Here is a 144,179-nt window from a genome sequence, read left to right on the forward strand (position 1 = left end):
GAAGTGATTCAGAACTTTGGTGGTAAATGTGATGAGAGGCAACTGTCTTTTGGAAGGTAGTTAATACACTGAAGGGGTCAGCATGTTTGTTGCCTTTTGCCATGGGGCCTGGAAGGCCTGAATGAGAGCAAATGTGGGTGATAAATATGGGAAGTGTTCTTTAGAGCTTGAGATAAAGTACGAGATGAATTTAAATCTGGGTCTTCCTTAAGGGTGTTGAAAAGATGAATAAGTTGGTGGGTAGTTATACCGAGGCTAAGCCTTAGCCAATTGGTAACACCTAACAATTTTTGGAGATTATTGAGAATTAATTTGGAGTACTTGAGGTTGCCAAGGCTTCGATTGTTGTACTTTTTTAGGAACTACTTTTAAGCCTGCCTGGGCTATAGATTGCTATAAATGAGCAAAGGTATTAGCTAATTGTTTTTGAGTTTTTTTGTAAAATTTTCTTATTTGACAAAGCTTTCCAAGTATTTTAAAATGTATTAAGCCTGATTTGTCTAGAGTTTTCTTCTTTTTGGTAAGAAGAAAATAATAAATCCTTGAGATACTTCAAGGCCCCTTTGAAGTACCCCAAGGCTATAAAGAAGTCTTCAAAACTTTAAATTTTGGAAATTTTGTCAACTAAGGAATATATATTATGAAGTGATATTTTATTATTTATTTAAAGTGATAGTAAAAGGTATATGATATTAATATAGGCTGATAAAAATTCAGGTCTTAGCATTGAGAGACATGAACTTTTTTTTTTTTTAAGTATATTTTATTGATTATATTGTTACAATAGTTCCAATTTTTTCCCCTTTGCTCCCCTCCGCCCAGCACCCCCCTTCCCCAACAATCCCTTCTCCAAGTCCAGAGAGACATGAACTTTTGAATATAAGTATTTGAGTAATATATAACAATATATAATTATTTTACTAAACAGAACCTTAGTTTTTAGGCAATTATAGGAAAAACATTTTTACAGTTTTTCTGTAGACATTGTGGCTTTCCAGAATCCCAGGGGGGGAGGGGTCAGCGGATCTGATTGTTTGGCAGCACTCTGCATATTCCCCTCTCCCTCCCCCTTTCCTACTTTTATCTGAGCTGTGGCACCTTTTAAGCCTGGGTTATTTTCTTTACTTTCCCTTTGTTTTTTTGAGACTGCAATGCTTTGAGCCCCGGCCAGCCGTATGCAGTAAATTAATTAGATGCCTTTCCTTAATCTGGCATCCAGTTCCTTTTAGTTGCTGCAGTAACTGAAAGTAATGCTTTTGTTTTTTTGGATAACTCTGATCCCATTCTTTCATGGGTAGTGGGTCCCTTTTTGTTGGTTTTGGTTTTGCCCCTCTCTCCCGCCTGTTGTTTCAAGTGGACCAGTAATTTCCCTAATTCTAAACTAGGGATTAATTGGTGTAGTGGGTCCAAGTGTGCTGCTTGTGAGGAGGACTCCCAAGGGTGTCAACCCCTGGTCATCCCTACCTCTCTTATGTGCCTCGGTTTCTCTCCCAGGAGTCTAAAACAACTGGAAGGGCTCGGAGTGCTGAATGACCAATTCTTATTTTGCACATCCGTGGATGAGCCAAGAATTATATTACTGTGAGTGGAGTTCCCTACGAGGCCCTTGCACGTCTCATGGTTTGACCCCCGACACCTCTGCTAGGTCCCAACTCACGTAGGGACACCCGAGAATTCGGGCCAGATGGAGGAAGTGCCTCTTGTCTTTGGAGCTTGGTCATTGCTGGAACCCTCATACAAATCCTATTCCTGGCCTAAAGCTTCTCTCGCTCTCACAAAATCCTACTCGAGGGGAGACACCACAGGGGTTGGGACAGTGAGTGCTTGTGACTGTGTTCCTGGTGTTGCACGGACTTGGACTTGCAGCTGGCGGGAGCCTAGTGCTCTAACCTGGTCCATGAACCAGCTTATCCTTTCACGGGAGTCTTGCCAGCAGCAAGCGCCCTATTGGCGTTTTTAAGCGCTTGATGCCTGCCCACAAAATTGTGCCAATTTATTGAATGAGAGAAGCCGAAATGGTCCTTTAGTGAGTGAGAGGAGATGAGGCAAAACCAAAACCCCTGCCAGAGAGCACAGAGGAAAGAAGAAAAATCCTTCCTCCCCTATCTTGACCACACCAGCAGCCTTTTCCAGAAAGAGCCTGGGGGCTGCAAGCCCTTACCATGGGCAGAGGTGCCAAAATTCCCATCCGTGCAGTGTGGTTGTCTGTGGTTGGGCTCTTGGCCTTGCAGCCGTTCCCGGCATCAATTTATTGGAGTGCCCCATGTTCGGGCACCAGATGAGCTGAGCTGCCTCCAATGCCCCAGCTTGGTTGAAAACTCCCTGTCCAGCAGAGGTTTAATGACCATGGCAGAATCAATTTATCCAGGACACTGTATTTTGTCTGGGGGAATGGGCCGCAACTAATCTCTCTAGTGGAGAAACAAAGCGAGAACTTCCGTCTCCCATGCCTTTTATTGAGGAAGGGGATTCAGGAGATCTAAGGTCAAAAATTAGGAATCATCAATAAGCTTTCAGACACTTGGGTTACAGTTGACAGTTACTGATTACAGATACCAATATAGAGAACATCAGTCTGCATCAGGGTCTGCTAAACATCCTGATGCCATGCTGACATCAGGTAATACAAGGCTTCGTATATTTTTAGCTACAGATTGTTTATAGTTAACTAAGAGACAAGAAAAGTGGGGCAAGCTCTAAAGCATAATATGCATTCTTTAACCCCAGTTTCCATGGGGAACCCTCTGAGTTGCCTTTGGTCCTGTCTGCTGTACAACATTTTGGTTTTCCGCTGAGACTTAGAGGCTCACGGCTTGGCTACAATTCCCGAAACCACAAGGAGCGGTCCCCCACAAAGATCACCACTTGTGCCAACAGAATATGAAAGCCATTGATGCCCATATATAAATTCAATTTAGATATTGGTCATTTCATATGTCTAAATATTACTCTGAATGAGACCAATGATATGAAGTGGACTAAGACATAGGTCTATACAATTCTTTTCTCAATGGATTTGGATACTGACTGGTTCATCTTAGAGTAAGTTTCTTCTTCATTCTCCTATTTCACATAATGGAGGCCATTCCACAGCCACTGTAACTAAAACGGAGACCATGCTTCATTTTTTCTGCTCATCTATTTATTTATTTATTTATTTAATTTATTTCTATTGTTGATGCTCCCATTCCACCCCCCCTTTTACCACCTCCATCCAACTCCCACCCAGCCTTCCCTCTGGCTATCACCACACCATTGTCTATGTTCATGTTCATGTGTCACGCATATATGCTCTTTGCCTAATCCCTTCATCTTCTTTCATCAGTACCCACTCCCCTTCCCCTCTGACAGCTATCAGTCTGTTCCATGTTTCCATGCCTCAGTTTCTAGTTGGTTCCTCAGTTTATTTTGGTGATTACATTCCACTCATAAGTGAGATCATATGGTATTTGTCTTTCTCTGACTAGCTTATTTAACTTAGCACAATATCCTCCAGGTTCACCCACGCTGTTACAAAAAGTAAGAGATGCTTTTTACTGCCGAGTAGTATTATATTGTGTAAGGGTACCACAGCTTTTTTATCCACTCTTCTACTGATGGGCACTTGGGCTGTTTACAGATCTTAGTCATTGTAAATAGTGCTGCTATAAGCATAGGCATGCTTATATTCTTTCAAATTGGTGTTGTGAAATTCTGAGGCTATGTGAGATTCTGAGGCTATATTCACAGAAGTGGGATCACTGGGACAAACAGCAGTTCCATTTTTAGTTTTCTGAGGACACTTAATACTGTTTTCCACAGTGGCAGCACCAGTCAGCATTTCCACCAACAGTGCATGAGGATTCCCCTTTCTCCACATCCTCGCCAGCACTTGTTTGTTAATTTGTTAATGATGGCTGTTCTGACAGGTGTGAGGTGGTATCTCATTGTGGTTTTAATTTGCATCTCTCTGAAGGCTAGTGATATTGACCACCCTTTATTTGTCTACAGACCCTCTGTATGTCCTTGGAGAAGTGTCTACTCTTTTTGAATTGGATTGTTTGTCTTACTGGTGTTGAGTTGTATAAGTTCTTTATGTATTTTTTTGAAATTAATATGTTATCAGATGTATCATTGGCAAATATGTTTTCCCATATGGTGGGTACCCTTTTTATCTTGATTATAGTTTGTCTGTGCAGCAGCTTTTAAGTTTGATGTAGTCCAATTTGTTTATATTTTACCTTGTTTCCCTTGTCCTAGGAGGTGTAGTGGCAAATATATTGCTCCAAGAGATATCTGAAATTTTACTGCATATATTTTCTTCTAGGATTTTTATGGTTTCATGACTTACATTTCAGTCTTTTATCCATTTTGAGTTTATCCTTGTGTATGGTGTAAGTTGATGGTTTAGTTTCTTTGCCTTTTGTATGTATATGTCCAATTTTTCAACACCATTTATTGAAGATACTGTCTTTACTCCATTGTATGCTCTTGCCTCCTTTGTCAAATATTGATCATAAAGATGTTGGTTGGTTTTTGGGCTCTCTGTTCCATTGGTCTATATGCCTTTCTTGTGCCAGTACCAGGCTGTTTTGATTACACTGCCCTTGTAGTAAAGTTTGATATCAGGTATTGTGATATCTCCAACTTTGTTCTTCTTTCTCTAGATTGTAGAGGCTATTTGGGGTCTCTTTGGTTTCATATAAAATTTTGCAATATTTGTTCTAGATCTATGAAATATGTCATTGGTATTTATTAATAAGAGTTGCATTGAATCTATAAATTGCTTTGGGTAGTATGGTAATTTTAATGATGTTATTTTTTCCAATCCATAAACACAGTATGTGCTTCTACTTATTTGTATCTTTCTCAATTTCTTTGTTTTTATTTTTTTTTAAAGATTTTATTGAGTTATATTTAAAGAGAGGGGAAAGGAGGGAGAAAGAGAGGGGGAGAAACATCAATGTGTGGTTGCCTCTTGCACGCCCCAACCAGGGACCTGGCCCACAACCCAGACACGTTCCCTGACTGGGAATCAAACCGGAAACCCTTTGGTTCGCAGGCCAGTGCTCAATCCACTGAACCACACTAGCCAGGGCCTTTAAAAAAATTTTTTTTAAATGTTTTATTGTTTATGCTATTACAGTTGTTTCATTCCCCCCCCACCCACCTTTGCCCCCTCTACCCAGCCTGTCCCAACATCCATAGTTAATCCCCACACCATTGTCCATGTCCATGGGTCCTTCATGTATGTTCTTTGACTAATCCCTTCACCTTCTATCGATTTCTTTCTTCAGTGCCCTATAGTTTTCTGAGTACAAGTCTTTCACTTCCCTGGTCAAATTTATTCCTAGTTATCTTTTTCTTCTTCTTAAATAATAAATGGGATTGTTTTATTTATTTATTTATTATTTTCTGTATGGTTTCCTCTCACTTGCGCCCACAACTGGGGACCTGACGTGCAACCTAGTAACGTGCCCTGACTGAGAATCGAACCAGCGACACTTGGCTCGCAGGCCGATGCTCAATCTACTGAGCCACAGCAGCCAGGGCTAGGGATTGTTTTCTTAGTTTCTCGTCCTGATAGTTCATTATTGCTGTATAAAAATGCCACCAATTTTAAATATTTTTTGTATTCTGTTACCTTGTTGAATTGAATTATTAGATCTAGTAGATTTTATTGGTGGAGTTTTTAGGGTTTTCTATGTACACTATCATGTTGTGTGCAAATAATAAGTTTTACTTCCTTCTTTCCAATTTAGATACCTTATATTTCTTCTTCTTGTTGTTTGATTCCTGTGGCTTGGACTTCCAGTACTTTGTTGAATAAGAGTGGTAAAAGTGGACACCCCTGCATTTTTCAAGATCTTAAGGAAAATGCTTTTAGTTTTTGTCCAGTGAGTATAATGTTGGCTGTAAGTTTTCCACGTATGGCTTAATTATGGTGAGATATGATCCCTCTATTCTGACTTTGTTGAGTTTTTGTCATAAATGGGTGCTGGATTTTACTGAATGCTTTTTCTGCATCTTTGAGATGATCATGTGATTTTTATCTTTCATTTTGTTTATGTGATGTATCACAATAATTGATTTGCAAATATTATACCAGCCTTGCAACCTGGGATAAATCCCACTTGATCATCGTGTGTTATCTTTTTAATGTATTGTTGGATGTGGTTTGCTAATATTTTGTTGAGGATTTTAGCATCTATGTTCATCAGGAATATCAGCCTATGATTTTCTTTCTTTGTCATGTCTTTATCTGGTTTTGGAATTAGGATAATGCTGGCCTTGTAAAAAGAGCTTAGAAGTCTGCTCTCCTTTTAATTTTTGGGAAAATTGAGGAGGATAGGTATTAGTTCTTCTTGAAATGTTTGATAATTTCGCCTGTGAAGCAATCTAGTCCAAGACTTTTGTGTGCTGAGACTTTTTTAAAATTGCTGCTTCAATTTCATTGGTTGTAATCTGTCTATCCATATTCTCTAATTTTTCCTGATTTAGTTTTGGAAGATTATATGTTTCTAGGAATTTATCTGTTTCACCCAGTTTGTCCAAATTGTTGGCCTGTAGTTGTTCATACCATTTTCTTACAATCCTTTGTATTTTTGTGGTGTCTGTTGTTACTACTTCTCTTTCATTTCTGACTTTATTTATTTGTTTTCTTTCCCTGATGAGCCTGATTAAAGGTTTGTCAATATTGTTTATCTTTTCAAAGAATCTCTTCTTGGTCTCACTAATCTTTTGTATTATTATTATTTTTAGTTTCTATGTCATTTATTTCCTCTCTGATCTTTTTTAATTTTTTTCCTTCTATTTATTGTGGGCTTTGTTCTTTTTCCAGTTCTTTTATATGTAGAGTTAGATTGTTTACTTGAGATTTTTATTGCTTCTTGAGTTAGGCATGTAATGCTATAAACTTATCTTGTAGGACTGCTTTCCCTGTGTTCCACAGGTTTTCTATTGTTGTTTGTTCATTTTCATTTGTTTTTATGTAACTTTTGATTACTTTCCTTGATCTTATTGTTAATCCATTCACTGGTTAAAAACATGTTATTTAGCCTCTAGATGTGCATATGTTTTTCAGTTTTTTCACTGTGGTTGTTTTCTACTTTCATACCATTGTGGTCAAAGAAGATGCTTGTTAAGATTTTGATCTTCTTGAATTGATTTCATGTCCTAATATGTAGTGTATCTTTGAGAATTTCCATGTGCAATTAAGAAGGATGTACATGCTGCTGCTTTGGGATGAAATGTTCTGTGAGTATCAATTAAGTAAATTTGATTAATTGTGTTGTTTAAGGTTGTTGTTGCTTTGTTGATTTTTTGTCTGGAAGATATGTCCATTGGTGTCAGTGGTGTGTTAAACTCCCTAATATGACTATATTGCTGTCTATCTCTCCCTTAATTTCTTTTTTTTTTTTCCCTTAATTTCCACCAAGATTTTCTTTATATATTTAGATGCTCCTGTGTTGCGTGCATACATGTTTACAAGGGTTATATCCTCTTGTTGGGTCGATCCCTTTAGTATTATGTAGTGTCATTCTTTGTCTCTTAATATAGCTTTGGTTTAAGGTCTATTGTGTCTGATATAAGTATTGCTACCTCAGCTTTTTTTTTTTTCTTCATTTCCTTTTGTATGGAATATTTATTCATTCCTTCACTTTCAGTCTATGTGCATCTTTTGTTCTGAGGTGGGTGTCTTGTACACAGCATATATATGTGTCATGGTTTCTTATACATTCAGCTACCCTATGTCTTTTGTTTAAAGCATTTACTCCTTTTACATTTAAGGTTGTTATTGATAAGTACTTATTAATTGCCATTTTATTCTTTTAAAAAAATTTAAAGTACATTTTATTGATTATGCTATTACAGTTGTCCCAATTTCTTCCCCTTTGCCCCCCCTCTGCAATATACCTCCCTTTCCTTCAGCAATCCCCTCTCCCTTAGTTCATGTCCATGGGTATTGTATGTAGGTTTTTGGCTTCTCCATTTACTTTACTATTTTTAATGTCCCCCCCGTCTATTTTGTACCTACCAGTTATGCTTCTTAATCCTGGTACCTTTTCTGCCATTCTCCCTCTTCCCCTCCTCACTGATAACCCTCCATATGATCTCCATATCTATGGTTCTGTTCCTGTTTTCTAGTTGGTTGCTTAGTTTGTTTTTGTTTTTTTTTTAGATTTATTTGTTGATAGTTGTGAGTTTGTTGTCATCTTAATGTTCATAGTTTTGATCTTCTTCTTTTTCTTAAAAAGTCCCCTTAACATTTCATATAATAATTGCTTTGTGATGCTGAACTCCTTTAGTTTTACCTTATCTGGGAAGTACTTTATCTGACCTTCTGTTTTAAATGATACCTTTGTTGAATAGAGTTACCTTGGTTGTAGATCCTTGCTTTTTCCATCACTTTGAATATTTCTTGCCAGTCTCTTCTTGCCTGTAAAGTTTCTTTTGAGAAATCAGCTGGAAGTCTTATGGGAACTCCTTTGTAGACAATTCTGCTTTTCTCTTGCTGCTTTTAAGATTCTATCTTTATCTTTCACCTTTAACATTTTAATTATGATGTATCTTGGTGTGGTCCTCTTTGGGTCTAGCTTGTTTGGGACTTTCTGTGCTTCCTGGATGAGTATGTCTATTTCCTTCACAAAATTAGGGAAGTTTTCCTTCATTATATTTTCACATAAGTTTTCAATTTCTTCCTCTTCCTCTTTTCTTTCTAGCACCCGTATGATTCAGATGTTAGTACATTTAAAGTTACTCCAGAAGTTGCTAAGCCTTTCCTTGTTTATTTCAATTCTTTTTTCTTCATTCTGTTCTGGTTGACTGTTTATTTCTTCCTTATGTTCCAAATTGTTGGTTTGGACCTTGGCTTCCTTTCCTTCACCATTGGTTTTGTGTGGATTTTTCTTCATTTCATTTCATATAATCTTCACTTCTTCCCTAATGCATTTACCATACTCAATCATTTCTCTGAGCATTTTTGTCACCAGTGTTTTGAACTCTGCATCTGTTAGGTTGGCTATCTCCTCATTGCTTAGTTCTCCCCTGGGAGCCTTGTTCTGCTCCCTCCTTTGGGCTATATTTCTGTGTCTCCTGAACTTGACAGCCTCCTGTGTTTGGCTGTGTGTATTAGGTAGAGCTGTCACACCTGATATGTTGTAAGGGATGGAGCCTTAGGTATTTGTCAGTGCTGGGTGACCACTTTCACCTCTTTGTGGCACTGTATGTGGGGGAGGGGTCAGAGAGGGAATAATAGCACTTGGTCAGCACTCACCCCACTTTACCTGCTTACTCTATGCAACTGGCACCCCTCTAGCTGTTGCCCTGGTGATGGTTTCCTGAGTGGGTGGGTTTGCATACATTCCAGGACCATGGAGGTTCTCTCAATGGACTCTCCTGCAAAACAGGCAGTTTCTTCTGTCAGCCCAACCTGACTTGTTTTCACAGCCAGAAGCAATGAGACTTTACTTTCCTGGTGCTCAAACCATGAGCTGTGCAATGTGGCCTGAGACTGGGGTCACTCCCCAGGTGTCCCTCCCAGCTTTCATAATGTATGACTACTAATTCTGCCAACTGTCCACAACCACTGCCTCTGCTGCCACCACACCGTGTCCTCTCCACCCTGGCTCCCCATCTCCACCTCTCCAGCCCATCTGGATGAGTATTACTTCTTTATATCTTTGTTTGTTGAACTTCCACACAGTTTGAGTTTCTGGTCGTTTGGTTGTTTTTTGTTTTGAGGCAGATGTAATCCTTCTTATGGTTGTGAAAGGAGGTGAGTCTTGTCTGCCTATGCCTCCATCTTGGTGCAAGTCCCATTTTAATCTTTATAACTATGTTCCTGTGTCTGCTCCCTTTATTTCTTCTCCTTATTTCCCTTCTCTTCCCCCTCCTCCTCCACCTTCTTCTTCCTTTTCTCCTTCTTGTCCTTCTCCTTCTTCTTTTCTTCTTCTTCCTCTACTCCTTCATCTCCTTCTTCTTCTCCTTCTCTAAGGTCTTTTAACATTTTTTTTTTCAATACTGGTTTGGAGGTCATGAGCTCTTTAACATTTTTTTCAATACTGGTTTGAAGGTCATGAACTCCTTTAGCTTTCTTTTGTTTTGTTTTTGGCTGAGAAGTTCTTTATTTCACTTTTAATTTTAAATGATTGTCATACTGGATATAATAGTCTTGGTTATATATTCTTAATTTTTATCCCTTTGAATAGTTTATGTCAATCTCCTCTGGCCTGAAACGTTCCTGTTGAGAAATCAGCTGGCAACCTCATGAGAGCTCCCTTGAACATAATTAACTGTCTCATTTGGCATTTTAACATGATGTGTCTTGGTATGGGCCTTTGGGGGTTTATCTGAATTGGGACTCTTTGCTTCCTAAACTTCTGTGACTTTTTCCTTTACCAGGTTAGAAAAGTTTTCTGCCATTATTTCCTCAAACAGATTCCCAATTTTTTGCTCACTTTCTTCTCCTTCTAGTACCCCTATAATGAATATTTTGTTATGCTTGATTTTGTGTCTGAGGTGTCTTAGGCTTTCTTCATTTTTAAAAATTCTCTCTCTTTTCTTTGATGCTCTGCTTAGGTGCTTACTGTTTCTTGTCCTCTAAATCACTGACTTGACCACCTGCTTTATCTCACTTGCTTTTGATTTCTTCTATTGTATTTTTTAGTTAAATATTTTATTCTCCATTTATGACTGGTTCTTTTTATGGTTTCTGTGTCCTTTTTAATGCTCAATATATCTTTTTTAACTTCTTCTGAGATCATCCATTATTCCCCTAAGTTCCTTGAGCACCTTTATAGTCATTGTTTTAAACTCTACACCTGGTATTTTAGTTGTTTCCATTTCATTTAATTTTTTTCTAGCGATTTATCTTGTTCCTTTATTTGGGACATATTTATTTGTGTCCCTATTTTGTTCCTGTGTATTAACTAGATCTGCTATGACTCTCAAACTTGTTATGGTGACTTTATGATATACATGTCAGTGGCACAATCATCTGAGCTTAGTGCTCCAGGAATGATTCTTGTGGGTTATGTACACCCTTCTGTTATAGTTCAGTCTTAAATGTTGCTGGCCCTTTAGTGGGTGAAGTTAACCCTTCAGGTGGGATGACCATAATGATAAACCTTGATCATCTTGTATGAGTCACTGTGCAGGGGCTTCCCCCTGAGGTGTTGTTCTTAGCAAGTTCTAGGTCCTGCCACAATCCTTCCTTGAGTGTGCTGTTTTTGTGTCTAGTTGGATTGTGCTCTGGTGTGGTCTGAAGCCCGTCACTTGTTGTGTTGTTTCTGGGTCCACTTGGGTGGGGTTCAGGTACAGGTTGATATCAGACATTGTTTGTAACTGGTCTTCGGCTACTTGTCTGGAACTACCATGCTATTCCCTGTTTGTGGCTGCATATACTGGGCTTGAGTGTGCATGGGAGGGACCAATCTGTGTGCAAGAGTTGGCTTCATCCAGCTTAGAGCCGAGGGCAAGTCTATAGAAGTTCTGATGCTCCCTGAGGTTCACCTCCACCTGTCATCTATTCTGCCTCCCCTTGAGGTTACCTAGTCTTCCTCTAGAGCCTTCTGGAGAAAAAATGTAGCATGGGTTCAGGCTGGCTAGGACCCACATACTCTTCCATAGGTTGTGAACTCAGTGGGGTGAGGTGACCATGACCTGGAGGACAGGGTAAGTGGGTTCCCATCTTGGAGGCCATATGGTCAGGTACTCAATGAGGGGGAAGTGGTCCTTACTCTAGAGCCAAACCACTCAGTCTTTGCCAGAGTCTCCAACTCTTGTTCCCTCAGGAAGAGCGTGCCTCAGGTTCAGGTTGGATACAGCCAGCCTTCTCCTCTGAAGGAGCAAGCTCAGCAGGGCAGAGTCTCTGGGGCTTCCTGGGACAGATCAAAAGAGTCTCCCACTGGGGCTGGTGCTGGCTGAGTCACAGGAGGGGGCCAAGCACTTGGTGGTGGTCCCAGACGGTAGCATCTAAGAGAGACACATTCCAAATGTCCTGGTTTTGAGCAGCCCTCCCTGCCCTCCATGGAACTGAACTCAGCAGAGTAGGGCCACTGGGACTGGGGCTGAGGGCAGATCCAAACTGTCTCCTATTGGGGGTGGTGCTGAAAAGCTTGTAGGAGGAAGGCAGACACCTATTCCCCTTCCAAGGATAGCTCAGGCTGACCTTTCAGAGGAGATAGGAGTGGCTCCCCTGTAATACAACCACATAGCCCAGCACCCACGCATCTAATTCCTGGACAAAAGCCACTCCAAAAGTCCCAGCTCTGTGCAGCACTCTGATACCCCTGCATGAATGAACTCAGCAAGGCAGAACCACAGAGTGTCAGGGCAGGCCAAGTGATTCAACAGGTGCGAGAGTGCCAACTGTGTACTTAAAGTGGGGAAGAATGGCCCCCTTTCCAAAGCTACACAATTCAGTCAATCACTTTGAGTCTCTATCAAAAGTGTCTCCGGAAAAGGAGCTCCCCAAAGTTCCCTGCTGGGTTCAGCCAGCAGACTCTTTTTCAGGACCTGAGTATGACATAGTGTCACCACTAGCTGGAAAACCAGGCAGCGCATTTCCCAGGCTGGTACTGTAACAATAGGAGTGCCCAACCCTAGGAAGGTGGCATCTGGGTCTCTAGAAGACTCCCCTTCTCCCAGATTGTCTGAATTCCAACTGACTTTCACCACCAGATGCTACGCATTCTCCTCTTACCATCTCTGTTGCTCTGAATTGGTGCTCTCTGTGTTGAGACCTCATGCTCTTGGGGGTAGGAGGAGAAGAAGTTTTACAGCCAGGATATCCCTCTGCCTTTTCAGCTTCCACACATGGGTCATATATTGGATTGTAGCATAGTGAGCACTGAAATGTAGTTCTCAGTGCTGGGTCTAATTTCACCAAAGTAAGCTGTAATTTTTGCAGGCAAGAAAGAATTTTTTCAGTCCCTTAAATCATATCATGTAGCTGAACACTTCTTCCAGCCAGTGGTTAAGCCAGCAACCATTGTGGCATTTTCTACCACAGTTCCCTGGGAATGAAAAAAGTATTGGCATGAGAACAAATTATATATCTATACCTATATCTATATCTATATCTATATCTATATCTATATCTGTATCTATCTATCTTGGGAACCAGCCTAGAAAGAGTAAACACTCTACAAGAGAGCTGGTTCTTTTGCTGTTAAAAATGGGTGAGATGGCATTGACTGGAATTTTTGCTCAGAAGTTCTGACTTTGTAGAAAGAGGAGTCTATGAATGGAAAATAGGAGAAGGTGGATATTTTGTTACTTAAAAAGAATGTCACCCAGGGTTGCCTTAAGAGATTGTGAGCTTTCAGGCATTGGGGGCATCCAAACCATTAGGAAAGAAAGCTGTATTGAGAGTTTTCATGTTTATTTTGTCAAGAAAATTTTTTTGAATGAAAGTCTATGTGATGCTTAATCCAGAATATAAAACAGGTAAGTGCAGCTCTTTAGAGCCTTGTGAGGCAACTTATTCTGGCAGCAAACACCCTCCATGCCTTCTGAGGCCTCATTTTGATCACTATTCTCCTAATCCAAGGTAATCCAGGAGGATTTGAGGGTCAGATGCATAGAGGAACAGGGTTGGGCCAGTTATAATGGGTCAGTTAGAATAGTTATAGTATATTTACACAATTAGAATATTACTCAGCAATAAAAAAGTAAATCTTACCTTTTGCAACAGGATGAATGGATCTGAGTAGTATTATGCTAAGTGAAATAAGCCAGTCAGAGAAAGACAAGTATCACATGATCTCACTTATATGTGAAATATAATGAATAAAATAAACTGTGGAACAAAATAGAAACAGAAACATGGACACCTGGAACAGACTGACAGCTGTCAGAGGGAAAGGGGATGGGAGGGACTGGATGAGGAAGAAGATATTAAGCAAAAAGAAAAATTATACACACACACATATACACAGACAACAGTGTAGTAATAGCTAGAGCAAAAGGGGAGGGTGGAAGGTAGGTGGTGTTGGGCAAAGCGGGGGATGGAGATGGAAAGAGATTTTGTTTGGGGTGGTGGGCATACAAAGCAGTGTGCAGATGATGTTTTTTGAGTTGTACATTTGAAACCTGTATGGTTTTATAAACCAATATCACTCTAATAAATTCAATTAAATATTAGAATAGCCTGGCTGCTGTGGCTCAGTAGATTGAGCGTCAGCCTGTGAACCAAGTGTCGCTGGTTCGATTCCCAGTCAGGGCACATGACTAGGTTGCACGTCAGGTCCCCAGGTGGGGGCGCGTGAGAGGCAACCACACAGTGATGTTTCTCTCCCTCTCTTTCTCCTTTCCTCTCTCTCTAAAAATAAATAAACAAACAAACAAATAAATAAATTATTTTAAAAATTAGAATAGAAGAGCAGCTGGCAGTGACATACACACAGGCCTTTTGGGAACAGGCTTAAGGGTTAAACAGTAAAATGATCAGATACAACTAAGTCAACCTTAAAACTGAAAAAGCCTTAGCTAAGTCATCATCCCAGACACGAAGGTTACAAATGCAGCTGTTTCCTAGTAAATTTTTCCTGACCATGAAGCCCAATTTAAGGCCGTCTTGTTCTTTCTTTTGTTCACCACGCATGCATTCACCTAGCAAATATTTATTGAACACCGAGTCTATATTAAGTGCCGTGCTAGGTTCTGAGGCTACAATGGGAAATAAACAAGGTGAGATATCTGACCTCAGAGTTTCCATGATAAACTATGAAAACAGTTAACAAGCAATTTCAATAAGATGCTAGTAAAGATATAGGGTGCATTGGGAGCACATGGCAAGAGCACCTAACCCAGAAACACAGGAAATCAAAGAAGATTCCTTGGAGGAAAGGAATTCTGAGACTCAATGACTGAAAGAAAATAGGGGTAAGAGTGTTTAAGCTGGATGGAACAACATATAAGGAGTGGATACAAAAGAAAGCACAAAGTACCCTGGGAAACTAACAAACTGAGGAAGTATGGTATGGGTGGAGCATAGAATATGAGGTGAAGAAGGGCAAACTATGTGCTAGAAAGATTAGGAGGGGCCAGATCACAAAGTGCCATATGAGCTGTGTTAAAGAGTTTGACCTTTATCCTAGTGACAATGAGACATCATTAATTTTGTAAATATAATAGTTATATGCTTTTTTCCATGCATATAAATACAAAGAAAGAAACAAAAGTGAGTTAATATGCACTTTCCAGATAACCCTTTTGTTAAACTGTATGAGGTTTGAAAATTCAAACACTTCAAAATGAAAAGTGAAAGTCACTCTCCTCCCTATCAAGTTACTCCCCCTAAAGGAAAACACTGTTAGAAATATTTTAGTGATGATTTCCAGAAGAAAACAATGTTTCCTCTCAGATAAGTATATGCACAGAAGTGTGTATGTGTGTGTATGAAGCAAATATAGAATGCTCACTATTCTGTACTTTGCCTTTAACTTAATGATATATCTTAGAGTTATTTCCAATCTGCCTTCACACACAAAAAACACACACAAACAAAAACACATGGAATATTTCACCAGTTTAAATGTCATCCTTACCTAGCAGCCCTGTTAATCTCTGCACTAATCAAATTTCAGGCAATAAAACTCCATGCTTGGAGGGTTTTAAGTAAGGGGGAAATATAATCACCTTTGTGTTTTGGAAAAAATAGCTTTGGCTGTTATTTGAGGAGCAGATTGTGGGGGACAAGAATGAAGGCTAAAAGAACAGTGAGGGGGTTATTACAGTCATCCAGTTACGAGACAAGCATTACTCAGACCAAGGCTATGGCAGTGGAGATGTAGAAAAGTGGGTGGATTCAAAAGATATTTAGAATGTCGATGTGACAGGATTTGCTGATGAAATGGGTGTAGAGGGTGAGAGAGAAAGCAGGGATGTTGGAGGACATTTAGGTTTCTGCCTTGAGAAATGGTGAGTGTGAGGGAAAATATCATTTAGCCATTCATGAAGTTGATCCTGACATCTACCTATTGAAAATCATCTCTCCCTTCTCTCTCTCTCTTAAAGTATATTTTATTGATTATATTGTTACAGTAGTCCCTGTGATCTTCTCATTTTTGTAAGCATCTCAAAGCCATGCCCTTCTGATTGTCCATACACAGGTAACCTGGAAATACTGATTGAGTACATGAGTAAGTAAAGAGATGGGTTAGTGATAGAATTTAAATCTTGACTCTTAAGCACATTCTTGTGTTTCGCAAACAAATATGTTTCAGTGTCATTGAGGTTTCTTGCTGGTGCACCAGGGTTAACCACATTTTCTTGGTGGACAAGCATACAGAGGAGAAGGTCCCTAGGTCCCTTAAGTGTTGCCCATTTCATTTCTCTCTCCTAGCCTTACCAGAAGTTATCTACTTTTATCTGTAATACATAGTGGGTGTATACTGTAAGATTTTGTTTGGGGAAAAGGGCCTGCTGCCAAAAATAATTTTGAAAAATGAAAAATCTAGAACATTTTCTCCATTTTACAGGAGAGGAAACAAAGTTCCATAAAGGCAAACTGACTTGTCCAGGATGACTGTTTTCTTTTTAAGATTTTATTTATTTATTTTTAGAGAGAGGGGAAGCGAGGGAGAAAGAGAGGGAGAGAAACATCAATATATGGTTGCCTCTCACACACCCCCAACTTGGAACCTGGCCTGCAATCCAGGCATGTTCCCTGACTGGGAATCGAACTGGTGACCCTTTGGTTCACAGGCTGGCATTCAATCCACTGAACCATACCAGCCAGGGCTACTATTTTCTTTAGTAGCATACTTAGAACTTAAAACCAGGTTGCTACAAACATTCTTTTTATTTCATCATGGATAAATACAGTTTATTTTTTAAGAATGAGGAAAAAAAAGAATTTAGATTTCTTTTTTGTTGAAAACTTAAAAATGATAATTCACTTGACAGCACTTACTATGTGCCAGTCATTGTGCTAAATACTTCATATGAATAATTTTATTTCATTACTTATAATAGCTCTATGAAATAGGTACTATTGTTATCCTCATTTTACACAGGTAAAACTGAGTTTTAGAAGAATTGAATAAATTTTATGAGGTCATTGAATCAGAAAATAGCAGAGTTGGTATTTCAATCTAAAATATCTGATTGTAGTTTTCATGCTGTTAATAAATTGCCATATTGCAAATGTCTATGTTGCAAAACAGTCTATAGTGACCGTTTTCAAACTAGAGCTCCTGAGTCAAATTTGGCCTGCTGCTTGTTTCTGTAGGTGAACTCTTATTGCTACATAGATATGCCCAACATGTTACACTGGCCTATTTTAGTAGTTATGGCAGAAGCTGCAAATAAAGTATTTACTAAGTGACACTTGACTAAAGTAGTTTACCAATTTCTGGTCTATAGGTGTTAAACTTAAACTCTTTTTAGATGATAAATGTCACCAGAAATATATTCAGGATTTGCAGAAGAGGAAGGTGCTCTGTGCCCACTCAGTGAATTGCTTAATGACTAATACAAACTCTGAAACCTGGCATAGCTGGCTTGCTGCAGCTTTTACTGTGTTGACTCAAGCGTCTCTATATGATCTGCTTCTTGTTGTCTTTCATGAGTCAGAGCAGAGACCTTATCCTTTTCCCTCCCTGTCATAAATGCCATAAGCTTGGACTTGGATCCCGGCTTAATGGGTTTGGTCCCTTCCTTCCCCTTCTAACTTAAAGGTCCACATCTTTGCCAAGTCGGAGAAGAGGCAGATAACCCCAGCAACTACTGTGTCCTGAATCTGGCTTCCCTCGATCACTGAGCATTTCTGAGAGAGCTGAGGTTGGTGGCTTCTCCCTTCTCCCCATTGGTGCTTCTGCTTGGCTGGGCCTGCATTGTAGTTTATGGAGTAGCTCCTAAGTGTCTAGGCACCTTTAACCACCTCCAGGGGTTTATGACCCAGACTTTGCCCCACCAGCTCAGTCTTTGAAAGTCCTCCTCCCTGGACCCTACCCCAGATGCTTTAAATTCAGGAAAGAAAAATGTGTTGAACCTTCCTAGAGAACAGCATCTGCATGAAGCCAAGATCTCCTCATCATAGAGTAAGAATACTGGGTGGTAGAACCGCCGTTATACCTGTCTCTTTTCTATACCTGGGTCTGGCAGGTAGATGCAGTCCTTTCCAAAGAGGCATGCAGTTCTCTATCTTTTATCCTCTTGTTCTTTCTTTACGCTTCACATCTTTGAAACCTCTTTCTCTTCCGTTCCATATCGAGAATGTGCCTTCTTCATGGAATGTTAGACGTGTAAATATATAGAGCTGGGAAGGTCTGTAGCTAGCTCAAAACCCTAGTACAAATAGAATGACTGAGGCCCAGAGAGGAGTAGAGTCTGGGTCAAGCCTATATAGCTGATTATAGCCAGGGCAAACCAATGCTTAAACCCAGGTCACTTGTCTCAGGTCAGCGATTGTTTTCACTACTTCTTTTTCCAGAAGAAACAAGGATGACCTTTGGTTTTAAACAAATCCAGATTTCAGTTTCACTCAGAAATGTTGGGGCCCATTTCCTTTTTATTCAGTTTACTTTTTAAAAATTGAATATTTCCAGTTCTTCTGGGTCTTTCTTTTTAAGATGCTGACATATTAATCCAGGCTATCTTCTAGTTGTATCCAGTGTCCTCTATGGAAACTGTTGATAATACAGCCCTCAGGTTTCACACTGGGAACTGCTAGGAATGGCAGTCAGGTAATATACATAGAAAATTACCTAGCAGTGACTGGTGGACAGCAGACACTCAATAATTGTGAAGTCACTTTCCTCTTCTCAAAAGGGCTCTCTGTTTCTCCCCTAAGCAACACAGTGTGGTAGTGTGGTGGTTAAGAGTCTAGACAGACCCCAGTAAAATTCCCTCTTTTACCTCGTAATTGTGTGACCTTGAGCAAGTTACCTTCTCTCTTAGAACCTGGTTTTCTTCAGTTGTAAAATAAGGGGAAATAGTGTCCGTTTCACAAAATGTCAGGAGACTTAAATGATAGAATGCATGTAAAGTGGTTAACATAGGGCCTGGCATGTAGGAAGTTCTTTGTTTTATCACCAGTTTTATTTTCCTTTACAACCAAGCACCCATGGCCTCAGGATAATAGGCAGAGCTGATAACTGCTTCACAGTAAGAAGGGAAACAATTGGTATGGGGGCTGCTTTTCCTAAATCTAGCAATACTTACGAAGGACCCCATTTCATAAATGGGGCCAGTGGAATCCATCTGTGAGCTTTGACTGGCCACACTGATAGTGCATTCCCCTCCCCCTCTCAGCAAAGGCCAACTAGCAAGCCGCGATAACAGAAATGCAGCCCACCCCCTTGTAATTCCTCCTGAGATCCTAACCGGGATTTGGAAAACACCCGGATATGGTTAAAGAACCGTCCCGGGTTTTGTGCCAAACCAAACCGGAACAAGACATTCCAGTAGTCAAGTTTCTGGAAAGGACAGCACCCAGCACTACCCCCTCCTCCATTCACCCTACCCCAGTAACACTCGCCAGATTGGAGCCCTGGACTTAATTTATGAGAAAGGCCCTGTAACCCAGGATACTGAGTGAGCAGGGCTGGCAGACTCACGCTGGGGTCTGCAGTTCAGCATCACTAGGCTGCTGACATGAATATAGAAGGGTTTTCTCTAGCAAAGGTAAGCTTTCTTTTCTCTCTTTCCAAACCCTACCTGACCTTCATTTCTTTGTAAAAAAAAAAAAAAAAAAAACAACTTTATTCATCTGGGTTTAGGGGAGTCCTGGGCCACTGGAGAGAAATTAAGTTGTTGAAAAGTTAGAGGAAGCTTGGCTGGGTGTTCAGGGAAGTTAAAGAGAACAATAGGCTTCTTTTGTTCCTGTCTCCAAAATGGCCAGGACCACACTGGCCTGAGTGCTTCAGGGACAATCTGGACTTGTTGAGAGTAGTTATTTTTTCTGTTGAAGTAATATGCTGATTTTCCATTTCACAGGTTGAGGGGGTTGTTGAGGTGATGGATCTGAGAACTACATAAATAAGAGATTCAAACACTTAAAAACAACCACTTGGTTTTATGTTTTGAGATCCAAATTGGCATAGAGTAAACAAGTAAATGATAGGTGAACTAAGCTGTCAGTTTAAAATCTAAATTATTTGACACATTTATTGTCTAAAGAGCAAAAATATTTTGGAAAACATGGGTTCAAATTCTGGCTTTGCCAGTAACTGGCTGCTTGACTTTGAGTAAATCCCTTCACTCATCTGGTCTCAGTTTTCTACACGTCACGTTAACGGGTTGGAAAAAGATAGTTTCTAAACATCTTTGTGGATGTATGAATCTAGGATGCATTCATTTTTTTTTACTGAGCATACATTGCATTCAAACCCTTCGCTTGGGTCTCAAATATTCATTTTGGGGGCCTCAAAACAATCCTGTGAGATAAATATTCCCATTTTTTGGATAAAAAAAAAGGTGAGGCTCAAACAGGTGAAAGTGAGTTGTTGAGAGGTCATATAGCTATTACGGGTAAGAGACAGGATTTGAATTCAGGTCTTCTGACTTCAAATCAGAATGCTTTCTGTGGTACCACAACCAGAATGTGTGGCGATAAAGCACCCTCATTAGTACAAGTGGAGAATATGTAGTGAAATAATATTTTCCCAGGAATGGTATGGCGATATGCTGGACATGATTACCCTGTGAGGGGTCAGAATACTTAAGTTCCAATGTCAGGACTTCAGGTAAGCCCGTTCCTCACTAGGTCTCAATTTCATCACCTCTGACATTCTAGGATACAGTGATACTGATTAAAGAATAATACAGTTTTTATTTGTATTATCTAAAACCGTGTGTAGCTTTTAACATTCTAGTTTCCCTCCCAGTAAAGAAAAGCCTATACCCAAAGAACGTGAGAATATCCCCATTTGGAATGTCTTTTGAGACACAGGGTGAAGAAAGGACCCAAAAGCGTTAAAAAAGCAGAGGACCAAAATGGATGGAGGCTTTTATTATGTTGAGATTTGGAGACAGGACCAAAAATACAGCTCAGCATTCCTGTGTTCATTTGACCGATCCTTTGTTTCGTGTGAGCCTGTCCATCTCAGTCTAACACAACTGAGAAAAAGGAACTGAGAGAGAGAAGGGCATTATCACAGTGAAGGAACAACTTGCAAATTATAGGGAAAACAGTGATGCAAATTGTCATGGATCATGGTGACCAGGCCCAGGTGATGCTGGGACAAAAGGAAGGTAGAATAAAGGTAGGGGAGGCTTGATGTGTAGTTGGTTGACCTTCACTCCAGGCTAGTCTCCGTGTATATCAACTATACTATGTCTAATCCCAAGTACAGCAGAAATTAATTCTCTCTCTGTCTCTCTCTGTCTCTCTGTCTCTCTGTCTCTCTCTCTCTGTCTCTCTCTGTCTCTCTCTCTCTGTCTCTCTCTCTCTCTGTCTCTCTCTCTCTCTGTCTCTCTCTCTGTCTCTCTCTCTCTCTCTCTCTCTCCTTCTGCCCTCTCTGTTTTTACTTTGTCCCAGGATTCTGGCTCAACTTATCTATTTCATTTGTCCTTTTACATTTCTCTTTTATTTTTTTCTCCTCAGTCTGACCTTTCTCTAAGATTTCTTCCTGTGGGCTCAGCTGAGGGAAAGTACCCTTACCCAAGTGAGAAGTTTACATAGGGCTTTCACATCCTTCATTTCATTTGATCTTCTTAGTAAACTAATGAGGAGCCCAAACCAGAGATTACCTTTGTTTACAAGATGAGGAAATTAGGTGACTTGCTCAATGTCATACAACTAATAAGTGATGAATTCAGAACTAGAATCTATTTTTCTATGCTTTAAAGTCTTTCAATTTTATCATGAAATAGCAAAATGATTTTAAAATAACTTTATGGGTTTTCTCTTATGTTTTTTTTTCTTCAGTTCTTACCTGAGGATATGTTTTTGTTGATTTTAGACAATTGTACACCTTAAGCCTATATAATTAAAAAAATTTTTTAATCTTCACCCAAGGATATGTTTCTATTGATTTTTTTTTTCTTTGAGCGAGAGAAGAAGGGAGAGAGAGAAAAAGAGAGAGAAGAGAAAGAGAAAGGGAAACAACAATGTGAGAGGGAAACATCAATCAGTTGCCTTCTGACTGGGGGGTCAAACCCACAACCTAGGCATGTTCCCTGATCAGGAATCAAACCCACAACCTTGTGGTGAATGGGACGATGCTCTAACTAACTAAGCCACCCAGCCCGGGCTCTTTTTTCCATTTTAGTAGTTTATGACAAAACTAAATTTTAACAAAATGACAACAATAGCAACAACAAATGCAGCTTTGGAAAGAAAAAAAGCCAGTGGTTAGAAAGAAAGAAAACTGCTAATATTTGTCAGATGCCTACTCAGTCTCCAATTCTAGCCCTTTCAAACATTAGTGAAAACAGTACACAAACAAGTTTATCTGACTCAGAATTTCTGGTTACTTTCATTATGTCATATTGCTTTCAAAGAGACTAATCTCAATCATATGCATGTACCTATGTGCTTCGTATGTGCTACTATATTTAGGAACTTTTGAGTGTGTACGTGTTGTGGCTATCCATAAAATGTTAAACTTTGACATCCTGGCAAACTTTATTTCTAAAGCTATTTCCTCATCTGTATTAATAATAGCCACTAATACTTTTTGATCACTTGTGTACTCGGTCACATAGTTTTATTCTATGCACTTACATATCTTAATTCATTTAATCCTTGCACTATATGGGGTGTAACTAATAGTACTGATTTCATTTCAAAGATAAAACACTCTGGGTACAGAAGTGAAACAATTTATCAAGTCACACATCTAGGAAAAGTGGAGTCAGGATTAGTTTAGGCTGTCTGATTCCAAAGACTATGCTCTAGATGCAAAATGGGAAAGACAGTCCTTATCTCACAATATTTTGATAATTAAATGGAAAAGCAGATATGAAAAACATACTGCAAAGTGGAATGTGATAGGTAAACACCAGGTAGCACTGTTTTCCCCCAGGTTCTGTTGTCTAGATCTTTTGGTCATTAGTCACCTTTGAATGCTTATTCATTATATGCTGAAGATCTGTACCAGTATCTTCTGGGAATATTTTCAGGCTTACCATGTGCTTCTCCAATTATCAAACTCTTACCTGGGACAGTTTTCTCACTAGATAAGTGAGTTTAAGGTATCATGGCCTTGCTGGCATGTTCCTGAGAAAAAACCTTGAAGGAGGTCCATGTTGCATTCAGACTTCCTTTGAACCAGGAACACGCCCTCCATATTGAAGGTTCCAAGGCATGGCTATTTGTTTGACCATATGTAGTACTATATGTAGGTGCATGTGATTGCACCTGTGTTTCATCAGTGAATGGGAGTATGAGAGCTAGAAAGTATCTTTCAGAACTCTTTATGTTTAAGAAAAAATAAAAATAAAACATTTTTGTAGTTCCACCTTTTTGCGTTTCATTATATTCTCAAAGATCTATGACACCGAAAAGGTAAGAACTATATAGTCCAGCTCTATTATTTTATATATGGGGAAACTGAGGCTCAGTAAGGTAAAGTAACTTTCTTAAAGTTATTCTGTGTACCAGTGGCAAACTTGAATTAGAACCAACTGGTGGGAAAATGTATCACTTCATGTCACTTCATGTCACTTAAGCAGTAGCTGTTTATAGTATACCTACAGGGCCCATATCACCATGTCTGGCAATAGATGCACAAAGACTTCTAAGGCATGGCATTCACCCTCAAGGAGTTTATAATCCTATGTGGAAAATAAAGACAGCTCATGAGGCAGCTCATAGACAGGAAGGTAACAATAATACAAAGTCTGCCTTAATGAAATTAAGTGGTACAGAGAATAAATAGTCCTTAAGGAGACAGTCGTATGAAAAGGCTAGGAGGGACCTTCTGGGGCACTTAAAATTTAAGTTAGCTCTTAGTATAGAAATACAGAATGTAGAATATGTGAGAGACAGTAGCCAGGAAGGAGAAGGAAGAAGAAAGAAACCAGCAGTTACTCTATTTTGTTTTAAGCATTAATTGTATTCTGTCCCTTTCATGTAGGTTTTCTAATTTCTTCAAAACTGATATTGTTATCATACTTTATAGGTAAGAAAACAGGTTCGGAGTAATGCCCAAGTCTATACAGGTGGTCGGTGGGAGATCCAAGTTTTGGAAAGAGAAACCCAAGAACAGCTCCTCCCCTATATCAAGGGCTTTCTGTCAAATGTTATATGGAGACTGGGGTTTAACACTTGCACTAGTGCTGTGTGTAGAGGGGTCTGAGATTTTGTAGGGAAGTCTATAAGTCTGCTTATTAATCATGAATTTCCTATCTATATCTAAGTCTGTGCATAATTTTGATTTTCTATTTCATTTTGTTTAACTGTCCTTATCTCATGTGCTTAGCATGAGGAGTTAGTGAAATAATTTATACAAACCATTGGACATGGCATTTAGTATGTCATAATCTCTCAATGAATGCTAACTACTATCATTTTTATCATCATTATGAATGATGTTGATTATATGTATCTTTACCTATATGAATATATGTGTGTTTCTAAAAGTGGTCACAACTATATGTGCGTTTTTCCCAGAGATGGTTATAGTTATGAACATATACATGTGATCTGTGTATATTCATGTGAGTATGCAAATATGTTTCCTGGAAGGTAGTATGGCATGGTTGTTAAGAGCATAGACACTGGAACCATACTTTCTGGACTCACAGCCCAACTCTACTGGTTGTTAACTAGGTGACCTTGGGCAAATTACTTTACACTTCTGTTCTGCAGTTTTCCTTTCTGTAATATGGGGATTATAATGGCATCTTCTTCATAGTGTTGACGTGAGGATTAAATGACATAAAACACTTAGAAAACTGTCTGGCCTGCTATGCGTACATGACAAACATTGATTTATTATTATTATTTTTATTCTGAAAGTGACAGAGGTTCTGTGTGACATTGTGGTTCTATGTGTGGATACAAGTGTGTACAGATCTTCTTTTAGGTAAGATTTTATGTGCCTATGTGTATGCAAGTATATGTATATGTGTGTTTATATTATGTCGTCTGTGCCTCTAAGTTTTACTGTAGCTGTTTATTGTATGACTGAGTGCTTTATCCCAGTCCCAAGAAATCTAACCTCCTGGCTGATGTACTAGAAAGGGAGGCTAGAGGCTTAGTTCTGATTCTGGCTCAGGTTTGGACCTATGAAATGAGTTTGTGCATAGCAGAGAACGAGCAGAGAACATTTCTTATAAGTTAGTATTTCCATGACACACTCTCATTTGTTTTGTTTCACTTTTTACTTTTTGCTATTCACATGCAGAAAAACACACAAATGCAAGTTTATAGCACAATATATTTTCACAAACTGAACACACTCATGTTACCAGTATGTTGATCAAGAAACCACATTAGAAGCATTTCTCCTCTTCCCTTCCCAATGACTGATCCCTACCTCAAGGGCAAACACTATCTTGGCTTCTAGCAGCATAGATTATTTTTGCCTGATTTTGTATTTTACATAAATGAAATAATAGAGTATGTGTTCATTTGCATCTGATTTATTCTGCAACATTATGTTCATGTGAGGCATCTGTATGTTCATGTGTAATTGTAGTTTGCTCACTATCATTGTTATATAAAAGTCTATTGTATAAATAAAATACAATTTACTCATCCATTCTAGTATTCATGGACATTTTGGCTGTTTCCATTTTGAGTCTATTAGCATTCTAGTAAATGTTTTTTGATTAATTCTCACTTGTTTTAAACACGTATCGTAAGGGATGGAAGGCGGCAACAGTGAAAAGAGAGGCACAGAAAGAATTAGAGGGAAAATTAGTAACTTGATTCAAGGACTGAGTGAGTCAGTGGTGCAATCAGGCTTTTGGTGCCTGTTTCCTGATTCTTAAGCCAGGGTAAAGGAACTGGATCCAGATTTCTCTTTTGAAGGAAGCAATGCATAATTATCAGTATAAGTGACTGTTTAACTTTGTCCTCCAAAGTCCAATGTGTACAGCTCATTGAACACTTGTTGAACTGAAAGTAATCAGGTAAGGTATAGATTCTGAGGTAATTCGTTCTTGCTTTCTCAGTCACTCTGTCTGGCTCTTGCCTCTTTAATTTCCAGACACATGCAAAACCCGTTTGTTCTCTTTGTTCCATACCAGGAGCTATTCATTTGCCTGTTTCCCAGAGTAATGTGGGCCATGGAATCAGGCCATCTCCTCTGGGTTCTGCTGTTCATGCAACCCCTGTGGCCCCGACTGACTGATGGGGCTACTCGAGTCTACTACCTGGGCATTCAGGACGTGCATTGGAACTATGCTCCCAAGGGAAGGAATGTCATCACAAACCAGCCTCTGGAAAGTGACACGTAGGTTTAATCTCTTGTGGAACTAGAGCTGGAGCTTGGGGGGCATCCTTGAGGTCAGGAGGTAGCCTCTTGAAGACTTTTTCCCAGTGTGTGTTAGCAGTCAGTTACTGATCTCTCTGGACCATACACTTAGTGGCAGGTTTGCTGAGAACAAGGCTAGTTGACTCAAGAGCCAACATTCTATATGGAGTCTGTTTTTCCACACAGGTGTCTCAGCATTTTTAAGGTTCTTATAGTAATTTCATATTCCTTTGATGCTATGATGATATCCACAATGCTGTTTTAACAAGAGTTGTTTAGCTGTTTATTTTTAAAGAAAGAAATATAAAATATATACAGTGTTTGTAAGATGTGTGTGGTGGAACAAATCTATAGTTGAATGGAACTATACTAATTTCAGATATGTAAAAATGAGAAAAAATAAAGCCTTTATAATCATAGAAAGAATAGTAATAGGTATCACTTATATAATACTCTGCTTGTGACAGCCACCATACTAGACATTTACATGCTTAGTCTCACTTAATTCTTACAAAAGCTCTAGGAGGTTAGTCTAAATAACCTTTACTGTTAGATGGGAAAGCTGAGGATCAGGGACATCAAATAACTCAAGTTCCACAGCTAATAAATATAAGAACTAGGATTTGAACCTGAGTAATGTGGATGCAAAATTGATATCTTCTCACCATTTACCTCTCACAGATCCCATAGGATTAACCTTTCTTTCTTTCTTTTTTTAGATGTTTTTTGCTTTATTTTTGTCCTAAATTATTTGAAGAAAAAAAGTCTGGGGAGATATCAAAGGAATACTATTTTTCATATTAAAGGATAATTGTCATACAATATTATATTAGTTGACCTAGAGAGTATTATGCTAAGTGAAATAAGTTAGATAGGGAAAGACAAATATTACATGATTTCATTTATATTTGGAATTTTTAAAAAATAAAAACATGAACAAACAAAATGAAACAAAAAACAAACTCAGAGAAACAAAGATCCAACTGATGGTAGGATTAACCTTTCTTGACTTTAGAGCCTTGCAGATGTTTCAGAAATGTCTGTTTTTAAAAAGTGAATGAATATATTAAAGGTTCTTTTCTGATCATGAATCACTTTGTTTCTCCAAAGTCTCAGAGTCTTCCAGAGTTCTCTGTAACATCTCAGAGCTCCCTAGGAAGAATTAGAGTAAGAAAAACAGCTCTTTTTTGATGAATTATTTTTCTATCCATCTAGTTTCTTTTTAAAGATTTTATTTATTTATTTTCAGAGAGAGGGGAAGGGTACCCATCTAGTTTTTTTTTTTTTAATATCTTTTTTATCCCTTTACTTTAAAAAATATTATTTATTTATTTATTTGTTTGTTTATTTGTTTTATTTTATTTATTTATTTTTAGAGAGAGGGGAAGGGTACCCATCTAGTTGTGACATCTCAGAGTCTGTGTTTTAAAATTGTGTTTGAGGGATAACTTTGTTATCTCCCATCCCCAATATGCTGAAGTAATATTTAGTATTTATTAAGCTTTTACTATTTTTCTGGCACTGTCCTAAGCTCTTTATATATTTTAATTATTTTTTCACCAGCAACACCTGTCCAAGTTTGGTACTGTGATTATCTCCATTTCACCAATTAGGAAATTGTGCACAGAGAAGTCACACAAATTGCTCAAAGTCCCACAGATTTGGAAATGGTAATATTGGCATTTAACTGAACTTTCCTGGATCCAGAGCTTGAGACCTTAACCATTATGCATAAAATCTCCCATATGTAGCAGGGTGATACAAAGTCAGGCAACATGGATAAGGAGTTGGTCACTTAAAAAGAACCACTCCTTAGCTGTTTTTTTTTTTTTCCATTACTATATATTAAATTGAACCACGTGAAATTGCCTTTTTTGTAGGCTTGAAAGCTAAAAGTGTTTAAATATCATCAATTTCAAATGCTTTTGCTTAATACTTCATTGTCCAATTAGACTCTAACTTAAAGCTTTTATGTTTTGATCAGTACATCTCATTTCCTCTTGTTCTGCCCTAAAAAAAGATGGACACTTTTGGTCAACCTCCTCTGCAAAATAATGCTCCAGAGGTTTGAAGATTGTGGCAAAGTTGTGACTCTTCCTTTCTTCCCAGAGTAGCTTCCAGCTTCCTAAAGTCTGACAAGAACCGGATAGGGAGCAGCTACAAGAAAACCATCTACAAAGAATATAGTGATGGCTCATACATGCATGAAGTGGACCAGCCTGCCTGGCTGGGCTTCCTGGGGCCAGTGTTGCAGGCTGAAGTGGGAGATGTCATTGTTATCCACCTGAAGAATTTTGCCACTCGTCCCTATACCATCCACCCCCATGGTGTTTTCTATGAGAAGGACTCAGAAGGTAAATCAGCCCACCTTTTGTTTCTCCTGTCCGTAACAACTATCACTCCCTTCTCTGACTTATGAGAGAGAGGAGTGAGAACAAAGACAGTCTTTTCTCCCTTATTGATCTGAGGTAGCAGGGGTGGTTCTCAAGGAAAGCATGGCTGAGTCACATACTGTGACTTCGGGCAAGTCACTGTTCCTCTCTGGGCCTCAGATTCTTTATTATAAATGTAGCGATTCAATCTTCCCTTTATCTATGAATTTCTTTCTGTTTTTCTTTTTTCTATCATAGATACAAAGAACAAACTGATGATGCCAGAGGGGAGGGGTGTTGGGGGGTGGGTGAAAAATATGAAGGGATTAAGAAGTACAAATTGGCAATTACAAAATAGTCATGAAGATGTTAAAGTACAGCATAAGGAATATAGTCAATAATGTTGTAATAATTATGCATGGTGTCAGGTGGCTACTGTAAATATCGGGGGGGGATGGAATCACTTCGTAAGTTATATAAATATCTAACCACTATGCTGTGCACCTACTAATATAACATAACATTGAATGTCAATTGTGATTGAAAAATAAAAATCTGCCTTTTGTCACAAAGAATTATTTAAATGGCATTTCCATAAAATCTTTGTTCTTTGAAAAGAAAAGAATATGCTCTGGGTATTAGGGAGCATTATTCTAGGGTCAGAGTCTTCCAAAGGGTCTACTTTTTTTCTTAAGAGGAAGTTTAGTTTGCTCATCTGTATTTTTCACGATCCCAGGCCCAGTGGTCTATAATACAGACATCACAATGACTGAAGGGAATAGAAAGGGAAATCAGAAAGTCCTGACTTGGCCACCAGTTCTCTCTGTATGACCTCTGGAAAGTTACTTTTCTTCAGTTTTCTTTTTCATAAAATGAGGAAGTGGACCAACTGACAACTAAGTTTCTTTTAAAATGAAATTCTGTTATTATTTTCCAAACCCAGTGCTTGCAGGGAGAGAATTCTATTTTTTCCCATGCCTCCATGCCACTGGCTTTGCACTAACTAGGTTACTACTAGATTGGGCTGTGGAGTAGTTTTTGTGGCCACAGCTCCTTTCCCAATGGCTGCCACCTCTCCACCCATCGTTGATATGAGGTCTGGGATTCTTTAGCTAGATATTACCTGAATCTGTGCCTTCCTCAGATTGTGAGGAAAATTGTGCTGCATGTTAGAACTTGACCTTCTCCATAAGACTGGACCTACGTGCCTCATATGTCAGCCTTCTCTTCACTTCTTTATCTGCCAGGCTCTCCCTCACTCACGTGTGCAATTTCATTTTCTAGGCTCCCTCTACCCAGATGGCTCCTCTGGTCAGCTGAAAGCTGATGACTCTGTTCCCTCGGGAGGCTACCATATATACAATTGGACCATTCCAGAAAGCCATGCACCCACTGATGCTGACCCAGCATGCCTCACCTGGATCTACCATTCTCATGTAGATGCTCCACGAGATATTGCAACTGGCCTCATTGGACCCCTTATCACCTGTAAAAGAGGTACAGGCCTCCAGGGTGAGCTATGAGATGCAGTTTGGCATATCTATGGAAAGCAGTGATGGAGCTGAACTGCCTGCATATTAAGTAGCAACCTGAAGGGTGTTAATTCAGAGCCATTGTTTGTCAATAGGAATAAACAATGCCAAACTTTTTTTTCACTATTTTTTTTTTAAATTCTCACTTGAGGACATGCTTATTGATTTTAGAAAGAGGGTAAGGGAGGGAAAGAAAGAGAGAAAAAAACAACTATGTGAGACAGAAACATTGATTGGTTGCCTCTTGTATGCATCCTAACTTGGACCAAACCCACAATCTGGGTATGTGTTTTGACCAGGAATCAAACCTTAGACCTTTTGGGTTATGGGGATGAAGCACAACTAACTGAGCCACACTGGTCAACACCCTTTCCACTATTCTTTTTCTATTATATTACCTTCTTTTCCTAACAAAAAACACTTTTCTACTTTTTAAATTTTTTTCTAATCACTTAAAAAATTGAATTAATAATGATGAGTCAGGTCACATAAAAATAAGCATTTAAGGACTTCCGGCCAAGATGGAGGTATAGGTAGACATACTGTTTCTCCCTCCACAACTAAGAAGGAATACAACTACCTCAAAACTAGAGACAACGAGAACTTCCAGAAAATCAAGCTGCATGGAGGTTCAAAAAACAAATAAATAAAGAAGAAATACTCATCCAGACAGGTAGGAGGGGTGGAGCCGGGGCAGAAAGGATGCGGTGTGGTGGCGGCAGCAGCGGTGGCAGTGGCAGGCCAGCGAAAAGCACAGTTACATGTTTTAAAAACTCAGGAGTGACACCTGGGGAGCACTCCCAGCACCAGACCAGACCGCGTAGCTCATAGTTCCAGCGTCGGGGAAGATAAAGCCTCTTTGCTGCTGACTGTGCAAACCAGTGGCAGTTGGGGTGGAGAAAGAAACTGCCGGTCTCTCAGTAGACTCCACTTGTTTAAAGAGCTCCCACAGTCCTGGAACATCCACAGGCCCACCCACTCAGGAATGACAACCAGGGCAACAGCTGGAGAGGTACCAGTTCCATATAGAAGTGGGAGAAGTGCCTGGAAAAGTGGTGAATGCTGAGCAAGTGGCATTGTTCCCTCTCAGACCCCTCCGCCCACTCCAGTGCCACAACATGGTAAAATGGGTCGCCCACACTGACGCATACCTAAGGCTCCCCCCCTTACAACATAACAGGTGCAACAGCTCTACCTAAGACACAGAGGCAAACAAACATAGGAGCCTGTCAAGATGAGGAGACAGAGAAGTATGGCCCAAAAGAGGGAACGGATCAAGGTTCCAGTGGGGGAATTAAGCAATGAGGAGATAGCCAACTTCACAGACAAGGAAATAGCCAACCTAACAGATGAAGAATTCAAAACACTGGTGATAAAGATGCTCAGAGACTTTAGATATGCTTAAGTATGGCAAACACATACAGGAAGAAATGAAACCTATGCTAAATGAAATGAAGGAAAATCCACACAAAACCAATGGTGAATGGAAGGAAACCAGGGTTCAAATAAGTGATTTGGAACATAAGGAATCAAAAAACAGTCAACCAGTACAGAATGAGAAAACAAGAATTGAAAAAAATGAGGAGAGGCTTAGGAACTTCTGGTCGAACTTTAAACATACCAACATCTGAATCATAGGAGTGCCAGAAAAAGAAGAGGAAGAGCAAGAAATCAAAAGCTTATGTAAAAAAATAATGAAGGAAAACTTCTCAAATTTGGTGAAGGAAATAGACATACAAGTCCAGGAAGCACAGAGAGTCCCAAACAAGCTAGACCAAAGAAGATCACACCGAGGCACATCATAATTAAAATGCCAAAGGTGAAAGATAAGAGAGAGTCTTAAAAGTAGCAAGGGAAAGGCAGAGAGTTACCTACAAAGGGGTTCCTATAAGACTATCAGCTGATTTCTCAAAAGAAACTTTGCAGGCAAGAAGGGACTGGCAAGAAGTACAGTAGTCCCTCTCTATATCATGGTTCACTTATCGTGGCCTCACTGCGGTACTATATACATCTGTTGTTAAAGTGATGTAGGTTTAAGAGTGTAGAATAAATGTAAGCTTCCTACTTCCCGGGGGGGGGGCGTCTGGAATGTAATACCCACAATAAGTAGGGGACTACTGTATTCAAAATGATGAAAAGCAAGGACCTGCAACCAAGATTACTTTATCTAGCTAAGCTATCATTTAGAATGGAAGGGCAGATGAAGTGCTTCCCAGACAAGGTAAAGCTAAAGGAGTTCATCATCACCAAGCCATTAGTATATGAAATGTCCATGGGACTTACTTAAGGAAAAGAAGATCAAAACTATGAACATTAAAATGACAACAAACTCACAACTGTCAACAACCGAGTCTAAAAATATAAAAACAAAAGCAAACTAAGCAATTAACCAGAATAGGAACAGAATCATAGGTATGCAGATCATTTGGAGGGTTATCAGCTAAGAGGGGTAAGGAGGAGAAATGGGGAAATGGTACTGGGATTAAGAAGCATAATTGGTTGGTATGAAATAGACAGGAGAAAGTTAAGAATAATATAGGAAAGGGTGAAGCCAAAGAACTTATATGCACGACCCATGGACATGAACTAAGGGCAGAGGGGATTGCTGGAAGGAAAGGGGGGTACTGGGTGGTGGGGAGCAAAGCGAAAAAACTTGGGACTACTGTAACAACATAATAAAACATACTTAAAAAATAAGTGTTTAAGTTTGGATAGGATTGAAAGTATAGCTATCAGGACTTGGGGAGGATGTGGACATGGTTGGAAACTTTGTATGTTTAAGGTATAGTGAAACCTGAAGACCTAGATATTGCAAGAGTTTAAGGCCCTGGCTAGGAAGTCTTCATCCACATTTTTGTTGCTGACAAACTCTTTTTAATTTTTTATTGTATTTTCCATTACCCTTTAAGCCTCTTATACCCGCTCCCCCCTGCAATCACCACACTGTTTTTCCTTTTTGCTCAATCCCTCCAACCCCTAACCCCTCCCCCTTGTCAACAGCTGTCAGCCTGCTCTCTATCAATGAGTCTCTGTTTTGCTTGTTAGTTCAGTTTGTTCATTAGGCTACCTCTCTTCCTATTTCTTACTTGTGAACACCCCTTGCAGTTTACTGTTGCTAAGGCTAGGAGGTTCTTAAGGGCACCTTTCTTATTTGTACTAGGAACTCTGAATGGGAACTCCCCTCCTCGGCGGCAAGACGTGGACAATTATTTCTTCCTGCTCTTCAGTGTGGTAGATGAGAATCTTAGCTGGCATATTGATGAGAACATTGCCACTTACTGCTCAGACCCTGCCTCAGTGGACAAAGAAGATGAGGCCTTTCAAGAGACTAATAGGATGCATGGTGAGCTGGGAAACAGTAAACAGTGATATAGGGTCTCTAGTTGGCCTAGCATTTGGTGCATGCTTTCACATGCTAGGTCCTTTTTAATCCTTACCAAGACCAGGAGTAGTAGGTACCTTTACCATGTCTTTACCTATGAGGAAACTGAGGATTACACAGCAGATAAATGGCACAGCTAAAATTCCAACCCTAATCTCTCTGACTGCATATGTTTCTCTTGCCATTATGTACCTTGTCTCCTGAATGTGGAATAGCCCAGGGTGTTGATTCCGTATACTCAGTCACTTTGGTGACGGTTGTCCACTGATGTAATCAATTAACATTTCTTTGTTCTAAAAAGGATGCAAGCTGAAAGAATTACCCACTTTGCCTGTGAGGGGATCCATCATCTTAATTAATTTTAGAACTTACTAAAGGCACAAAAGCACTGAGGTATGGGCAGAGAAGTGATTTTTAGGAAAAAAAAGTTATTTTTGCTTTTGTTTAATTAAGGTAGTGACTTACCTTTGGTGACAAAGGTGGGCTGAAAGCCAGACTGCCCCAAGGGGAAGTAAAAACTCTGAGGGAAGATGTAAGGGATGAGTTGGACAGCTCAAATTTCTTTTGGATTTTATACCAATGACTTATAATAATCATGGTAATTAGTTAGCTAATTTGATAATTGTCCTATGGAAATTTTAGAAGGGAATTGGCCTGGAAGGGAAGAATAGCTTACAAAATAAACCACATTTCTTAAAGAGCTTCCTCAGATTGCTGGGTTGGAATCTTGGCTCTACCACTTAATAGCTCTGGCCTTGGGAGAGAGTAACTTTACCTCTCTAAGTCTTGGTTTTCTCACTTTTTGCATGAGACCATTGATATCTGCCTATTTCCTAAGGCTGTTTGTGAGATTTAAGTGATATAAAACATATTGTCAGCACCATGTGCTTTAAAAATCTCATGTAAATGTTACTTATTATTATTGTCAGATGCTAAGGTTTTCCCCATTGGGCTGTCCTTTCCTAGCTCTGATATTTTCTCTGGATTTTGTTTTTCAGCAATCAATGGCTTTGTATTTGGGAACCTGCCAGAGCTGACCATGTGTGCACAGAAGCGTGTGGCGTGGCACTTGTTTGGCATGGGCAATGAAGTAGATGTCCACACAGCTTTCTTCCATGGACAGATGCTGACCATCCGGGGCCACCGCACTGATGTGGCTCACATCTTTCCAGCCACCTTTGTGACTGCTGAGATGGTACCCCAGAAACTTGGCACCTGGTTAATTAGCTGTCAAGTGAATAGCCATTTGCGAGGTGAGATCCAGCGCCTCTGACCCTTGAGTATGGGAGGGAGGTGGCAATATTGTTATCAGGAGCCTGGGCTTCTGGTCTGGAGCCATAAGATAGGTCTTTCAGGTGAGAGAACTAGGAAGAAAGGATAAAAGTCTAGACTAGTATTCTGGGCACCCACATTATTTCCTGGCTCAGCCATAACTTGAAGGGTGACCTCAGGCACATCACTCTGGGTTTCATCTTCTTCATCTCTAACATAAGATGGTATAGGGGTTGATGATTGATATGTGGACATTTAAGCTGATATATATTTATATACATACACATATTAAGCTGAGACATCTATATCTATTTCTATATCTATACCTGTCTATCTATATCTATATACCTATAGATTTTCTCAGAGTCCTAAGGGATTAAGACCTGAAGTTATTTGCAGCTGATTGAACAGGGAGTAAAGGAGAGATTAGTTTAAACATTTTTCTTCAGCAGATTATAGAGTATTGTGGGCAAGTGGTGACACTAATTGGGACCCAACAGAAATACGGGTAGAAGGTTTCATTTTCACAGGGAGAATGGTTGAAGTAATGGCACAGTGCATTGAGGAGCATCAGAGGAGAGGAGGAACATACGAGGCAATGCAAAGAGCACTAGATAACTGACTAGGTGGTTTCATTTGTTGTCTCAGCTCTGTGAAAAAGTCACTGTAATAACTGGAAAAGTCCCTTTACATTTCTAGACCACATCTGCCACATTCATAAAGTGAGAGATTCGGTCTAAATAGTCTCTAAGATTCTCCTCAGCTTTCACTTTCTAGAATTATTTTATATATGGCAAATTAGATGTATGTCAGCAAACTGATATGTGACTGTGTGAAAATGGATTTGAGTAGGCAAGGAGTTATAGACCAGTAGGATAATGAGTCTGGGGTAGTAGGTTTCCCCAGTAGCGTCCAGTTACCCATGCTCCATCATCCAGGATCTGCCCTCAGTTCCAAAGGTGCTTGGGTGAGTATGAATCCAGATGGAGGCTAGGAATGCAGCACAATAGTAGAATAAGCAGGGGTTTAGAGCCAGATAAGCCTGCTCCACCGGTTGCTTAGTTAGCTCTGATAAGTCATACCACTTCCCTGAGCCTCTGTTTCCTCAACTGAATTTTGTAATAATGATTCCCACCTCATAAAGTTATAATAAGGTTTTAGAAAGATAATATGATTTTTAAATGTTAAAGACCAGGAGAATGTTGAGACCAAATTAGTAGATATAAGAAGAAAATGAACACTCATATTTGCAGTTAAAAGATAAGAGCCTAAGTCTCAACTCCGCCACTGACTAGCTGTGTTATCTTGGGCAAGTTATTTAACCTCTCTGATCCTTAGTTTTTTTTCAACTGAAAAAGAGGATATTAAAAGTCTCTTTCACAGAGTGGTTATGAGGATTGAAGGAGATAACATATGTAAAGCACCTGACACAGGGCCTGATCTATATACTTAGTCAATAAAAATGAGTATCCTTTCCTCATCCTTTTCATATCTCAGATTTCTCATTTACAATTTTAAGTCTCCTTGAGATTCTATGAGACTCAAATAAGATCAAGCCAATATAAGACAATATCATCATTACCATTATAACTCAATATAATATTCTTCACATTTTGGAGCTAGTACTTAGAATGTACATTTTCAAGATGGTTCTAAACCTGAAGCTTAATCTCCAGGTATAGGAGATGTTCCATTATTTGGGGAGATTCCCTCTTTACAAATTACTTACTTCTCTCTTTTTTTTTTTTTTTTTAAATCTGATGCTCCAACAAGCCCAGTGTGGTATATTTCCTATTCTCCCCATTTACCAAACAAGAGTTAAACTTTACACCTAAGAATTGACTTGCCTAAGGTCCTACAGATAGTGATAAGGCTTGGGGACTTGTACTCGGGTATTCAGACTTCGCGATCCATGATATTTGTACAGTGTAAGCCTTTTGCAAAGGAATGAACATCTGGTAAATGAGTCAGTGGTGTTCAGAAGGTGGAGGTACTTTAATTCCAACCTGGGCTCACTTTCTTTCAGCCAGGTCCTTAAGGAGTGAGAAAAAATGGCTCAGTTGGATGTAGGGGTAAAGAGCCTAGTGGAGGTTGGGAATCAGAGACCTTAGGAGAAGGAGGAATGTGGGTTGTCTGGGTAGAAGACCTATTGCTTGAAATGGGGCCACCAATGATGTTCTTCCTCCAGATGGTATGCAAGCACTCTACAAGGTCAAGTCTTGCTCCGTGGCCCCTCCAGTGAACCAACTATCAGGAAAAGTCCGGCAGTACTTCATAGAGGCACATGAGATTCAGTGGGACTATGGCCCAACGGGTCATGATGGGAGTACTGGGAAAGATTTGAGAGAGCCAGGCAGGTAAGAGCCAATGAGCTTCCTCTCCCTACTTTTTGGTTCAGCCCCGAACACTTATTACTCCCTCTTAGAAATTTCTCACTTTCACTTGGGGTCACAATAATTGTCTGACTGGAGTTACATGACACAACTGTTAACTCAATTCTTTTGGCCCCCTGGACAAACTGCTTTTGGGGGGCTACAAAACTTTTTGTAGGGTTATGGCATATCCCCAGCAAAAGGTCCGAGTAGTGTTTGAGATTGTTCCTGCTATAATCCCAAGCCACAGTCAGAAGAGGAGATCCTGGGGGACCAGATCAGTTGAAATGTCATTTTTCCAACTCTCCTTTACTTTACCGATTGTTTACCTCCTTGCATCTTCCTTTCTTTTTCATAGTCTGAAGGAGGCATTTAAGCAGGAGTGTAAAAACCACTCAGAAATGTAGGAAGGAGAAGCAACCTACCTTGTGGCCATTCCATAACCATCATTTTGGAGGAATTTATCCAAATTCTCCTGCTTCATCCATGACTCAGATTGGGCAAGATAGAGCAGGTTAGTTCCCTATTCAGTTGCTAGGCCTTAAGTTATACCTGCTCACTGACATATCAGTGATTACAGGTCTTTCACAGAAGAGACACTTGGTAGATGACTAGGAGAGTTTGGGGTAATATCCTAACGCACCCATCATGTTTACTTTTCCAGCAAAAAAAAAAAAAAGAAAAAAGAAAATAATGGACTGAATCTGCAGAAAGCGAAAGCATAGGAAAGTAGACACTTGGGTCTCAGCATGACTTCTAGAATATCTGACCAGGTTTGCTAAGTTAGTGGGTTTTCATTTTGGAATTAAGGCTGTTCTTAATTAAAGAGAGAAAGAATCTTGAGTACCTGAAGATGATTATGGACAGATGTAAGTCTATGTAATTTAGAAGGGCAGAACTGGTGCTAATGTCTAGAACTTACAAGGAAGAAGATTTCATCCTACTATAAAAAAATAACTATTCATTAAAACTATCCAACAGTAAGAGGTATTGCTTTCTCTGAAAATGAGTTCCCTAATCTTGGAAAGGCTGAAGCAAAAGCTACATATTCTTTGTTAGTGGTGTCACCTTCACTGGGTGGAAGCTAAACTGGATGATCTCTGAGGTCTTTTCTAATCATAAAGATCCATAACTTGATGAGACCAAGGGTGATATTGGAGACTATTTGATATATAATTATATCATGTGATATTTGCCTCCTTATATGCCAGTGGCCCAGATAAATTCTTCCAGAAGGGCTCCAGCCGAATTGGGGGCAGTTACTGGAAAGTGAGATATGAAGCCTTCCAAGATGAAACATTCCAGGAAAAGGTACAACTGGAGGAAGATGAGCACCTTGGAATCCTGGGTGAGGAATCTTTAACTTATGAAATTAATTGGCTAGAGCCATGAGAACTGGGGAGGACTTAGAAACTGGAGCCTGGGGTAGCTCAGAGGCACACTCTAGACCTGTATCTCCCAAAGTGAGTATTAACAGATGAGTGTTTGGTACAAAAAGGTTATGTTTTTGGAATATGTCTGTTACATCTAGGTTATTCAATTTGTTGGTATACAATTGCTCATAGTAATCTCTTATCATCTTTTCTTTCTGTAGGATTGGTAGTAATGTCTCCACTTTCATTTCTGATTTTATTAATTTGAGTTTTACCCCTTTTTTCTTAATCCATCTATGAAACGATTTATGAATTTTGTTGATCTTTTTGATGAACCAACTTTTGGTTTTGTTGATTTTCTTTATTTTCTTATTCTCTATTTCATTTATCACTGCTGTATTTTCTTCATTAGCTTTGGGTTTAGTTTGTTTTTTTTTTCCTGTTTTATTAACTTGTAAAGTTAGGTTCTTGATTTGAGATCTTTCTTTTTTTTTTTTTAATGTAAGTGTTCATAGCTATAAATTTTCCCCTTTGCAGCACTTTCAGGTTTTGGTATGTTGTGTTTTCATTTTCATATGCCTCTAAGTATTTTCTAAGTTTCTATAATTTTTTCTTTGGTCCATTGGTTCTTTAAAATTGTGTTGTTTGATTTCCACAATTTGTATTAATAAATTGTCTATTTTTTCTTCTTTTATTGATTTCAAACTTTATTCCATTGTGGTTGGAGAAGATAATTTGTATAACTTTTTAAATCTATTGAGGCTTAATTGGTCCCATGTGTACTTGAGAAGAATATGTATTCTGTTGTTGTATGGTAGTGTTCTGTATTTTTTTAAAGTATATTTTATTGGTTATGTTGTTACAGTAGTCCCAATTTTTCCCCTTTGCTCCCTTCTGCCCAGTACCCCCTTCCCTTCAGTAATCCCACCCCCCTTAGTTCATGTCCATGGGTCGTGCATATAAGTTCTTGGGCTTCACCCTTTGCTATATTATTTTTAACTTTACCGTGTCTATTTTGTATCAACCAAATATGCTTCTTGATCCCTGCACCATTTCCCCCTTTCTCCCCCTTCCCCTCCCAGCTGATAACCCTCCAGATGATCCCCATACCTATGATTTTGTTCCTATACTGGTTTCCTTAGTTGGATTTTGTTTTTATTTTTTAGATTCGGTTATTGATAGATGTGAATTTGTTGTCATTTTAATGTTCACAATTTTGATCTTCTTTTTCTTAAGTAAGTCACTTTGACATTTCATATAATAATGGCTTGGTGATGATGAACTGCTTTAGTTTTGCCTTGTCTGGGAAGCACTTCATCTGCCCTTCCATTCTAAATGATAGCTTTGCTGGATAAAGTAATCCTGGTTGTAGGTCCTTGCTTTTCATCACCTTGAATACTTCTTGACAGCCCTTTCTTGCCTGAAAAGTTTCTTTCGAGAAATCAGCTGACAGTCTTATAGGTACCCCTTTGTAGGTAACTCTCTACTTTTCTCTTGCTACTTTTAAGATTCTCTCTTTATCTTTTACCTTTGGCATTTTAATTATGATGTGTCTTCATGTGGTCCTTTTGGGTCTAGCTTGTTCGGGACTCTGTGCTTCCTGGACTTGTATGTCTATTTCCTTTGCCAAACTTGGCAAGTTGTCCTTCATTACTTTTTCACATAAGATTTCAATTTCTTGCTCTTTCTCTTCTCCTTCTGGCATCCCTATGGTTCGGATGTTGGCATGTTTAAAGTTGTCCCAGAGGTTCCTAAGCCTCTCCTCATTTTTTTCAGTTCTTGTTTCCTCATTCTGTACTAGTTGACTGTGTTCTTCTTCCTTATGTTCCAAATCACTCATTTGAACCCCAGTTTCCTTCCCTTTACCATTGGTTTTGTGTGGATTTTCCTTCATTTCATTTACCTTTTCCCTTATGCGTTTGCTGTACTCAAGCATATCTGTCAAGCCTATGAGCATCTTTATCACCAGTGTTTTGAACTCTGTGTCTGTTAAGTTGGCTATCTCCTTGTTGCTTAGTTCTCCCACTGGAACCTTGATCTGTTCCCCCTTTTGGGCAATACTTCTGTGTCTACTCATTTTGACAGGCTCCTGTGTTTGTTTGCCTCTGTGTCTTAGGTAGAGCTCTCGCACCTGTTATGTTGTAAAGGGCAGAGTCTTAAGTATTCATCAGTACAGGGCGACCCATTTCACCATGTTGTGGCACTGTGTGTGGGGGAGTGGTATGAGAGGGAACAATACTATTTGCTCAGTACTCACCCCTTTTCCAGGCACTTCTGCCACTTCTGTATGGGACTGGCACCTCTCTAGGTGTTTCTCTGGCCGTCGTTCCCAAGTGGGTGGTCTACGGATGTTCTTGGACTGTGGGGGACCTTTAAACAAGTGGACTCTGCTGAGAGACTGGCAGTTTCTTCCTCAGCCCCAACTGGCAGTTTCTTCCTCAGCCCCAACTCCCACTGGTTTGCACAGTCAGAAGCAATGCGGCTTGATTTTCCCCAGTGCTGGGACCATGAGCTGTGCAGTCTGCTCTGGGGCTGGGAGTGCTCTCGATGTGTCCCTCCCAACTTTAAAATGTGACACTGTGCTTTCCGCTGGCCTGCCGCTGCCACCACCACGACACCGCATCCTCTCTGCCCTGGCTCCACCCCTCCTACCTGTTTGGATGAGTATTTCTTCTTTATATCTTTGTTGTGCTTCCATGCAGCTTGATTTTCTGGAACTTCTGGTTGTCTCTAGTTTTGAGGTAGTTGTATTCCTTCTTAGTTGTGGTGGGAGATGCAGCATGTCTGTCTAGGCCTCCATCTTAGCCAGAAGTGTTCTCTATATGTTAGCTCTAGTTGGCTTATTGTGTTATTTAAGTCTCCTATGTATTTACTCATCTTTTGTCTGGTTGTTATATCCGTTATTATGATTGTGATGTTAGTTCCCAGTCTTGATTAGAGGTAAAGCATTAGGTGTGGACATTGAATACAAACCATGCCAGAGGCTCTGAACTAGGGTTAGAGTCAGCATAAGTCCTCAGGTTATTGTCTTGCTATTTCTAGTTGGTCTCAAAAGTAACCTATGTTAGGTTAGAGATGGTGGGTAATGGAGCAAAGAAAAATCCAGTAATCATGGCTAGGCTAGTTACTTCCAGGGCCTTGATAGAAGATAGAATAATTTTATATGCTCAAAATTTATTTAGAATTAAGGCAAGCTCAGATATTTAGATGGCTCTTTCAAAAAAATGCACCTATAGAAACTGGGGCAATAAAGGCAAAGGAAATTGAATTGGACTTGACAGTGGTTTGGGAGAAAGCCCTAGCTTTAGGTCCTGTCTCTGTTCCTAGTTAGTCATTTGAATTTGAGATCAATTCCATCTCTCTGAGCTGAGTTTCCTTATCTGTAAAATGAAAATATCCCCTGCCTGGTATACCTCAGAATGATATTTGAGGATCAAAATGAAATAACAGGTTTTATGGTGCTTTTTGATAGCTATACATTTCAATATACTTGGGAGGGATGTATTCTTATTATTGCAAAGAGAGGAATTCTCTGTCTTTTCCACATCCATTTTCTTTCCCTTTCTTTGTTCTCTTTCCATCCTCCCTTGTCATGCCTGTCTTCATTTTTATTGTTTTCCCTTCCCTTTTAACAGGGCCAGTGATCCGGGCTGAGGTGGGTGACACCATCCAGGTAATCTTCTACAACCGGGCCTCCCAGCCATTCAGCATACAGCCTCATGGGGTCTTTTATGAGAAAGACTACGAGGGAACTGCATACAACGATGGTGAGCAGGCATGGTCTCCAACTAATGAGGGCTGCAGGTAATAGAAAGTCTCTCTAGAGGGAAAATAAATAGGAAGTGAAAGAGGGAGAAGGAGGCAGAATTAATAGCGATGTGTGGATGTTGTTGAATAAATGCATGATATTATAGCAAGGCAGAGCTGGAATCAATAAGAAATATGTTTTAAATATTTCCTGATTATAAAAATAACATATGTATTATGAAATTTTTAAAAATATGAGAAATTATAAAATAAACAAAATCATTCATAGATAAATTGCCATTACATTTTGATATACCTTTAAATATTTTCTGTGTTTATAGAAATCTATATATTTATAAATTTGTGATCAGATGGTTTGTATAGTTTTGTGTCCTAATATTTTCAGTTACCATTATATTTTGCCCATTTTTCCATCCCATTATAGTATTATAAATCTTTTAATGACTACATAATACTCCATCACTTGGGTTTGCCATAATGTATTTACCTTACCCTCTATTGTTTGTACATGTACATTTTAAAAATTATTTTAGAATATTGTAGATCATGAATGCATGAAATGAATACATACATATGGGTTACTATTTCAGGGTGGAAATAGAAGTGAGATTATTGTGCAAGTAATTTTATTCTTTTTTCTGAAAATAATATTAACAGATGCTAGTTCTAAGCCAAAAATATAAAAAAATAATAAAACCATAAGGGGCAAAGTCACAGACAAATCTAGACTAAAAGAGCATCCTACAAAGCAAGTGGTCTAGTCCCTTTACTAAGTCAATGTCATAGGGAAAAAAATTAAAAAGACAACACCAAGGGCAATGTGAAACCCTTATCTGATCCTGTTTGTAAAAAAGTAGTCTTAAGGAACATTTTGGAGGTAATTTAAAATTTTTGTTATAGACTGGATATTAGTGATATTAGGATATTTTTTAGATGTGGCAGTGCTATTGTGGTAATACAGGAGATGCTTACGGATCATTTATAAGTAAAATGTCATGATGCTTGCATTTTACTTCCAAATGATTTAGCAAAAGCAAATAAACCAAAACTATGTGTGTATGTATGTGTAGATATACATACATGTAAATGTAGATGAATTAAAGAATGCAAAATGCTAACAATCAACTCCGGTGGTAGGGTGATTATTGTACTAACTTTTACATTTTTTTTTCTGTATGTTTGAAAATTTAAACTTAAGAACAACGAGTGAATAAGAAAAGGTAAATTAATACCATGCCCCCAACCTGGGGAAATATTTTTTCATTCTCTAAAGCTGTACTCCAAAGCTAACTCCTTCATGTACAATTTTTTAAAATCACTGGAGCCCAGGATGATGACACCTTCTTCAGAACCACTCAAAGATAAAATGGGCTATGGTGGCAGGTAATGAGTCTCTCAACTCTGGAGATTTTAAAGCAGAGCCACAGATATAAGAGCAGATAAATATGTTTTCAAGTGAAGGGTATTCCAAATAAGTTTAAAACACCTATTTATTCCTTAGGTCTTACGAGCTTGGAAGAGTTTGGGGAAGTTTAAATTTCTCCTGCTCATATAACAAGGTGTGGCAAGAAGAACCAAACACTAGTGTCTTGACTTTTACCTAGGATTCTTTTAAATATTCGATATTCCATGTTATTGTTGTTCCTGCTGCTACTCCAAAATGTCTTTGTAGTTTATGATCTTTACCCCCCTGTTTGGAGTGATGATCTTTAATCAATGTGAGTAATGAATTCTATGTTTTCCCTGCAGGCTCACCCCACCCTGGTTTGGTGGCCAAGCCCTTTGAGAAAGTAACATATCGCTGGACAGTACCGTCCCATGCAGGCCCTAGTGCTCAGGATCCTGCCTGTCTCACATGGATGTACTTTTCTGCTGTGGATCCCATCAGAGATACAAATTCTGGTCTGGTGGGCCCTCTACTAGTGTGCAAGGCTGGTTCTCTGGGTGCAGATAGCAAACAGGTATTGCCAAGGTTTCTGGCTGGAAAGTCTGTTGGGAGGAGGATGGGGCTGGGTTGCCAAATAGGAGTTAAATGTGGAACTAGGTTCTAGAGGTGAGAGAATAGAAAAAAAAAATAACCAAGGTATTGAATCAAACTTTAATAGTTGGTGACTTCAAGCTATCTTGCATGTTATTCTTTCACTCACAAACACTTATTATTATTTTTTGCCTTAGTAGCCCCTAACCCTGGTTCCAAATTCTTAAATCTTCTTTAGTATTTGCTAGTCTTCTGTTATATCCAACTCACCATTTCTAGCTGTGTAATCTTGGGCAAGTTACTTAACCTTTCTTTTCTTCAGTTTCCTCATCTATAGTAAAGGGTTAACCATGGAAGAAGGTATCTTGGGTTTCTGTACGGATTAATTACAGTAACCATATAAAATGCTTAACACAGTCTCTGGTACATAATAGCCACTCAGTAAATGTTAGTAGAAGTAATAATAATTAATAGCATAATAATAATTATTATAATTATTTTTCCTCTTATTTTCAACTCCCCCAAGAGCCCTCCTTGGATTCCTAGTCACCTTTTATCACTCCTCCCCAGGTGACTATAGGCTCTCTTTTATCATACTCTATATATTTTTTCCATAACTCACATTTTGCGCTTCTTCTCTGCTCCCTTTCCTACACTCCTCACCTTCAATCTTTTTACTTTATTCTGCTCTCTTTCACCTACCTGTGATTTGTGGTTACCTGAGGAAAACCTGCCTAGCAACAACTGCAGTTCTAGACAGGAGATATGAGCTTGGCTCTGTGTCCCGAACAGGAAATGGTAAAGAATCAGGGATCATTGGGTGTGGAGCATCAGAGTCTACGGCTGCTGAAACGGCTGCCATTTCTCCCTCTCTCCTCTCCCCCTGTGCCTGCAGAAAGGGGTGGATAAAGAATTCTTCCTCCTTTTCACTGTGATGGATGAGAACGAGAGCTGGTACAGCAACGCCAATCAAGAAGCTGCTATGTTGGATTCCCGGCTACTCTCCGAGGATGTCATGGGTTTCCAAGCCTCCAATCGGATGCATGGTACGGGCAGTGAGTGCTTTTGTCCTGAGCTGTGACTGAGAGGTTATTAGTAAAATTGAACCTGAACTTAATTATGAGCCATCTCTGAAAACGTTGATTCTACTGGGGAGCCATACCCAAGAGATGAGCTAGACTGAGGGATTAAACCTGACGACAGGTCTTATACTCAGCACCTTCTTGCACTGTTTCCTGTGTTACACAGTATCAGGAACACTGGACAATGGTACTGTGAAGTGAGGATCGCACAGAAGGTATCCACTATAGACTAAGAAGAGTAGCCTGGATTACACTTTTCCACGCTTATATTCTTCTCCCTTTCCTTTCACTGTGCTTGCTCCACAACCTCATACTTCAGCGAAACAGGGCTATTTTTATCTATATGGATGTACCTTGTACATTTCTAACTTCATCCTTTTTCAATGCTTTGCCCTCCAGTTGAAAGCCCCCTGCTTACATCTTTGCCCCCAGCCTGGGGAAATTTTTTTCATTCTCTAAAGCCATACTCAAAAGCTAACTCCTTCATGTACAATTTTTTTTTATCACCTGAGCCCAGGATGATGACACTTTCTTCTAAACTATTATATTATTGCATATTTATCAGACTATTTTAGTAGCAAGTTTCATACACTCCCCTAAATTTTAGTTAATTGTTACATTTTTTTTACTTCTGCTAAAGTATAATGTCCTTAAAGGTGAGTATAATTTGTTGCTTATCTTTGTATCCTCTACACTGTCTAATACACAGTAAATGATTATGAACCAGTGAACAACCAATCAATGAGTAGGTGGGCAGTTGAGTGAATGAATGGAAATACATGGTCCCAGTTTGCAAGAAGCCCCATCATGTTGCAATGAGATGAGACTAATAACACCCATGAAACAATATAGAACGATCCAAGACATACTATAATTAAGTGCTAAATTGTGTGGAATAGATTTTAAGTGACATAGAGTTCAAATGAGGAGAACATTAATGAGGAACAATCCAATTAAAGGATTTCTGGAAGAAGGGAGTGCTTGAGCCAGGTCTTGAAGGCTGAATGGGTTTGCAGTCAGGCATTATAGGTAGGTGAAGCAGAATCAAAAGGTTAGCAATGTTCCCATCAGCATCTCAGGGGATTAGCAAATAGGGCATTATCATTAAAGCTAGTTTCAGTGGATGTGGGGACATTGAAAAGGGGCCAGCTTCAAGCATGCCTCTCTATATTTTTGAGGTGAATGTAGAAGGTGTGAGAGAATCAGGAACAAGTGTTTTGTCTTTTGGCTCCATCTCTTGGTTCTCATTACTGGTCAGTTACATCAACTGGAAAAAGACAGTCCTGCAAACCAAGTCCATTCCAGTTTGAATTTATGGAATACCTGATTAGTATTAGGCAACATGTTAAGTACTTAGGCAGCCACATAGGTACAGAAAAAAAAAATGTTCTTCCTCTTAGGTCAATCTAATGGGGGAGATAGATCTGTAAGTAAATTACCGGCTTCTGTGGTAAGTGATACAGCAGAATTTTGTGAAGGAAAAGTTTTATGGAAACCAGAGACAGAATAATAACTGTTTCACTGGGGAGGTGACATTTAAGTTGGAGCATGATGGAGCAGTTTGCTATAGAGAGAGAGCAGAGGGAAAGTACAATACATTACAGGCAGAGGAAACAGCATGTACAGTTAACAAGTATCTTATAAGTCTTTGGGCATGCAGAGGCAAATAGAGCTCACGGAATAATTGTGTGTGTGTGTATGTGAGAGGGAGTGGGAGAATAGACTACATGAAAGGGTACCAGGAAGGAGGCTTGTGCAGAAGTTCAGGCCAGAGATGGTGAGGGTGAGAGCCAGAGCACTGGTAGTAAAGATAAAAAGAGGACATAGTTTGAAAACAGAGTATGGAACCTTGGGGAACCCGAACACTTTACAGAGGGATGGGGAATGAAAAAAGTATGGAAGAGGAACAATCAAAGAGATTATAAGAGAACCAGGAAAATGTGGTGCTACAGAAGCCAAGGGAGGAGTTTCAAGAGAGTGGGAATAAGAGAGGTTGGCACTTTTGTATATGTGTGAAGGGGCTGTAGTAGTGGAGAGTAGTTCAGTTTTTCAAGGATGTGAAGTGTGGTGGAGGAGGGGTAGTAGGTGAGGCCAGAAAGGGTTGGGTCCTCATTCCAAAGGGACAGATCTCCATGAGTAGAACTAAAGTGGCTTAGGGAAGAGGGCAGAGGAGTTGAGGATGACTGAGAAATTTAAAGTTGTTGGGAACCACAGTACAGAGCTGATTCCACGCTGCTGGCCAGTGCCCGAGTAGTCTGGTTTCATCTCCCCATCCTGTCTTGTGTTTTTGTTTTCCAGCTATTAACGGGTTTCTGTTCTCTAACCTGCCCAGGCTGGACATGTGCAAGGGTGACACAGTGGCCTGGCACCTGCTCGGCCTGGGCACAGAGAGTGACGTGCATGGGGTCATGTTCCAGGGCAACACTGTGCAGCTTCAGGGCATGAGGAAGAGTTCAGCCATGCTCTTCCCTCACACCTTTGCCATGGCCATCATGCAGCCCGACAACCCCGGTAAGTACCTTAGCAGCTGGCCCTAGGCTGAGAGGCTTTGTTAGGCATGGGGCTGGGTGAGGGGGGCTGGTGAAGAGTAAAGAAGAGTCATGTGGTTGGTGCTTAGGGATATTTCAAAACACATTTGTTTCTCCCTCCTCAATGTTCAGTCCATGTTGTGGTTCTTTGGATTATCACCTCAGCTGCAGGCAAATTAGAGTGAAAAACTAAGGAAACTCATTCTGGAACAACGGAAGAGAAATAGGGATGCTGCCTAGGATCAGAGAGGATGGTAGGGGGAACTGGAAGAGATTAATCAAAGAAAATACATGCATATGTGCATGGTCTATGGGCACAGACAACAGTGGTGAAGGCCAAGGGGAAAGGTGGGGGCTGGATGGAGAAAGGCAAGAGGGGGGATTGAAAGACATCTGTAATAGTGTCAACAATGAAAAAGGGCGATTTTTATATATGGAGAGAGTAGACTTGGCCATGTAGCTCTTGGGCACGTAGAGATTCCATAGATATAATCCTTGCTTTGGTGGTGGGGGAGGTTCATGAAATGTACCTATAAGCACTTGCAACTCTGATATTCTGTGAGGATTTCTGAAACTTCTGATGGGAGTTAGGTGGGGATTAGTTATAACAATTTTAGATCAAGAAGCAGAACACAGGAACTTTTAGTTCAGGCTCTTTCAGAAACTTGCTGTTTAACTTTGGTCTAATCACTCCTCTCTCTGTGGCTAGATTTCTTTCTCTGTCCATCCCTCTCCCTCCTGGCCTTTTTTGTCCTCTTTTTCTCTCTCTCTGCCTTCTTTCTCTACCTGTCTCTCCATCCCCTTCTCTTTGTCTTTCTTTCAATAAGGAATTTGACTTGAACTTTTCTTCAGATTCCATCTATGTCTAACATTTAATAATGCAGCAGTAATTTCTCTTTGTAGTTCCTAGGGTATATACTTTTTCTAGGCAGTAGATGGCAATAGTGTTTGTAAGGAAAATCTGTCAGTTCCATGTATTTCCCACTAAACTTTATTTTAGTTCTTTAGATGCCATTCATACTTGGAAAAAGTCCCTAAGCAAAACAAGTCTCTTGGCAATTTATTAATTTAATCCTGGCACTGGGTTTAATAAGCATTTGACATAAAGCTGGTCTCCACAGATGTCTGGATCCTCATTTTTGCCCATCTACCTCAGATATTTTTTGGTTTGGGAGAGAAGCTAGCAAATTAAAAACAATAGTTAAGAGCTGAAAGGAACAACAGAAATACGTGCTTTTAGAGAGGCCTGTAGTGGGGAACTTCTGAGTAAGGAAGGCTTTTCTCTCTAGCCTTTATTCCAAAGCTAAATCCTAGGCTTAATCTCCTTCCTACAAAATTAGGCAGGCTCCCCAGCCATGTCTATGTGTCTCCCCAGGGCTCGCGCTTACTTTGGATGAACAAAATTATTTTTGTATCACACTGAGGCCCAAGGATGATAGCTTTAGATGGCTTAAAACCATTATGATCTGGTATGGGGAGGAGAAGGTGTGAATGGGTTTATAAAAGTAAAGGTTTGAAAGGTTACTCTTCGTCAAGAGTCATAGAATGTGGGAAATGGTAGAACCCCTTTAGGATAATCTTAATTCACTTATTTTTTTTAATGGGAGAAAGAGACAGAGACCTGAAAGGGGAAAATGCTTTGTTCAAATTAGAGATGTTGGCTCTATTTTTCTTCATTTTTCTCTTGCCCATCCTCCATCAACTCTTATTCATTCTTCCTCCTAGATGACATCTTCAATCTGAAGTCTCCTTCATTCTGCCCTGGGGGCTTGCTCTCTGATTAAGACTGAGAGAGACCATTGTTAGTAACTCTTCAAAGATAAGGCAAAAGTAAAGAGTTCATGGAAAAGTAAGGATCAGAATGTGGCTTTGGGGTTATAGAGAAAGGAATAGTGATGAGGATTGGCAAATATATATATGATTGAGCAGCTTTTCAGATTACTTAAGAACATCACCAGAGAGATTTGACATGCTGTGTGCTGGAGGCTCACAATTATGATGAACAAAATAGAAAAACAAATGCCCAGAAAAAAATGCAGCAAAGTATTAAAAAGTGTTTCAGTTATGTGGGTTTGTTGGTAATTTTTTATCCTCTTTTTCCTCTGCTTTAAATTTTAATAAGCCTGTATTTCATTTAATAGAAATAATGTTGTATTTAAAAATATCATACTGCATAATATACATCAACTGTTTCATAGAACTACTGATACCAGAGCTTTCATAGCCAGGATAAGTGGCAGATAAAAAGGATGGAGCAATGAGTTTTCTCCTTTCTCCTCTCATCCCTCATTTTTCCTTTTCCTATTTTATCCTTTCTTTCTGCTCTTCTTTCCTTTTTATACATTTCTTCTTTCTTTTTACTTTCTATACTTTCTTCTTTCCTTCTTTTTCTTTCACTATTTTTTACCCCATCTTGCTTTTGTCTTTCCTTCTCTTTCATCCTGTTTCTTCCTTTTAAAGATTTTATTTTTTATTTACAGAGAAAGGGGAAGGGAGGGAGAAAGAGAGAGAGAGAAGCATTAATGTGTGGTTGCCCCTGCATGCCCCCAACTGGGGACCTGGCCCGAAACCCAGGCATGTGCCATGGCTGGGAATTGAACTGCCTGCCCTTTGGTTCACAGCCTGATGTTCAATCCACAAAGCCACACCAGCCAGGGCTCATTCCTTTTCTTTATTTTTGTTTGTCTTCCTTTCTCTTTTTTTCTTCTTCTTTCCTCCTGTTTTTTTCTTCAATCTGTATCTTTTCTTTTCTCTCTCCTTGTCTTTCTGTTTTTCCTTTTTTTCTTCCTTTTTATTTTCCTTTTCTATTACAATTACATTTTTCCCAAAACATAGAAAACATTTGTTTTCTTTCACTTGTTGGTCTGGATCCTAGGGATGTGAGGATGAGTAAGGCAGCTAAAGGTAGATAGATATGTAAACAATATTCATAAGGCTATGATAATGCTATCTGTTAAGAGCTATGGTAATACAGAAAGATATAACTATTTCTGCCTGGCTTGTAGAGTCAGGGAAAGCAGACATTCAAACTGACCCTTTAAAGATAAGTAAACTGTCACCAGGCAAAGAAAGGGGATGGTTGTGAAGAAGGCATTTTAGGCAGTATACTCCATATAGGCAGTGGCTTGGAAACAGTGTCTACCTGGAAACTGTCGCATAGACTGATTTGATTCAATGTTTCTCAACTCAAGGTAGTGTGCTAAAAGGTATTTGGAAATGCGTGGAGTTGCTTTTAGTTCTTATATGACTGGGAACATGGCAATGGTTATACTGTCATTTAGAGGGTGGGAGTCAGAGATACTAAAACTTTCTGCAATATGTAGGATATTCTTAAGCAATGAAGAATAGTCTCATGTAAAAGTCTAATAGCTGCTATGTTGAGGAATACTGAGAAGTAAGGTTTAAGAGGAGGCTCAACAGGAGGCTATTGCAAGAGAAGGTGAGAACCCTGCTGATTAGTGGGAACAACAGCAATGTGAGCAGGGGAAGAGTTTAAGGGATATTTGAGAGAGATGATGGGACTTTGTTGAGGTGCTGCACAAGAAGAAAGGATATCTGAAGTTTCTAGCTTGTGCACCTAGGTGTGGTATCTTTAACCAAGTGAGCAAATACAGAAGCATGAGTGAGGTAGTAAGATTTGGGTCAAAAGTTGTCATCTGGGGGTATGCTGAGTTTAAGTTTCTGGTGAAATCCAGGTTGTGTATGTTTCGCAGCAGGTAGTTGTGAGTAGAAATATAAAGCTTGGAGAAACAGAGCAATTTATATATCCTCATAGTTCAAGTTTATACACATGTAGAGTGATAGGAAAGAAATTTTAAGGCAAAAATATATATTTAAGAGGTAAGAGGGAAAAGAGAAACCAGAATAAGGAGACAGAAAATAATTAGTCAAAGTGGTAGGAGGAGATTCAAGCACCAAGGCAGAAGAATGTTAAAAAAGAAGTGGCGGGACTTCCGGCCAAGATGGAGGCTTAGACGGACACGCTAGGTCTCCCTCTACAACTAGAGAGGAATACAACTACTTCAAAACAAAGGATAACTAGAAATTCCAGAAAATAAAACTACACGGAAGTCCAACATATGAAGTTATAAACCAGCGGTGCCATTTGGGCAGGTAAGAGTTAAAGAGGGCAGCGCTGTTTGCGGTCGCACCTGAGACAGCGGCGGGGGCGGCGAAAAATCCCGGCTGCAGTCAAGCCCCTGGCAGTGCGCGACCCCAGCGCTGGGGAGAGCGGCCGCCGCATCGCCTTGAACAGTGAGGCCCAGGGGGGCGGGAGGACGGATCCCGGTCTCCTAGCTGAATAACTGTGTGAACCCATCTTGGACCCCCGCCCCCAAAGAAAGCACCACAGGGCTGCGAAATAGGTCGCGGACAGGCAGGCACCGGTCGCTGAATTGTGATGCGTACGCAGGCACTGCCCCCTACAGCCGGCCCAAGAAAACAAAACGCATCTGTCAAAATGAGGCAGACAACTATAGAAATCCCGGTGGCACAGCTCACCAGGAAACAGATAGAGAACCTGACAGATGAACAGATAAGAAACCTGTCAGAGGCTCAGTTCTGGGCCATTGTTATCAGGTGGCTTACAGAATTCACAAAAGAGCAGGAAAAAGATGAGAAAGAAGCGAAAAACATTTATAACGAAAGGAACAAAACCACATACGAGACAGATGGTGAGGAAAAAAAATCCAGAGTTCATTTCAACAAACTGGAATATGGAGAAGGAACAAGCAGTCAACCAATGCAGCGAGAGGAAATGGGAAGCAACAATGAGAGGATCAGAAACCTCTGGGACAGCTATAAAAGGCCCAACATAAGAATCATTGGTTTGCCAGAGAGTGAGGAAGATGAACTAGAACTTGAAAAATTGAGTGAAAATATAATAAAGGAGAACTTCCCAGACTTGGGGAAGGGAATAGACTTGCAGGTCCAGGAAGCAAGGAGAGTTCCCAAGAGACTGGACCCAGGGAGAACCACTCCAAGACACATTATAATCAAAATGTCAAAAATTAAAGATAAAGAGAGAATCTTAAAAGCAGCAAGAGAGAAGAAAAGAATTATGTACAAAAGGGTCCCAATTAGACTATCAGCTGACTTCTCAAGGGAGACCCTACAGGCAAGAAGGGACTGGCAAGAAATATTCAAAGTAATGAAAATCCAAAACCTACAACCACGAATACTCTATCCAGCGAAATTGTCATTCAGAATAGAAGGACAGAGAAAGTGTTTCCAGGACAAAATAAAACTGAAAGAGTTCATTAGATCCAAACCACTGTTATATGAGATGTTAAAGGGACTGGTTTAAAAAACAGAAGCTAGGGAGATGAAACAAAGGCAAACTAAACAGGCAACGAGAGTGGAAAAGGAACTGTGGGTATGGGAAGCATATTGGGGGGAGGTCAACAGGGAGGGGGAGTGGGAAGAGGGAGGGAGATGATATAGGAATTGGGGATCATGGTAGGAGGGAATGGAATAGACGGAGAGAGGTTGGGAGGAACTGTATGCACAACTAATGGGCATAATCTAAAAGGGGGGGACAACTGGAGGGAGGGGGGCCACCGTGTGGAGGGGAGCAGAGGGAAGGGAAATTGGCACAAATGTAATATTTTAATCAATAAAACACATTAAATCTGAAAAAAAAAAAGAAGTGGCTTAGAAAACATAACAATATCCATATGAGAAAACTCAGATGATGTGCTAGTCCAAGGTCACATGCCTTTCCCAAAATGTCTTCTATTTGTTTCTATCCCCTCCAGTGATAATCAGACCTTCTTCTCCACACCAATCCTTGAGATATGACTTTTTGATAGTATATACAATCATCCATTTGCAAAAACATTTATTCACTCACATGTATTGCACACCATTCATCTGCTAAGTCTAAGGTAGGGAGGTAAAAATATAGACATGAGCTTTACTGTGAGGGGATATCTGCAATGAACACATAAAACACATATATAAAATAAGATAATTTCAGATCATGATCTATATCATGAAGGAAATAAAATACAATGATAAGATAAAATGATTACTTTAGAGATGGTGTTTAGGGAAGGCCTTTTTGAGAATGTAACATTTACCCAGAAACCTAAATGATGAGGATAAAGGAACTATATGAAGATATCTGAGCAGAACATTTCAGATAGACCAGCAAGTACAAATGTCCAAAGGTGGGGAAAAAGCATGTCTTGTTTAAGAGTCAGAAATAGGACAAGGAGCAGAATAGCAGTCAATAGGGGGGAAGGGGAGGGAGAGAAGGGGGTAAGGAAGGGAAGGGTTTAGTCAAGGAACGTGTATAAATGACTCATGGACATGGACAACGGGAAGGGATATGATTGTGGGAGAAGGGGTGGGTTGGGTGAGGGAGAACAATGGGGGAAAAATGGGACAACTGTAATTGAAAAACCAAAAAGTAAAAGAGGAAAAAAAAAAAAGAAAGAAAGAAAGAAGGGCAGTATGTTTGGAATGTAGTGAGCTAGGAGAAGACTGAAATGACATGAGGTCATAGAGGTTGGGCAGAATCTTTTCAAGGAGTTGTAAGGCCTTGTTGACCATAGTCTGTAGTTTGGATTGTATTCTGAGTAAGAATGGAACATTTAAAGCAAGGGAGCAATGTGCTCTGGATTATATTTGTTAAAGATAATACTGGATCTTATATGGAGAATGGTTGGAGAGGGAAGGAGAAGAAGCAGAGGGGACAGTTTGGGAGACTATTGAAGTGTTCTAGGTGAGAGGTGATGGTGGCTTTGACTAGGAAAGTGAGAGTGAAAATGGAAGGATAATTGTGAAGGAAGAACTGATATGATTCACTGATGGAATAGATATTTAGACACGGAGGTAGGGGAAATAGAAGAGTTGAGGAGTAGTTATGGAAAGAAGAGTAGATTCTTTCAAGAGTTTATAAACTTGGGGCAGTGGAGAGCAATGGGGGAAAACTGGGACAACTGTAATAGAAAAATTTAAAAAGAGTCTATAAACTAGTGGAAAAGAGTGCTTATGTGTACTCTAAACCAAAACAAAATAAAAACAGACTCAATGAAACAAAGACCAAAAAGATGGCTGCTTAAAGGGAAGGAGATGGGTTAAAAAGGTGAAAGGAAATATAATCATAATATTGTGATTAGTCTACATGATAACAGATTAATAGAATTAGTGGGGTGGTCACATTGTAAAGTACAAAAATGGCAAATCACTATATTGTATACCTGAAAGTGATATAAATAATATTATATATCAACTATACTTAAGTAAAAAATAGATAAAAAATAGAAATGAGCACTTAGTGCTTAAACATGTGGTTTAGATATGAAGAATGTTAGGAGCAGAGAAGCCAATGATATAGAGGTTGGTGTGGGCCAGAATAGCCAGGGAGGGCTTCCTGGAAGAGATTAAAGATGAATTTGGTCTTAGAGAATAAGTGAGCTCTCAGAGATATTTGTTGGAGGTATAGGTAGCTATAGTCCAGAAAGGGAATAACAACATAACTGAAAATTCCAACACAAGAACAAGATATGTGAGAGGGGAAGTCAGGGACAGATTTAATTGGAGTCCTTATTAAATTTGGAAAAGAATGGCAAGTGGGATTGGGTTTATAGAGAGGTCTTTACAAGCCAGGTAGATGAGTTTGTAGTAATAAGTTAGGCAGTAGGCAACAAGGAAATGATGAAAAATGTTCCAAGAAAGTTGGCTTTTTCTGATTAACATTCTATGAGCCCTAGTGTCCTTGACATAGAAACCTGGGGCTTGAGATCACGTCCAGGCAGTGGCACAACTCAGACATGCAAGACTTTCATTAAACATTTCATTGTAAAAACCTCGGGAAGGCCATTTCAAATCTCTTGGGTGTAAGCATCCTTGTGATTAAGAAGTTCTTTTTTCCAAATTCCCTCAAGAAGACTGTAACTTTGAAGGGGACTGAGACATCATTTTCTTATACACAATGTTTCTCGTATCTTCTTCAATAAATGTCTTTCTTTTTCATGTTATGTGGCTGGATACTTTCTGGATAGACCTCATATATTACCAATCACGGGTCTGGGAGTGAGCATCAGGTCCAAGAGTGACAAATCAGAGTTCCTGTCCCAAACTCCCAACACCTGGACAAAGCTAATTAGCCCATGTATGGGGATATCTCATTAAAAGATATGAAAGGACCCAGAAAGAGAAAGAGAAAGCAATCAGTTCCTTTCAGAAGCAGTATCTAAAAAAAAAAAAAAAAAAAAAAAGGAAGTTCTTTTTTATTTTAATTATTTTTTTTGGTTAATTACAAGTTTCAGGTCTACAACTTTAGAATGCAACATCTGAATACACCATTGTGTGCTCCCTACCCAAAGCCTAGTCCCCCTCCATCACCATATATTTGACCCCCTTTACTCTCTTCATCTTTCTCTCATCTCCCTTCCCCTCTGGTACCCACCATAATGTTGTCTGTGTCTATGAGTTTGTTTGTTGCTTTTTTTTTTTTTTTTTTTTTTTTTTTTTTTTTTTTTTTTTTTGAGCAGTAAAGCGAGGCCTTTATTCACCAGTCTGCAGAGCCGGGCGCACCCTCATAGTCAGGAGAATGTGCGCTGTTTGTTGCTTTTTGTTTTATATTCCACATATGAGTGTAATTGTATGGCTCTTGTCCTTTTCCGTCTGATTTATTTCACTTAGCAAGAAGTTCATTTTTTATATATCTATTGAGGTTCACCTTTATTTCTTTGCTACATGGCTGGAAAGGTAGACATCTGGTCAGTGCCTTTCTTGGAATAATAATTATTACAGCTTTAGTTATTTATAGTTTCACTTATTGAATGTTTACTATATACTATAAGGGAGTAAACCCCGACAGAAAATCCGGAGCCGGAGTCCCTAAGGCGGTTTGACGTTGTAGTCAACACCGGCAACTCCTGCGGCGCACCTGAACCCAAGCTGTATCGACTCCGTCTTTCCCTTGGACCCTTCAGCTGCGAAGAGAGGGGGGGTCTGCTGCATGGGCAACAGCAGACCCTCCATATTACCCTGCCCAGGCTCTGTAGCTTCAGCGTCATCACAAGATGTCGATTCAACACGGGAGGAGACAGATACCATGTCACTCCCGAGTCGGACTGCACAGCCATTCTCGGCGGTGCAGATGGACTCTTAAGAAGCTACACCATCGTCTCTCGAGACGGACGGCTGCCGACGACTATATACTATGCTAAACAATGTGTGCATATTATTCCATTTAATTCTATAACAACCCAGTGAAGTAACTAAAATTATACCCATTTTTACCATAAGGGAACTGAAATATACAGAGGTATAAAAATTGCCTCAAGATTATATAGTTAATGTGTCAGGTAAGATTACCAAACATCCTAGTTTGTTCAGAACTCAGGTGTTTCCAGGGTTATGTGACTTTTAGGGATAAAACTTGGAAAGCCCTGGATAAACAAGGTCATCCTAGTGGCAGAGTTTACTTTTAAACCTAGACAGTGCATACTTGGAGCTTGAACTCTTAACCTCTATGCTCATTGCTCTCAATACACTTGTAATAACTTTTATGTAATGCATAGATTACTGTTATCTGAAACTACCCATTCTTTGCAGTATGCCTAGAAAGAAGCTTGGAATATCCCAGGTATTTCACAGGGATATTCTGATGCAGGTTTTGTTCTTTCTTCCTTTCTCAGGGATATTTGAGATTTACTGCCAGGAAGGTAGCCATAGAGAATCAGGGATGAAGGCAATCTATAATGTCTCCCAGTGTCCTGCTCGCCAAGCCACCCCTCGCCAACGCTACCAGGCTGCAAGAACCTACTACATTATGGCAGAAGAAGTGGAGTGGGACTATTGCCCTGACAGGAGCTGGGAACTGGAATGGCACAACCAATCTGAGAAGGACAGGTAAGGCTTCAGAAAAGAAGTTACACTTTCAGAACTCTGGATCATTTTACAAATCAGGAGGATACTGAAATACTGAAAGAAGGACACACTTACCTAAAGTCACCTAATAAGATACCAACAAGTCTGGTGCAGGGAATAGAATGCAAGTAAAGTGGAATTCATTGCTTCTTCTATATTGCTGTACTGTGAGGTTGAAATAAAAAACTACCAATACCCTCATGTTCTTAATCTTCACCTCCTTTCCTCTGGTTAGCCAGAAGCACCTCTACTGAGACTTAAATTTTCTAGAGAACTTACTCAAGGAACTGAATACCCCAAAGCCAGCTGTTCCTTGACAAAATGTCATTAAGGTACAGGTGAATCTGTATAACAGAAAAAAATAGAATTGCTTAAATAAGTTAGAATGTTATTTCTTGCTTACATAATAGTATAAATATGAGCAATCCAGGGCCAGTAGATGAACTAGTCACATATAACACTTGCTTTCATCTCTGGAATTAAGATGCCTGTCCCAGTTGTAATCATTCCTAGATATCAAGAAAGAGGAAATAGGTCCAAGGACGGAGTCTTTTGTGTAGATGACCTGGAAATTATGTACATCGCTTCGTCTCATACTCCATTATCCTGAACTTGTTCATATGGCCATACTTAGGTATAAGAAAGTTTGGGAAGTGTAATCTCTTGTTTTCTAGTCGGGTGCTCAGCTAAAACCTAAGTGATTCTACTAGTATAAAAGGAGGGAAGAATAGAAACTGTGGCACAGTTTAACAATTTCCAATAGTTTATTTTTGGTACTCTCACTATCCTTTGCCAACTCTTGCTCTTTATGTTGGTTATTAAAAGTTGAAGACTATTTTCTAACTTGTTCTGCAACCTACCTAGAAAGAGTGACTTCCCTTTTCTGAGCCTTTGTTTACTCATCTTTAAAATGGTGTAGCATACTTGAAACAACTTGACTGGATGGAGATAGGGAAGGAACAGCAGACTTGAATTCAAGTTCTGGTCCTCTTTCTGGCTGACGTATCAGTGAAGATACGTTCTGTCATCTCTGGACCACTGAGTCCACCTCTCGGACATAACTACTTCACCAGCCTATTGGTAAGGTCAAATGATAAAATGAATAATAAAGATATTTGTAAATAGGAAGGCATCCTATAAGGAGAAATCTATAAAAGATTTCTACTTCTCCCCATCCCTTACCCTCCAGCAGCAGAAGCAGTTAGTACTTTCCCACCACATGTACCTTGTTCTTTCATCAAATGAATTCCATCTAAGACATCGTCAAGGCTAGAGCTTGAGACAGGGGCTGCTGATTGTTATCCCAGTGTTCTTGCCATATAAATTTTAATACAAATTCCTATTTACATGATGGCAAACAAGATAACATAAATAGAGATTGAAGTCTACCATCTATAATTGCATGTATGCAGCCAATGTGTTCAGGAATCTTATATTAGAAAGAATAGGCCCCTTTTGTTCCCCTCTGTGACATGAATTTTGGTGTGACCTAGCTTCCCTATGGGCTTGAGGGATTGAGGACCAGGTACTGATACCAATCTTTGGATTCCTCTAGTTATGGTCACATCTTTCTGAGCAACAAGGATGGTCTACTGGGTTCCAGATACAAGAAAGCTGTATTCAGGGAATACACTGATGGTACATTCAGGATCCCTCGGCCAAGGACTGGACCAGAGGAGCACTTAGGAATCTTAGGTAAGGGAATTCCACTTTCCTCATAGTGTATAGAGGCCTGTGCTGCCCCTAGAGGGGCTATGTCACATCAGGAAGGCCTCACATTTCCCATTATCAGTTTTTCCTTATGATGTACTAGAATTATAGTCATATTTTATAAATCAACCATGAAAATAAATAGTCAAGAGGGGAATTCATGAATTCTGCTGCAATCTGAACTAGGTTTTTCCAGGTCTTTATATCTAAGGATCTCTGAGGATGATAGATTTTTTTAAATGATAAAGGCAAGGGAATGTAGGGACATCAAAAAGTAGAAAAATGGTACAGGGAACCAGTATTAGCTTTGTACCCAGTTTAATTACTGCAGCAGTTTCTTCACTTTTGTGGGGGCCAGTGAGTTTCCTCATTTTGTCCTTGTACAGAAGGGATCAACTGGCCCTTTAAGAGAGTCCCACAATTCAGTACTCTATGTCAAACTCTCACTCCTAATTAACAATTATTACACAGAGCCCTGATTCTCTAGACATTTGGAGTATTATTTAGAGAGAGCTGGGATGGGAAAAGTGGGGGTAATTGGAGACACAATTCTGTTGATGAAGTACCCTCATTATGTGGGTAGCAGTATCACTTTAAGGGCTTCTGAATTTAAGAATGAAGCCAATCATGACTTTCATCTCAGAAGGATCCTTTCTTAGGTCAAACCCCTAATTCTGGGGAGCTCCTATGAATATCCCTTTCTTTAAATGCCTTTAATGCCCCTGTTCCACTGATCCACTAATGAAACTTCTCTTTCTTTTTCATATATTAGGTCCACTTCTTAGAGGAGAGATTGGTGATATCATAACCGTGGTGTTCAAGAATAATGCAAGCCGCCCATACTCTGTGCATGCCCATGGAGTGCTAGAATCTAGTACTGGCTGGCCACTGGCTGCTGAGCCTGGTGAGTGGGAACACTTAGTGAAGGGAAAAAGAATATGCAGCACTTCTTCAGCCCTCTGCCTTGCTCCTTAAAAAAAAAAAAAAGTATGCTCTTAGACTTCCCACCAAGATGAAGGCATAGGTAGACATGCTGCATCTCCCTCCACAACTAAGAAGGAATAGAACTATCTCAAAACTAGAAACAACCAGAAGTTCCAGAAAACCGAGCTGCATGGAAGTCCAGCAAACAAAGATATAAAGAAGAAATACTCATGCAGAAAGGTAGGAGGGGCAGAGCCGGGGCGGAGAGGAAGCAGTGTGGCAGTGGCAGTGGTGCTGGCAACAGTGGCAGTGGCCAGCTGGCCGAAAGCACAGTTTAAAAAATGTCAGGAGGGACACCTGGGGAGTATTCCCAGCACCACACCAGACCATGCAGCTCACGGTTCCAGTGCCAGGGAAAATAAAGCCTCATTGCTTCTGACTGTGAAAACCAGTGGGAGTTGTGGTGGCAGCAGAAACTGCCAGTCTCTCAACAGAGTCCACTTGTTTAGAGGGTTCCCACAGTCCTAGAAAGTCAGCAGACCCACCACTCTGAGAACAACAGCCAGAGCAACAGCTAGACAGCTGCCAATCCCATACAGGAAGTGGGAGGAGTGCCTAGAAAAGGAATGAGTGCTGAGCAAGCAGCATTGTTCCCTCTCAGACCTGTCCCCCACTTGCAGTGCCACAATGTGGTGAAATGGGTCACCCCACACCGATGAATCCCTAAGGTTCTGCCCCTTACAACATAACAGGTGTGAGAGTCTACCTAAGACACAGAGGCAAACACAGGAGCCTGTCAAGTTGAGGAGACAGAGAAGTATGGCTTAAAAGGGGGAGCAGATCAAGTTTCCAATGGGAGAACTAAGCGACAAGGAGATAGCCAACCTAACAGACACAGACTTCAAAACACTGGTGAGAATGATGCTCACAGACTTGACAGTTATTCTTGAGTGTGGCAATCGCATAAGGGAAGCAGTGAAGCCTAGGCTAAGTGAAACCAAGGACAATCTACATGAAACCAATGGTGAAGAGAAGGAAACTGGGGTTCAAATAAATGATTTGGAACATAAGGAAGAAATGAAGTGTCAACCAGTACAGAATGAAGAAACAAGAATTGAAAATAAATGAGGAAAGGCTTAAGAACTTCTGGGACAACTTTAAATGGGCCAACATCTGAATCATAAGGGTGCCAGAAGGAGAAGAGGAAGGGCAAGAAATTGAAAACTTATGTGAAAAAATAATGAAGGACAACTTCCTAAATTTGGTGAAGGAAATAGTCATACAAGCCCAGAAAGCACAGAAAGTCCCAAACAAACTAGACCAAAAGAGGACCACATCAAGACACATCATAATTGAAATGCCAAAGGTAAAAGATAAAGAGAGAATCTTAAAAAGAGCAATTAAAAAGAAGAGAGTTACCTACAAAGGGGTGCCTAGAAGACTATCAGCTGATTTCTCAAAAGAAACTTTGCAGGCAAGAAGGGACTGGCAACAAGTATTCAATGTGATGAAAACCAAAGACCTACAACCAAGATTACTCTATCCAGCAAAGTTATCATTTAGAATGGAAGGGCAGATGAAGTGCTTTCCAGACAAGGTAAAGCTAAAGGAGTTCAGCATCACCAAGGCCTTATTATATGAAATGTTAAAGGGACTTATTTAAGAAAAACAGGATAAAAACTATGAACATTAAAGTGACAATCAATTCACAGCTATCAACAACAGAACCTTAAAACGTAAATACAAAAACAAACAAAGAAAACAACCAGAATAGGAAGAGAATCATAGGTATGGTGTTCATTTGGAGGGTTATCAGCTGGGAGGGGAAGCAGGAGAAATGGGGAAATGGTGCAGGGATTAAGAAGCATAATTGGTAAGTAAAAAATAGATGGGGGGAAGTTAAGAATAATATAGGAAAGGGTGAAGCCAAAGAACTTATATGTACGACCCATGGACATGAACTAAGGGGGGTGGGATTGCAGGAGGGGAGGGAGGTACTAGGCAGAGGGGAGCAAAGGCAAAAGAAATTGGGACAACTGTAACAGCATAATCAATAAAATATACTTTAAAATGAAAAAAGATCATTGAAGCAAGGGAAGTCTCCTTCGGGACATGCATCTGAGCAGGGTGTTGAAGAGCAATGGTGGCATCCAAGGTGGGAGAAAGGAGTGAACAACTGGGGCAGGAATGAAGGGGACTTGCTCAGGAGAGGCAATACAATTGGTTGCAGAAGAGTCTTCATGGTTAAATGGAGTTCATTTATGGAGGGACTTGAATGCCTGGCTAATGCTCCAAGTATTTTTCTACTGTAGTGGGGAATCAGAAAGAAAGAAAAAAAAGACAATGATTTATTTAAGTATTCATGATATGTTGTTAAATGAAAAGGACATTTCCAACTAAGAGTGTATGCTATGATTACAGTCTTATAAAATAAAAGGGATTCATATTTTAAAAATAATATGCTCTCAGAGAACTGAAACAGGAGTATTAGCCAGTACTAAGCCACAGTCTGAGGGTGTCTCTATGAAATACTAATTCGCTCAGTGTTAAAACTGGCTACCTTAGGTTTTTTTGTTTGATCAAAGTTGCCCTTAACATTAGTTACACATGAATCCTTACACTGGCCTTAACTCTGAACACAAATTTAGCTTCTAATCCTCTCTAGAGCTGAACTAAACGTTGGCTATAGTACATGCTCCTAATCATAGGTAGTTACCTGTCTCAGACCACAAACTGATCCCTGACCCCAGCCACAGATAAAGTTATTGTCCCCTTAGTACAGACTGAATCCTAACCCCAGTAACATACTAAACTAATACTAAATATAGAGTGGCTATAATCTTGACCACATTCTTTTACATTTATTCATTTATTGCATAAATACTTACTGGAAGCCTTCTGAATGCAGGAACAATTTTAGAAGGTATGAATGCAGTGGGAAATAATACTTGTTCCTACTCTTTAAAAACTTGGGCTATTATCACAGAAAGATGAGTAAACTGGTAATTATAATGCAGTGTTTTAAGTGTTAAACAGGGGGTTTATTTATTTATTTAGTGCTCAGGGGATTTATTTTGTTGAGATAAGGTATGTACTTTTAAATGCCTACATATATTTTAACAAACAAAAACTGCCAAATAAAACATATTGAGTACCATATGAGTAATATATAAGTAGCTGATCGTATGCCCCAGTTTGTTCTGGATAGTCTCGGTTTATGCCTGCCTGTTCCAGAGTAATTGTGCCTCCTTTAATTCTGAAACATCACAGTTGGATGATAAATTATATGGTAACTTTATTTACAGACCAGTGGTCTAAAAATTAAAGGGAGGGGGTGATTATCAATGGCTAGGGCAGTTGGTCGGGCTGGTAGAACTTGAGTTGGGCCTGAAGGAAGAGTTAGGGAAGAGGCAAGAGGGGAGCATTCTACAGGAGAATATCAAGAATAAAGGTACCAAAATGGATGTGGAAATAAAGACAGCCACAGCACAGCTTCAGTAGCACTGTTCATATGACGTTCTCTGTGAATGGTGCCCTCTGGATTGTACAGCTGTTGGCTCTAAGGATATGTCATATTGGAGGAGCAATAGGAAGATCCCTTTATCTGGAGAAGAGAGTTTATGTAGAGGATTTGTGTGAGATAAGAATTGAAGCATACAAAGAATAGGTAGTGAAGGATATTAAATGCCAGATTAAGAAATCTGAATTTTATCCTGCCATGGATTGGAATTTAACTGAAGAATTTTGAGCAGGGAATGATACCTCTAACAAAATGGTCTTGGAAGATTAATATTCCCAACTGAAGTGTTCAATGTATTGAAAGGAGAAGGAAGAAGAAGAACTAGTGCTGGAAATACCTGAGAGAGAGAGAGAGACGATAAGAGTCTACAGTAGTGACAGGAGAAAGGATATGAGGATATAGACAGGAGTTCTCTAAAGCAGAATTGATGGAGTATAGTAACTGATTAACTATGCAAGGACAGGGAACAATCAAGAATATCTCAGGATTTAGAATCTGAGTACTGAGAAAATGATGGTATCATTGATGAATGTGGGGGAGTTAAGAGAAGTTAGCTTTTGGGGGGGTAATCTATAAGCTCCCCTTCAGACACAGTAAGTTTGAGATGTCCATTTGGAACTGTCCAGCAGGAAATATTAAACTGGGGCTGAGACAGGTGGTTATGACTAGAGATTTAGATTTAGGAATTCTGTGGAGTGTTGAAAAATTGAATGAAAAGTTTTTTAAGATCATAAATAATAGGCAGCCCAAGATTATCCCTTGGGTTGCAATTATATTTTGTAAAGTAGGAAGGAATACAGTGTGTAAAGATAGCAGAAGAGAGATCCCAGAGGTGTATCTACAGAGCCAAATGTTGGAGAGGGCAAAGAAGACTAAGAACAGAAAATTCATAGTGTTTGCTGGTGAGGATGACATGGGGTATTTGGAGGGGCTACTATTTTATTTTCATTGTAGAGGTAGACCCCATGTTTTATGGGCTAAGGGATGAGAGATAGTGATTCAAAGGACATATGAATGAAGGCTGATTTTGTGATAAATTTGGTAGTAAAGGGAGGAAAAAATATAATGAATTTTTAAGAAATAGCCAGTATTTCCGAAGGACTTTTTAAGAGGATATGAGAAGGAATTTATGTTCTGTGTTGGACTGTAGATAGCAATTTATTTGCTTAGAATGAATTCTGGTTTTTTCAAATTGCTCACAGTACCTTTCTTCCTCTGAATTTCAAGCAAGAAGCTTACTAGTGAAAGGGATGAAGAAAATACAGATAAGAAAATAACTGATAAAGGATTCAACAGTTAGTCATCAACAGGCAATTAAAGTGGACCTAATCTCTTCCATGTAGCTGGGCCTCTTTCTATTCTGGCAGAAACTATATGTACTTATAGCTGGGGCAGTTATTTAGGTTAAGAGAGGACATCTCTAAAACACTGCATATTTTTTTAGGGTCCTCTAAATCCCCCAATCAACCCCCTGTTAAAAAATCTTCAGTGACCTATAAATTTCCCAGCCTGACATTCATCCTGCTTTCCACTTCCTCAACCACCACCCTAGTTCAGGCCCCAGTTACTTCATAGCTTGCTTCCTGTAATAGCCTGTCTCCTGTCTTTCTCTACTACAGCTCTCCTGCACAGTGCTTCCAAGTTAATTTTCCTAAAGCACAGTTGATCCTATCTGTGCCTTCAACAAATTCCCATTGTCAACTGAAATCTGTATAAGCTTCTCACCCTGGTTTTTAAAGCCAGTCATAATATGGCTTTGATTTACCCTTCTTTTTAAAGTATATTTTATTGATTATGCTTTTACATTTGTCATAATTTTTCCCTCTTTGCCCTCCACTTCCCTCCAGCAATCACCACCCCCTTAGTTCACGTCCATGGGTAATGTGTGTAAGTTCTTTGACTTCTCCATTTCCTATACTATTCTTAACATCCCCCTCTCTATTTTGTTCCTACCAATTATGCTTCTTAATCCCTGCACCATTTACCCCATTCTTGCCTTTCCTCCTCCCTGTTGATAACCCTCCATATGATCTTCATATCTATAATTCTGTTCCTGTTCTGGTTGTTTGCTTAATTGTTTTTTTAAAAGATTCAGTTGTTGGTAGTTGTGAATTAGTTGCCTTTTTAAAGTTCATGGTTTTGGTCTTTTTCTTAAACAAGTTCCTTTATTATTTCATGTAATAATGGCTTGGTGATGCTGGACTCCTTTAGCTTTACCTTGTCTGGGAAGCACTTCATCTGCCCTTCCATTCTAAGTGGTAGCTTTGCTGAATAGAGTAATCTAGGTTCTAGGCCCTTGCTTTTCAGCACTTTGAATACTTCTTGCCAGTCCCTTCTTGCCTGCAAAGTTTCTTTTCAGAAATCAGCTGATAGTCATATAGGCACCCTTTTGTAGGTAACTCTCTTCTTTTTAATTGCTCTTTTTAAGATTCTCTCTTTATCTTTCACCTTTGGCATTTCAATTATGATGTGTCTTGGTGTGGTCCTCTTTGGGTCTAGCTTGTTTGGGACTCTCTGTGCTTTCTGGACTTGTATGTCTATTGCCTTCGCCAAATCTGGGAAGTTGTCCTTCATTATTTTTTCACATAAGCTTTCAATTTCTTGCTCTTCCTCTTCTTCTAGCACCCCCATGGTTCAGTTGTTGGACATAAAGGGAGGAAGGTGGAAAAAGGACAAATTGGAAGAACTATCTCCTCATTCTTTTAAATTCTCATTTTCTCATTCTGTACTGGTTAACTGTTTCTTTTTCTTTCTTATATTCCAAATCACTTATTTGAACCCCAGTTTCCTTCCCTTCACTATTGGTTTTGTGTGGATTTTCCTTTGTTTCACTTAGCATAACCTTCCCTTCTTCCCTTATGCATTTGCCATACTCGAGCATATCTGTCAAGCCTGTGAGCATCTTTATCACCAGTGTTTTGAATTCTGCATCTTTTAGGTTGGCTATCTTCTCATCGCTTAGTTCTCCCACTGGAACCTTGATCTGTTCTCCTTTTTGGGCCATACTTCTGTGTCTACTCATCTTGACAGGCTCCTGTGTTTGTTTGCCTCTCTGTCTTAGAGCTGTCGCTCCTGTTACGACATTGTAAGGGGCAGAGCCTTAGGGATTTGTCAGTCCAGGGCAACCCATTTTACCACATTGTGGCGCTGTATGTGTGGGAGGTGTCAGAGAGGGAACAATGCTGCTTGCTTGGCACTTGCCCCTTTTCCAGGCACTTCTCTCACTTTTGTATGGGGCTGGTGCCTCTCTAGTTGTTGCCCTGGCTGTTGTTCCCAGAGTGGGTGGGTCTGAAGATGTTCTAGGACTGTGGGGGCTTTTTAAACAAGCAGACTCTGCTGAGACCAGCAGTTTCTTCCTCTGCCCCAACCGCCACTGGTTTGCATAATCAAAAGCAATGAGGCTTTATTTTCCTCAGCGCTGGGACCATGAGCTGTGTGGTTTGGTCAGGAGCTGGGAACACTCCCCACATGTCCTCCCCACTCTTTAAAATGTGTGACTGCACTTTCCACTGGCAGGCCTGCCACTGTCGCTGCCACCACACCGCGTCCTCTCCGCCCCAGCTCTGTCTCTCCTACCTGTCTGGATGAGTATTTCTTCTTTATATCTTTGTTTGTTGGACTTCCATGCAGCTTGATTTTCTGGAACTTCTGGTTGTCTCTAGTTTTAAGGTAGTTGTATTCCTTCTTAGTTGTCGAGGGAGTCTCAGAGTGTCTGTGTAGGCTTCCATCTTGGCCAGATATCTGTGATCTCATTTCTTATTCTTCTTGTCTGACTGCTGTGGCTAGGACTTCCAGTACAATGTTCAGTAAGAATGGTGAGAGTGGCCCTGGCCGGATAGCTCAGTTGGTTAGAACATCATCCCGATACACTGTGGTTGTAGGTTCAATCTCTGGTCAGGGCACATACAAGAATCAACCAATGAATGAATCATCAATAAGTACAACAACAAATCTCTCTCTCTCTCTCTCTCTCTCTCTCTCTCAAATCAATAAATTTAAAAAGATGATAAAAAAAAAGAATGGTGAAAGTAGATACCCCTGTCTTGTTCCTGATCCTGGAGGAAACACTTTTATCTTTTCCCTGTTGATTATGATGTTAGCTATGGGTTTGTCATATATGACCTTTATTGTGTTGAAGTATGTTTCCTGTATTCTCGGTTGCTGGATTTTGTCAAATGCTTTTTATGTATGTGTTGACATGATCATATGACTTTTATCCTTTATTCTGTTTATGTAGAGTATCATGTTAATTGTTTTCCAGATAGTGTACCAACCTTGCACCACTGAAATAAAGCCTAATTGATCATGGTGTATGATCACTTTAATGTACCTGTGGTTATGATTTGCTAATACTTTGCTGAGGATTGTAACATTTATGTTTATCAGGGATATTAGCCTATAATTTTCTCTTTTTGTAGAGTCTTTATCTGGTTTGGAATTAGGATAGAGTTGATCTGGCAAAAGGAGCTTGGGAGACTTGTGTCCTCTTGAAATTTTGAATAGTTTGGAAAGGTGTTACTTCTCTGAATGTTTGGTAAATCGTACCTGTGAAATCACTTGGTTCAGGACTTTTGTTTATTAGAAGTATTTTGATCACTGCTTCAATTTTGTTCATTTAAAAAGTACTGTTCAGGCCCTAACCAGTGTGGCTCAGTTGGTTAGAGCATCGTTCCATAGACCAAAAGGTTGTGGGTTTGATTTCTGGTCAGGGAATATACCCAGTTTGGGGGTTTGATCAGGGTGCATACGAGAAGGCAACCAACCAATATTTCTCTCTCCCTTCCTCTCTAAAAGCAATGTAAAAATGTCCTCTGTTTGATTTAGTTTTGTAAGTTTGTATGTTTCTAGGAATATATCCGTTTCTTCCAAGATTGTCCAATTTGTCGGGCTAAAGTTCTTTGTAATACTTTCTTATAATTTTTTGTGTTTCTATTGTGTCAGTTGTTACTTATCTTGTTTCAATTCTGAGTTTATTTAGGTTATCTCTCTTATTATTGATGAGTCTAGTTAAAGGTTTATCTGTCTTGTTTATCTTTTGAAAGAGCCAGCTCTTTATTTTGTTTTATTTTTTGTGTTTTTAGACTCTATTTCACTTATTATTGTTCTCATCCTTATTATTTCCTTCCTTCTATTCACTTAAGGCTTTGCTTGTTGTTTTTTTTCCTAGTCCCTTTGAGTGTAAGTTTAAATTGTTTATGAGATTTTTCCCATTTTTTGAAGTAGGCCTTTAATGCTTGGTACTTCCCCCTTAGGTCTGCTTTCACAGTGTCCCATAGATTTGGGGTCACTGTGTTCCCATTTTTATATGTGTTAAGGTGTTTTTGGATTTCTTTCTTGATCTTGTTAACCAGTTCATTGTTATGTAACATGTTTAACCCCATGTGTTTGTGTGATTTTTAGTTTTTTTTCTTGTAATTGATGTCTAGTTTTATATCAATTCTGTTTTGGTCAGAGAAATTGTTTGATATGATTTAAGTCTTCTTAAATTTATTGAAACTTGTTTTGTTGTCCTATTGTGTGATCTATTCTAGAAAGTTAACTATGTGCACTTGAAAAGAATGCATATTCTGCTGCTTCGGGATGAAATGCTCTGAAAATATCAATTAAATGTAGCTAGTCTAGTGTATATTTTAAGGTCACTGTTTCCTTGTTGATTTTCTGTCTGGAATATTTATCCATTTATGTCAATGGGGTGTTAAAGTCCCCTACTAATAATGTATTACTTTGGCTGTCTCCCTTTATGTCCATCAATATTTGCTTTGTATATTAAAGTGCTTCCATGTTGTGGGCATAAATGTTTACAAGGGTTACATCCTCTTGTTTTATTGATCCCCTTATCATTATGTAATATTCACCTTTGTTTCTTATTATATCCTTTTGTCTGATATATTTATTACTACCCCAGCCTGTTTTTCATTTTCATTTGAATAAAATATTTTTTCATCCCTTTACTTTCAATCTCTGTGTGTCTTTTTAACTGATTTGGGTAGATAGCATATACATGGGTCCTCCATTTTTATCCATTGAGCTACCCTCTTTTTTTTGATTGGGGCATTTAATTCATTTACATTTAAAGTGATTATTGATAGGTACATAGTTATTGTCATTTTCTTCTTTATAATATGTTACTGTTTATTTCATTTCTTCTTCCTAAAGAACTGAATTTAACATTTTTTTAAATACTGGTTTGGTGGTAATGAACTCCTTTAGCTTTCTGTGTGGGAAGCTCTTTATTTTGCCTTCAATTTTAATTTTGTTTGCCTTTTTTAAATTGTTCTTTTACAGTTGTCCCAATGTTCTCCCCATTGTTCTCCCCAGTGCTCCCAACCCCCTTAATTTTAACTAATAGCTTTGCTGGGTAGAGTACTCTTGGTTTACAGGTCCTTGCTTTACATGACTTTAAATATATTATACTGATGCCTCTGGCCTGAAGTGTTTTTGTTGAGAAATCAGCTGCCAGACTTATGGGAGCTCTCTTGTACATAACTGTCTTTCTCTTGCTGCTTTTAAGATTTTCTCTTTGTCTTTAACCTTTGCTTTTTTAATTATGATGTGTCTTGGTGTGGCCCTTTTTGGGTTCAACCTGCCTGAGACTCTGTGCTTTTCCTTCACCAGGTTAGCGAAATTTTCAGTCATTATTTCTTCAAAAAAGGTTCTTGATTCCTTGCACTCTCTATTCTTATTCTGGTACCTCTATTATGTGGATGCTTTCACACATTATGTTGTCCTAAAATTTGCTTAAACTATTTTTTAAAATTTTCTTTTCTTTTGCTTCTCTGATTGGGTGTGTTTTCTGCTATCTTGTTTTCCAAATCGCTAATTGGATCTTCTGTTTCATCCAACCTAACTGATCATTCCTTCCATTGTATTCTTCATTTCAAATATTGTATTGTTTATTTCTGACTTTTAAAAATGGTTTCTATGTCCTTTTTCATACTGTTGAAATTCTCATTAAGGTCGTTGAGAATCTTTATAACCATTTTATTCAACTATATATCTCGTAGATCACTTGCCTCCATTTCATTTAGCTCTTTTCCTGAAGATTTCTTCTTTTCTTTCATTTGGGCATGTTTCCCCATTTTTTGCTGCCTCTTTGTGATTGTTTTTCTGTGTTTGGTAGATCTGCTATATCTCCTGATCTTGCTAGGGTGGCCTTATTTAAGAGGTGTTCTGTGGGACCCAGTGGTACAATCTCCTTCATCACCTGAGCTGGGTGCTCTAGGAATGTCTTTTGTGTGGGTTACTGGGATCTCTTGTGTAATTGTATCTTGATTGCTATTGGCTTGTTCATGTGTGGGGTCAACCCTCAGGCTGGCTAATGGTGAAAATAGACCCCAACCACAGTGTATGAGCTGCTCTGAAGGTGCTGACCACACAAAATAGAATTTGCCTCAGCAGGATCTGGTAGCAGCTGATGTCTCCCTTTGCATGTGTTGCTTGTGAAGCTAATTGGATCCTGCTCTGGGTGTGTTCATTCTGGAGCCTCTCGGGAGGGACTCTGGTACTGGTAAATATCAGAAGCTACCTGTGACAACTTGGTTGGAGCTACAAAGCAATTTGTGAATGCCTCTGCTGGACCTGCTGTCTGTGTGTGGGAAGGACCAAGTTGTGCACCAAGGTTGGCTTTCTCCTGCCACCCTGCCTGGTGGGCAGGTCAGCAAAAGGCCCAAGCTACCCCAAGATCTGCCTTTGTCTGCCTCTGCCTTTCAGCTGCCTGTTAGGCTTAGTCACTAAAATAGCCTCTAACAGTACTTGAGTTTCATGAGGTAGGTTCTCAGTGATTCACCAGGTAAGGGCAAGTGGTGTTCACCAGATTAGTACAGGTTCAATCTCATTGCCAGTTCTGGGTCTGAGGTCACTCAGCAAAAGCCCCAGGGTATGCCAAGGCTAGCTGCCACCCACCAGGGGCCCACAGATCTTTGTTGTGGGGCTGGGTCTCTGGGAGTCATTGAGGTTAGGCTATCAGAATTCATTAGGTCCAAACCAACCAAATTTGGCAATGTGAAGGGAGGGTTCTGCGTTGGACAGGTGTGTGAGGGAAAAATGTCTCTCATTCTTGAGCCATACAACTCAGTCCATCCCTGAATCTGCCTATACCTCCTGGAGAGCTCAAGCTCAGAAGTTGGATGTGGCTGGAAATATGGATGGAGGGGTTAGATGATTTTCTGTAAGGGGCAGGCACTGGTCAGACTTGTAGAAAGGTGGGGGAAATGGCCCCTGCCCAAGAGCTAGACAACTCAGTCATGGACCCCTTGTGAGTCTTTGCAGACCTTTACACCCCAGGCCCAGACACCTGATTTCTCCACAAGGCGTTAGCTTCATGGGGTGGCACAACAGATAGTCCAGAAGATGGGACTTATTGTATTCCCCCAGGCTGATGCTGTAAGGAGGCGAGTGCTCCACCCAAGAAAAATGGTATCTGCTGTGTAGGAGAGACTCAGCACAGGGACCGTGGCAGCTGTCCCTTTAGCTCTGTTCCCAGAGCCACAAACCCTTGTCTCTTCTCACATGACTCTTTGTTTATCACTGTGTTCATTCTTCCCCTATGTTTTTGAAGCATCCTTATAACCATTGTTTTAAACTCTGTATCTGGTAGCTTTCTTGCCTCCATTTCATTTAGTTCTTTTTCTGGGAATTTCTCCTCTTCTTACATTTGGGGCATGTTTATTTGTCCCCATTTTGGGTGCCTCTCTGCATTTGTTTCTGTATAATGGGTGTATCTACTATTTCCTAGTCTTGGTAGGATGGCCCAATATAGTAGGTGTTCTGCCAGCTCAATGACACAGTCTCCCTGATTATCTGAGTTATTTGCTCCAGGAATGTCCCTTGTGTGGTTTATGTGAGCCCTCTTGTTTATAGTTGAGTCTTAATAGCTCGTGGCCCATTTGTGGGTTGGGTTAAGCCTCAGGCTGGCTGACTATGAGGATTGACCCTGACCACAGCGTATAAGCTACTCTATAGGTGCTGATCCCATAAAGTACAATTCATCCCAGCGGTTTCTGTTCACTGTTGAGATCTTCCTTTAAGTGTCTCACTTGTGTAGCTAATTGAGTTGTCCTCTGGTGTGGCCTGAAGCCTTCCATGTGGTATGCTGATTCTGCGGCCTTTTGGGAGGGACTCTGGTGCAGTTCAATTTCAGACTGCTCTTGTGATGGGTCCTGTTGAAAGCTACGGAGAGAATCCACAGTTTGTGGCCTTTTCTGCTGGGCCTGGGTGCACATGGGAAAAGCTGAGTTGTGTACCAAAACCAGCTTCCACTGGTCCCAAGTTTGGGGGAAGGTCAGCAAAAGGCCAAAGGCACCTGGAGATTTGTCTCTGCCTGCAAGCTGCCTCTCAGGCTCAGTCACTGAAAGAGCCTCTTGTGGTAAGTAGGATGCATGAGGTAGGTTCTCAGTGAGTCACCAGGTAGTGGCAAGTGATATTTACTAGATTAATACAAGTTCAAACTTGGCACCAGAGTTGGGTCTGTGGCCACTCAGCAAAAATCTCAGGGTATACCAAGGCCAGCCACTACTCACCTGGGGCCTGTGGACCTTTGTTTTGTGGCAGGGTCTCAGGGAGTCATCAGGATAAGGCCAGTAGTTTCACCAGGCTAAAAGAGATTAAGATTTGGCCCTGTGGAGGTAGGGCTCTGCACAGGAGCAGTGGCACTGGTCGGGGCGTGTAGGAGAAAAATGGACCCTTCAAAAGACTTCCAAGAAAGTCTGTACTGTGGGTCCAAGCTGGTCATAGCCAGCAGAGCCCTCCATATGGCATAAGCTTGGTAAAGCAGGGCCATACGAAGTGGGAGGGTGGAGCTAGTGCATTCCTCTAGAGCAGCGGTTCTCAACCTGTGGGTCGCGACCCCTTTGGGGGTCAAATGACCCTTTCACAGGGGTCGCCTAAGACCATCGGAAAACACATGTATAATTACATATTGTTTTTGTGATTCATCACCATGCTTTAATTATGTTCCATTTGTAACAATGAAAATACATCCTGCCTATCAGATATTTACATTACGATTCATAACAGGAGCAAAATGACAGTTATGAAGTAGCAACGAAAATAACTTTATGGTTGGGGGTCACCACAACATGAGGAACTGTATTGAAGGGTCGCGGCATTAGGAAGGTTGGGAACCACCGCTCTAGACTGACATGGCGTGGAGGAGACTGGTAGTTTCCTCTAGGGATTTGGAGTGGTGACAATTCCTTCTTGAAGGAACACAGCAGCAGTGGCTCCTTGTTGATCTGAAGGCAGAGCAGCTGTGGCTCCTTGGGCGTAAAGGAAGACTGGCAGTGGCTTTTTGGGTATGGTACACGGCAGTAGCTCCTTTGGATGGGGGAGGGCAGTAAAGAATCCTTCTTGGTGGGCAAGGTGATGGAGACTCCTTCTGGGGAAAGTAGAGCAACTACAACTTTTTCTTGGGTTAGGGCAGAGTGATGGTGGCTCTGTCTTATAGAGATGGCAAATGGGCATGGCCTTCTGGAGCTCTGTCAGCTTGGCTCAGCATCAAGAAAGATTTCCTGGTTGTAAGTGTTGCTGGAATCTTCCTGCTGTCCTTTGCGACAAGGCGGGTTCCCTCTTGGTGTCTTGCTATGCCAGACTAGTGTAACATAGAAGATACTTCCTACATTTTACTATATATACATTTTCACTTGTTTTCGCCACTGGGTTGTAATACATTCTTTATTGTATTCCAGAGCACTATCATATCTATTTTTGTGGGTATATATTTTATTTCTTGTTTTGTTGTTATTTGGGGAAAACGAGCATTGGGACCTGTGAGTCGTCCATTTTGTTGATGTCACTCCTGTAGTATTCCATTTGTATCAAATGCTCAGAATGGGAAAGTCTATAGAAACATAGATTAGTGGGTGCCCATGGCTTGGGTGAGTAGGTAGATTAGGGAATGATGGCTAAGGAGTGTAGGGATGTTTTGTTTTTCTTTTTGGTGACAATAATTTTTCTAAAATTGATTGTGGTGGTGGTTACAAAATTCTGTGAATATACTAAAGACCATTGAATTGTATACTTTAAATGGTTGAATTTCATGGTATGCAAATTATATCTTGAAAATATGTTATAAAAAATAATATGGCACATTGCGGGAAAGGGGGTGGGTTGGGTGGGGGAGAGAAATTAGGGGAAAAGGGGACAACTGTAATTGAAAAACCAAAATAAAAAAAAATAAAAAAAAATAATATGGCATCAGTCAGAAGATGGATTGGAGAGGGCAGAGAAACATGTTGAGAGGTTTTCTAATAGTCCTGTTGAGAAAAACAAAGGCCTATATTAGGGCAGGAATATTAGGAATTAGAAAGATGAGAGTATGTCTATAAAATATATTGTTGAAGTACAATCAGTAGGACTCACCATTTGGTTGGCTGATTTGTGCATAAAGGTAGGGGTACAAAGAAGACTAAATTGAGACTCGGTAACTAGGATGGTTTTGATATCTTTACTAGACACTGGGAGCACAGAATGAGTAACAGCACTCTTTTTTCAAAGGAAGGAGGTGAGTTCATAACAATTTTACTTTTTGACGTGCTGTCAGGACAATATTCAAGAGATGCTCAGGTACCTAATTGAAAATATCAGGTTGGCATGAAATGGCAAGGGAAATCTAGCTAAGTTTTAAGAATCATCAATACATAGATATAGATAGTAAATGACATCAGAAAGGCAAATGAGAATTTCTATGGAGAGACTATGGAAAAAGAGTAGAAGAGCACTAGAGGCAGAGATTTGGGGAGACAGCTCCATATAGAAGGCAGAAGCAGGAAAAGAACAAAACAGCCAAAGAAGGGAGGACAATATAAGCAGAGAGAACAATTGCAGAGCTGCCTTACCAGATGATTAGACCTCGGCCTTTAATGACAAGGTTAGTAGAAGAGAGGCTGAAGTTGTTCCAGGAAGGAGAAGAGCAAAGTCATACAAAATAAAATAGAAACTGTTATAAAAATGATGGAGAATAATCTTCAAGGTCCTGGGACTCACCCACCATAGCCTCTTGGGAAGACTAGGGAGTTGGAAGGAATTCCTTACCTGGTTCAACTAGAGATCCATATACTCTTCCTAGGTGAAGTTCTTACTTACAAATGGAACATCCCAGAAAGATCTGGCCCTGGACCCAATGATTCTGCTTGTGTTTCCTGGATTTATTATTCTTCAGTAGATCCCATCAAGGTAAATACAATATTGGCTTCCTGAAGGTGAGTCTCACAAATGGGCAAGCTGACTGGCAAAAGGAAGCTATTGAATAGGTGCAATAAGAAGCTCACCCTGAAATACTAAAGCCCAGGGTTTGGGGAAAAGTTCCCTAAATGTGTGGCTTATTTTAAGAGACAGGAAGAGGAGTTAAGGGAATAGGTAGCACCACATATTTGCCCTGAGCATTTTCTTCCTTGATTTTTCTTCTTGGATCCTATAAGCTCTCATTTAAAAAGCATAGAACTGTTTGTCAAGAGAGTGGGGTTATAGTCTCAAATTTGTTTTTAGCTTGCCTTTGGAGTGACTTTAAATAAGTCATTCTGTTTCTGTGTTCTCATCTGGAAAATAGGTTTATCTATCTAGCCACTCATCCACAGCCAGATCTGAGGAATCATTTATTCAGAACCTACTGCATTTGTGACATTTTACTTGGTGTTTGGATGATACAAATGTAATATAGAGTTCTCATATTCAAAGATTATGATCTAGTTGGGGAGACAGATGAGTATAAACTATAATGCTAGCTATATATATTAGTAGTTCTTTAAAACCATGTAATAATTTTATGTGGGTCCATGAGACAGTAATTTCTTCTGCTTGGAGGAGGGTATGAATGGGAGGGAAGTTGAATAAGGACTCACAGTAAATGGAAGTTGCGTGTACTTTGAGTCTTGAAAGATGAATAGCAATATGCCATAAGAGACATGGCAGAAGGGAGGACTTTACAGGAAGAAGAAACAGCGTGAGAAAAAGCACTGGGTTTTGAAAGTTCTTTGTGGGTTTGGAGATCAATGAATAGTCTAGCCTAGGTAAAACGTAGGCTATATAGCACATCTTAATTGTATCTCAAGATGGTTGTGAGGATAAATTCAGATAACATAGTAAAGATGCTTATAAATGTAAAACATTATGATGAAGTTCTGAGGGGAGAAGGGGCTTGGATATCAGTTTGGCTTCCTGTGCAGCACCCAGGAACAACCTCATATCCTTCACTGTCTCCTGCTTCTTCCCATTTTCAGGACATGTATAGTGGATTGGTGGGGCCCTTGGTCATCTGCAGAAAGGGCATCCTGGAGCCACATGGAGGACGGAATGACATGGACCGAGAATTTGCCTTGTTATTCTTGATCTTTGATGAGAACCAGTCTTGGTATCTGGATGAGAATGTGGCAACCCACGGGCCGCAGAAGACAGGCCATATTAACCTACAGGATGAAACTTTTTTGGAGAGTAATAAAATGCATGGTCTGTAGAAAATAACCTAACCCTCTTCCATAGAAGTCCCCACTAATTGTATAGGAGTATCTGATAGACCCATTACTAAGGGAGCATAATTCCTGAAAAGACATAAAGGGAGGAAGGTGGAAAAAGGACAAATTGGAAGAACTATCTCCTATTATTTTATATTTATATACATAAAGCAGATATCTGGTCTATAGTAGATTAAGTGCCCAGAAAGCAGGAAGCTGACTCTGTAAAGTTTCTGTGGTGACACTAGCACATTTGAACATATTACAAAAGAAAGAGGGACATTTATCACCCTTAGTGTATTCAGTGAGCTGGCTGCTGAGGATTCCTCTGCTTCAAAATCTTGAATTTAGTCTATCAAAATCGTATTATTTGTTAACTTACACTGTGGATCTGATATCTGCTTTTTCAATATAGACAAATGGACAGCTTGTCTTTTAGTCTATTTTTTGAAATAAAGTTCAATTTACAGATAGAGGAATTGGAGGAGAGAGCCTCAAAGAGAAACCCGCTTGCTTTATATTACATACAAGGAAAAGTTTTTTGATGCTTCAGTGGATTTTGGAAACACATTGTGCATGCAAGCCTTCCTTTGTACTAGAAATATGTATATCTCTTCAAAAACAAGAGAAAATTTCAAATAAGAGGAAGAACTTAAGTGCAGTGAAGTGGATAATGCGGTTTCTCACTATCCCTTCTAATGCAATATTTCTTTGATCGGAGCATAAGGTATAACACTGATAGTGACTCTAATGAAGTTCAAAGTAGTATTTTATTTTCACACAGATTCTAGTTATTTCTCCTTGATGCGTATATAAACAATTCACACTGGAACAGATGTTTCACAGACTACAAAGTGAACATTATGTCCTGTCAAATCAGAGAAATAGATTGTTCAGGACAAAAACGGAGTAAAGGCAGGTAGATTATGCTAGTGCAGGAGTTGGGCTAATACCCATTTCCACGTGCTTGTTTATGTTTATTCATTCACTGTCTTCATGCATCAATTGCTCTACCTGTCAGTCTGTCAGGTATTGGTTGAGCACTTTTTGAGTGATGACATTGGAGATCAAACATTAATTAATCCTGAGGTCTGAGGGAAAATAGACTATATCCTCCCTTCCCTTTCAGATTCATGAACCAGTTGAGAAACAGAAGGATGCTTGAGATCGAATGTGGGCTTACTGAGAAAGCTAATTGTGAAACTGAATTTAGTTCTTTAATTAAATGGGCTTGCTAATACTCTTTCTGTAATGGGTAGGTTTTCTACCTTGACACTGACATAGATGGCCGACATTAGCTCTCCTCCTTTTCAGGGGCAGAGTCTTTCCCACAATGAAATAGTAAATCTATTTGCAACCCTTTCTATGGCCAGATAGATTCAAGAGAGGGAAGATTCAGAAAAGGCTAAGTTGATTATGTTTCATTCCTTTCCTCAAATTCATAGTTTGGTGGGGGTAAAACAGAAATGGCCATAAATATTCCTTTTATTATTTTCCTTCTTGAGGTGTAGAGTGGTAATTACCTTCCCTTTCTGCGAACATGAGAAGCGGAGGAATATGTCCTGGGAATAGTCCCAGCAGTGTTAATTAACATGGCAATGAGTAGTTTATTGTTTTTAGAGTATAGGCTGTAGACTAGGAAGAGGCAGTTGATGAGGCTCATGCATTAATATCATTATTAATTCCAAAACTGTGACAAGTCTTTTTAAATATTTATTATAAGCTCAGGTGTCTGCTGAGTGTTTTGAGGGATATAAGGGAATGATAATACTGTACTGGAGGATAGATAGACTGGAAGATAACAAATGGAACAGAGATGAGAGCAGTTAGGGAGCTACTGCTATTATCACAGATGATAGGGGCTAACCCTAGGACAGTGGCAACAGAAAGTCAAAATGAGAGGTATAAGACTTTATATTCTCTTACAGCCATTAATGGGAAGCTCTATGCCAACCTCAAAGGTCTTACCATGTACCAAGGAGAACGAGTGGCCTGGTACATGCTAGCCATGGGCCAAGATATTGACCTGCACACTGTCCACTTCCATGCAGAGAGCTTCCTCTATCGGGTGAGCTGGAAAGAGGGCTGAGTCCCTCAGGGGTGATTAGAGGAGTGCTTTAACAACCACTTAGGAAGAAGAGAATAGCAAAGAATAAGATAATAATCAGTTTAAAGAAGCGAGGTCTTGTACTTGGAACACTGAGCTGGAGATTCTAGTTTGACTGTGTATACTGGTGTCACTTCTCTCTAGGCCTTAGATTTCCACTCTGATCCAGAAGAAACAAGTGGTTCATTAATGGGATAAGGAGATTGAAGAAATCAATGTAATTGGGTCTCAGTAAGGACTTGATACACAATGAGTCGTTATCCCAAGATCTAAGGATTTCTGAGTGTTGTCTCAGAATTTCTGAAAGTACTTAATCCATTATAAGAAGAATTTCATTTCAGGAGCTACATGGATAAACATATAGGTTTTGAAGAAGATTTAGTTTTAGGAGAAGGGGCAGAGTTGGAGGCATTGATATATAGAGATAAAGATCTAGAAATGCTGATAAAGGTGATGATATGAAGGATAAAATAATTTGAGTTTCATTGCTAAAGAAAATATGTGACTCTTTCCCAGAGGTCAAAGCTTAAGTCAAATTCCCCAGATCTCAGCCTGCTGAAAAGTATGGAAACACTAGTTTTTAGCCTCCTAGAAGTAGCTGCACTGTCTTCTCTTTAGGGATACGTTAAGAATAAGTCAGAGGAGAGAGACAGTACCCACGATTGATTTGGTTTGTGTGGGCAGCCTCATTGGGAAGATGGATAAGGTGGACTCTTTCAGCTGCTCCCTGGTCTGTGAATTGGAGTCCCATGTCCCCAATGTAGATTTCCAAGCCTTTTGGTCTTTATAAAACTGTTATGTGATCTCTATACCATTTACTTTCTCTTCACCCCAAATCTACCTTGCAGAATGGAGAAAGTTACCGGGCAGATGTGGTGGATCTGTTCCCAGGGACCTTTGAGGTTGTGGAGATGGTCGCCAGCAACCCCGGGACATGGCTGTTGCACTGCCACGTTGCCGACCATGTCCATGCCGGCATGGAGACCCTCTTTACTGTCTTGTCTCAAAGAGGTAAGGATGAACTACCCAAGCTGTCCCATCTTCTAACACTTGTGTAGCCAACTGAAACCAGATAATCCTAAAAAGTCTCACTTGCCCTTCTGATCCTAGAAAAACCAGAACTTAAGACAGAGCATATCCCCTAGGTTTTCTCCTATTCAATATATATTTCTTATTCTCCATTGTTCCCTTGCTTTGCCTCCTTCTAATTTCTTTGACACCTGTTAGCTCAAATCAGTTAAAACAGTCTAAAACTGTTTGGGTTCTGGGTCTTGTACAGATTTTCTTCCTTTGAAATATATTTATTTTGTATGTAAATTTATTATTTAGAATTAATTAGGGTCGCTGACTATTTCAAGGAGCGTTGCTAATGAATCCAGTTTATAAAAATAGGAAGAAATATAATTCTAATAATCACCCCTTAATCGATTTTCTTTGTGGGGATTGTGAAAGGCCTGGAACAAGTCTGACTAAGGCTGGAGAGAAATATTGGCCTTTGATTACAGCTTATCACAGACAGAGTTGCTACCAAGAGTAAAACACCGTTTTTTAATTTTTTTTTAATATGGAAAGGGAATAGCTGGGGTAGTTTCTTTACCAATAAATATTTGTTAGTCACCAAGAATGTAGGCAATGTTGGGTTCTATGCTTTTAGGCCATTAAAGGGTTAAGTTTCTCACTTCTTTTTTCTTTTAAGATTTTATTTTTAGAGAGAAAGGAAGGGAAGGAGAAAGAGGGGGAGAGAAACATCAGTGTGAACATCAGTTGGTTGCCTCTCACATGCCCACAGTTGGAGACCTGGCCCACCACCCAGGCATGTGCCCGAACTGGGAACGGAACCAGTGATCTTTTGGTCTGCAGAAGGGCACCCACCCACTGAGCCATACCAATCAGGGCTAATTCTCTCACTGTTTAAGCCTCTTGACCTGACTCCAGCTCTCAGCATTATTCCCCTCCCAAGAGACCATATAAAATCTCCTGGAGCCCACAGGAATTCAGGAATTTTTTTCCCCTGTGCTCTCTTTTGTTTTTTTTTAAGTGCCATATGGTTTTGAAAAGTGGCGGTATTCAGGTAGATATTCTTGATTGCCAGCCATGCCACTCTTGTTGCAGGGATAGAAAGTGGAAGAAAATCTTCAGGCATTCAAACAGACTTAGCAAACCAGGGTAGGGATTACAGCTCTGCTTTTTATCCTTGGCACGGGGGGTTGGGGGGAGGAAATAATTGTACATTATGATTTCAGGTATGTTTGAGAAGCTTTGTTCTCTGCTAACCCATATGACTATAATGTGGCTTCTATGTACTACTTTATTACTATTTCCCACCACCAAGATAAGCAGACAATTCTTTGTTGTGTTCTATCAGTCCATAGAACCAAAGTCAAGTGATGAATTGATGTGTCATCAAAATACCATAGATCTAACATAACAGGTTGTCTCCATGTATAATAATGGTTTACCTCAAATATGTACCATCTAATAGATAAGGGACTATCTCAATTCACATGATCAAGGAACTTCCATGAACAAGGATAGCTCATAGCTCTCTATGAAAATAAGCCAGCCCATGAATCTACTTGCCTTTTTAAAAAATATCCCACTATGGCCAAATTCAATATTACTCTAACCATGTATGTGTTGAAAACAGGGAAGAAAGAATCTATTGTTGGAAGAAGGTTCCTGGTGAGAAAGCATGAGATTAAAACCAGAGCTAAAAAAAAAAAACAAAAAAAAAAACAGAGCTAAAATGAAAGATTAGACTGGAGTAAGGTTCTTGTTTCATCTAAAACAGTGGTTCTCAACCTTCCTAATGCTGCAACCCTTTAATACAGCTCCTCATGTTGTGGTGACCCCCAACCATAAAGTTATTTTTGTTGCTACTTCATAGCTGTAATTTTGCTACTGTTATGAATCGTAATGTAAATATCTGATAGGCAGGATGTATTTTCATTGTTACAAATGGAACATAATTAAAGCATAGTGATGAATCACAAAAACAATATATAATTATATATGTGTTTTCTGATGGTCTTAGGTGACCCCTGTGAAAGGGTCGTTCAACCACCAAAGGGGTCGCGACCCACAGGTTGAGAACTGCTGACCTAAAAGAAGAGAGACAGTTCTGGCTGATGTGGTTCAGTGGATTGAGCACTGCCCTATGAACCAAAGGGTTGCTGGTTCAATTCCTGGTCAGGGCACGTGCCTGGGTTGCAGGCCAGGTCCCCAGTTGGGGGTGCACGAGAGGCAACCACACATTGATGTTTTTCTCTTCCTTTCTCCCTCTCTTCCCCTCTCTCTAAAAATAAATAAATAAAATCTTTAAAAAAATAAAAGAAGAGAGACAATAGAAAATAAAAAGATCAATGTGTAGGTTTGGGTGAGGTGCTTTACAGAAAGGTAGAATATTTCTCTCTTATGGTCTCTTTTCCATCTGTGGTAGAGGAGATAGAGTCATCTGCTGAGAGTGAAAGATAGGTGGTTGGTTAAGGAGCTTGAGGAGAGTGGCCAAATGTTTGAAATAATCACTCTGGGAAATGGGAAATAAAAGTTTACTCTGAGTAATGAGAAATTAATTAATTATTGTCAGGCAGCTGTGAGGGCTTAAAGTTGGGCACTAAGAACACTAATCTTTATACTTGTGTGATTTTTCACCACCAGCATTTAGCATACCAAATAAAATACAGGACCACTATAATTACTGTTTTTTTTTTTTTTTTTTTTTTTTTTTTGTAGATAATTATAGCACTCCTGGTAAGTTTGTAGTTGAGGTGACAGAACATGGAGTCTAGCCTGACCAAGACTGGAAGAAAAGATAGGATGAAGCTGTAAGGTTAGGGGAAAAAAATGGAAGAGTCCAGGAGCTAGAGGTCTTCATGAAAAGGAAGTAACAAGTAAAATGGAATAAATAGTATTAGAATAAAATAAAAGGCTAGAGGCTGTTGTTAAATTTTGGATTTCTAAGATGGAGCAGTTCTACATAAAAGGTCCAGTGTGACAATGGGAGTAATTAATAGAATTGAAGTAGATATAAAAAAGTTGTTAGAGTTAAGAGGTCCAGGAACAGTGAGACTTGAGTGTTGGATTATGGGTCAACACCCATGGTGAGAACTGAGGAAGAGTAAGAGAAAGCCAGGTATCAAAGACTTCCATGAATAAAAAGAACTGCTAGGTAACAATGACAAGAAGTAGTTGTGGTTTTTCTAGATAAATAAAATGAAACTCAAACAAGATAGATCTTTAAAAAAGGAGAGGAACAAGAACCTCAAAGCACTATTGAGGGTATGTAAAGGAACCATAGTCCTTAGAGAAGAACTCAGCCTCATTAAAGCAAGAAGAGGAAGAAGTATTCTTAGGCTAGGTCGAATATGTATGGATGTAGTTTGAATATGTAGGGACTTCCTGAAGGGAGGGTGGAAACGGTGGCAAAGAGAGCAGTAATGGGGATAGAGGAAGTGTCAATAAATACATAAGTAATGCAGAGGGATGGCTTACCTTTTGGTCTCCAAAGAGCCTATGTATGCTTTTGCTCAAATTTTGTGTCACTATTCAAAATCAAATTTACATACCAATATTGACTTTGACCATAAGTTAGTTAATTCCACTTCATTTTTGGTTAATATATCACAGAGATTCCTCCAACCAGTGCCAACTTCCCATAGTGAGGCCGTGGATTGATAGTAAGAAAATAGGACTAACCTCTTGTCTTTTTTTCTCTCTAGAACACTTAAGCATTATTACCACCATCACCAACGAGATTGGAAAAGGTAGGAAGAGTGATGCGCAGACTAAGCAGTTACACACTGTGCATTTTTGGGAAGGTGTGGTGTCTAAAATATGGGATTCACATGGCTAAAAGATGGACCAAAATGCTAACAGAAAGCATTCTGATATATCTGCAAGACTTCAGAAGAATTCCAGGTTCAGCTTCCCTCAGTAGGCTTATTCTCTCTGGTCCTACCCACAATGTCCTGAGTTGAAGGCTGATATCTTAGCTTCCCACCTAATGTGCGGGTGGCAAGAAAATTCAAGGTCTTGCTGGGTTGGGCATGAAGACATGAATTCCCACAAGGACAATGTGAAACTAGAATAAATACCATGGAGTCTGCATCAGGTATTTTTATTCTTGAATCTATGGAATATCAAATAATTGACTCTAGAACCAGCCATTCCTTCTCCTCCAGAAAATACAGATTTTTGTCCTATGTAGCCTATGTGCAAATAGTTCTTTCATTCTCCACCCCATTTGTACCCAAACTAAGACTCAGAAATATTCAAAAAGTTATGAGAGCTAGAAGGAACATTAGAGATTATTAGTTTTTTCTGGAGGTTTTTCAGCTGTGTTTGGAACACTCCTAATGATCTGACTATGTATCTTATTATCTAACAACCAGGACATTAGGGTATATCCTGAAGGGGTTGTGAAGAGGTAAGGTGAGACTGAGAGAATGGAGCACCATACATACATATGTATGTACTTCATCTGTCTCACTTCTGTGAGAACATACATTCATCCAGTTAAACATTCATTGAACAGGTTCTGAGTGTCAGGGGCACCAAAAAGTAAGACATAGATGCTACCTTCCAGGAAATTTGTGTCTAAAAATGGAATTAGACAGAGAAACAATAACTGCAGTATTAGATATTATATGTTGTTTAAAAAAAGGCAAACAGTAATAACAGCTATCAATTACTGTGCATTTGCTATCTTCCAGGTGCTGTGCTAAATATTTATAAATAATGACTCACTTAAACCTCACAATAAACTTCTGAGCTAAGTATGGTTATTATCCCCCTTTTAAAATAGAGGTGGCTGAAGTGCAGAAATGAAGGAGGATTAGGTACCTTGGGCCAAGCAAGTAAATCGTTGGAGTATAAACAGTGCAGATACTTTGAGAACACAGAAGAAGAGCATTAACTGTCAAACTGAATTGATGAAAGCTTTACAGAGACACGTAAGATTTAAACTGGGGATAGAAAGGTGAGGAGGAAGAAAGAGTGTTCAGGCAAAAGGAGCAGCATGAGAAAGTCTTGGAGGCCTGAAAGATGATCAACTATTCTGGGGAACAAAGAATGAGTTGCTACAGCCTGATTGTGAGAGCGCAACTCCCTGGCTTGAGTCTGAGCTTTACTCACTAGGTCAATTGGAGATCATTAAAAGTTTGCATGCCAGGAACTCAGACAATTAACTATTTCACCTGAAAGATCAATGTGACATCAGTGTTATCATCACTCAAAGAGTTGAGAGACAAGACAGCAGAATGGCAGCATGTTGTCATGGTCCAGTGATCAAAGTGAACATTGATGAACTAGACCATTGAGTCAAACCTTCTTCCCTGGAGTTTTTACTGATTGTTCTTAATTCTACCATCTGGAACCATGAAAACCAAATCCAGTTTGTTTTTTATGTTATAGCCCTTGATATATTTCTTCAAGTATATCAAGGCTCTTCCCACTCTGAGTCTTAGCTCTTTCCGTAGGGGGATCGTGGCCTCAATGATTAATAAGTACTTTATCAGCTGTGACATCTTGTTGTTCCAAGTCACTGTAACCTCTGAATCTGTTTTCATCAGCTGGTATTTTGAAGGATAGGACCAGTGCCTCTGTTGTGTTTGGATAGAGTTGTTTCTTCTCTTCCAGGAGTAGATTGCAAGTGCCCCTTTAGAGTACACTGCATCCCAGGGTAACCATTTCCCTCTTGTTTCATTTCAACAGCAATCTCCAGAGACTTTACAGAAGACAATGTGAGGATGCTGGGCATGCAGATCCCCATAAAGGATATCGAGATTCTGGCTGCTGTCTTAATTGCCACAGGTGTCATTCTCCTGCTCATTGCTCTGGCTCTTGGTGGTGTGGTCTGGTACCAACACCGTCAAAAAAAGCTACGACGCAACAGGAGGTCGATCCTGGATGACAGCTTTAAGCTTCTGTCCCTCAAGAACTAACAGCTGGATCTTGGAACTGCACATCTGGAATGATTTCTCAGAAGGCCATGGACCAGCAGCTGACCCCACTGTAAAAAGGGCATGGGTGGTAGGCAGACAGAGGAGGGAATCAAGCTTGTCTGGGTTTTTTTTTCCACTTATTTATTTACATAGAAATGCTATACATCCTCTTTTCCTTTAACTTTCATTGTTCTAGTTGAGAACCAGTGGCTAGGTGAGTCCCCTAGCATTATACATCACATATTTCCATGGCTAGATTATATCACTCACTGACAGTTGGAAGATGTGGAAATTCCTAAAAACTGATCCTTCTCATAAAGTACATACCAGGAGTAAAACATATTGCATAGGTTTCTACTGCTTTCCAGAACCTGGGTAAATTCACTCTGAACCAAGGTTAAGTGAGCTATGAAGATAATCTACATCTAAACTAAGGACTAAAAACATGGACACAATGAAGAAATGGGTGGGCTAAGGTTTTGAGATTCACATTGTATTCTGATCCTCCTTGGAAGGGACCTATTTTGGAAAAGTGGGTGGATGGTTGCCATGAGCAACTTTAAATTCTGAACCCAGAGGCTCCTCAGGAAGTCAGTCCTCAAAATTTCTGGCACGATCACACTGAAGAGAATGTTGAGTGTCTTCTTCATATTTTAAGCAGAAATTCCTGTACATTAAAGAACTTGTTAGAATACTGTAGGAACGAACTTGCTGATTTTGATGGTTCCTCTGGCCTCTGGAAGGTTGTGACTGATTGAAACAAAGGCCACTCAGTGGTGGGGGTAGGAGTGGGCATAGATGGGTCTTCCTATCCTTTGTGTATCCTGTAAGCTTGTGTTTTGGAAATTTAAAAAAAAACTGTCCCAGAAGAAGCTTCAAAGTCAGAATGGTGGTTACCATCTTTTGGCCCATAGGTGCCAAAAGTTTTCTGAATGCCAAGAAATGTTGCCAGAGGAAAATAGAGAGCTGAGACCAGGCTTGAACCTTTCCACTGGGCAAGGAAAGGTGGATACAGATGTCATGGGCTCTTTTGGTAGTTGGGAGCACAAGAGGTAGCCTTGAAATTCGGGGGTCCTCTTTAAAACATAGTCTTTCCATCTGGCACATTAAAGCACTATTTGTTTGTCACCTGCAAGTTCAAGCCTATTTGAAACCCTGGTAAGAGAGCACAGACAAGAGAGCAGGAATGGTATAAGATGGCCCACCGTCACTACAATACACATATTAACATTTTATATGGCAAGTGGAAAACATAAGGGGGCCTCAGAGACAATGAAGATGATACCTGAAATACACAGTGTTTTACACTTTACAAAGCATCTAATACCTAATACCTTCTTGAGTTCTATATGGGTGCTATTTTGTTTTACATTTTTTAAGTATATTTTATTGATTATGTTGTTACAGTAGTTCCAATTTTTCCCCTTTGCTCCTCTCTGCCCAGTACCTCCCTTCCCTCCAGTAATCCCACCCCCCTTAGTTCATGTTCATGGGTCGTGCATATAAGATCTTTGGCTTCACCCTTTCCTATATTATTCCTAACGTTCCGTGTCTATTTTGTATGAACCAATTATGCTTCTTAGTCCCTGCACCATTTCCTCATATCCTCCCTCCCCCTTCCCACCTGATAACCCTCCAAATGATCCCCATACCTATGATTCTGTTCCTATTCTGGTTTGCTTAGTTGGATTTTGTTTTTATTTTTTAGATTCAGTTGTTGACAGTTGTGAGTTTCTTGTCATTTTAGTGTTCGTAGTTTTGATCTTCTTTTTCTTAAGTATGCCCCTTTGACATTTCATATAATAATGGCTTGGTGATGATGAACTCCTTTAGCTTCACCTTGTCTGGGAAGCACTTCATCTGCCCTTTCATTCCAAATGATAGCTTTGCTGGATAGAGTAATCTTGGTTGTAGGTTGCTTTCCATTACATTGAATACTGCTTGCCAGTCCCTTCCTGCCTGCAAAGTGTCCTCTGAGAAATCAGCTGATAGTTCTATAGGCAGCCCCCTGTAAGCAACTCTCTACCTCTCTCTTGCTACCCTCAGGACTCTGTCTTTATCTTTCACCTTTGGCATCTCAGTCATGATGCGTCCTGGTGTGGTCCCCTTTGGGTCCAGCTCGCCTGGGACCCTCCGTGCTTCCTGGACCTGTATGTCCATCTCCTTTGCAATATTTGGGAAGCTTTCCTCATTTTTTTCAATTCTTGCTTTCTCATTCTGCACTGGTTGGCTGTTTTTTTCTTCCTTATGTTCCAAATCATTGATTTGAACCCCAGTTTCCTTCCCTTCACCATTGATTTTCTGTGGATTTTCCTTCGTTTCATTTAGCATAGCCTTTACTTCTCTTATGCGTTTGTCATACTCAAGCATATCTGTCAAGCCTGTGAGCATCTTTATCACCAGTGTTTTGAATTCTGCGTCTGTTAGGTTGTCTATCTCCTCATCTGTTAGGTTGCCTATCTCATCGTCACTTAGTTCTCCCACTGGAACTGTGATCTGTTTCCCCTTTTGGGCTATACTTCTCTGTCTCCTCATTCTGACAGTTTCCTGTATTTGTTTGCCTCCGCATCCCAGGTAGAGCTGTTACTCCTGTTACCTTATAAGGGGCAGAGTCTTAGGGATTCATCAGTACAGTGTGACCTGTTTCACCACGTTGTGGTGCTGTATGTGGGAGAGGGGTCCGAGAGGGAACAATGCCACCTGCCCAGCACTGGCCCCTTTCCAGGCACCTCTCCCACTTCCACAGCGGACTGGTGCCCCTCTAGCTGCTGCTCTGGCTGTCGTTCCCAGAGTGGGTGGGTCTGCGGACATTCTAGGACTGTGGGGGCCCTTTAAACAAGCAGACTCTGCTGAGACCGGCAGTTTCTGCATTCATCCTAACCCGCACTGGTTTGCACAGTCAGAAGCAATGAGGCTTGATTTTCCATGGTGCTGGGACCGTGGGCTGTGAGGTCCGGTGAGGAGCTGGGAATGCTCCCCAGGTGTCCCTCCTGACTTTTTAAAATGTGTGACTGCACTTTTTGCCGGCCTGCTGCTGCCACCACCACTGCTGCTGCTGCTGCCTCCACCACCACACCAGTCCTCTCTGCCCTGGCTCCACCCCTCCTACCTGTCTGGATAAGTATTTCTTCTTTATATATTGATTCGCTGGACTTTTATGTAGTTTGATTTTCTGGAACTTCTAGTTGTTTCTAGTTTTGAGGTAGTTGTATTCCTTCTTAGTTGTGGAGGGAGATGCAGCATGTCTGTCTATGCCTCCATCTTGGCCATAAGTCTCCGTTTTACATTTGAATAAAGAATCAGAGAGAGTAAGTGATTTTACCTAAGGACATTCAGCTATAAGTTCAGCAGGGATTCAAGCCTTCATCTATTTGACTCCAAATACCTGTTCCATTCTCCTAAAATATGGAAACCTCCACTAATCACCATCCTTTGTGCCCATATTAACTCCAACTTTCCTATCTTGTAACGCAATCTGTCTGGATAGTTAGCAATCCCTTGCACATCAAATATAGAAACCCACAAGCCTGGTGTTCAGTTGCCATATCATGTTGAAGTTTTAAGGGGAAAGTGCAGGCCAGAGCCTATCATTCATCTTAGTTTATAGTGGTCAGTGACTTCCTGAAGAGCTTTACTGGAAATCTCAGAAACATAGCAGGAGCTGGAGGTAGGGGAAGGTTTGGATTGCTAGTTATAAAATCAGCTCTTCAACTTTTTAAGCCATTGCATAATCAATGTACTAACAGCAGAACTATTTTGGCCTGTTATTAATGTGGAGGTTTTTGAAAACTCAGTGCACTCCGGGGACTCCAGTCAATAATAGTTATAACTTGCATTCAACTGCGAGGTTGTTAGCTTGGTCATGAATCTGAGACAAGGAGATGTAAGTGAGGCAGGGCTAAATTTAATCTGAGTATGTAATATTGGGTGGTGGTACTCCAACTTGGTCTGTAGCTGTCCAGTGGGTATGCTGGACCTAAGATTTGCTGGGTGGTGTAGGCCAAGGTCATTCTCCACCTTTGTTTTGCCCAATGCACCCTACCTGAGCTATAAGGCAATCTGAGGTGGCTGCTACTTGTGCTGGGCTTGGAGATTCCCAGGAGAAGCCAAGCTGTGAATCTAAGCTGGCTGCTGCTAGTGCCAGTCCTGGGGCTCACTGAAGCCAGCTGTTGCTTGTTTGATAGGATTTAGGAAGCCGTGAAGCATGAGCCAAGACAAGCCATTCATATGGAAAAGCAGCTTCGGTGGACCCATAAGTTGGGTGAGACAGAGTCTCTCGGGATCTCCAAGGTGGGTCAAACAGTGTTAGCCAGATTGATGGAGTCTCAGATATGGCATCAGCTTGCCGACTCTGCCTCGATGGATGTGCTTTCTTTAATTCTGTAGTAGTTACACTTCCACTCAACTCAATTTATGATGGGTCTGAGTGATGATTATTATATATTTAGTAGTAATTTTGATGCAGTTGTGTGAAGAGGTAAGCCATGTCTGTCTATGCTACCATCTTGACCAGAAATTCCCATAAAACACACATTGAAAAAAAAAAAAAAAAACAAACACATTCATTAAGATATGTCCTGTCCTGGCTGCTGTGCCTCAGTGGATTGAGTGCTGGCCTGTGAGCCAAAGGTCTCTGGTTTGATTCCCAGTCAGGGCACATGCCTGGGTTGTGGGCCAGGTCCCCAGTTGGAGGTGGCACAAGAGGCAACCACACATTTTTCTCTCTAAAAGTAAATAAATAGAATCTTTAAAAAAAGATAGGTCCTATACTGAACCTAAAAAGAAACATCAACAAATTTACCATGGGCATGGACTGGGGGAGGGGGTTGCTGGGCAGAGGCGAGCAAAGGGGAAAAAATTGGAACTATTGTAACAATATAATCAATAAAATATACTTAAAAAAACAAACATTTAAAATAATTAAGTTATACATACAATGTGTGTTCTCTGATGACAATGGAACCAAACTAGAAAGTAATAATAGACAACAAGAAAATATCTAAACATTCAGATTTTAAATAATGCATTTTTACATAACCCATGTTTCAAAGATGTCTCAAAAGAAATTAAAAAATAGAATTGATTGAAAATGAAAACAAAGCATTTCAAAATTTGTGGGATGCAACTCTAGATAGGAGTGCTAGGAGGAAAATGTATAGAACTAAAATGCATTAAAATATAGAAAATGTGTTAAGTTAATAAAATAAGTTCCTACCTAAAGAAACTATAAGCAAAAGAGAAAATAAACCCAAAGCAAGCAGAAGGAAGGGCAGCATACAGATAAGAGCCAAAATCAATAAAACTCAAGGCAGGAAAATAATAGAGTAAACAGATGAAGCAAAAAACTGGTTCTTAAAAAATCAATAAAAATAAAGTGAAGTTGATAAAACTAACAAAACTGACAAAGATAAAAACAGACAAGATACAAAACACCATTGTCAGAATTGAAATGGGTTACCATTGCAAATCCTGCATCCATGGAAGGTGACATTATTAAAATGAAAACACAGGTCATTCCACCTCAGTCTTCCTCCCAAGAAGACCAAATAGAAACAATCCATTGACGAGACACCACTGGAAAATCCCAGAACATGGAAGTGAGGCAGAAACAGCACAATGGACCAAAGAGATGGAGAAGGATTGGACTAGAAGGGTAAAAAGAGTAGTTTTACTTTGACCATATCACCTCCTCTCCAGGCTGGAACAACACCACACTGAGAGGGACCCTCTAGGTCTACGTTTTTTTTTGTGATGGGAAAAGAAAGCCCAAGGTAAACATCTAGCTACCCAAGATTTCGGAGATTCTTCCCAGAAGGCCCACTCATCTCTGGCCTCATGGAGATCACCGAGGAATCTGTGGGGCTCAACCACCAGGGATCAGTTAAAATAAAGAAGGGGTGGGGTTTTCAGCAACCAGCTCTTCCATTTTGGTATACTATATTAGTGCTTGCAGCAACACTCTAACAAGATTCAAGCCAGAAGTTCTGTCCAACTGCAGGGCTAAGGGGTGGTGGCCCTATCTGGCCAGTGAGCCTGGTTGGCAGTTATGCCTGAATTATATACCTGGAATACTGGCCATGGAGCCTATTCTACAGCCTCTCCTAGGCAGGAAAGCAAACTCACAGCTTTGCCTAACTGCTGCATCCTGCCTGGCTGGAGAACCTGAGTAATCAAGGAGCCCATCTTTTAGCCCCGCTCATACTGGGAAGCAAACCAACAGCTCTCCTCAACTGTTGAGCATAGTCTCTGGCTCTGTATAACCATGGAACCTAAACAGAGACCCTGTGCATCCTTCAAGTCCTATTTTTAGTCTTGTTCACCTACAGTCCTGTTTGCTTACTAAACACAGCATGAAACAGGGCCCAACCAAAGGTGATTACAGAGCCCAGCTAATGGCCACACTTGACTACAGAGCCCAGCAGGCCCACCCAATCATAGAATTCAGCCAGTGGTATGTTTCACAGAAAACAGGTAGTGGTCTCACTATACTAGGTACACTAATAGCAAGCTATGTCTGCCTGTGAATGCTACCAGTTGACTCATGCAGTAAGCAAGCAGAGCTGACTAGTGCAGTTCTTCCCCTGCTGAAGTAAACCTGTAAATTCTGGAATAGGAGACTACTTACTTAAATATGCAAATACAAAAGCAAGGATACAAGGATCACAAAGAATCAAGTAAAAATGACACCACTGATGGAAATTAATAAAGCTTCCATAATGGAGCCTAAAGAAATGGAGGTCTAAAAATGCATAAATAAAATGAGAAAATTAACAAAGAAATAGAAACCATAGAGATCATAGAGCTGAAAAGTACAATACATGTGCTGAAGAATTCAATAGAAGGCTTTAAGAGCAGACATAACAAAGCTGAAAACAGAATTAGTGAACTTGAATATAGATCATTTGATGTTATGCGGGTTAAAGAAGCAAATAAAAAAAATAGAAGCATGAAGAAAGCTTATAGGTCTGATGGGATACCATGAAGACAAACAAAATATACATCACTAAAATCACGAAGGAGAGGAGAAAAAAAGTAAAAGGACAGAAAGTCAATTTAAAGCAATAGTGTCTGAAAACTTTCCAAACATGGAGAGACAAAAGAACATCCAGATTCATGAGGCACGAATGACTCCAAATTGGTTGGACTAGAAAAGAGTTATGCCAAGACACATCATAAATTGTCAAAGGTAGAAGATAAAGAGAGAGTTTTAAAGCAGCAAGAGAAAAATGACTTGTCACATACAAAGGAACCTCATAAGACCATTAGTGAATTTCTTAGCAGAAACATTGCAGGCCAAGAGAGAGTGGGATGATATATTCAAAATATTTTAAGAAAAACTGTCAGCCAGGAATATGGCAAGTCTCTCCTTTAGAAATTAAGGTGAGACAAAGACTTTTCAAAAAACAACAGATGCCAAGATAATTCATCATCACTAGAGTTGCCTTACAATAAATACAGGACCAAGAGATGCAGTGCCATCACCGCCTGGCACCCAAGGCTGACCTTGGGCAAGTTATTTAACTTCCTTGTGCCTCATTCCCCACCTACCGCCAAGGCTCACTGGTACTTGGGCTGCATGACTGACAGCCAGAGACAGGCCTTTGTTTGTATCCCATGACATTTCCTTGGGCTTGGGAAAAACACCAGGCTTTCTTTCAAGCTAACCCATCTCTTTCCTGACTTTATACAGGCCCGCATTCTTATTTGATCTGATCTTTTCCCTAGATTTTCCCAAGTTTGTCTCCTCTCCTTTATGGTCACCATCTTGGCTTCTACTGTGCATGCATGTAGTAAAAGGACTTCCTCTGCACCATTTCTCCCTCCCCCATGAGTAGGGCAGATTGTAAAGTGTCTTTCCTGCCTACTCAGTTCCTAAAGTGACTACAGAACTGTCTTTTCCTAGTTAATCCAGCTGGTTCCATTTTCTCCCTTCCTTTTTGTTAATATCTAATTAATTTCCTACCACAGCATCCTCAACATTCCTATTTACTCTTCTCTTATCAAGCTCTCATTTATCTGTATTGCCGAATTAAAGCCAGACTCCAGATATGAACCAAGAGGTACATAGTACAGAAGGGTTATTGCCCTCTCTAGTGGCAACTCTTTCCCATTAGTATTGCCTAAGAAAATATTAGCCCTTTTAGCAAGTGTGCCACTCTTGGCTCATAGCAGGTTTTGCAGCCAACCAAAATCCCAAGGTATGTTTCACATAAGTATCTTGACCATTAGCCACACCTTGACCATCTGTACTTGTGTAGCTGATTGTTTTTAAATTGAAGAACAGGATTTCATATTTCTTCTTATTCAATTTTATATTGTCAGAATGAGTCAATTCTTTCAGTCTAGATCTCTTTGGATCCTAATTTTGTCATCCCTTAGTTTAGCTCTCCCTCCCGAGCTTTGTGTTAGATGTAAATTTGATCAAAGAACCTTCGGTGTATTCATCCAAATAATTGATAAAAATTGTGGTTAGATTACGCTTGAGTCTAAACTGTGTGCCACTTAGCAAGTCATGAATCAACACCCTTTGGTGTTCACCACAGGCATATGAATCCACCAAAATGGGCCACTGTCCAATCCACTTGGCTTTTGAGTTTGCCCACTAGTATTTTGTTAAATACTTTTCTGAACTCAGGAGTTCCTAAAGAGTTCATCATTCCTCTTATTTATCAGTATAGAAACTTCATCCACAAGGAAAATTTCATTTGCTGGCATGGCTTACTCCTAGTGAAAACATTTGAGTCTCCAGTGATTACTGATTTTCCAAGTGCTGACAAACCATCTGTTTAATAATAAGTTTTGGGATTTTTCAGGCAACTGATATCAAATTCACTGAGCTTTAGCTTCTGAAATGATGATTTTCCCACTTTAGAAAACAGAAATAAAAGTTGCCAAGCTTCAGTCATTTGGCACCTCTTCTATTTTCCATAGTTTCTCAAAGATGACCAATTATCATGCCAAGATTGTTTTTTAAGTTCATTGAATGTCATGGTGATATGATTCATAAAATTGTAAAATGTTAGAGTCAAAAGGAGCTTAAAAGATTATTTGGTTAAAGCTCCCCATTGTACACGAGGTGGAACTAAGAGGGAAACAGAACATGCATTAGATAAGAAAGTTAGAGACCAAGCTTTATTCCTATTCCACAGAAAGCTGAGGTAGAGAGAATGAAGATACATTTCCCTAAAGCCACTATTTTCCTGAGGGCATTTATTTACCATTTTGAGTAAAGTCTCACTAAAATTCAGGCCTGGGAAGATTGGAGGTAAGATTGGGATGTGGGTAGAAACTTAGGGCAAGCATGAGTTTTTCACTCTTTCTCAGTAGTGTGATGTAGTACCATATGATATCACTGAATACAGGAAACTAAGGAACAACACAAACAAATGAACTAAATAGAACAAGGAACAGAATAATAGTCATTAGTGGGGAGGGGGAAAGGGGGATGGAGAGAAGGGGGGTAAGTAAGGGAAGGGTTTAATCAATGAACATGTATAAATGACTCATGGATATGGACAATGGGGGTGGGGGATATGATTGTGGGAGAAGGGGTGGGCTGGGTGGAGGGGAGCAATGGTGGAAAAAATGGGACAACTGTAATTGAAAAACCAAAAAATAAAATTAAAAAAAAAAAGAAGAAGAAGAGCCCTGGCTTGAGAGTCAAGAGTGCTGGCTCTTAATTCCTGTTCTATAAAGAACCTCCTGTGTGACATTTTAGCAGGTCATTTGTCCTCTCTGGGGATAAATATTCTCACCTTTAAGGTTCCTTCAGATTATGCTTCTGTCCATCATTCACTCAACAAATATTTATTGAACATCTATTTTGTGTTAGGCTCTATGCTAGGTCACCTCAGTACAGATGAATTTCTGAGATGAGTTTTACCGTGCAAAGGAGAGGTACATTGTTATGGATGGAACAAAGATGGGGTAGGATGGTAGGAAAGAAGGTCCTCTTCACAAGAGTTTGCTAAGGCAGATAGGCTCCTGAATAAGGCCCACAGTGGAAATGCTACAAAAACATGCCAGAGAAGGAAGTACAATAAAAAATAAGGAAGGTACTGTGGAGAGAGGATGAAACAGAGATCAAGAGGATCACTTGGCTTTTCCACAGTCTTAAAGTCTCAGCCCTGAGTAAATCAGTCTTTCCATCTTTTCTTTCCTCCCCTGCCCTCCTCTTTCATTTCATCACTGTATCAGGCGTCTCCATTTAGTTACCTCCACTGGGATTGAGATCCATACCCCACAGTTAAAACATCTGCTGCTCTTGCCTCCGCCTATCAGAAAACCCAGGAAGATGACAGTACCTGGTGGTATAAACACATCCATTTTCTTTCTTTTCTTCCCCCCAGGTAGGGTGCCTAAACATAGCCTTGATTGCAGGGTGAAAAGAAGGCAGACAGATGGAAGGCAGAACAGCCCAAGCAGAAATCTAATTGGCCTCAGGAGTGGGCAGCACCAAGGGTTTATCCATCCTCTCTTCATGTGCACCAATTCCACTGGCAGCAGCTAAGCCTGCTTGTCCAGGACTAATAGGAGGAATTTCTTTCCTACCCTTTTCAGGTGAGTGGAACAGTATAGCATCTGAGAAACAAAATAGATAGTGCTCGGCACCTCACAAAGCACCTTCATATCTGTTATCTCATTTCATTCTTTTAATATTTCTGGCAGGGATGCAGGGCAGGGAATTTCAACTTCTTTTTTTGCAATAGGTTGAGCAAGGGTCAAAGAGTGGAAGGAATTTGGCTAAGGCCACATAGCTGTAAGTTAGTAACAGAGAACCAAGTTCCCTGAAATTGATCTGGTATTCCGAACTTTATGCTATGCTGCTTTGGAGAAACTGCATCCATATTTTCTAAATGTGGAGGCTCATCTCCTTCCATTGATAGTGAAAGAGTTAAGAATACAGACTTTGGAGCTAGATTGCCTGAGCTGATATCTGATCTCTACCACTTACCAGGTTTGTGATTTTAGGCAAAATATTTAATCTGTGCTAAATTTAATAGATTAGGTTAATCTGTGCTTCGATTTTCTCATCTATAAAATACGGATACAAAAGTATCTTTCTTAGTACTTTTGTGAGGATTCGGTTAATTAAGCCATTATGTGTAAAATACTTAGACCAGTGCTTACTTTGCTCATGCTAAACCCTATATAAAATAAATAAAATGATAAATATCTCACTGAATGGCCTTCCATTCGCAAGTTTTCAGAATCATAATGGACTACTTTCTGTTCTTAAATCCCCTTATATAATAACTTTCCAAATGTGATTAAATGAGCAACAAGGTTTTATGGCAAGTGCACTAGACCTGGAACTTAGACATACAAGTTTGAATGTTGTTCTAACTACTTATTTGTTATAAAACCAAAGGCAAAAATCACTTTCCAAATCTGTTCAACTTTTTCTTCTGTATAATGAGAACTGCAATAGTATAAAACCTGACATGGGAGAAGATGTAAATTCTACATAGACAGGAGTTTGTGACTCTTTTGTTCACTGATATATTTCAGCACCTGGAAAAGTGTCTGACAGTAAATGGTGGGAAATTCATAAATATTTATTAAATAAATATATTCATGGGGGGTAGTCATAGACCAGATGAAATAGTATATGTAGACATCTTGTAAATGGACATAGAAGTTCTTCTAAATAGTAAGATATCAGACATATTTAAGGGGTTATTTAAATTTTCCGTTGGTGACCATTGCTTCTGTCTGTCCTCTTCTTCCCAGTCTCATGTCTCTCTTGTTCTGTTCCTCTACCTTATTTCAGTCCAAATGGATTACTTGCTATTTTCTGAACATGGCCTTCATTTACCCCTGGTATTCTACATTACCTAAAATACCCTTCCTACAACACTCTCTCAAGATACAAAAGATTAAATGAACCTAGTTGATTGTTCCAGGGGTCAATTCAACCCCGTCCTCTAGTTTTGTTACAGGAAAACTCACAACCTAACTATGACAGATAATGGTTTTTTTTTTTTTGTTTGCTATTGTTGAAAAGCATCCAATCCACTCTTCTATAAGAATAGCCATATTAGTGTGTGACTGGCATTTGACTTATATTGTCTCGTCTTCATAACAAACTCTATGGAATATGTATCACAGAGGCATGGATACATGGAACAGACTGACAGCTGAGGGCAGGAGGGTTGATAAAAAAAGGTGAAAAGATTAGCCAAAGAACATATACACATGACCCATAGACACAGACAACACTGTGATGATGACCAGAGGGAAGGGAGGGGGGCAGATGGACAAAGGGGAGGAAAATGGGGACATCTGTGATAGTGTCAACAATAAAAATAAAATTAAGAAAAACCTTTATACACAAGTAGAAACTTGAAGCTCAGAAAGGCCTGAACAATTTGAACTACATGATGCAGCTAGTCATGTCAGAGCCATGTGAAGACTCAGGCTTTTGCCTTTTTCTTCCTACTGGACTACTCTGTTTCTCTCTTGAACAACCGTTTTTTGAATTCACTCAAGTGTATCTTTCTTCACCTATGTCCTGATTACCTGAGGCTAAAGAAGAAGTAACAAATTCACCAGAGGGTCTGATACCTCCAAAAGGAATTTAACTTCCAGAATTTCCATTCTCTGCCTGAGTGCTTCATGGGTAACCATAACCACACTGGGATACCTCCTCTCCTACACATGTGCACATATGCCAACAGGACACACTCACACATACCAACTCCCCAAATGATCTCTGTTTCTGAAAGTAAAGCACAAAGTGTAATAAGTAGTTACTTGTCTGAACTTGTGTTTGTCTCCAGCACCATTTCTCTGATTCTCACATATTCAGATTCATGTTGCAAAGTAAATTATCAACTTTCTATGAACTATTCATGACTCTTGAAACAGTGTTTCACTAGGAAGACAGATAGCTGAGGCTTCATTTCTAACCCTGCATAGCCTACTATTATTATTTGTCTGACTCTCAGCCCAATGTTCTGGCCTGAGTCTCAGTATCAGATTGGCCACTAATGCAGAATTGATTGTGGGTCAATCATTTTACCATTTGTGGTGTCACTTTATTTATAAAATGACAAGAATGAAACTTATGCTATTTAATTCCTAGGGTGCACATGCATATATTCATTCATAACATGTGAGGCATTGTTAAGGGCTTTGGGAACACACAGATGTCCAAGATAGACTAAGTCCTTTCTCCATGAAGTTTGGAGAGACAGATAGTGTTAAGTGCAGTGAATAAAAACAAAGGAGAATAAAGAAATACATAAGGACAAGTGGGGATTGCTCTTTTAGATGAGATGGTCAGGGAACGCCTTTCCAAAAAAGTAACACTTGAACAGCTAATTGATGGTTCAGAAGAAGACAAACACGGGCAGATCTAGGGCAAGAACACTGTGGGCAAAGTGGGGAAAAGGTGCAAAGGCCCTGAGGCAGAAATATGCTTAGAATACTGGAAGAATAACAAGGTCAGTGAAGCTTGAGAATTAATACAGAGACCACATTTTGTGAAACCACACTACAACTTGCAAAATAAATGTGCCATACCAAGTCAAATCATAATCACTGGATACCTAAGCTTGAACTCTTTTAATACCAGCTCCTTCATACCCATATATTCTAGTTAAGAATATGGTCTTACAATCACCAGGATATAGAAGTATCCCAAGTGTCTATCAGTAGTTGAGAGGATAAAATGGGACATTTACAGAATGGGATACTACTTGGCTATAAAAAATAAGAAAATTTTACCCTTTGTGACAGCATGGATGGACGTAAAGAAGATTATGCTAAGTGAAATAGGCCAGCTAGAGAAAGACAAATGCAATATGATTTCATTCATATGTGGAAATTAATGAACAAACTGAACTAATAAGCAAAACAGAGAAAGACTCATGGATGAGAGCAGATGACAGCTCTTGAGGGGTTGTTGGGGGTGGAGGAATCAAGCAAAAAGAAAAAAAGGACTCATGTACATGGACAACAGTGTGGTGATTAAGGGGGTATAAAGGGGATAACTGGTAATGGGAAAATACAACAAAAAAGAATATAGTCAAACTGATCTAATGGTGTATTGATCAGCATAATCACAGGTTAAAAAACTAAGACCACTGACCGTTTCAGAAACTCACTGAGTTTGTAAATACTGACCAATACTTGCCAAGATTATCCTATGTCTAACTGCAATCCTCAATATCCTGTGAGTACCCTTGCCTTCTAACCCCTTCCCTTTTGAGATGTCCCAGAGCATGCCTCTGGTATACATTCTCCTTTGCTGCAGCAAGTTTTGTATACCTAGCTTTCCTCGACAGCAAATGTGTTCTTGGTGGTTTTTGACTGATGTACTATAGTCAGTTGGAGCACAGTATTAAGAGATGTACTCAGAGAGGTATTGGGAACCTGATCATATGGGATCTTACAAGCTATGATAATGACTTTAGCTTTATTCTAAGTGTGGTGGGGCTATTGGAAAGTGTTGACTATGGAAGTTATATAACCATATTCACATTTTGAAAAACCATACTGCTTTTTGGTGTACAAATCACGTGAGAAGGAATGTGGGCATACCTGACACATTGCACATATCTGAGGGATTATTAATAATGAGGTTACAAGTCAGGTAATTAATGAATATAAATCATTTAGGATATTGGCAGAAAGCAGAAGGTAAACTAAAGATTTGAAGGAAATTTAATGAAGGGACTATTTACAGAGGTGAGGGCTGATATAAGGGAATCAACAATAAATAAACTGGATGGTGAAGCATTCAGTTTCTAACAAGATTGGGAAGTCATTACCGCTCTTAGACCTAAAGGGGCAAGAGGAAGACATGGTGTTACTGAAAACCAAAGAAGGTTGTTAATTATTGAAGAGGGGCTGTCCAACAGTAGCTGTGGCTGTAGGTAAAAGAATATAGCCACTGTCAGAACCACAGCATGGCAGAGAGATCATGAAAAGGGGGTGGATTCATACATGGACTTCTCTCTTCTCTCACCCTCTAACTTGAACCAGTGCCTCTCACTGATTGAAAACAACCAAAAATCAGAAGGCAAAAAAGCCTGGGTGATTCAGGCCATGTAGATCAGCCTTCCAGGACACACAGCAGGAAGAAAAGGGGTTGGAAATGGACATGGAGAGGTTACAAAAAAAGAAAAGAAAAGAAAAGCAGCACAGAATGTTTATAAACATTAGCTACGAGACAAATTACCCACTCCAGTGATTCTTTCCATGACTATAACAGTCTGTTACCATATTTTCCAGTCTTTAGTCTTTCCTTTTCATCTTCATGTAGCTTCCAGAGATATCTCTCTAAAGCAAAGCCCTGATCAAGTCACTCGCCTTCTCAGAATCCTTCTATAGCTCACCTTTGCTCTGTCCAAACACTTAACATGACATTATGAGGAACCGAGCACATGGTGTAGTGGGCCATTCTGCAGATGTTCATTAGATGTCAGTGACTGCCCATGACAGACTTGGCCCCAGACTAGTTTTATTCTTGTTTTCCTTTGTTTACCATGTCCTAACTTTGGAAACAAAGCTCTAGCTCACAAGTCAATGCTCTGTCAATGTATCCTGTCTTTTCTTTGTGCCTTTGTTTGCACTGCACTTCTCACATGGAATGCCCTTTCCCCCTTCTCCACCTATAGAAATTTGACCCTAACCTAAAGAGCCAGCTTAAACCATGAAAACTTCCTGATATCCCTCCAAGCATAATTAAGACTCCACTAGTCTTGCTTTTGTGCTCCCAGGGACTTTTTAATACTTTTTCTTACAGCACACAATATAGTTTCTCTTGAACAATAATTATCTTCATGCTTACTTGGATAAACTGAGAGCTTTTTGAAGTGAGAAATTATAGTTTGTTCCCCTCTTTTTGTGCCCCTGATGTGAGGTGGCTAGCTCAGTACCTGCTACCCAAAAGTATTTGCTGAATTAAAAATGAATCATTTTTCCATTCAGTCCTGTATCCCAGTAGCTTGTGTATCACAATAAACCCTCAGATTCTACAAGATATCAAAATTCTATGAGATGTCACCAAATTTCAATTAGCTTGAATATTGTTGAAATGTTTTGTGTATACCAGAGTATGCTGAGTCCACTACCCTTTTATCTTGTGACCAGACATGCTAAGCTCATACCCTACTCAGAGTGTTTGCACTTGTTGACTCTTGGAACAATCTTTCCCTTTTGACCTTCAGATGGTTGACTCTTTCTTGTCAGTCAGGTCTCATATTAAACATCATTTTTATAGACTGTTTTTTTCTGACAACTGAATATAAAGGAGTTTCCACATCCCACATGTGAACAAAAAGGGGGCTATGTAATAAATTTGACAAGCCCAGTAACCAAAAGTAATGTCACAGAGTGATCTGATCATCAACTTCTGACTGGGCAGAGCATGACGGGTAGTCATGTCCCAGGCACATAAAAGGTTTATCTTTGTCTTAAGCAAACCCTGTCCATTGCTCTTGTGCATCTAGTTTAACACAACTGTAAAATGCTAGGAGTAGTCCTTTTTTCCAGGCCCCTCAGAAGCATAAACACACTCAGCAGAACAGATAATCTTGTTTACTCTCTTGTAATCCAATCATAGAGATTTTCTTTCTGTGCTTTGTCCCATCTTTATGTACTCTTCCTTATGTTCCCTCATAAATTCGAAATGTATAAAAAGAAGAACAAAACTGTCATTCTTCAAAGATTTGAGATCTTGCTTCCCGGCATTTTGTCTGTTTGGCTTAAATAAACTCTTACAAAAAAATCCCTATAGGTTTCGACATTTCTTACATCAACACACATTTTCTATCATAAGTCCTCATTTTAAAAAAGATTTTATTTATTCATTTTTAGAGAGAGAGGAAGTGATGGGGAAAGAGAAGGAGAGAAACATCATGGTGTGGTTGCCTCTTGCATGTCCCCAACCGGAGACCCAGCCTACAACCCAGGCACGTGCCCTGACTGGGAATCAAACTGGTGGCCCTTTTGGTTCATAGGTCAGCACTCAGTCCACTGAGCCACACCAGCCAGGGCATAAGTCCTTATTTATATTCATTCATAGAACTCATCACAATCTGAAATTGTCTCATTCATATAAATTTGTTTTCTCATTTATTACCTACTCCTTAACAAAACTCAATGAAGGCAGAAATTTTGTTGGTTTTGTTTGTTCATTACTGTATTTCCAGTGGTTAGCACAGTGCCTGATGCATAGTATAAACTCGATAATTATGTTTTGAATGAATAAATTAAAGAGCCTAGGTTATAGACTCAAGGTATATAAATTACAGGTTTATAATATAAATGACAAAAGTAACAGTTCCTTACATGGCAAAGGTTGTCACCATTTCCAAGGTCCTTTCCCATCTTTTAACTGAATTGATCTTGACTCCAATGATAAGAGAGAGACAAGCCAAGGATTCTTGATCCTATTTTATGGATGAGAAAACTTAATTCAGATATATAATATTACTTACTTAAGGCCACATCAAATGGTAGAGCTGGGAATTAGAGGCAGATTTTCTCTGCTTGCTGTTCAAATTACTCCTCAACCAAAAGTATGTTTTAAAAAAGTAGCCTGTTCAGTTGTATTAAAATTTGACTGTGGTAACTATTGTGAAGTTGTAATAGAGGAAAAGGAGAGGGGTTCTGTGTGGAAGACAGAGAAAGAGAATACAAAACAATATGCATCATGAATAGGGTCTGTCCAGATTGAGAGGCTACAGAATCTACTTCTAGACTTAGACCACAGAGACAAAACTGGGTTCAGAGACAAAACTGGGTTCATTAGTAAGTTGGCTGTGCTCTCTGCACTGAATGCCGGTGACTTTAGTGAATATGACTCAGTAACTCTGAGATTGTTCAACTTGGAGTGAACTGTTGAAATTGAATTTGGGGCTGTGGGAAGCCAAGCCCCATCCGTCGGTACCATGTGTATCTGCCTGAAGCAGCTTGCAAGCCTCTCTGTTATCTCTTCTCTGCTGCAGACGCTAGACTTCTATTAATACAACATAAGATTGTATTAGTTTTTATAGCAGTCCTTTTTCACTGATGACTCAACTGAAGATTGCAGGCAACTCAAATCTCTTAACACATTTTTTTCACACAGGCTGCAGCTGTCAAGTCAAGTGTCACTTCGAGTGGTAATAAGCCTCATACTGGAAATTGTATATTTATTTTAGGGGGCATTGGGGTTGGAGAAAAATAAATTTAAAATGTCAATCTGATTTACAGGGGCTTCTAAACAAGACAAGGAAGTAGAAAATGATCTTTACTATTTTCTTAAACCATTATTAAGCAGTTACATTGGGGCAGACATGATGAAAGACAATTTCACCTGCTCTCTCTCACTCACTCTCTCTCTCTTTTTACCCTTTTCAACAATTTTGAAGGTTAATATTGGCATCCTTATTTTACTGATGGGGAAACTGAGGATCAGAAAGGCAAAGCTATTTGTCCAAGGGTCATGCAGAATTCCACTTCACCATTAACTGGTTTCTTCATTTTTAGTCTCTTTGGAGCTTAGTTTCTTCACTTGGAAAAGTGAAGTTTTGGCAAGAGGATTTCCAGAAAATTCCTTTGCTGGTTTTACTATAACTGGTTTACTTTTCTAAGATACCAAGTTGGTATCTTGCCTTCACACACAGAGCCCCTGTATTCAAAATCAGTTGTTATGCTTAGCCAAATAAGCCAGGCAAAGAAAGAAAAATACCATATGATGTCACCTAACACAGGAGACTAATGAACAACACAAATAAATGAACAAAATTGAACCAGAGACATGGAAACAAGGAACAGAGTAACAGTTACCAGGGGGTGGGGAGGGAGAGAAAGGGGGTAAGTAGGGGAAGTGTTTAGTAAAGGAACTAGTATAAATAACCAATGAACATGGACAACAGGGTGGGGGTTGACTGTGGGAGAGGGGCAAACTGGGTGGGGAGGGGAGCAATGGGGGAAATAGTGGAACAACTGTAATAGAAAAACAAAAATAAATTAAAAAAAAAAACAAAATCACTTGTGATCAGAACTTTGGTTTGAAATGGGAAAAACAAAAGAAGTTTCTATTTTTTAGTCTGCAGTTAGGAAATGATAGCTGATCCCCTTATGTAAATTTTCACTATATTTAAGTACCTTGTAATTTAGTAGTTTACAACATTGAAACTGGAACTAGATTAACCTGGAATTTAATCTTATCTCTACAATTTCCTGGCTGGGGAACATTGGCAGTTCACTTAAATTTTGGAATTTTGGTTTCTTCCCCTGTGAAATCAAGTTAAGGAATTTTGAAATCATCAAGAGAAAAGAAAGAAGTTACATATAAGGGAATCTCCATAAGACTATAAGCAACTTTCTCAACACAAACTTTTCAGGCCATAAGGGACTGGAGCCATATATTCAAAATAGTGAAATGTTTAAAAACCCAAGAATTCTATAAATGACAAAGCTCTCCTTCAGAAATAAAGAAATAATAAAGATGTTCCTGAACAAACAAAATCTGAGAAAGTTCCTCACTGTTAGATCTACCTTAAGTGAAATGCTAAAAGGAGTTTTTTTGGAGTGAAAGTAAAACAATGCTTATTAACATCATAAGAGCATAAGAAAGCAACATAAAATTTACTGGTAATAATAAATATACTGTCAAAGTTAGATTGTGGAATATGGTAATCATGCTACATAATTCACTTGCAACTTTAAAAGTTAAGAATAGATTTAGGGAAAACAGACTATAAAAGCTGGTATTATACAATGTAAAAAGTTATATAAACTGTAACATCAGTAATATAAAAATGTGAGGGGGAGAAAAAACAAAAATATAAAGTTCAGGAATGCTGGTAAATTTAAGTTGTTATTTTCAAGTAGGCTACTATATTTTAAGATATTTTATATAAACTTCATGATAACTACAAGGAAAAAAAAGCCTGTAGTGAATGACTGAAAAATTCCTTAATCTGGTGAAGGAAGAGGACACACAAGTCTAGTAAGCACAGAGTACCAAATAAGATGAACCCAAAGAAGTCCACACCAAGATACATCATAATTAAAATGCCAAAGGTTAAAGACAAAGATAGAATCTTAAAAGCAGCAAGAGAATGATAGTTACCTACAAGGGAGCTCCCATAGAACTGTCACCTGATTTCTCAACAAAAAGATTTCAGGCCCTGGCTGATGTGGCTCAGGTGATTGGAGCATTGTCCTATGAACTGAAAGGTCATGGGTTCGATTCCAGGTCAAAATGCATGCCCAGGTAACATGTTCGGTCCTCATTCAGGGCACATACAAGAGGGCAGCCGATCAATGTTTCTCTCTCACATCAATCTTCCTTTATCTCTTTCTCTCTCTTCCTCTCTCTCTAAAAACAATGAAAAAATATTTCACACCAGAAGGGAATGGCATGAAGTATTCAAAATAATGAAAAGTAAAGATATGAAACCAAGATTACTCTATCCAACAAGACTATCATTTAAAAACAGAGGAGAAATAAAGAGCTGCCCCGAAAAGTAAAAGCTAAAGGAGTTTGTTAACACTAAACCAGTACTGCAACCAATGTTAAAGAGTTTTCTGGAAGAAGAAGGAGGAGAAGGAGAAGGAGACAGGAACATATATAGAATAATAAAATGACAATAAATACATACCTATGAATAATTACTTTAAATGTAAATGAATTAAATGTTTCAATCAAAAGACATACAGTAGTTGAATGGATAAGAAAATAAACCCATATATATGCTGTCTACAAGAGACCCAACTCACAATGGAAGATATGCACAGACTAACAGTAAAGGGATGAATAAAGATATCTCACGCAAATGAAAAGGAAAAAAATACTGGGGTAGCAATACTTATATCCAACCAAGTAGACTTTAAAACAAAGGCTATAGTAAGAGACAAAGAAGGACTCTACATAATGATAAAGAGAACAATCCAACAAGAGACTATGACCCTTCTAAATATTTATGCACCAAATATAGAAGCACATAAATATATAAAACAAATCTGATGGAAATAAAGGGAGAGATTGACAGTAATTCAATCATAGTAAGAGGTTTTAATGCCTCATTGACAGCAATGGATAGATATTCCAGAGAGAAAATAAACAAGAAAACAGTGGACTTAAATGACACACTAGATCAGATGGACTTAATTGATATTCTCAGAGCATTTCACCCCAAAGCAACAGAATATACATTCATTTTAAGTGTACATGGAAAATTTTCTAAGGAAGACCACATGTTATGACACAAAATGTCTCAATGAATTTAAGAAGATTGAAATCATATCAAGCATCTTCTCTGATCATAATGGTTTGAAACTAGAAGTCAATCACAAGAAAAAACTAAACAACACAAGGACTTGGAAACTAATTAACATGTTAGTAAACAATGAATGGTGCAACAATGAGATCAAGGAAGAAATCAAAGATATCTTGAAACAAACAAAAATGAGAACACAGCACCCCCAAATCTATGGGATACAGGGAAAGCAGTCCTAATAAGGAAATTCATAGCAATACATGCTTACCTTAAAACAACAAAAAGCTCAAATATACAATCTAATTTTATACTTAAAGGAAATAGAAAAAGAACAATAACAACAACAAAAACAGACAAATTGAGTAAAAAAAAAAGAAAATAATAAAGATCAGAGCAGAAATAAATAAAATAGAGTCTAAAATACAATACAAAAAATAATTAACACAGAGCTGGTTCTCTGAAAAGATAAATGAGATTGAGTAACCTTTAAAAAGACTCATTAAGAAAAAAAGAGAAAGGACCCAAATAAATAAAATCAGAAACGAAAGAGAAAAAGGAACATCTGACTGCACAGTAACACAGGGATTGTAAGAAAAGATTACAAACGAATATATGCCAACAATTTAAACAATCTAGGTGAAATGGATGAATTCCTAGAAACATACACTATTTCAAAACTGAACCAGGAAGAGTCAGAAAATCTCAATAGACCTATTATAACAAAAAAAAAATTGAAGCAGTGATAAAAAACTCTATCTAACAAAAGTCTTGGACCGGATGTCTCCACAGGTGAATTTGACCAAAAATTCAAAGAACTAACACCTATCCTTCTCAAACTATCCGAGAATTCAAGAGAGAGGAAGACTTCTAAGTTCATTTTGTGAACCAGCATTATCTTAATTCCAAAATTAGATAAAGACACTACAAAGAAAGAAACTTATAGGCCAATATTCCTGATTAATATAGATGCTAAAATCCTAACAAAATATTAGCAAACTGGACTCAGCAGTACATTAAAAAGTTCATTCACCATGATCAAGTGGACTTTATTCTGGGGATGCAAGGTTGGTACAATATCCTCAAAGAAATAAATGTGATACACCACATAAACAAAATAGGATAAAAATCATGTGATCATCTCAACAGATGCAGAAAAAGCATTCAATAAAAGCCAGCACTCATTTATGGTTTATGATAAAAGCTCTCAGCAAAGTGGGAGTAGAGGAATATACCTCAACAAAATAAAAGCCATATATGACAAAGGCACAGCCAAGTTCATACTCAACAAAAACTGGAAACATTTCCCCTAAGATCAGTAACAAGACAGGGATGTTCACTTTTACCACTCTTATTCAACATAGTACTGGAAGTCCTGACCACAGCAATCAGACAAGAAGAAGAAATAAAATGCATCCAAATTGGAAAGGAAGACATAAAACTGTCATTATTTGCAGATGATGTGATACCATACATAGATAACCCTGAAGATTCCACCAAAATGTACTAGAACTGATAAATGAATTCAATAAAGTAGCAAGATACTAAATAAATATCCAGAATTAGTTTCACTTTTATACACTAATAATGAACCATCAGAAAGAGAAACGAAGAAAACAAGCCCATTTACTATTGCATCAAAAATACATTGGGTAGATATAACTAAAGGTGTAAAATCTGTACACAGAAAATTATAATAAACTGTAGAAAGAAGATGAGGAACATACAAATAAGTGGAAGCATATACCATGTTCATGAACTGGAAGATTTAACATCATTAAAATGTCCATACTACCCACAGCAAACTGTAGATTTAACAGAATTCTTATCAGGATACAAAGGCATATTTCACTACAACGAATATTTTAAAAATTTATATGGAACTACAAAAGGCCTCAAATATCTATAACAATGTCGAGAAAGAAGATCAGATTAGGATGAATCACACTACCTGATATCAAATTACACTTCAAGGCCATGGCTATCAAAAGAGCATGGTATTGGCATAAAAGCTGATATATATATATATATATCTTATCAATGGAAGAGGCTAAAAAGCCCCAAAATAAACCCGTGCCTTTATGGTCAATTAATATTTGACAAAGGAAGCAGTAAAATGTGGTAAAGACAGTTTATTCAATAAATGGTGTTGGGTAAATTCAATACATGCAAAAAAATGAAATTAGACCACCTTCTTACACCATACACATAAATAAATTAGAAGGAATTAAAGATTTTAATGTAAGACTCAAAACCATTAAAAAATCCTAGAAAAAAATCATAGGTAATAAAATCTTGAACATTTCTTGCAGCAATATTTTTCTGTTATATCGTCTCAGGCATTGGAAAGAAAAGAAAAATTTAACAAATGAGACTACACTAAACTAAACCAGTTTTGCACAGCAGAAAAAACCATCAACAAATGACAAGACAACCTACTGAATGTGAGAATATATTCACCAATGATACATCTGATAAGCGATTAGTACTTGAAATCTATAAAGAAGTTATACAACTCAACACCAATAAAACAAACAATCCAATAAAAAATGTGTAATGAGAGAGGACAGGGAAAGGGAGGACTGAGTGAAAGAAGGGGAAGAGATTGGCCAAAGAACATAATATGCATAAAACCTATGGACACAGACAACTGGGTGAAGAGGGCAAAGGAAAGAAAATAAAAATAAAGAAAAAATGGGTAAGTGACCAGAATAGACACTTCTCCAGAGATATACAGATGGGCAATAGACAGAAAAGATGTTCAACATCAGTAATCATCAGAGAAATGCAAATTAAAACCACAGTGAGATCTCAGACACCTTTCAGAATGACTATCATCAATAAAACAACAAAAAAGAGGTGTTGGCGAAGACGCAGAGAAATGGGTACCTTGTAGACTGTTTGCGGGAATGCAGTTTGGTGCAGCCACTGTGGAAAACAGTATGCAGTCTCCTCAAAAAATTAAAAATGGAACTTCCTTTTGACCCAGTGCTTCCACTCCTGGGAATTTATCCAAAGAATCCTCAAACACTCATTTGAAGAATATATGCACTCCTATATTCATTGCAGCGTTATTTACAATAGTTAAGATTTGGAAACAGCCCAAGTGCCCATCTGTACATGTACACAATAGAATACTACTCAGCCGTATAAAAGAAAGAAATCTTACTTTTTGCAGCAGCATGAATGGACCTGGAGAGTATTATGTTAAGTAAAATAAGTCTCTCAGAGCCCTGACAGGCGTGACTCAGTTGGTTGAGCATCATCTTTCACAGCAAAGGGTGGCCAGTTTGATTCCTGGTCACGGCACATGCCTGAGTTGTGGGCCTGGTGCCTGTTCGGGGCGTGTACGAGAGGCAACTGATCCACATTTCTCTCACACATCCATGTTTCTCTCCGTCTTTCTTCCTCCCTTCCCCTCTCTCTAAAAATAACTAACTAACTAAATAAATAAATAAATAAATAAAATCTTTAAAAAACAAAACAAAACAGGCCTGTCAGAGAAAGACAAATTCCATACGATTTCACTTATTTATGGAATCTAATGAACAAAATAAACGAACAAACAAAATGGAAACACAGGTACAGAAAATAGAGTGATAGCTGTTAGAAGGGAGTGGGTTGGTGGGCAGGGTGAAAAAAGTGAAGGAATTAAGAAAAAAACCCTCATAGACACAGACAAATTTATCTTGATTACCAGCGGGAAAGGGGGCTGAGGGGAGATAGAAGAGGGCAAAGGGGCGGGGGATAAATGTTGACAGGAGACTTGACTTTGGGTGGTGAACACAATACAATATATAGATAATGTATTATAGAATTGTATACCTGAAACTTGTATAATTTTAGTAACCAATGTCACCTAATAAATTCAATACAAATTTAAAATTAAATGTACTTAATATCACTGAACTGTTCACTTTAATATGGTTAATTTTACCTCAATTTAAAAAAGAAAAGGAAACAAACAGTAAAAAGAAAATTAAAAATCTAATTAGAAAATAAGCAAACGACATGACCAGACATTTCACTGAACAGGATATACAAATCAGAAATAAGTATATAAAAAGTTGTTCAACATCAGTAGCATCTGGAAATTAAAATTATAATGTTATACAACTACTCATCTATCAGAATGGCTAAAGTAAATAGTGAAAACACCAAATGCTGCTGAGGATGCAGATTTCTCTGGATCTTCATACATTGATGGTGGGAATGTAAATTGTACAATCACTCTGGAAAACAGTTTGGCAATTTCGTAAGAAATGGAGCATGCAACTGCTTTACAATTTATTTGCATTCTTAGGCATTAATCCCAGAGAAATGAAAACATCTTCACAAAAAGAAACCTACACAAAAATGTTTATAATGGCTTTGTTCATTATAAACAATTCAGATACCCTTCTTTGTGTGAATGATTAAATAAACTGGTACATCCATACTGTGGTTATTACTCAGCAATACAAAAGGAATTCATGAAACTACTTGGAAAAACCTTCAGGGAATTATAGAAATGAAGAACAGATTATTGACTCTCGGTGGTTAGGATGCAGCAGGACAGGGGAAGTGATTTTTGTGGCAGGGTGGTGGGTATGGCTATAAAATGAGCACCATGACAGATCAGAGATGCATATGTCTTTTCATATTACTATTTTTTATCTTCTGAAATAAATATCCATATGTAAAATTGCTGGGCCATATGGTAGTTTCATTTTTAATTTTGAAGAAAGTTCATACTGTTTTCCACAGTGGCTGCCCCAGTCTGCATTCCCACCAACAGTGCAGTAGGGCTCCCTTTCTCCCCATCCTTGCCAGCACTTGTTGTTTGTTGACTTATTGATGAAAGCTATTCTGAGTGGTGTGAGGTGATAGCTCATTGTGGTTTTTATTTGCATTCCCTGATGATTAATGGTGTTGAATATTTTTTTATATGTCTATTGACCATCTACATGCCCTCTTTGGATAAATGTTTATTGAGGTCTTCTGAACATTTTAAAATTGAAGGTTTTTATTTTTATTTTGGGTGTTAAGTTGTACGAGTTCCTTAAATATTTTTTATGTTAACTCCTCATTGGATGTATCACTGACTAATTATCTTCTCCCGTGCAGCAGGTTGTCTTTTCCTTTTGTTTTTGGTTTCCTTCAGTGTTATCATTACCTTTCTGACACCGTCTATTACTCGCCTCTTTGGTAATTCTACTCGAGCCACACTGCAGCTCCTTTAACATTCCAGGCGCCTTCTTTCCCAAGGATTGAACTTGCTGTTCTTCTTTTTCTTCTTTTGAACTTGCTATTCCTTTTATATAGAATGCTTTTTTCGTGCTAGTTGCATAGTGCACTTTCTTGCCTCCTTCCAATTTTCACTTAAATACTATCTTATCACTGAGGCCCTAACTGAAATTTCTACTTCCTTGCTACATCCTTTTCATCTCTTATGTTTTATTACTTTACTTATTTGAGAAATTCCCTATTCGAGGGTATTTGTGTTATTTTCAGCTTGTGCCTTACATAAATAATACTGCAATAAATTTCCTTGCTAAATCTTCAGGCTTGTGCTTTACTGTTTTCAATAGAATATGAATTGGCTCATTTAGATTGAAGAAAGAAATAAGCTTCAGTAACTTCATGGTCATCTGTGAGTTTTTCACAGTTAGCTATTGTACAAAGAAGAATGGATAGCATTGACTATCATTTCTTTTCCTAGACAATATAGAAACTGATGAGCTTTAATTTTCATATGACAGATATAGGCCACACAATATGGAGAATTGTCTTTTGAGGATTGAGTAATACCTTATTTGCATCCTAAAGACAGTTAATATTGTACTTCCATGTCTTTCCATGAGCACATAGTGTTTATTCAACCCTTCTGAGCAAGTTAGAGATTCATTGCCTGAAAACAAGAAAGAAAACTCTCAAAGACACTTGATTTCTTTACTTAACTGTAGCTTTTTTTCCATGTTGTTGGTTTCCTGGATAGAGGAGGTAGGTGCTGGATAAGGTACTTGCTATCAGAGTTAAGGGTTTGTAGATTTGGATTCATAGAGGCCAGAGAAAAGCTGAAGAAATACCACTATATCCCCAACCAGATATCTGATACTCACATGTCCTGTTCAATATTTTTCCTGGGACAAATATTTACTATGCTTTGTGGATTTCCAATACATTCAAGATCTCCCTATGTATTTGGAGAATTTTACACAAATAGTGTCCTGCTTAGAAGGTTGGACTATAGTTTCAAAATGGCCATGTTCAGAGCTCAACTGATGAACTGCCAAGCTGTGAGACCTTGGGAGAATTGCTTAACTATTTTATGCCTTAGCTTTCCTATCTGTAAAATGAGAATATTAGTTAGAACTTCATAGGGTTTTTGTGAGGAGTAAATGTTAATATGTATGAAGCACTTATTGTACATTATAAAGTAAATTCTTGGCAAATGTTTGACACTTTCAGGATGTCTTGATTTTTTTTTTCTTATATTTTGATTATGGCTGTTCTGTTCATTTATAACCACCAAGATTATCTGCAAACTAAGCCCTATGGACTTGACTATGGTAAAGTTTCTAGATTGTTGGTTTACAGTTTACTGCAATTGTGCTGATGTGTACTAGGGAAACATTTCAGCCTACATGCCTTTGACCACAAGGCCTTCATATCTAAACTATCCTGTTGCTATTTTGCCCCAAGCTCAGAATATATGAAGCACTGCAACTCTTCAACACTCACCTGCAACTGTTGAGGTCAACCTTGGAGTGCACCTGAGGTAGACATAGCTCAGAGCTAGATTAGGGGTAAGGAACATATGGTTATCAGTAAAGGGAAGCAAGGTGGTGCTCTTTAACCCTTAGCCTCTGAACCTGGTGGTTACTCTACCTGGAAGAATATTCCTTTTCATTTCAAGCTATTTTGATTAATCACCTCCACACAAGCCCTATACTACCTTCTTCCACTCCTCTATGTTAGCATAGCCTCTGACATAACTTATAGTAGCAGCTACTACTATACTGTAGTATAATTTTCTAATTATTCATAAGTTTCTGAGCCCTTGGTATAAAAAAGCATACAGTGGATAGCAGTTGCATAAACAATAATATCCACCATTTATTGAATACTTACCCTCAGGTTTTTTTCTAAGTGCTTCCCATAAATTAACAAATTTACAATCTGCAAGTAACCTAGGAGGTAAGGCTGGTGAGCTATTATTTGTACTTTAGAAATGAGGAAATTGAGGTACAGAGTAGTTATGTACCTTACCCAGGGCTATAAATAAATGGCAAATTCTGGCTTTGAACACAAGCAAATTTTGGAACCCACAGTTTTAATCTCTAAGCTGTACTGCTTTCCACCTGAATGAGCTCAGATGAGAGGGAAGGCATCAGAAAACGTTAGCTAGGGGTTTAGGAAAGGGATAATTTATTGATCCATCAAGAACCTGAGGAAAAACAATGTAGTTAGGTAATTATGGAATCAGGAGTCCTGGATTATGGATATGATCCTGCTTCAAGCTTTCTTTGTGGCATTAGGCCAAAAACATATACCCCCGTGTATCCTAGTCTTCTCAAATATGCCATGTGATGAAGGAAACTGGACTACATGATCTCTGAGGCACCTTTTGACTTATATGTTCTCTAACTCAACACCTATAGTTCAGAAGCAGAGAAGTGATCCCCTTGGCATCTGGTTGCTGATTACTTCAAGAAATGGGTGCAGGGTTTTCTTCTGGCTTTAAGCCTCTAGAAAGAATGCCTAGGGGCATATAAAAATATTTGGTTTAAGGCTGAAGGGCCTGAATCATCCCTATTGTGGGCTACATCTCAAAGCTACAGAAAGCCCTTTTAGCATCATAGCATTAATTGCATCATAGATACATGTCAAAGACCTGTGCATTGCTCTGGCCATGAGGAAGCCTTTGAAATGTTAAGTTCTTCTCCATTAATATGCCATGTATTGACAATTCCTCTCTCTCTCCTCTCTACTCTCTGTAGTCCTGCTCATATTTAAGGCCTCTCCATAGGCCAGAAGAAATGTCAAAGATGAAGAGACTAGTGACAGATGTTAGCTAGACTTATTGTAGTGATCCTTTCACAATATATACAAATATTGAATCATTATGTTGTATACCTGAAACTAACATAATGTTATGTAAATTTTACCTCAATTTTAAAAAGAAGGAGAGGGTAGATCATGGCAGATTCCTAGTATTAGAAAGCCTGAAAAGTTATATAGCATAACCTTAATGCCTAATGCGTGATTCCTCTCTGTACTATCTCTGACTGGTAGCTTCGTCTCGTATATTTCCAAAGGCAGAGAACACGCTTCCTCCCAAAGCAGCTTGTTACATACACTGATAGCTCTGAGTTTTAGATAATTCTTAATTTAGTTGAGGTGAAATCTGTCTCCCTATAGTTGTTACCACTCAGAGGCTCTAGCTCTACTACCCAAAACATGTCAGTTTCTTTTGTCTTGTTATAAGACCCTCAGTAGTCTAAAGACAAAAATTGTGCCTCTTTCTTTTCCCCCATGAAGGTCAACCCCAGGTTCTTTAATATAATTTTTCATATAATTTATAGCCCCCTCCCTGGCCTTTTCATTCACCTCTGATCATTCCCCAGGGTATTTGTTGTTGCCTTAACACCTAGGATGCAGAACTGGATATATAGCAAAGATGGGGCCTGACCAGGACAAAGAAGAGTAAGACAGTTACTTCACTCCTTTTGAGTTCAATTTTTATATCAATGACATTCACCTGTATTTAATAGTGGGAATAGTTCTGGTTTATGATGTGACAGCTTAAGGTTTGCTGGACTTTTTTTAAGGGCAGTAATGGGTGTGTCTAAGAGACCATAAAATATTTTCCAAATTTAAGCCTTTTATTAGCTGAGTAGGAAGGAGCTGGTTTCAGTTTCAAGATTTTCTGCCTAGACTCATGTTGAAGGGCCTCCCGGGCCTATGGTAGATATACACAACAAGATTGTAAAGTTTCCTAGGTTACGACCAGAAACATTCTGGGCAGGTTGTGGCATACCATTAAAATCCTTCTAACCATTTTTTTTTACTGAGCTGACCACCTTGATAGTTAATTCCTGGGTTAATTATTGGTTACGATGAACACTAACCATGGCCATGATCAGTGCCCTAGGGGAGGGAGCTAGAAAAACAGCATACAGAGAGGACTAATGCCAAGCATGAAAGTAACTGAAGTTTGACTTTTTTAATACCACAAATTCTTTCCATATGAATAGTAATTCACCATTTCTGGAGCAATTTCACATTCATTTAGCCATGCAATTGTCCTGGGACTCTGGTTATGATTGAAGTTGGGAATGGGTTTTGGTGCCATATGTTGATCAGGTACTGTGACTTGGAAAGCACAATCCATCTCTTTTGCCTTTTTTGCCAGAGGCCTTGATGCCGATGGCTCATTTTTTGTTGAAAAAACAAAATCAAACTTGGAATTGGGTTTAGAGGTTGTCTAGGGACAGCAAGAAAGAGAACTGTTACTCTGGTTAATAAAATAGTTGGGTTTAGGACATAAAATAATAGAAGGAAAGAAACTTTTTAGGTAATGAAGGGAATCAGAGATGCTGAGAAGGGAATAGAATTACCTAAGTTGAGATCAGGCAACATCAAAGCCCCCAGCCACTTTACTGTAGAAAATATCAAGAGAAGAAAAAATAAAGAGAAAGGGACATAAGGTGAACTACTGATCATTCACTCTGTGCTTGAAGGTAATTCAGAATCAAGCCTAGTTTCTTCCCTCAAAACACTCCCAATATAATGTGGTGAGGAGAGTCAAACTACAAACTAGTAAATCAATTTCTGTGTTCTCTTTAAAGATAGGATTAAAAATAAATAAAAGAGAATAAATGGAAATGGAATGAAATTGGTGGTGTGTACTAAGACGGGAACTCTTCCCATTAAGAGGTTATATTTGTGTAGAGGCTTGAACTGATGAGGAGAAAACCATGCGGATATCTGGGGTAATAGTTGTGAACACTGTTGTTGCACTTGGAGAACAGAAAAGAACCCAGTGTGTCTAGAATGAAGTGAGTAAGGAAGATATCGGGGGAAGATGATCTTAGAGAAATATCAGGGGCCATTGTATGTCATAGCAAGAGTTTTGGATTTAACTGGGATTGAGATTAAGAACCACTGGCCAGTTTTGAGCGTGTGTGTGTGTGTGTGTGTGTGTGTGTGTGTGTGTGTGTGTGTGACATTTATCCATTCAATGATCCCTATGCAACTAGAGCATCATAGGCACTGGCAGCTCTTTCCAGGTTCTCAGTATTGTGCAGCAAGTAATGAGTACAAACTCAAACTTGGAGTTGTGCTACCACAACCATCTCATCCTATCCTTACCTCCACAACTAGAAGATGGAAGGTTGATCAGCAAATATTCAAATGCTCTGGAAGCAAATATCACACTTTTTAAAATTCAGGAAACATCAATAATGAGTGACTCTGTAGCTTGAGAAGTGATTTCCATTCCTGATAGTACAGATGGAGGCCCAGTGAGTAAGGCAAAACAAAATAATCTCCATGGAATAAATTAATTTTCTTTTATTTAAAAGCAAACAGCATCTGCATAATTCATTCAGCTGTTCTGAGAGCAAACTGGAGCCTGTGGTTTTATTTGCCAAATATTTTCATTGAGCTAGAGGTTTAAAGACATCAGGCAGTGTGTTATGCAAAAATCCCTTCAACACCAAAAGGGAATGCTGAGTTCTGGGCTTTTGACTGCTCTTGGGAGGAAGGACTCAACTTTGCTTCTTACATCTACATCTGCTACTCCTCCCCCCACGGAGACTCGGCTCCTCTTCTTCATAAACTTCTTTGTCTTTCATGGATGCATTATTATAATAAAAGCTAACATTCTGAGTGTTCATTATGCACTCAGTATTGTGCTAAGCACTTGGCCTGCATTATTTTATTTAACCTTCACGACTTATGAAGATGGTGTTATTCATTACTTTTATTTTACAGATGAGACAATAGAGTGAATATTTAAACCAGATTCAGGTTTGTCTAATTTCAGAGCCCATTCTTAACATCATTGATGATTTCTCACACCAGCTCTTTTTAAAAAATCTCTATACTTTTACACATGCTCTTTTCCTCTATCTGAAATGTACTAATATTCCATGAAATAATGGAAAACTCCTAAGACTCAACCCCATTATTTTCTCTCTATGAAAACGTGCAAAATTTCCCAGGCTGAATTGGTTTGTCTCCATGCTCTGTTTATGTATTGATCGTACCAATTATCTGAGAGCATTGTAATTTGGCTCTTCACTTACTTGCTTGCGTTCTTGACTAGACTGAGAATCCTTGGAAGGGGGAATCTAAGAGCACAGGTACTCAATAAATGACTATTGAATAAGTAAATTAATGACTAAAAAACAAATGAAAAATGGACCCCTGGACTAATATGCTACTACAGTCATAAAGGCAACTATAAATCAAGGCCTCCTTGAGAAGGAGAGGCAAACCAAGAGAAAGTCTTCAACCTCTCATTAAAAACTGTTCCACTTCAATAAACACCCAGGTTGTTTTATGCATTGGTTTTTATAAATTATTCTGCAATAAACACAGGGGTACATAGATCTTTTAGAATTTGTGTTTTCATATTCTTTGGATAAATACAGAGAAGAGGAATTGCTGGATCATATGGTAGTTCTTAATTTTTTGAGGAACCTCCTTACGATTTTACATAGTGTCTGCACCAATTTACAGTCCCACAAACAGTGTATGATGGTTTCCAACAGATTACAGGCACTCACAATGGAATACTACTCACCCTTAAAACATTAAAATATTGCCATTTGCAACAACATAGATGGACCTTGAGGGTATTACGTTAAGTAAACAAAGTCAGATAGAAAAGAAGAAAACACATGATTTCACTCATTTGTAATAGAAACAAAAAAGAAACAAACAAAAACAGACTCATAGACACAGATGTCAGGTGGGTGGTTAACCTGAAGGGAAGAGGGGTGAGGGGAGAGAGAAATGGGTGAAAATGGTCAAATGTATGGTGATGGATGGAAACTAGACTTTTGGTGATGAGTACACTATTGTGTATACACATACTGAGTTATAATATTGTAAACCTTAAACATATATTATTAACCAATTTTACCTTAATTTTAAAAAACTGCTCCATTTTCCCAATCAAGACCCAAGTTGCTTGCTATTAAGCAAAGCAGCCTGGTAGGGCTGAGGTAGAACAGTACAAAGGATCTTAGATGATGCTGGGGTTTATCTCTGTTTTAACAGGATAGATGAATTCTCATCTCTCTGAAAAGACGAGGGCTGAAATAGGGCATGTCAAGACAGTGAGAGTGGATAGAAAATGGGGACTGAGGCAAGCAGTATGAAGATACCTCAAAAAATTAAAAATGGAACTGCCTTATGACCCCAGCAATCTCACTTCTGGGACTATATCTGAAGAAATCCAAAATACTTAATTCGAAAGAATATAAGCACGCCTATGTTCATTGCAGCATTATTTACAATAGCCCAGATTTGGAAGGAGCCCAAGTGTCCATTAGTAGATGAATGGATAAAACAACCATGGTACATATACACAATGGAATACTACTCAGCTGTAAAAAAGGAGAAAAGTTTACCCTTTGTGGCAGTATGAATGGACCTGGATTTGCCAGTAACTCTTGCTTGATATTTATTTTTTAAATACCCTGAACATTAAAAAATATTTTATTTATTTATTTTTAGAGAGAGGGGAAGGGAGGGAGAAAGAGAAAAACGTCAATGTGTGGTTGCCTCTCACATGCCCCCAACTAGGGACCTGACCCACAACCCAGGCATGTGCCCTGACTGGGAATTGAATTGGCAACTCTTTGGTGTGCAGGCTGGCACTCAATCCACTGAGCCACACCAGCCAGGGCTTGCCTGATATTTAGACTCCGCAACACAGCGATCAGGATAAAGAGAAATACTTATGATCTGCCTCTTCTGAGGAGATACTTTGATACTTGTCTGAGATGCTAGGGTGGAGCTGGAGCCATGTCTTCCTGGCCACATCCCCCTCAGAATGAAGCTTCTGTCATCCTGAGTTGGTAGGGAGGTGGGTGGGAGTGAATGGGTCATGGCTTTTAAGTGCTATAGAATTCACTCTTACAAAGATTTAGTAGATTTTCTTAAATAAAGTCTTCTCTATTGGCAATATGTCCTTGGGAAATTTTCTGAAAACCATGAATTGATTTTTTTATTAAATAATTTTCACCAATTATGTTTGCTTAACTGGGGTCATGGAACTCTTTTGGAATGCTGCCATTCCAAAAGTTACCTGTTTGTATCTTTTCCCTATGTTAATTTTGAATTTTTTTCTATGCCATCCTTTAAAAAATTTCTATCCAATGTCATTATCTCTTCCTTGAACAATAGCAATAGAATACTAACTTGTTTTCCTGCCTCCCGTCTCTTGCCTCTCTCACCGAAAGTTAGCTTTCATCTTTCAGATCTTACCAGGTCATGTCACTTGGGCATTTCAAATATTTTATAATGTGGAATTCCAGGCCTCTGTAATTTGATCTGAAACCACTTTTCTGTCCACATGTACATACTATTTTAGCCATAATGAACAATATCTGAAATACGCCACTGCTCTTGAATCTCTGAGCCTTGCTTATGCTATTACTTCCTCATAGAATGCATTTTTACCATGTTCTCCTCTATCTGTAAAACTTACATTTTAATGTCCATGTTCATATCAGCTCTACAGAGAAACTGTTCAGGATTTCTCTCCAGGTAAAATTGATTCACTTTTTATTGCCTCAACATCTTCCTCATAATTCTAATCAACATTTTTTTTACTCTGTCTTGTTAAATGTGTTTACAAATCCATCTTTTATAAACTGTGTACTCCTGAAGGACAGAAACTATTTTGGTGTATTCCTTATTTCTCATATAATGCCTGGTACAGAGTAGGTAGTTAATCAGTTTTCAATTAATGAAACAATCAAGTGTAATGTCTTATGGCCTAAAAAATTAGCGATTTTGTTTTCAGGGTAATTTTTAAATTGTTTTTCTTTTCTTTTTTTTTTTTTTTTCTCTCAGATCTTCCAGGGGAAATTGGTAGCCTGAGATGCAGCTGGGGCTGCCCAAATCATAGTTGCTATGACAACATTGCTTTTAACAGAGGTTTTCTCTTGCTTGCAAAGGGGTTGTGGATTTTTAGAGGACTATGAATGTATTTTGGGGGGGGTATATTTATGTATATGAATCATGTAAGTGTGTACTTGGTGGTTTGGGGGGTGTAGGAGGGAAGCTGTTTGTCCATCACTTAGGCATCCAAATAATTTAGGCATGCTTTTCTAGCTAGTTTTTTTTTTTTTTCTTATATACCTTTGTTCTTTTTTAGTTGTTTTTAAGGAACTTTTAAAAGCTTTTCTTTCATTTTGTTAGTTGAGACAGCTTCTGTTAACTCATTTATTGGTATTTTCAGGTAGCTCTTAGCAACAACCTTCCAAAATTCTTTAGAAAAATCAATACATCTAGTGGGGCATGATGTTTCTCTGTAATTTCCCATATTATACAAGTGCAAGGCAATTACACAATTCAGCACCTGTTCGCTCATGGCTGTATAGAGGGACATTAGCTAAATGAATCTCTCCACTGTGTTCCTGAAGTTAGCTGTTGTCAATACAGTCCCTAGCTTGGAAAAGATGAAATCTAGAGCTTTCCACACCCAACTCATCATGGAACTTAGTATTAGTGCCTTCTGGAAATCCTGTGCCTTTTCTTTGACTGGTTCTTAAAGGCAGGTAGCTTGGAGAATGTCATACAGCCAATAGAATTGCCCAGTCTGGCCAGCACACTGCTATTTTCTGACAGAATTGACAGCAATTACATATCTCTATAAGAAGCAGCTACTGCTGACAAAGAGAAAGCTAACATAATGGAAAGAATCTAGAACTGCCAGCAGCCAGACTTGTGCTTTAGCCCATATTCATCTCTGATGTTTATTAACTATGTGTCCTTGATATATCTCTTGTCATCCCTGAAATTCTATTGCTTTGCTGAATTATAACATAATTAGAATTAGGATATATGAAAAGAAAATTGATATGGAATGGAAATGAGGTTACTAAGGGTATATGTTTGAGAAAAGTTTGCAGATGTGTTTATTGAGACACTACTGTATGCCAGGCACAGTGTTGGTAGTTTATATAAATTATTAAATTTAATTTTCACAAAGACTTTGTGAGATAGGAGCTATATTCTTCATGTTTCATGTAACAAAAGTGATTCTCAGGGTTGGCCTAAATATCACATAGCAGATGTAGCACAGACAGGATTTGAATCTAAGACTATCTGAAACCAAACCCCATATATATTTTTTTTAATTTTTAATTTTTTAACAAGGTTACTTTATTTTTATTTTTATTTAATTTATCTGTTTTCAGAGAGAGGGGAAAGGAGAAAGAGAGAGAGAAACATCACTGTGCGGTTGCCTCTCTCGTGCCCCCAACTGGGGACCTGACGTGTAACCTAGTCATGTGCCCTGACTGGGAATCGAACCAGCGACACTTGGCTTGCAGGCCGATGCTCAATCCACTGCGCCACAGCAGCCAGGGCCCAAAGCCTTCTTTACCAAAGCACCTCCATACAGTGGGGTTTCACCGATAGGATTCTGAAGATGATAGAGCCAAAAAATAGCTCCTGAAGACCCCATTTGAAGAATTCAGCTTTCAGCTAATGCTAAAGGCCTTAGGAGTGAACATTAAATCCTTTTAACGGCCCTTCTTTTCAATACTTGCCTGGAAATGTGTTGGTAGAATCTACTTTCACAGTGCCTTCAGAGATGTCCTAACTTTGAACAAAACCATTGCATCACCAAGACCTCCTGAGAAAATGTCCAAGGACTCAGCTTAAAGTCTTCTCAATGGAAGAAATAGAAGTTATGGGAGAGAAGATGTGTACTCCACTGCTGAACCTGCCTTACCAGATCTTAGGCCAGGACAGCCACACCAGCCAGAGTAGCATGGCTCTGATGTAAATTCATTATTCATTTCCACCCCCAAAACATTAAACCTGAGGAGAAATAGTGACTTCCTGGGTTTCTTGTTTGCTCTTTTTTAGCATCTCTGACTTTTGGCATGAAATTCTACAAAAACACTCATATTGTGGCATAAAGTATATGGTCCTGTTTCTCTGGGGATCATCCTGGAGCCTCTTTTACTGAATATTGATCCTATTAATCACCCCAGTTGTCATCATTATTATACTTCTGTGATTCCAGCCTCCTCAACCAGCAGGAATAACTGATGGATTCAACTCTGCAGGTGCCTTATACAATATTAATACAGAAGTTTTATGGAACATTTCCTTAGCAGCTTAATAATATTCCACAGCTCGAAGCTACATTGATTATCACCATCTATGAGAGTTGCAGGTGAAGTTACAAAGGTCAGATTGCTCTTCTCCCCGCCACCGCTCCTAATTTTGACCTTCATAATCACCCTTTAAGCCAACAGTTATCATGCAGAAGTGAATGCTGATGTTTTAACTCAGGGCTTCATGTTCCACTGCTTGGGAGGGCAGGAGAGAAAGCTGGGTTTCCTGTCAAAGGAACAGCAAGCCTAGACTCCCTGGAACCATCCTGAAACTGACATAAGTGAATGGAAGTCTTTGGGAGATAAGTTCTTTTTGCTTAGAAGCTTAAAGTTTTATTTTCTCCACAGCCCCTCACAAAAAAGAAACTCATAGTCCAAAACATTGTCCCCTTCTCAATTTCTCCAGTTCGGTTGATTTCCAGTAAAGATGCCTTTCTCTTCACCTGGTTTTCCCCCAGCAATGTAGGCACTGATATGGAAGAATGTGTGTGCACACTAATTCAATTCACTTTAAATTAGATTACCATCACTGTAATTATGGACAAGTTACTTAAACTCTCTGAACCTCAGTTCTCCATCAGTAAAATGGAAATAATTTGCCTCATAGGCTCGTATGAGTGTTAAAGTCTAAGAACGATGACAGGTACCTAAAATGTCCTCCTCTTAGCTCTCTTTTATTCCATCTTCCTCTCTTTATTTCCGGAAGGCAGAGTTTTACAAAAACACCAGAACTGTGTGATCTGTTCAGACTTCTGTACTTTTCCCACAGAGGGAAGAGGCTGGGAACTTCTTTTTCACTGTATTTTTTTCATTACCATTTAGTCCCCTTATACCTACCTCCCCTACCCTCTGCTGTCTCCGTACTGTTGCCCATGTCTATGAGTCATTTTCCCTTTTTGTTCAATCCTTCCACCCCACCCCCATAGCTGTCAGCCTGCTCTCTATGAGTCTTGTCTCCTTTTTTTGCTTGTTAGTTCAGTTGGTTCATTAGAGTCTACATATGAGTGAGATCATATGGTGTTTGTCTTTCTCTGACTGGCTTATTTCACTTAGCATATAGTTCTCCATGTCCATCCATGCTGTTCCAAAGGGTAAAATTTCCTTCTTTTTTTATGGCCAAGTAGTATTCCATCGTGTAAATGTCCTATAGTTATTTTATCCACTCATCTACTGATAGACTCTTGGGCTGCTTCCAAACCCTGGCAATTGTAAATAACACTACAATGAACATAGGTGTGCTTATGTTTCTTTTTTGAGTTAGTATTTTGAGTTTCTTCAGATATATTCCCAGAAGTGGGATCACCGGGCCAAACGGCAGATCCATTTTTAATTTTTTGAGGTTTCTCCATACTGCTCATACTGCTTTCCACAGTGGCTGCGCCAGTCTGCATTCCCACCAACGGTGCACTAGGGTTCCCTTTCCTCCACATCCTCGCCTGCACTTGTTGTTTGTTGATTTATTGATTATAGCCATCCTGACAAGTATGAGGTGATATCTCACCATTTTTTGTTTGCATTTCTCTGATGATTAGTGATGTTGAGCATATTTTCATATATGTATTGGCCATCTGTATGTCCTCTTTTGACAAGTGTCTATTCAGGTCCTTTGCCCATTTTTTAATTAGATTTTTTTGGTGTTGTGTTTTATAAATTATTTATGAATTCTGGATATTAACCCATTATCAGATGTAAAAGGGAATATATTCTCCCATTATGTGGGTTGTCTTTTTATTTTGTTAATGGTTTCCTTTGCTGTGCAAAAACTTTTTGTTTGATGTAGTCCCGTTTGCTTATTTTTTTCTTTTGTTTCCATTGCCTGAGGATATATGTCAGGTAAAATATTGCTATGAGCAATGTCAGAAATTTTACTGCTTGGAGTCTGAAAACTTCTTGCTGACAGGTGGCACTATCGGCAAGTATCTAAAGATAATGTTAATGGTATAGAATTGAAGTCTCATGATCTCATTCATGAGCAGAACAGACATAAAGGTGAATCAGAATCTTTTAAAATAAAGGCTAAAGTCAAGGATTTAGTCAATCAACAGTATGCATTGAGCACATACTGTTTCCCTAGTTTAATTATAGGCAAGAGGAGAAAGTAAAAACTCTGGTCTACAAATTATATTTCTTGGAAAGAATATAAAAAGTGTACAAGAACACTGGGAAAAAGACCCATGTATGGTCATATGTAGTTACATTGACTCATAGGAGAATAATAGTTGCTCATAGCAAGGAAGAGCATTTACAGTGTACCTGACCATATGTATCTAATTTACACCTCACAATAACCCTGCAACTGCCAAGTACAAAATGAGTACCTAGAGTGGAAAAGAAACTTCAAAGTTCCACAGTGATGGAGAAAGGATTTGAACCCAGATACATCCGGCTCTCAAGCTTGTCATATTGCCACAGCACTACACTGCTCCCAAAGCATAGGATTGGCCACAACATCTTGAGAGTCTATGGAGGAAGTTTATGCCTTACACATCTTTTCAATTGCTGGCTTCAGCAATTATGTTTTCTGTTGTATACTTGTATCTTTCATCTACATTATTGTATGCTGAAAGCCTGTTGTGCATTGTAAGTTTTCTAACTTAAGCTCATTTCACACATTACTTAACTCACATAAATGACTTTAGACTATGTTTAGCACATCAGATCAATAAGATGGTGTTACTTTGAAAACAATTTTTAGATTCTGACTCTTTATTCATTCTAGTCATTGTTTTCAGCCCCAGCCATGTGACTTGCCATGCAAATGTTCCCATGACAATGTTACTCAGACTGCACTGGAAAACTCATTGTTAGTCACTGTTTCTCTTGTACTATTTTGTCTCTAATTTATATTTTCCTTCTTTCTTTCCCTCTGTTTCTCCAGTTGCAAAGATGTGTGCAGTTGATGGTCGGGTATGGAAGACTGGAGGAGATGGGTTTAGGGTAAAGTGGTGGGGTCATGCTGAATTATGTTCCCTTCTCCCCTTTCTTCCTCATTTCCAGTGAGAACTACTTTCCTGTAAGCTGTCATTTCTTCTATTGCTTCATATCACTCTCATCTCAGTCAAACATCTCTGCTTTATACAATGAATTTTAGTTTTGAAATTAGATGTACCACAGCAAAACTCCTTGCTGGTTTTCTTGTGGCACAGAGAGACGGTGAGAGGCATGAAGGAAATGGACGGGCTGATACACTCAGTGTGGAAATATGTCAGTTATCTGTACTATTTTCTTTAATGATGCTGGAAGGCAGGCTAGGTGATATATACTTACTTTGTCTAGCCAGAAAGTCAGGATTGTCTTGCTTTGCCATGAGGGTTAAGAGGAGGCAAAAGGGATGTGTTCATGTTTTCAATTTAAATGCAAAGGCCCTGCAATGAGTTAAGAAGATGAGACACTATACTTATGAAATAGTAAAATCGTATCAGGAAGCGTGGGATTAGGCACCAAAATAAATGATGCTGACAGACTTTGTAATCTGTAGAAGCTCTGGAGAGGATGCGCATTGTAGTAGCTGGGGTATAACAAGGGCTTCCTGGAAAAGAGAAGGTCTTAGCCAGAGTCTAAAGAGAAACAAAACTTCGGAAAGGCAGGGAAGGGCTTGATATTCAAGAGGAGAGGGAGGAGTACCTCAGCAGAAATAGCTAAAGGCTAGGTAGGCTATAGATTGACAGCACAATACTGGAACTGTATTATGTAGCTTTTGGTAGTGGTGGAACTCATCATTATTATCACCAATAATGACCACAATTGAGTATTTTCTACATATAAGAAAGCATGTTGGATATTTTACATAGGCTCTTTTCATTGGAACTTTACCAAGGTGATGAACATGACTTCATTTCACAGATGAGGAAAACGAGGATCAGATAGGCATAGATATATTTCTAAAATTATGTAGCCTAGGAGAAAGTTAGTGCTGGAGCTTGTCACCCCTATACCTGAAGACAGGGTGCAGGTACTTGGTTGCCTTGAAGAGCCTGACATGCTGCCCTGAAGCAGTTTCTGCTTTTCAACACTACTCTCTCTTAGGTAGCACCGCGCAAGGACATGTAGACACATCAATATGTGGGCACAGTAATACATCTGAGCCACTGTTCTTTTAGCATACAACAGCCCAGGAGGTCTCTGGAAATACATTGCTATCTTCACCCACTCAGAAAGCAAAGTCAGTGCCTGTGAATAAATACTGAGGCCTGAGCCCTTTTGCAGTTAATTGGCTGAGTCATTCTTTACTTGGAGTCTGTCTCTGTCTCATTTGCTTGTTTCAATACATGACAGAAAAAAAAAAAAAAAAAAAAAAACAACCCCAGATATTTTTCTTAACTAGCACAATAACACAGCTGAGGTCTGGCAAATCTGGAAAACAAATGCATTGCAACGACAGTTAAATTTCTGCTGTACTTGGCTATCTATAGGTTTAATCTTTAAAATGGCAGCTCCCCTTGCTTTTACTTCACTATTATCGCCCTCTTGCTCCTGGATTCCATCTTGCTGACTTACTGCTAAGGGCTGCTAGTTTCCTTTCCTCTTCCTTTCCTTCCTTTCTCCCTTACATTAATTCTGGCTCCTGTCTACCTCTTCAAATTCACTTAGCTATACTAGTCTCTTTACAGTCTTTCAACAAACAAAATTATTTCCCTTTTCAATGTTTAGACATACACCGTTCCTTATGTCTAAGGTAACCATATAATTTGTTATCCAAACTAGATGCTATAATAAGTATGTTGGGTCAGTAGGTATAAACAGAGACTGTCTTAAAAATAAAACAGAAAGTATGATAATTCTACTTTTCCCTCAACCTCTTTTATATCACCAGCTCATTGTATGTTTTGGTTCTTCTCCTCCTTCAGGCTTAGACATTATTTCCTCAAAGAGGGTAGAGGTCTTGTTTGCTTTATTTATCAATGTGCATCCAGTATGTCTAGCACAATCCCTGGCACATATCAATAATAATAATTAGCATTAATTGAGCACTTACTACATGTGTGGCACTATGCTAAGAACTTATCTGCATTTAATAGATGAAAAAAAATCAAGATACAGAGATGTTTAAAAAGGAAACCTTACTCCGGGTCACCCCAACAGTAAAAATAATAAACAAGATTCAAATTCAGATAATTGAACTTAATAGTTCACACTCTTAACCACTACACTCTAAATATTTGGTTAGTAAGTATATGAGTAGATGAATGTATAAATGATTAGATGGGTGGACTAATTCGATAAATTTTTACTGAACATTTATTATACATCAAGCACAATGCCAGTTATGGTATATCAAGGTGAACAAGATTTAATTACTGACCCAGCAGTTCTATAGGATCCTTGGGATTTCCTGGAGTTGGAAAGGTCAGCTGTTTTGGATCTGGCTGAAATGAGAAATACACAAGCAAGAGCTGGCTAGTCAGGATATGGCAGAGTGAAAAGAACACGGAATCTGGAATCAGACAGCTTGGCTGGCTCTATTATTGATGAACTATGTGAGCTGTAGCAAGTGGAAATCATAAAACCTTCCTCACAATGTTCCTGTAAAGAATAAATGAATAAAAGTGTACAGAGGTAAGGCACAGAGTGGATAGCCAATATATGATTGTTTCATTTATTCTCAAATACACAAATCAGGTAAAGCTTGACTTTTTTTGGCCTTATTTTCTAGAACTAGAGGCCTCAATTGAATAACCGACCAACTTAAGACCTTAACCTCCAGAGCTATAACAAATTCATCTTTTAAGATTAATTCAGCGTGTTGGGAGATAAACCTTTATAACAAAGGCCTTGGATGTGAGGGTAGCTTTGGGTTTACATAAGGCTGCTAACCAAAGTTGGGCGGTATATTTGACAAATGAAAGTACTAAAATCAGAAAGAGGAAGTAATTTGACCATGCCGTGATTAAAACTTAGGCATTCTGACTGCAAACCTCAGGTATTTTCATCAAATCAACAGGCACTGTATGGCTTCCTTGAGGCTTTTACTCTCTGAATTCTACCCTGTTGTATCTCAGTTCCATCACCAGTGAATCAGGGCTAATTTTCCCTGTGCTGACTATTTCATAGGGTTATGATGCTCAAAATTAAAAGTGGGGAAATTAATTTCAGGATATCCTGTAAATTAGTATCCAAAACATGTTCTTTTTAATATAGATTTCACTGTATCAGATAAAGTAGGCATGGGAAAACTAAAACCAAAATAGGAGAGGAGACTTGGCCCAATTCACATAACTGGGTAGTGGCTGAGCTACTCGCAAACCACTACGCTGCTGTCCCCTCTACCTCCAACACGTATTCTGAATCCAGTGTACCCTTCTTATCTATGCCACTTATATCTCACCTGAGTTATGTAGTAGCCTCATAACTGGTCTTTGTGCTACCACTCTTGCCCCTTATAATCCATTATCCAAATTTAAGTTTGTTTTACTCTGCTAAAGTGAAAATTAAATTATGTCATTCCCAGGCTTAAAATCCTCTAATGACTTCCCATTTAACTTTGAATCAAATTCATCTGGACCCTGCAGCAGCACAGGAGCTCCAAACCCAAACCAGGGAGCTGCTAAAGTGTTTATGATATTTGGAAAAAGCCACCAGAGGACTAGCTGATGTGGACATGCCCTTTATTACTCATGATATAGGGGACTGCAACGTCAAACCGCCGGTTTGACGTTGTAGTCAACACCGGCAACTCCTGCGGCGCACCTGAAGCCAAGCTGTATCGACTCCGTCTTTCCCTTGGACCCTTCAGCTGCGAAGAGAGGGGGGGTCTGCTGCATGGGCAACAGCAGACCCTCCATATCACCCTGCCCAGGCTCTGTAGCTTCAGCTTCACTGGAGAGGACACTCCAGTGTCATCGCAAGATGTCGATTCAACACGGGAGGAGACAGATGCCGTGTCGCTCCCGAGTCGGACTGCACAGCCATTCTCGGCGGTGCAGATAGACTCTTAAGAAGCTACACCATCGTCTCTCGAGACGGACGGCTGCCGACGATAGGGGACTGCAGCTCAGTGTGAGAGAGGCCACACCTCCTCCAGTCTGAGGCTCATTATAAGGGGTCCCAGACAAAGGAGGCACATGTCTTATGTGTGACTCTAAACTGCATTACCTCAGTGTGTCAAAGGGTCAAAGCAGTCACAAAACAAGAAGCTGCTCCCAAAAGGAGATAAGAAAGGAATTACAATCAATTCTCAAAATACACATTCCTTCTGGCCAGTGACCATCTGCTCAGCCCTTGGTCATGGGAGGGGAAAGGGACGTGTCCATTGACGTCATACCTGCCAATTTGCCATATTCCTCTCGTAACACTTTCTTTTTCCATCCAGCCACATTTTTGTTGTTGTTCAACAAATGTATCAAGCTTATTTTTACTTCAGGGTCTTTACACTTCCTATGTTTTTGGCTAAGTTGTTCTTCTGCCATACTTACTCATTATCAGTTTTTTTCTCATCATTCAGATTTAATCTGTAATGATACCTTTTCAGAGAGACCTTCCTAGGCCATCCATCCTATTTAAAATTGCGTTATCTTAGTCTCTATTCTCTTACTCTCCTTATCTTCTTCATAGCAATTATATGTGCCTAAAATTTTATTATTTATTGACTTCCTTTACTGTCTGTTAACCACCATAAGACAATAATGTCCATGCAAATAAGAAATTGACCTGTTTGCATCCTTATATTTTAGCATCATGCCTGATAGAGAGTAGATGCTCAATGAATATTTGTTGAAGAAATAGATGAATGATTACCTGCATAACTGTGGTGTTCATGCTGTCATGAGATGGTGCTGAGTGTCAACAGAAGGCTTCCCATGTTATGGGGAAGCAAGATAAAAATGTCCCAGGATGACTTCTTAGATAATGACTTAATAATTTAGAATCATTGGTTTCCACTTGGCACAGTTGGGAACAGGCAGCTCTAATCAGACTGCCAGGTTTCTGTACCTTCCCTAGAGAATGATGCTTGATGGTTTCCAAGGAGACCAGCACAACAAAACAATCCCACAGGTACATCAAATGGGGGCGGTCATGTTGAGCTCTGTGCTTGCAAGCACCTTCTTGTGTTCGAGACTAAGGAATAGGAACCATGTAGACATGGTAGCAGGTAGGAATAGAAAAGAAAACTAATCTTGGGATAACACAGATAAAATGTTAAATTTAGTCTCAGCCACGTATAGCTGGATGACTCTGGACAAGTGACTTAAATGCTCATGCATTTCTTCATCTGTAAAAAATGTAAGCTTACCTGCTTAAAATGGTTGTTCAGAGGAGTTACTGTATTGTACATATGTACAAGTTACCATTATAGACTCTCACATATATTAAGCAGTTAGATGATAATTATCTTTCTGACCCCTTATCTGGATTTGAAAATAATGAGGCTGATCTATGGTGGGGTGCCGGCTTCTTCCTTTGCTTTGGTTACTCTTGATCTCTTGATTCACTTATTCAACAAATACTTATTGAATGCCTTGTGCCTAGCATTGTGCCAAGAGAAGGGCTCAAACTTTCAGCAGTGTACACTAGGTCTCTGCTCTCATGGGGCTCCTATTCTAGTGGGATTTTACAGACTGTAAATAAATAAATAAATCATATGAGGTTAGACAGTAATTTGAGAAAAAGAGGGGGAGTTCTTCTTTAAAAAGAATATTTTATTTATTTTTAGAGAGAGAAGGGAGGGAGAAAGAGAGAAACATCACTGTGTTGTTGCCTCTCACACCCCCCCAACTGGGGACCTGGCCCACAACCCAGGCATGTGCCCCGACTGGGAATTGAAACAGCAACACTTTGGTTCACAGGCCGGCGCTCAATCCACTCAGCTACACCAGCCAGGGCCAGAGAAGGGGTTCAGAAGAGGAAAGTCACATAGTTTTGTGTTTGCTTTAAAAATATCCCTGGCTACTTTGTAAAAGAACGGATTGTAGGGGGTTGTAGCAGTGAAAATAGAGATCAAAAGACAAACACAGGATATGTTTTGGAGATACTGTCAACATGATTTGAAACTGGTCTTGTGTATCATGGAGGGAGAGAATAATTGAGAGGGATCTGAAATTAAAAAGAGTGAGGGAGGAGTTGTTTTGTGGCAGCAAAGAAACCAATGCATCCATCAAGGTCATGTTAATTGGAGTTGTTTATTGGACATCCAAATGGAGAGATTCAATATGTGTAGTAAATCCAGAGATATAAATTTGTGACTCATCAGTTTGTAAGTAGCATATATGCCTTAGATCCTATTGTTCTTTGAGGTTCAGTCTTCTACTCTCTTTCCTTCTAGCCTTTACTTCTTTTAGTGAATGCATCCATCAAATCATTACTCAAAATGTCAAGAAGGGTAAGGGACTTTGGAGATTATCAGTTCATCCCATTTCCCAATTGTGAGGCCCAGAAAAAGAAGATTTGTCCACGATCATATGGCGAATAGGTAACAATATTGATCTTAGAAAATTGGTTTCCTGACTCTTACACTAAAGTCCTTTCCATTGTATTGCATGGAAACCTTGCGCACCAGTTGCAGTTAAATGTCACTTATCAGTGATATCATCCCTGAATCCCTTTCGCCATTCTATCCTCTCCAGCTTTCGGTTTCCGACATCACCTTGTCTAATTATTTTTATACCACTAATTTAATTCTGTCTTGTGCTATCTCTACCCAATTGGTTAGACCCTTGCTACTAAAAGTGTGGTCCCTACATCAGCAGCTTTGGCATCTATGGGAAACTTCTTTAAAATTATATTTTATTGTTTATGTTATTAGAGTTCTCCCCGCTTTTCCCCACTTCTACCCAGCAACCCACTTCAGGCAATCTCCACACGGTTGTTCATGTCCATGGGTCATGCATATATGTTCTTTGGATAATCCCTTCACCTTTCATCCAGTCCTCTCTCCCCCTACCCTCTTGCAGTTGTCAATCTGTTCAATGTATCTATGCCTCTGTTTCTATTTTGTTCATTCGTTTATTTTGTTCATTATATCCCACATATAAATGAGATCATATGGTATTTCTCTTTACTGATTGACTTATTTCACTTAGCATAATAGTCTTCAGGTCCATTCGTGCAACTACAAAAGGTATGAGTTCCTCTTTTTTTTACAGCTGTGTAGAATTCTATTGTATAAATGTACCACGGCTGCCCTGTCTGATATGGCTCAGTGGATTGAGTGCTAGCCTCTAAACTGAAAGGTCACTGGTTCGATTCTCAGTGAGGGCACATGCCTGGGTTGCAGGTGAGATCCCCAGTTGGGGGCATGTGTGAGGCAACCAATTGATATTTCTCTCACACATCGATGTTTCTCTCTCTCTTTCTCCTTCCCTTACCCTCTCTCTCTAAAAATAAATAAAAATAAAACCTTTTAAAACAAATTTAAAAAATAAATAAATGTACCACAGCTTTTTTAACAACTCATCTACTGATGGGCACTTGGGTTGCTTCCATATATTGGCGATTATAAATAGTACTGCAATGAACATGGGGTAGATATATTCTTTTGAATTAGTGTTTCATGTTTCCTCAGATACATTCTCAGAAGTGGAATCACTGAGTCATGAAGCAATTTAATTTTTAATTTTTTGAGGAACCTCCACACTTTTCCACAGTGGCTGCACCAATCTACATTCCACCAACAGTGTAAAAGAACTCCCCTTTCTCCAAATCCTTGCCAGCACTTGTTGATGATCACCATTCTGGCAGGTGTGGGCTGATATCTCATTGTAGTTTTAGTTTGCATTTTTCTTATGATTAATGACATTGAACATTGTTTCATATGTGTATTGGCCATCTATATGTATGCTTTGGAGAAGTGTCTATTCAGGTCTTCTGCTCATTTTTTAATTGTATTGTTTTATTTTTGTTGTTGAGTAGTATGAGTTCTTTAAAAGCGTTGGATATTAACATCTTATCAGGTGTATCATGTGCAAATATCTTCACCCATTCTGTAGGTTATCTTTTTTTGTTTCATTGATGGTTTCCTTTGCTGTGCAAAAACTTTTCACTTTGATGTAGTCTTATTTGCTTATTTTTTATTTTGTTTTTCTTGACTGTAGAGCTATATCAGAAAAAATATTGCTAAGAGAAATGTCTGAGATTTTACTGCTTATGTGTTCTAGGAATTTTATGGTTTTGAGTCTTACATTTAAGTCTTTAATCTATTATTATATATGGTTTAAGAAGGTGCTCTAGATTCATTTTTTGCAGGTATCTGTCCAATTTTCTCACCACCATTTATTGAGTAGACTGTCTTTACCCCATTGTATGTTCTTTTTATTTTATTTTATTTTATTTTATTTATCTGTTTTTGGAGAGAGGGGAAAGGAGAAAGAGAGGGAGAGAAACATCACTGTATGGTTGCCTCTCACTTGTGCCCCCAACTGGGGACCTGACGTGCAACCTAGTCATGTGCCCTGACTGGGAATCGAACCAGCGACACTTGTTTTGCAGGCAGATATTCAATCCACTGAGCCACAGCAGCCAGGGCTACATTGTATGTTCTTGCAGGCTTTTTCAAATAGTATGACCATAAACATGTGGGCTTAGTTCTGTGGTTTCTATTCTGTTCCATTGGTCTATATGCTCATTTTTTGTTTTTTTGCTTTTTTTTTTTAATGGAAGCATTTTATTTACTTAACCAACATGATGAGTTTTGGTTCCCTTATCTACAAAATGGAGATATCTACCTTCACTGAGTTATTATGAAGATTTCATTATTAATAGATGTTCAACAAATGGGAACACTCAGACAAGTTCCCTGATGGCCGAGCACTGGACTGCACACTGAAGGCATTAAGAAAACAGAAATGCTTCAGTGTCGGCCTGCGAGCCCAGTGTCGCTGGTTCGATTCCCAGCTAGGGCACATTACTAGGTTGCACGTCAGGTCCCTAGTTGGGGGCGCGAGTGAAATGCAACCACACAGAGATGTTTCTCTCCCTCTCTTTCTCCTTTCCCTTCTCTCTAAAAATAAAAAATAAGTAAACAAACAAACAAATAAATAAATTATTTAAAAAAATATATATATCCAAAGTTAAAAAAAAACAGAAATGCTACTGCTCTCAGGAAGCCGAGTCTCTAGGACCACCTCCTACCACATAATTCTGGATATGGTCCAACTGCTGTTTTTCTCCCTGTGGTATCAAACAGGGGAAGGTTCAAGAGAAAACACTTACATGTTTTACAAAAAGCTACAAGGTTACTAACTATATATTCTAACATGTCTCAAGTTTCAAGCAGGTCACTTGGAACCTCAAATAAGAAATCACAATATTTGTAATCATTAAAAACAAAAAAATGATAGAGGTGGTGACTCACAGGGTTTCAGTCCAAAATGAAAATGCGCAAAATGGTTACTTCAGTGGATCTGTACTGATGCCATATTTCTCCTTGAGAAGCTTCAACTGTTCTTCCTTCTTCTTCGCGTCCATCTTCTGAAATGCCCTGTTTGCATTACAGTACAAAACCACGAGGTATCTGTTACACACATTGAATCTCAACAGGTGATCACATGCATTCTTGGCATCAAAGATGTCTTCCTAGACCACATAAGCTGCCCCTCTAGTTTCAGGTGTGTTCCACACTCTGATTTGATGAATAGGTCCGTATTTCCCAAATATATCATACATTTCTTCAGCTGTGATCTTGTAAGGCAAATTTCTTGTATACAAAATCCGATTTACTTCAGGTGGAAGTTGAATGTTCACTCTCTTGGCCGCTTGCATCGCCGTCTTGTCGAGCTGATGAGGTTACCGCAGTATTAGAAGACCTCCTTACTTCTCCAGAGCTCGCTCAGCTTTGAGCTCAATATGGCAACCTATATGCTCGTTTCTATGCCAGTACCATGCTGTTTTGATTACTATGGTCTTGTAGTATAGTTTGATATCAGGTAGCATACCTAAAACTTTGTTCTTCTTTCTTAAGACTGCTGAGGCTATTTAGGGTCTTTTGTAGTTCCATAATAATTTTTGAATTATCAGGTCTAGTTCTGTGAAATATGCCATTAGTATTTTGATATGAATTGCATTGAATCTATAGATTACTTTGTGTAGTATAAACATTTAATGATATTAATTCTTCATATCCATGGATTTGATACATGCTTCCATTTATTTATATTTTCTTCATTCAGTATCATATAATTTTCTGAGTACGGTGTTTTTCCTCCAAGAAATCTATTTCTCTGCATTTTTATGCAGTTGTAAATGGGGTTGTTTTCTTAGTTTCCCTTTCTGATAGTTCATTTTTGGTGTATGAAAATGCAACCAATTTCTGAATATTTATTTTGTATCCTGCTACTTTATTGAATTCACTTATTAGTTTTAGTAGTGTTTTGTTTTGTTTTGTTTTGTTTTTTTGTTTGTTTGTTTTTTGTGTGTGAGCTCTTCAGGGTTCTCTATATACAGTACCATGTCATCTGCAAATAATGATGGTTTTACTTCTTCCTTTCTAATTGGGGTGCCTTTTATTTCTTCTTCTTGTCTGATTGCTGTGGCTAGGACTTCTGTTACTTTGTTGACTATGAGTGGTGAAAGCAGTCTTCCCTGTCTTGTTCCTGATCTTAAGGGAAATGCTTTTTAGTATTTCCCTGTTGAGTATGATATTGGCTGTGGGTTTGTCATATATGGCCTTTATTATGTTGAAGTATGTTCCCTCTATCCCCACTCTTTTGTTTTTTTTTTTTATCATAAATAGGTGCTGAATTTTGCCAAATTATTTTTGTATTTAGTGTTATAATTATTTGGTTTTTGTCCTTTATTTTGTTTATATGGTGTATCACATAAATTGATTTGTGGATATTGTACCATCCTTGCATCCTTGAAATAAATCCCACTTTATCATGGTGTATGATCTTTTAAATGTATTGCTGGATTTAGTTTGCTAATATTTTTTCATCTATGTTCAACAGAGATATTGGCCTATAATTTTCTTTCTTTATAGCCGCCATCAGTATTATTTAAATTTAGCTATGCAATTCCAATTTTTGGCTAATTAAAACAAAACAAAACAAAACAGTGCACTAATTGATTTGCAAGCCTAGCTGACTTCCCACTTATTCCAATCAGACCAAGCATTTAAAAAAGCATGGGTGCCGCATTTGGACTTGCACGATACTGTGCTGCTTCTCAGACTTTATGTGCATATCAATCACCTCTGGATCTTGTTTGTAGATTCTGATTCAGTAAGTTCGTAGTGGGGACTAAGATTCTGCATTTGTTATGAGACTCCAGGTAATGTGGATCCCACTGCTTCAGGGACTATGCTGAGTTGCAAAGGACTAGTAATTATATGCAAACATGACCTCTGAGGTAAAATGGGAGAGGGAAGAAAGAATTATTCACGGAATTTGTTTGCCATGGTCAGTCATTTGTCTTTTACTGTTCTTCATTTGGATGTCCAGACCGAATAGTTGAGTTAGTTTTATGGAAGAACCATCTTCACGATAAGCATCTCTCATCTCCTAATGATTACTTAGGAAGTCATTTCTGAATTCAAAAGTTGGAATGTTTATGGCAAGAAGATAAGCAACTGATAGAGAGGGCGCAAGTATTAGAAGCTAAGCAATGGTGTGAATGCACAACAACTATACTTTATCATCAGTGTTTCCCTATATATAAAAATATTTGAGTTTTACATCCATCCAATGAAGAAATGCCAGACAAAAATTATTGTGCTCATTTCAAAGCTGAAGAAACAGACGCAGAGATACTCAGTGACCTGTCTGAGCTTATACAGGGAGCTAGGAGCAGAGATGAAATCAAAATCCTTAGTTTCCTGACAGCAGAGACTAATGTCTTTTCATTAAACAAAGAGAGAGGATCGGTGGTGTGAGACGAGAGGGAGAATGTTCCCAGTATAATTTTTGTAAACATTACCTTTTAAAAATATGGAAAGAGAAAAAATAATAACTTGTTTAAATCTTCATTGACCAGCTAAGGGAAGATGACGGGCAGATAGCCGTTTGGTAATCTCTTGTGCAAAGAATATGAATTATGTCTTTAAAGGTATTTGAAATTACATGCATTGGATGAGAGAGGCTTTCTGCCAAGCACACTGTCTTCTGCAGATAACATCACTGGCTGCTGCCTGAATCAACAACCACATTTTCCAGCCAATTTCCCTCACCTGTCTTGGTGGCCAGTGTCCTGCCTGCATTTTAAGGACCACTGAGACCAACAGGGGTTAGATACCCTAGTATACACAAAAAGACCACTCAACCAACGCAGAAATGTATAGCCGTGCTTTATGCCTTGCTGATCCCTTCAAACTCCTGGCCCCATCTGCCTGTTAATTGGCTAGACTTAGGCAAAATATGGTGCAGCATTACAGGCATGTAGCTGTCTATAGTGGGAAAAAAAGAGAAAGAAATGAGAAGGCAAAGCAAAACAAAACAAAATAGCAACAACAAAAACAATTCTGTATTTTAGTAAATGCTGACTGTGTGAACAAGAGCATGTCATCGTTGAACCTCACTTGCCTTGTCAGTAAAATGAGGATAAATGTACATACCTGGGAAGGTTGCTATCAAAAGTTGAAGTAATGACTAAGAAAGCATTTGAGGGATAGTAAGATGCTTTACACTGACAAGGGCTTATTTTTGTGATTATTTTTACTCTGAAAAGAAGTGCTATCTCCAGCCACTTTTCTGCTTGCTTATTATATTCTAAACTAGTCCTCTTTCTGTTTCTAAAACACTCCAAATATGTTTCTCAAGGCCTTTATACTCGCTCTTCCCTCATCCTGGTATACCTCTCCCCAACTCTGATTTTTACATAGTTGGCTCCTCATCATTTAGGTCTCAACCAAAATATCACCTTCCCAAGAGAGGCCTAGCTCATCCAATCTAATGAGCTACAAACATCCCAGTCTCTTTCTCTTTCTCACTTCAATCTATTGTACTGTCTTCATAGCAGTTGCCGTGATGAGACATATCATGATGAGACTTGTCATGCTTATCTTATTTATCTATTTAAAAAGAAATCTATTGTCAGTCTTCTCCCACTGGAATGTAGGTTCCATGAAGATAGGGACTTTGTCTCTCTTTTTCATTGCAAGCTTTAAGAAATTTGAATTGTGCCTGAAACAGAGTGGATACGTGTTTAATGAAAAACTTGGCAAATAATGTGGCCCTTGCATGCAGGACAAAAAGGAGGTAACGTGTTTGCAAAGTTCCTGGATCTTGCCTTCATTTTTTAACATTTCTGCCCTTCTATGTACCCTCTGAAAAGTGCCTCCTACACAGGAACTTTGTTTCCCAGGATAAATTAGAGAGAAGAATGGGGGTTGCTACTTCTAGCTGCTATTATTATTGTTTTGGTTACTATTATGATTATTATTATTAAATATAAGGTGCCTCTATGAAGCTGCTCTCCAATCTAGAGGCACTTTTAAGAAACTATATTTTATTGATTATGCTATTACAGTTGTTCCAATTTTATCCCTTTGCCTCCCTCCACCTGTTACCCACCTTCCCTTTGGCAATCTTCCCCCTTAGTTCCTGTCCATGTGTCATGCATATAAGTTCTTTGGCTACTCCACCTCCTATACTGTTCTTAACATCCCCCTGCCTATTCTGTACCTATCAATTAGTACTTCTTAATTCCTGCATCTTTTCCCCCATTCTCCCTCTTCCCCCCTCCCAGCTGATAACCCTCCAAATGATGCCCATACCTATGATTCTGTTTCTGTTCCACTTGTTTGCTTAGTTTGTTTTTTACATATGTTGATAGTTGTGGATTTGTTGCCCCCTTTTTCTGAATTTGTTGCCCTTTTAATCTTGTCTTGATCTTCTTTTTGTTAAATAAGTCCCTTTAACATTTCATATAATAATGGCTTGGTGATGATGAACTCCTTTAGCTTTACCTTGTCTGGGAAGCACTTTATCTGCCCTTCCATTCTAAATGATAGCTTTGCTGGGTAGAGTAATCTAGGTTGTATGTCCTTGCTTTCTATCACTTTGAATACCTCTTGCCAGTCCCTTCTAGCCTGCAAAGTTTCTTTTGAGAAATCAGCTGATAGTCTTATGGTAACTCTTTTGTAGGTAACTATCTGCTTTTCTCTTGGTGCTTTTAATAATCTTTAGCATTTAATTATGATGTGTCTTGGTATGGTCCTTTTGGTGTCCATCTTGTTTGGGAGTCTGTGCTCTCTGGACTTGTATGTCTATTTACTTTGCCAAATTAGAGAATTTTTCTTTCATTATTTTTTCAAATGTTTTCAATTTCTTGGTCTTTCTCTTCTCCTTCCAGCACCCCTGTGATTTGAATGTTGGTACATTTGAAGTTGTCCCAGAAGCTCCTTACACTATCCTTGTTTTTTAAAATTATTTTTTCTTTTTACTGTTCTGATTAAGGATAGAGATGATCTCCTGCATCTTTGATAATTTCTAAACCCTGTCTGTAGTTTGAAGTATAAAAGTAAACAAATAGCACCATTGTTTTATATAATAATAGTGATAAATATCACAAGATATTTTACCTACAAGGGCCCTTGGAATATTGAACCCAACCTCTTATTATAAAGGTATGGAAACTGAGGCCCAGTAGGGAGAAATGTTTACCCAAGATTAAATGACAAGTTACTGGTATAACAGGATTCAGAAGTTACTGCTCCAAGTCCCAGCTATAAAAAGACACGGTTTAAGAGCCTCAGTTCTTTGGACCAAAATAAATGAGCATTGGGGTGGGGGTGGAAAAGTGAAGGGATTCAGATGTACAAATTGGTAGTTACAGAATAGTTACAGGGATGTAAAGTACAGCATTGGGAATATTGTTAATAATATTGTAATAATTATGTATTGTGTCAGAAGGGTACTACATTTATCAGGGTGATCGCTTCCTAAGTTATATAACTGTGTAATCACTGGGTTGTATTCCTGAAACTAATATAATATTGTATATCAACTGTAATTTTAAAAGAAAAAGAAATGAACAGGTCTCTTTTCTCTTTCCCTTTCCAGCGTTTTTTACTGCCTTCATTGTAGTGCAATATGTTCTTAGGAAAAGACCATCTAAGAGGGATTCAGAAAGACATTTCTTCCAAACAGGCACTGTGGTATTGCTTACCTTGCTTTCTTCCTACTTCTTCTTTCTTAGTTCTCAGGAACTGCTTTTACTTATTTTTCTCTAAGTTATAAGGCTCCATCCACCTCATAACCACAACAAAAAGGGACTCTGGGGAAACATGAACACTGTCTTCAAGTATCTGAAAAGTTGGCATTAGGAAGAGTTATTATACAATCTGTGTGTGGTCCTGGAGAGTTGAAGTAAGGCCACAGGCATGAAGTCACTGAAAAGCAAGTTTTGGCTCAGCAAAGAGCTGAACCATTTCAAATATGCAATAGAACAGGTAGCCTTGGTATGCCAATTTCTCTCCCTGGATGGCTGCTAGCTGAGGCTGGGGAACCCCTTAGAAATGGAGCACCTTCACTGGGTCAGGAGATGGCATAATTGAAAACCAAGAACTCCTAAATTCAGGAATTCACCTTTGATTGTCCCATTGGGTTCTGTTACCCTCAGCTCCTTGCAGTTGGCAACAACAGAATAATCTCTGTCCTCATTTCAAATGATGTTGCCATAGGCTTTTCCTTGTATTGTTTGCCTCTTCCTGGTAGTGAGACTCCTGTTCCTCTCCCAGAGCTAGAAGTTCCTATCTAGAGAGGTTTTCCAATTGGTCCTGGTAGGTTAGTCCATAAACTCCAGCAGGGGTAACCTTCAAGAGCTTATTGTGACCATGACAACATTGACATAGTCATGGCTGACCTCCTGTAGGAGAACATTTAGCTTTTTTTTTTTTTTTCCAGTTAGGTACTTGTGTTGCAAAGACAGCCTTTGGACTTCGAAATGTGTGAAACTGGTTGTGAAGCATCACGAATTGCTTGTGGCTACAACAGGGAGGATGGGATATTGGGATGAAATTAGTATCTGGCTTGGGATCCCTTCCTGGGAGTGGATCAAGCAGCTGAGAGTACTATCCCCAATAGAAATTGCAAGCTATGGTAGCACAGCCTGGTGACCCTAGCACAATACCCAAAGGGCATAGATGCTTTTTTTGTCATGAATTCATCACAATCTCTCAGCACCATAGGGGACACATTGGTGGGCAATCTAGTGTTCAGAATCCTTGGTGGAGGTGAGAAGGGGCTGACCATCACAAGCAATCCTATTGCTAGGTGGCAAGAACCTAGACATTAAGTAAGGGCTCCAAGCAAGCACCAATCCTGAGTGAGAACTGAGACAATAATAGGGTAGCCAATAGAAGGTATGGAGTTGAAACCAAGGTTAGACTAAGACAGGAAAACCATGGTAAGGGGAAAGGTGAGTATTAGAAATTAGGTTTGCAACAGGGTTTTTCCTAATGTTACAGGACTTTTTTTTCTGAGTAAGGTTAAGGAGATGTTGGGACTGAGGCGGACCACTGCAGTTCTTCCTGGCTCCCTGGACACTAGATCTGGAAGGAAAACTTTACTAAGTCCCCACTGAATGTTAAGGTTGACTGAAGCAGCTGTGTCATTTTAGTACCTTTGTCAGGATTTGAGCAGAAACTGGATGTTCATGGATTCACTGGGAAGAAATGATGACTGAAAGCCAGGAAACCAAGGTTGGGGCTGTCACAGGAGGTCTGGTGAAAGACATAGGTTCTGTATGCTTTATGTATCTTTAGGTTTTGTGTGGTTAAATTTGTGTTTTCATATTGTTATAGCTTGGAAATTAGTGGATGGAAGTAATGGTGACTTTAGAGAAAAGAGGAAATTTGATGTGAGATGTAGCTGTACAGAAAATGAATGGTCTTCAGTGGCTAAGACTAAGCATCTCCAGGGAGGGGCATAGTTGTAAGAACTGAAGTTCTTTTTCCTGAACAGACTCAGGAGCTAGATGGACAGATAACACGAAAAGATCATATGGCTCCCGGAGACTCCTGGACAAGATGGAGGCGTAGACAGACAAGCTGTGTCTCCCTCCACAAATAAGAAGGAATACTACTGCCTCAAAACTAGAAACAACCAGAAGTTCCAGAAAATCAAACTGCATAGAAGTCCAGCAAACAAAGATATTAAGAAGAAATACTCATCCAGAGAGGTAGGAGGG

At 39.2% G+C, this 144,179-nt stretch overlaps 1 protein-coding gene and 1 pseudogene across 1 annotated transcript; one reads left to right on the plus strand and one right to left on the minus strand.

The window, feature by feature from the left end:
• Positions 1–19,444: 19,444 nt before the first annotated feature.
• On the plus strand, positions 19,445–87,247 carry HEPH (hephaestin). Its single transcript, XM_090263877.1, has 21 exons — positions 19,445–19,614; positions 26,131–26,336; positions 28,467–28,711; positions 30,014–30,226; positions 33,422–33,604; positions 34,642–34,896; positions 37,104–37,272; positions 38,499–38,635; positions 42,296–42,427; positions 44,178–44,389; positions 45,302–45,452; positions 47,787–47,999; positions 57,670–57,883; positions 59,457–59,596; positions 60,384–60,515; positions 76,120–76,226; positions 77,270–77,495; positions 79,429–79,568; positions 80,456–80,618; positions 84,326–84,370; positions 86,319–87,247. The coding sequence occupies exons 1-21, from the start codon at positions 19,585–19,587 to the stop codon at positions 86,546–86,548; spliced, it is 3,543 nt and encodes a 1,180-aa protein (XP_090120003.1). The 5' UTR covers positions 19,445–19,584; the 3' UTR covers positions 86,549–87,247.
• A 49,198-nt stretch (positions 87,248–136,445) lies between these two features.
• LOC149990452 (splicing factor 3B subunit 6 pseudogene) lies at positions 136,446–136,817 on the minus strand (annotated as a pseudogene).
• Between the last annotated feature and the right edge of the window lie 7,362 nt (positions 136,818–144,179).

The sequence above is a fragment of the Furipterus horrens genome, unplaced genomic scaffold, assembly GCF_987537825.1.
Source record: "Furipterus horrens unplaced genomic scaffold, mFurHor1.1.pri manual_scaffold_17, whole genome shotgun sequence".
Lineage (NCBI taxonomy): Eukaryota > Metazoa > Chordata > Mammalia > Chiroptera > Furipteridae > Furipterus > Furipterus horrens.

Excerpts from the sequence above, each read along its gene's own strand:
- HEPH (XM_090263877.1), top strand. The coding sequence starts at position 19,585 with ATGAATATAGAAGGGTTTTCTCTAGCAAAG. Across the intron at positions 19,615-26,130 it reads AAGGGTTTTCTCTAGCAAAG|GAGCTATTCATTTGCCTGTT; the intron begins GTAAGCTTTCTT and ends GTTCCATACCAG. Across the intron at positions 42,428-44,177 it reads GGGAACTGCATACAACGATG|GCTCACCCCACCCTGGTTTG; the intron begins GTGAGCAGGCAT and ends TTTTCCCTGCAG.